The sequence below is a fragment of the Scyliorhinus torazame genome, chromosome 16 (assembly GCF_047496885.1).
Source record: "Scyliorhinus torazame isolate Kashiwa2021f chromosome 16, sScyTor2.1, whole genome shotgun sequence".
Classification (NCBI taxonomy): Eukaryota; Metazoa; Chordata; class Chondrichthyes; order Carcharhiniformes; family Scyliorhinidae; genus Scyliorhinus; species Scyliorhinus torazame.
The window spans coordinates 113,364,727-113,508,905 of NC_092722.1; the positions used below are offsets into that span (position 1 = coordinate 113,364,727).

General features: G+C 48.8%; 1 protein-coding gene across 2 annotated transcripts; it reads right to left on the reverse strand.

Moving 5' to 3' along the window:
- Nucleotides 1–10,882: 10,882 nt before the first annotated feature.
- On the reverse strand, nucleotides 10,883–71,999 carry tfam (transcription factor A, mitochondrial). Of its 2 annotated transcripts, XM_072478918.1 has the most exons (7): nucleotides 71,842–71,999; nucleotides 45,151–45,284; nucleotides 43,305–43,375; nucleotides 42,939–43,088; nucleotides 34,262–34,357; nucleotides 31,943–31,999; nucleotides 10,883–11,626 (listed from the first exon to the last, which is right to left on the reverse strand). In XM_072478918.1, the coding sequence occupies exons 1-7, from the start codon at nucleotides 71,922–71,924 to the stop codon at nucleotides 11,375–11,377; spliced, it is 843 nt and encodes a 280-aa protein (XP_072335019.1). In that variant the 5' UTR covers nucleotides 71,925–71,999; the 3' UTR covers nucleotides 10,883–11,374. The 2 variants fall into 2 exon arrangements, with proteins under 2 accessions (XP_072335019.1, XP_072335020.1); XM_072478919.1 differs by lacking the exon at nucleotides 42,939–43,088.
- Between the last annotated feature and the right edge of the window lie 72,180 nt (nucleotides 72,000–144,179).

Here is a 144,179-nt window from a genome sequence, read left to right on the forward strand (position 1 = left end):
CTTTGGGTGGGTGGATCAGCGAGGGGGAGGATATCAAACCCACCCAAAGGGACCCTCAGCTCCTTTTTATGGCCCACCGTATGCACCAACAGCTTTACAACCGCCGCCCCCTCTGAGGGGGCCATTGGTCTACTGGGAGAAGAGGACGGGGCAGATATAGAGGGAGCAATGCATGTTTTAATTGCGGCCGTGCAGATCACTGGCAACAGGAATGCCCCTTTAAAAGACAGGCAGCAGAAGGAGATTATCCGACCCAAAGGAGGGGGTACCCACCAAGGGGAGGACAGACGAGATACACTGACTTCTCCCAAGCAAACCCTTTCCCAACACAGGATTGACTAGCTAATTTAGTCATAAGGACTCTCCAATCGGACAGGGAACCTATTATCTCATTGCAGATAGGAGATTAACATCACTCATTTGTAATCGACACTGGAGCAGCCATGTCTTCTGTGCAATCAGAACTTCGAACACCATTATCCGACCACACGCAGCAATTGTCGGGGTTCCAAGGACAGGTGTGTGAGTATCCTATTTCTGAACCTGTGACAGTCACTTACGAGGATAAGTCTGCAGATCATCAGTTTGTAGTGACTACTGGATTGGACTGTAATTTGTTGGCCCGAGATTTACTGTGTATCTTCCAGCTACAGCTAGAGTACGGAGACGAAGGGGTAACGGTCCAATCATGGAGGATGAGACAACAGTGCTATATTTCTATCACCCCCAGTGGTGGACGTTAGACATTGAACATTCACTGCATCACGTTACCCTGGCCTATGACAGAACCGGACAAAACAGGGAGTTGGAGGACAAATACCGGCCATTAATTGGGACCGAATGGCCAGTCAAAGGTACAGCCACAGTCACGGGAAAAGAAGGTACAGCCGATTTTGTTACAATACCACCACATTTATGGCCACAGTCAGCTTCGGTAAGCCCTCATATTACACGTCAGGTCCACGACCAGTACCATGCCAGGGATCTGGGGCAAATGGTAAGGAGGGCAGTGGATCATTCGGATCCAACAGAGTACGCGCTTCAAGTCATGCCGGACGGCACTGCCATAAAATATTTTGAGGTCCCTGAAACAATCAACACTCGACTGCAGCATCATTGGGGACATGATGTTTTGGAATATGTCAATCCACAGGTCTGGGTGAAATACCCATCACAAGTGGGAAAGACAAATGCTACACCTATAAAGGTAACGATTAAGGATCATGTAAAGCTACCTTCCATTCGGCAATACCCCCTGAAATCCCAAGCTGCTCCGTCTATAGACAAATTAATTCAAGAGCTGTTGCAACAGGGTATTTTGGTCCCTTGCCAATCAGAATGTAACACCCCCATACTTGCTGTGCCTAAACCAGCCAAACCAGACCAGTACCGATTAGTACAGGATTTATGTTCAATCAATGCCATCGCATAGCCGTTACATGCTCTCACCCTCCAACAGGATATTACGGTGTATAGCTCCCACTCGGTCATCGCACTACTGAGGCAACTGCAGACTCAGAATCTTACCGCAGCTCGTCAGAATAGGTATGAGGTATACCTTTTGAACAATCCACGTCTGACATTTAAACACTGTACCACTGTCAATCCAGCCTGTTTTCTTAGTGGTCCCCCGTCCATGAAGACGCACCTGGCCACGACTGTTTAGCCTTGATTCAGGAAACTACCACAATAAGGGACGATTTGAGTGACATTTCGTCAGAACAACCTGACATGATTATGTGTGGTCAAATATCACACCGGGGTTTAGTTAATGACTTATTGCAGGCCCTCCTTATGCCCGCACAGATTTCCGTTATTAAATGCGCTGCACACACAAATGGTAAGACCCCAGTTGACGTTGGTAATGAACAAGCAGATTGTGCAGCGCGGACAGCCGCGCAAATTCAGCAAGTGATGGTGCCTAAAATGTTAAGTCAGACTAAACGATCTACTATAAATATGTCTGCTTCTGACAAGTCAATGCCAACCATCCAAGACGTCATAAGGTTACAGGAGGACGCTCCTGAGAGTGATAAACAAATGTGGAAACGGTTAGGTTGTACATATGATTCTGTTTCCTCTTTATGGACCACGCCAGCACATCAGACTTGTATGTCTGATGTACTGGCTTTATGGGTCATCGAATGTGTACACTTTGCAACTCATTGTGGGGCTCGGGGGACTAGTGATTTGTTGCTGGACACTTGGTGGCACCCTAAAATGCAGGGGTTGGCCCAGAGTATCAGTAATCGGTGTTTGATTTGTCAGCAATATAACACCGGAAAAGGTATCCCTTGTGGGAGGGGCAAACCCCGTTGCCCAGTGGTCCCTTTGAGATGCTCCAAATGGATTACATTGAGTTGGAAAGGTGTCAATGTTATAAATATGTTTTGGTCATTGTGGATGGGTTCAGCAGATGGGTTGAGGCGTATCCGACTACCGATAATAAAGCTGCTACTGTGGTTAAAGTTCTGATGCGGGAAATCATTCCCCGGTACAGTATACCAGCTCAGTTGAGTTCTGATAACGGGCCTCATTTTCTTGGACAGATTAACCTGCCTCCCTTCTCCAGTGCTATTTTACAGTGTGGAGCATGATGGGGTGGCTACGCACCGTCTGTGTGATATTTGGCCTCACCTCACTTGGAGTGTTATTGGCGACGGACATGGAAAAGGGGAATATTATCTATATTTGTAACCCCAACCAATCTACAAGGATACATCACCTATGCAAAGGTGATGTTCTTCGCTGCCCCCATATACGAAGACATGGTATCGACTCATGGAAGGTCGTCAAAAGTTAAGGAGAATGCAGGAGTCATGAAGCAATTGCACCGGTCCCGGCGATGGGAAGGGAACATTATATGGACATTGCCTTGTTTTTGGAGTACATGTAAATTTGATTTTGGATGTGTTAAGATTGGTGCGATAAAGGTAACATCAGGCCGCCAGGAGAGCGTAGGAAGAGGTTGTGAGAGAGAGGGGGGGACTAGAGAGAGGACGGGGCGTGTGAGAAGGGAAGTACAGCTAGAACGTAGGTTATCGGGAGATACACTTAATTTAGTTAAAGGCCAAACTGAGGAAAACCTGGGTAGTATGAATCACTTCTACCAGATTTACGACCGCTTGTATGGCCACGGACGGGTTGTCTGCTACCTGAACCCCGCAGCGGTGTCTAGGTTATTTTCTGTTTCACCGCTTTGGGGCACTCCCCAAACGGTGGTTCATTGTCAGCGTTCCGAGCCACCGCCCGAGCAAGTCACTCTTCCTTACGATCCGGGTTCAGCACCACCGGCTATTTGCCTTCCCCTTCCTCGGGATAATTCCCATTCACAGTATGATAGGCTGCAACGGTGGAGGGCATATATACCTAGCCACTTCACTCCCAATAGGGATTCCCGGTCGTACGAGAATTGTTTCAGCAGTGAAGGATACGGCTGTTTGCTGGTAGAGGTGGAAACGAATATAACATGTCTGTTCCCCACCTGTACGGACAGGAGGTGCCATATCACCCAGGCGTCTGGCCAATGCGTTTGTTACAACACCACTTGCGTTCCATTGAACGCCGGCCTCCAGCTCCTTTGTGGCTGGGCGAATGTCTCTCATATCACTGTTGGGACGAGGGCTTTCCGCATTGCTAGGCGGCCTGAATGGGCGTTTCGAAGCTAGATAAACTGGGCTACTGGGGGTTCCTTGGCTGTCAGCAATAGGAATTATTTTATTTGTGGCCTTACCATCTTGGGGAATGAAACCTTGGGAGCCCTCGGGGCAATAACCAAGGAATTGTCTCTGCTACGGTTGTTTGCAATGCAGAACCGGTATGCTCTTGACTATCTTCTGGCCCGTGAGGGTGGGGTATGCGCCATAGTGCAGGGCAAGTGTATCATGGGAGTTCAGGACTTGACCGCTAACATCACTAAATTTATGGATCACATACGGGATCACCTGGACGGAATGCAGGATCCTGGCGCTTGGGGTAACTGGAGATTTGGAGGTTGGAAGGACTGGTTGATAAATATGGTCATATATTTAGTGGTGGTTATCGGCTGCATCTTTGTGGGCCCAGCCATCCTTAAATGTGTGATGGGTAGAATGCGGGGTACACTGGAACAGATAAACGCCCCTAAAATCTTAGCTGTCAAAATCCATGAGGGTGCAGTAGATGAAGGGGGGCTACGCCAGGAATTGGAAATGCAGTGACAGATCTTTTTAGATGAGGGACCGTAGCTATGGATTGGACAGTTCGGTTAGCATGGAATGATAAAAGGAGGGAATGACGAATGTGATATAAAATACAGTAACTAATATCTCTAAAGTAACTAATGTAGAGATAGGCCAGTCTCATTCTGGTGAGTTCACAGGCAAAGGATTTCAGACCGCATGGCAAAGGAGGAGGTGTGTCCACCAAAGGAGGAGAAAAGGATGCTGGGTAATAGGGGCCAGAGGAAGGGATTGGAAGTGAGCCAATCAGAATGTCTGACTAGGTCAGGAGGGGTATAGGATGACCTATGGGAATCATGTATGTGAAACTTGATACCATTTGAATTGATTTGCAGAGATCCCTTTGTCTCTTTATTCATTCGCTTTCCGGGGTGTAGGAGACTGGATGTGTCTTATGCCTCTGAGATGAATCAGGCTTGCAAGCCAAATAAAATAACTAATGCTGTACCTGCAAATCCATCTCGACTTTTATTGAGGCCAGACTGATGGGTAAAGAAATTTGGGATTTGTCACCAGCACCTCCATCTCCCAATATTGTTCAATTCTCCCCCAGATTATGCTCCTTGATGAAGTCACTGGCCGCTTTTGGGGTCTCAAAATAATATTCTCGGCATTCATAAGTGACCCATAGTTTCGCCGGGCAGTGCACCCCAAATCTGATCTGCCATCAACTTAACACCGCCTTGGCCCTGTTGAAGCCCGCACGCCAGTTCCGCTCCAATGTCCTGGTATATTCGGACCTTGTTCCATTTGCAGTTCCACTTCACCCTAGCCCACTGCAAGATCTTCTCTTTCTCCACAAACTTGTGCGAGTCTCACGATCACCGCCCACGGCTCGTGGCTTCTGCCTCAGAGACCTGTGCGCGCTGTCCATCTCAGGGGCCTTGTCCAGCACCCACTCCGCCAACAGCATTCTCGAAATGTACCTCGTGGCACTCGCACATTCCACTCCTTCAGGCAGGTCAACTATTTGCAGATTCTGCCTCCAACCTGTTTTTCTGCTCCTCCACCTTTGCTCTCAATGTCTTGCAAAGGTCTCCTAAGAGCCCCACCTCCACATCCAGTGCCTTCACTCTATCGCTGTGTTCAGAGATCACTGCCTCGATCTCTCGAATCTGCGACTCCTGAGCCTCCAGACATTTTTCCATCCTCTCCATTGAGCCCTTCAGGGGTGCCACAGCCCCTACGATGGCCTTTTGAGTGATCCTCCTGCTTCTCCTTCCATTGCTGGCGGAACTCTTCCTTGATCAAGGCCATCAACTGTTCCATCTGGGGCTTTCCAACTAGCACTGACCCTTCCCCCTCTGCCATGTTTCCACGAGCTACTGCTCCACAGGACTCTTCCAACTTCTTGGGCAGATTCTTTACCTTCTTCTGCTGGGTTTGGTAATCAGCAGACATGTCACTCCCGGAGGGAACTTCTCCTCAGATATTCAGTTACACTTTTCCGGTTACACCCTATTTCGGGTAAAGATAGCTCTTTTCTATGCTTTAAAGCAGGAACTGCCCTGTGTGCGACCACTCACACCATGGCTGCCACTGGAAGTCAAGCTGATGTTTATTGAGTGTAGAGGAATGGAGACCAGATTAAAATAGGAGGTAACAATGGCATGGAAAAGGGTTTCAGCAGATGAGCTGGGAGTGGGGGCAGTCTTTATAATGAAAAACATCGAGAGTCAGAAGCGCAGCCAATGGCTAAACAGAAGGCAAATGATACAAACAGGGAGGGATATTGCCAATCATTACTGTCGTCAGTTGCAGTCTAAACGTCATTGCATTTTCCCATTGTTGGTACAGCAATTTTCTGAAGCAGTATATTCCCCAAGGAAAAACAATTACAACCTTACTAATACGAATGGCCTCTTGCGTCCTGGCTGTAACATCATTTATCCACCATTTTAAATGCTCAACATGAAACTATGCTCAAACCAATCTGATTTGATTACGACATTACCCTAAAGTTTCAATGATGCATTGGGATTGTTTCTAACCTTTAGATGTGCTCGAATTTGTTTCCTGAATCTGCCCCATTAGTAATCTGCTGATTAAAACCCGTTGGGTTTTTGTGCCTCGATGGGCTGAACGATGAAGTACACAGGTGACTTTTGTCATGTATTATGAAGCTCACTGTTTATTCATTGTTCTTTTTTAAAAAATATATTTTTTATTCTCCTGCCTTTTCACATTTCCTCCCAAATTTACACCCACCAACATTAAACAATAATCAGTGACAAATATGTCAATACCCATATCAATAACGATCCCATCCTCCCACCAAACCCCAAACATTAGCCCGCATGTTCACACAAATGACAAAAAGGTATTAGAGATCACCCATAGTTGCCATTAACACACACAGCCCCCATCCCCCCAACCCTCCCACCCACCCGCCCCAACTAATGTTCGATGTTATCCAGTTCTTGAAAGAGCATAATGAATAATGCCCATGAATTGTAGAACCCCTCCATCCTTCCCCTCAGTTCAAACTTAACCTTCTCAAGAGTCAAGAATTCCAACAGGTCCCCCCCGCCATGCCAGGGCACTGGGTGGAAAACTTCCCGTAACAGCCTCCCCGAACAGGCGCCGGAATGTGGCGACTAGGGGCTTTTCACAGTAACTTCATTTGAAGCCTACTTGTGACAATAAGCGATTTTCATTTTTTCATTTCCAACCTATCAGGATCCGCCTTTGGGCGATCAACGAGGCGAAGGCTACAACATCTGCCTCCGCACCCATTTCCAACCCTGGCTGGTCCGACACCCCGAATATGGCCTCCCGGGGCCCCGGGTCCAGTTTCACATGCACCACTTTAGAAATTACCCTAAAAACCTCCTTCCAGTAATCCTCCAGCTTTGGACAGGACCAAAACATATGAACGTGATTAGCGGGGCCCCTCCCCGCAACGTTCACACACATTTTCTATTCCTTCAAAGAATCGGCTGCTTCTGTTGCAACCCTACCTCTGCCTCGTGGTGAGTATTGGCGCCAGTTGTACCGATTTCTTTTGTGTTTACCTCGCAGTAGCTTTCAAATTTGTCCAGGATTGTCTGGAATTGCGTTCTGTCCTGCCCTTGGAGCATTTAAAGTAGCGGAAGATCAACGTTGCATGTTCACCCGCAATGGTGAGTAGAAGAGCAATCTTCTCAGCATCGGCTATGCCAGTTAGATCGGGTGCTTCCATGTAAAGCTGAAATTGTTGCTTGAATGCACGCCAGTTGGCACTGAGATAAGGAACCGGAATCTCGATCATCGTGCCTGGGTTCGGTTGCTGGTTGTCATGGATCTTGCTGAGTTGAACTAAATAGATTGAACAGGCACTCCTGGCATCATGTTGTGTTATGCTGCTTCGTGTAGCATAAGCTGCTTCCTTGATGTATGCTTTGACAAAGGAAGCTCCAGACTATGAAATGAGTTCAACTTGTTTATTGAACTATTAACACAGTTCTTAAATGGGTTCGACTCTCTGAGTTACTGCAGCTAGATTAGCAGTCTATCTTTACCAGCCTGCTCTAAGCCACGTGCTGGGTGTGATGCTGTTGATCAACCCTGATGTACTCTCTAAGTATGTCTGTGGAAAGTGGCAGAGCATGTGTGCCCTGTCCTTTTATATGGGTTGTGAAGTGCCCCCTTGTGGTAATGCCACTTCTGGGTGTCCTGATTACCCATTGGTTGTGTCCTGTTGTAATGACCCATTGGCTGTATGTCTGCATGTCATGGCATCTCTGGTGGTTACTTAGTTGCAGTGTATGTACATTAACCCCCTGTGTATATACAGTGATGCATATCACCACGTCTCAGCAATGAGTTTCCTCCCCATGTCCCATACCCCTGCAGTCCCCCTGGGCACTATCCTTGGCCCTTCCTCATTCTCATCTACACCTTGTCCCCTGGTGGTTACCCACAGTCGTTGGCTCAGCTCGCACCTATATGCTATTGATTCCCAGCTCCATACCTCTAGCAGTCTCCATGCCTCTAGAGGTCCGAGAGTACCTCTGTGCAGTTAGACTGCCCCTCGGACATCAAGTTTAACCCAGGCGCAGCTTCTTTCACGTGAACCTTGGGAAGACTAAAGTCATTGTTTTCAGCCTCCCCAATAAACGCGCTCTTCTCGCCTGTCGCTGATGCCAACTCTGTCTCTGAGCATTCCCTCAGGCTGTGAAATATGAAACCTGTCTTCACCTCCCAGCTGCTTTCCCATCCGATCCTTCAGCGGAAATACTCACTCTATCCCTCTTAGACTCTGCTGATCTCTTTGTCCCTTAGTCTTATGGTGGGATTTGATAGGGAGAAACCATTTTCTCTGTTGTAGACCTGCAGTTCCCAAAAAAGGGGCAGAAATTAGAGCTAAATCATTCGGGGGTGATGTCAGGAAGCACTACCTCACCCAAAGAGTGGTAGAATTCTCCCTCACAAAACGCTAGACAATAGATCAGTTGAAAACTTCAATTAACATACTCTCGAAAACTGGTGTTTTTAAAATTTTTTGTTGTGGAATATCAGCTTCGGTTCTGTTATTTCCATCAACATCTTGTGGCTGTGTCCCACTCGTGCACATACATCTTCTCCCTCTCATACACATACACTCACTCGCCGGGCGGACTGGAGATTAAAAAGCCGAGGGGAGGCTTTCTCAACAACAGACTCACCGCTGCCCATGTTGAGGACTCAGGCTGAATGAAACTACTCACCTTCACACTATTTGTTGACCTTCTTATCACAGACTGTTTCTCTGCCGCACCTCCAAGCCTATCAGCAGCAATCGGGGAGAGAAACGGCCTATAATTGGAGGAGCAGCTCCTTGCACGATCTGTCATTTGCACTTCCCTGCATTTTGAACACTGGCTCCAGGGACTGGGTGGGGAGGCAAGGCAGGCTGGATTGTAGCACATGGGCCATATAATGGACAACCCTGATTTACAGTAGAGGAAGAGGCCATTTAGCCCAATAGCTCCCAGATGAGCTCCCGCTGATCTTATTTTGCTTAACCCTATCACCGTATTTTTCAATTAATTTTTCCTAATAAATATGCCTAGAATACTTGCCTCAATTACTCCACATGGTAGCAAAGCTCCACATTCTAATGGCCACAAAGCTGCCAGCTCATGCTGTCTCTCCCCCCCCCCCCAACCCCCCATGGGAAAGTAATGAGAGCCTGAAGTATTGCTCCAGCACGTAGCGAGCATGTCTATGGAATTGACATCACGTGACTGAACTTGCAAGCAAACGTGGAGTGAACTATGAAGATTGGAATAACTCCAATCTAATCTGTGGACCCTCACGTCAGGGAGTTTTTACTAAGTAAAGGGCAACTTGATTGCTTACGGCATGGATAAGATGGGCCGAAGGGCCACCTTCTGCACTATCGTTCTTTGGCTCCAACACCATGAACATCAAAAATCACCGCACCAGGTTCTGACGTGATTCGAAAAATGTTAACGTTCGGAGAAATTTTACAAGTTACTATATGACCTAAGATTCAGTGAAAAGTTGAGAGTGAACTGAATGCAAATTCCAATCCAAAATTCAATCATTTCCCCTTCTCCCTTATATTCTTCAAGGTTCTACACATCTGGCTGTCATTGCCTCCCTCTATAAATTAGGACAATTCAGTTCCTAACCTGGCTAATCAAGTTGGCTACCTCAGCCATAATCACTGAAGACATCCTCTGTTCATGCAACTCAATGGCTTTTTACATGCCTTGATTACTCTGTGCTTTTCAACACAACTGACCACTCCATCCTCCCCTAGGGTCAAGCTGAAAGAGACTATCATACCTTGTTCCACTCTTACTTATTCCAACACAACTATGTCAGAAGCGATAGTTTCTCCTCGCACACTGCACTGCCCTCTCAGATACTTCCATCCATGAACATCGTCATTGCCCACCTCCTTTTCTCTGCATAAGTTACCCCTTGGAGATATTATGCATTGACACAGGGTCAATTTTTATCTTTACTAATGACAACATTGCCCTGCTTCCATAAGTACCTTGTTCTCAGATTGTCAAACTGACATCAAATCATTTATGAATCATAAGATCCTCCAGTTGAACACTGAAAATCAAAGATATTTTTGTTTGCTCTTACCAAAAACTCCGCACCTTTGTCTGACGCGATGCTGTTCCCTGGCTGCTAACCAATTGAGCAACTTTGACATTTGTTGGATTCAAAGCGGAGTATCAAACCCCATATTCTATCATAATATTGCCCATCTTATCGGAGACTTAACACCTTACCCATGCTTTCATTTCTTCCTGAGTACAATTGTTGAACACCCACCTGAGCTTCCCATTTATAATTCCATTGATCCAAACTCTGCCACAACAGTCCATTGCGCATCCCAAGTTCCACTTGTCCATCACCTCTATGCTCACCCATCTGTACTCATTCCATACCCAGTGACATGCGTTGTCCTTACTTCCACTGCCTTACCTTCACAAGTACTTCCAATTCTACGCCCCAGCACTTAGTCTTTGGTGTTGCATTTGGCTCTCCCCAAACCATTCCTATTTCAACTAATGCTCTGAAACTCCCTCCCGAAACCTCTTCACCTTATGACTACTCTGCCAATAATGTTTTGTCCATTTCTCTCTTCTATGGATTGCTTTGGGCCATTGCATGACACTCAAGATACTATACAAAATTAGATTTTGTCAATAAAATATACAAATGTGTTTTTATTTACATGCTTCAATTTGAAAAAATCCCCCATCTTAGTTGCTGCACGGATCCATTATTGCAGTTGCCAAGAAAAAAAGAGTAACATTTTCAGTACATAACCTGTCCACTGGAGAGTTCTCCAACTCGAGAATCTGTGGATCACAAGACCAGATTTAATTAACATTATTTCCGTCACCACTTATGGATTTACGGATTGGTACATTGCATCACTTCTACTGTAGACAATAGGTTCTTCATATATGCCCAACTTGGACTACAGGCCTATTCCCTTTCATCAGCTAGCTAGAATACTACGCCTGTTACATCTGCTGCCACTTTCCACCATCAGTAAGTAGAAAAATTCAATGATTCAATCAAACTTTTCAGAGAGACACTCCCATGTAGATTCCTGAAATGTCAGGAAATTAGAAGTCAGTATCCAACATCAGATATCAGTACGGTCAATAAAAATATTAAATCTCTTGAGAACAGCCTTATTCTTCGGATTTCTGTTTGTTCTTGGCTGTGCTTGTAGTTGCGGTTGGCTTTGAGCTTTTAGCTGCTGTAGGGGTCGTTTTCACCACTGTTTCATTTGGTTTTGCTTTTGTCCGCAGCAACCTTTGAGCTCTTCTCTTCTGTTTCACACGGATTACATCCGCGTGTCCCGTCTCAATCATTTGCTCCTCCCAGGACTTGATTTCATTCTGGTAACGGATTTTGTCATCCTCGGCCAGTTGTCTGTACATCTGGAAAAGTAACAGCTGGCGTCAGACATTCATGCATTGGAAAAAGAAAGCATTATTTCTGTTGGCAAAGTGGGAGGTGGCTCATGAGGAACATAAACAGCATCACATCACCATAGCAGTTCACATGAATGACCTGTTGCAGCCTGCACTGTAAGCTCTATGTAAGTTAGGGCTGCAGACACAGAACTGCTATTTTGCCTGATTAGGCTTTCATAAATTGTTTAATTCTCTTAAACATGGGAGTGTTGAAACAAACTCAGCAGCTTCCCTCTCCACTTTACTCAAAGGTTGTGAAGGGGTGTGAGGGAATGAGAAGTAAAGTTAACCTATAAACACAGCGGGGAAATGTGCACAAATTCACTTTTCTCTTAGATTTTCCCCTGTGACCCAATGGAAACTATTTTAGTTTGACTCAAGTGGCTGTGCTTCAAATCTCAGAATTTAAAACCTGCTGACAGTCCAGTGCAAAGCTGAGGGAATTATGGGCTGCTATTCTTCGGAAGAGATGTTAAAGAATCACATCTGCCAGTTTCATTTAGCTGGATGTTAAAGATCTCACTACTACACTATTCAAAGAAGGGCCCAGAGTTTTCCTCGCAAAGTGGACATTTTTCTCTCAACCTATACCACCATTGGTCATTCATCTCCTCGCTTTTATGGAGCGCTTCCAATGCAGATTCGCTGCTGTGTTTGTCCACTTTACAGTCACTTCAATGATAACTCAATGTGTGATGTGCTTTACTTTTGGAGTGTAAGGACATTGTATACTGCAAGTACTTGAATAGCTTACATTAATTTAACATAAAGCACATACGTTGACAATATTAATATATTTGGTGTTTGAAAGAATATTTTATATTTTACATACATAATATGTATGCTATTTGTCATGTTGAAATTTGACACCAATTTTTAGCTTCGTTAAACCTTTTGAATGGAACAAAAGCCCAACAAATGTTATTTGCTGAACTGAAATATTCATCATTCAAGTACTGCCAGCAAAATTATTGCTATCACAGAATTTGTTTTTTGTTCATGGGCTGTGGCCAGTAGTTATGGCTAGACCAGCATATGTTGCCCATCCCCAATTGCCCTTGAGAAGTTGTTAGTGAGCCACCTGCTTGAACTGCTACAGTCCCACTGTGCTGTTAAGGTTCTGACCAAGTGACAGTGAAGGAACAGCGGCGATATGTTCCAAGTCAGTATGGTGCGTGACTTGGATGGGAATTTGCAGGTGGTGGCATTTCCAGATGTCCGCTGCCTTGATGATGAAAGTTGCGGGTTTGACAGGTGTAAGTTACTGAGGTGCATATTGCTGTCACTGTGCACCAGTGATGGAGGGCGTGACAATTTAGAACATAGAACAGTACAGCACAGTACAGGCCCTCGGCCCACGATGTTGTGCCGACCATTTATCCTAATCTAAGATCAACCTAACCTACACCCCTTCAATTTACTGCTGTCCATGTGCCTGTCTAAGAGTCGCTTAAATGTCCCTAATGACTCTGACTCCACCACCTCTGCTAGCAGTGCATTCCACGCACTCACCACTCTGTGTAAAGAACCCACCGCTGATATTTTCCAGATACCTTCCTTCAATCACCTTATAATTATGTCCCCTCATGGCAGCCATTTCCACCCTGGGGAAAAGTCTCTGGCTATCCACTCTATCCATGCTTCACATCATCTTGTACACCTCTATCAAGTCACCTTTCTTCCTTCCTCGCTCCAGTGAGAAAAGCCCTAGCTCCCTCAACCTTTCTTCATAAGACATGCCCTCCAGTCCAGGCAGCATCCTGGTAAATCTCCTCTGCACCCTCTTCAAAGCATTCCACATCCTACCTATAATGAGGCGACCAGAACTGGACACAATATTCTAAGTGTGGTCTAACCAGGGTTTTATAAAGCTGCAGCAAAACCTTGCTGCTCTTAAAGCTCAATCCCCCTGTTAATGAAAGCCAACATACCATACACCTTCTTAACAACCCTATCAACCTGGGTGGCAACTTTGAGGGATCTATGTACGTGGACCCCAAGATCCCGCTATTCTTCCACACTTCCAAGAATCCTGCCTTTACCCCTGTACTCGGCATTCAAATTCGACCTTCCAAAATGAATCACTTCACATTTATCTAGGTTGAACTCCATCTGCCACTTCTCAGCCCAGCTCTACATCCTGCCAATGTCCTGTTGTAACCTGCAACAGCCCTTGACACTATCTACAACTCCATTTAGCGGGCTGCTTCGTCCTCAATGGTGTCAAGCTCCTCGAGTGCTGTTGAAACTGCACTATTAAGTACATAATAATCAAATGTAGAGGGGGCAGGAAGGAATGTGAAGTTGAGGCCAGAATTAGATCAGCCATGATCTTGTTGAATGGGGGAGCAGGCTCAAGGGATCGAGTGGCCTTCTCGCTCTCCTACTTTGTTCATATTCCAGGCAAGTGGAGAGTATTCCATCACACTCCTGACATGTACCTTGCAGCTGGTGGACAGGTTCCGGTGGACAGGTCTGGAGAGCCATGAGGCGAGTTACTCACTTCTGACTTGCTCTAGCGATAGCATTTATGTGGACGCGTACCGTTCCAGGTGTTTAACCAAACCCATCTGCTCAATTAATTAATCGAGAACTCATTGGAACACCTACCAATCTGTTGAAATGAGAATACTATTTCTGCTGCAATTTAATGCATTTATCACTAAATAAACAGAAGCAAAAAGCAATAGCCACGGCATTTTTTTCAGCCGAATAATGTACCAGGTTTTCCAAGAGATCTTTGACAAAGAGATGATTCCTGGGATGGTTTAGATTTATGCCTGAAAATGGTCCAATCACAAACTAATCCAGGTTTGTCCAAATCTTAAATGACTGAACACAAGGGGCTGTGGATCATTGACTGCTCACTTGCCACTCACCTAGAAAGGATTTAAAAGGGATTATCTGAAGAACATGAACTGCAACTGAACAATGAAAAACCTGGGCACCAAATCAGATATCCTGGATAACCAAGTGACAGACACCGGACTATTCTGGCTTTTGCCCTGATTTTAATTAGACAAGTGCAGAGTTCTCTCCTGAGTATGAGTGTTCCATCTCTGACTGTGCTGTGCAATAATGTAAACCCTCACACAATAAGCCTCTGCAGACTGCACTTCCCACAGGCAATCCCACAATGCCAATGAGTGTAATAATCATCAATGACCTGGACTGGTGGTTACAGGGCCTAATTTCATAATTTGTTGATGACCCGAAACTCAAACGTAGTGAAAGAAATTAGCAACCGACTTCAGGCAGACCACAAACACAGTTTGAAATGAGTGGATATTTGGCAGATGTAATTTGGTAAGAATAAAGTAATTCACTTCGGTAGGAGGAATGAGAGGCGGCAATAAAAATTGTGCAGTTTTAAAGGGGCACAGTAGGAACAGACAGACCTGCACAAGCACAAATCTTTGATGGTGGTAGGACAAACTGTGGGGGCTGTTGAAAAAGCTCTATTAATAGAGGAATAGTGTAGAAGAGCAGGGAGGCTGTGCTAAACCTTTATAAATCAGTGGTTGATTTGTTCAATTCTTGCCAAGAGAAGGTTGAGAGATTTAATAGTGGTAGTCAAGATCATGATGGGTTTTTTAAAGAAAGAGAATTTGTTTCCTGTGACAGAAATGTCAGTAACCAGACAACATGGATTTAAGATTTTACTTTTTTTAAGTGCATCCTTGCACCCACACTTTCCTTTTACCCTCTGGTGAATAGTGTTTGGGGGGGGGGGGTGCTTGTTTTTAAACATAGCAGGTTCTTATGATCTGGAACGTGCTGCCCGAAAGGGTAGTTGAAGAAAATTCAATTGCAACATTCGACAAGGGGGGGGGGGGGGGAGCAGTTGCATAGTTCCATTGAAGAGCTGGCAAGAAGGGTGAAATGGCCTCCTTCTCAGTGCGATATGAAACAAATGCATTATAGAAGATAAGGATATATGTCTTAAACTGAGGATTGAAATATGAACAATGAGTGGGAGCAGGCCATTCAGCCCCTCAAGCCTGCTCTGCCATTTAATAAGATCATGGCTGATCTGACTCTGCCTACCCCCGATAACATATCACCCCCTTGTTTACCAGGAATCTATCCACCTCTGCCTTAAAAACATACAAAAACTCTGCTTCCACCACTTTGTCAGGAAGTGTTCCAGAAACTCATGACCCTCAGAAAATATTTTGCCCCACCTCCGGTTTAAATGGGCAACCCCTTATTTGTAAAGAGTGACCCCTGGTTCTAAATTCTCACACAAGAGGAAACATCCTTTCCATATCCACCCTCAGGATCTTACATGTTAAAATACAGCCATTTGTCCCCTTCTGAACTTCCGCTTTTGACCATAGAGTGAGTGGTCACATACGGGGCAGCTCCTGCTTACAGTCACAGAAAATAGTTTTTTTTCCCCAATATTGGGTGGAAATTTGATGAAAAGGCATTAGTGAATGTTGGAGGAGTACTTTCCCCAGGAGTGGGATGTCTGCTGGTTACCAGACCCGTCAGAAAGCAGGGAGAGATTTGGCTGAAAAGTTGGAGCAGACTTGGGCTGCAGAAACAGCAACAGCCACTTTAGACATGCAGGCAGGGGAAGGGCTGATGCAAGTTGGCAGGCTCCAACTTGACTCGATGGCCTTTATTAAAGCTGAATTCCAGCAGCAGAGAAACAAATGCAGGAGGATCGCTCAAAGGCCATTGAAGAAGCAGCGGCACCCCTGAAGAATTCTTTGGAACGGGTGGAGAATTGTTTGAAGGTGCAGGGGTCACAGATTCGGGAGATTGAAGAAGTGATCGCGGACCATAGTGAGCGTGTGGTGACTCCGGATTCCGGGCAGAGGTGGGGCTCCTACTTGAAGGCAAAGGTGGAGGAGCAGGAGAATGCCTTGAGAAGGCAGAACCTGCGAATAGTGGGCCTGCCTGAAGGAGTGGAAGGTGGGAGTGCCACGAGGTATGTCTCGAGAATGCTGGCGGGGCTGGTGGTGGAAGGGGGGCTAGATAAGGCGCCTGAAGTAGACCGAGTGCACAGGTCCCTGAGGCCGGGCTCTAGAGCTGGGGAGCTGCCGTGGGTGGTGATCGTGAGGCTCCACAAATTTGAAGAGAAAGAGAAGATTCTGCGATGGACCAGGGAGAAGCATACCTGCGTCTGGCAGGAGAATAAGGTCCGAATTTATCAGGACAATTGGAGTCGAGTTGGCAAAGCGGCGGGCAAGGTTCAACAAGGCCAAGGCGGTGCTATACCGGTGGCAGATCAGGTTTGGGGTGCTCTGCCCTGCAAAATTATGGGTGGCGTTCGGAGGCCGGGAGCATTATTTCAGGACCCCAGAAGCGGCCGAAGACTTCATTAAGGAGCATAAATTGGGGGAGAACTGGGCGGACAATGCTTTGGAACTGGGACGCTGGCACTCTGTAATGGTTGGGAGCATGGGATTGGCCATGCTAAATTGCCTCTTAGTGTCCAAAATTGCCCTTGGTGTTGGTTGAATGGGGTTACTGGGTTATGGGGATAGGGTGGTGTGGGCTTGGGTAGGGTGCTCTTTCCAAGAGCCGGTGCAGACTCGATGGGCCGAATGGCCTCCTTCTGCACTGTAAATTCTATGATTCTATGATTCTATGTCTGAAGTGGAGGTAGGGATTAGGAAATGTTCATTTTTGGGGGTGGGGGGGGGGGGGGGGTGGGGTTGCTGTTTACTGTTGGGATTGTAAGGGGTGGAATATTTATGTTCCTGTCCTGTTTTCTGGGACTGTTTATGTTTAACATTTGTTTGTTTGTTTTTGGAGAAGGCTGTCTGGAGTTCAGGAGAAGTCTTTGTTTGGGTAAGGTCAACAGGGAGCCTTCCTCCTTGAGATGAGGGAGGGGGGGGGGGGGGGGGGGGAGGAAAGAGGTCATTGGTAAGTGCCTTTGGGCAGGGGCTGCTGCGCTAGCAGGTTATGCTGGTGAACAGAAGTGAGGTGGTGGGGGAGAAGGCCGAGAGGGTTGGCCGGGGGAGGGGAGGTTGTTGCAACGTGGCAGGGGGTGAGAGATGACATGGTCAAGGGTGAAGAAAGGGGCCATCTGGGATGGGCGAGGTCTAGGGTGGAATTAATGGGGCAGGAGTTATGTGGGGAAGATGACAGACGGTAGAGGGGATTGGAGGCATCAACCTCCGGTAAGGCTGGTAGCGTGGAACATCCGCAGACTAAATGGGCGGGTTAAAAGGACGCGGGTGTTCGCGCACCTCAGGAACTTGAAAGTGGGTTTGTCCGCAGGAGACGCATCTTTGTGTGAAGGACCAGGTTAGGTTAAGGAAGGGGTGGGTCGGGCAGGTTTTTCACTCAGGGTTCGATTCAAAATCGAGGGGTGTGGTGATTTTAATGAGCAAAAAAAATGGGATTTGTGGGTGCGAAGGAGGTGAGGGATCCGGGTGGGAGATAAGTGATTGTGAATGGGGCATTGGAAGTGGCACCGGTGGTGTTGGTGAATTTGTATGCCCCAAATTGGGATGATGTGGGTTTTATGAGGGGGTTGCTGACAGCGATCCCGGATTTAGCCCCACACCAGTTGATCATGGGAGGAGATTTTAACTGTGTCCTGGAGCCGAGGGTGGATAGATCGAGCCCCAGGTCAATGGGTAGGGTACGAATGGCAAGGGAGCTGGGGGGGGGGGGGGTTATGGAGTGATGGTGGATCCATGGCTTTCAGAACCCAGGGGAAGGGAGTATTCCTTCTTTTCACACGTCTATAAGGTGTATTCGAGGAGTGATTACTTTGTAGTGAGTCGGGGGATTTTGGTTGGGGTAGAGGGGTCAGAGTATGCGGGGATAGTTACCTCGGACCATGCGCCTCACTGGCTGGAGATTCAGTTTAGATCGGGATGATAGCAGAGGCTGGGGTGGAGGTTTGACTCGGGGTTGTTGGCAGATGGAGGTTTTTGTGATAAGGTGCGGGCGGCGATTAAGGAGTATGTGGAGTTGAATCAGAATGGGGAGGTGTTGGCTGCCATTTTCTGGGAGGCACTGAAGGCAGTGGTTAGGGGGTAAATTATTTTGTTTAAGGCTCATGCGGATAGGGAAAGGAGGGAAAAACATGACCCTCTCGTGAGCAAGAGAGTGGAGGTGAACAGGGAATATTCAAGGGTGCCCACCTTGGAGGGATTGGCGAGGAGGGGCAATTTGACAGGCTAACAACAGGGAGGGCGGTAGGGCAACTGCATAGGGCAAGAGGGGTGCAATATGAGTATAGGGAGAATGCGAGCCGCATGCTGGCGCACCAGCTGCTGAGGCATGCTGTGTCCAGTGAAATATTGAAGATATGGACTGGGGCTGGGGATGTGGTGTCAGAGCCAGGGAAGATAAATGAGGTATTTAGGGGAGTACTACCAGGGACTTTATGAGGCAGACCTGGGAAGAGAGGAGGGTGACTTGGGACGGTTCCTGGACAAGCTGGAATTTCCCCAGGTGGAGGAAGCAAAGAGGCAGGCTTTGGAGGAACCCCTGGGGCTGAGGGAGGTGCTGGATAGTATCAGCGGTATGAAGTCGGGGAAGGCAACTTGGCCGGATGGTAACCGGCAGAATTTTAGAAGGAATTTGCGACGGACCTGGCACCACATCTGTTGGGGGCGTTTAATGAAGCTCCGAAGTTGCCGGAGACGATGACACAGGCAGTAATCACACTAATCCCAAAAAAGGGGAAGGGCCCGGTGGAATGTGGGTTGTATAGGCCCATATCACTATTGAACACGGATGTGAAAGTATTGGCTAAGTTGTTGGCGGGAAAGATGGAGGAGTGTGTCATGTGGGTGGTGGCAGAAAATCAAACAGGCTTTGTGAAGGGCAGGCAGCTCACGAGTAATATAAGACGGCTGTTGGATGTGGTGATGAATCCGTCAGGGGCTCTGGTACCAGAGGTGGTGGTGTCCATGGACGCGGAGCAGGCATTTGATCGGGTGTAGTGGCAGTACGTGTTCGAGGATTTGGGAAGGTTTGGGTTTGGCCGAGATTTGTGACATGGGTGCGGTTGCTGGATGTGGCACCAAAAGTAAGAGTGAGGACGAATGAGCTCACAAAGCTTTGGCTTACACAATGGTACGAGGCAGTGGTGCCCACTGTCACCACTGCTGTTTGCGCTGACCATAGAGCCATTGGCGATGGCTCTCAGGTGATTGGCAGAGTGGCAGGGGATTATGAGGGGACAGAGGGAGCATCAGGCGTTGCTCTATGGTGATTACCTCTTGCTGTATATTTCGGATCCATTGAAGAGTATGGGAAGGATTATGGGCCTGATGGGGAGGTTTGGCGGGTTCTCGGGGTACAAGCTGAATGTAGGGAAAAGTGAGGTACTCCTGGTGATTGAGCTGGCACAGTGGGCTACTTTAGGGGGATGTAACTTACGGTAGCGAGGGATAGTGTTATAACCTGCCTGCTTACCACTGGCTGGGGACTAATGGCGATCCCACAATCCTTAGGAAGTATGAGCTTCCCCAATGATGGGGAGCGGAGAAATCATTAGCAGATTCCCTGCATAAATAGAGCTGGCCAGTATGGAACCAGCTAGAGAGGAGCGAGCAGCAAGGGAGTTACTGCTGCGTTGTATATGTATATGTTATTGTAAATAAATGTTATTTCTTTCTATTCGACAACTTGAGCTGGATTCTTCGTGGCCCTCACAAACCTGGTGACAAGGGTTAAAGTGGATAGATGTCTACGCTGCAGAAGCCACCACCCTAGATTTTTGTTGGATACAGGTTGGAAGTTTTTTTTCTGTTGCACCATGCCTCTGTATGGACGTTTGTATGTCTTTGATGCTGCGCTGGAAAGTTGGAACCAGTACCCACAACGGATACGTTACTATTTCCGGGCAAATAACATCACCGAAAACTGACTGATTCATTAACAAAGCTGGAAATTTTTCCAGTTCTTTTCCGGAAGTTATTAGTAACACTGTCCAGTGCTCACTGGATCACTCCTGGAGTTCCTATTCATACTTCCCCCAAGGAGAAGATTTATAATCCATAGTGTTTCTTGGGATATTCGTGGTGTTTTTTTCTTTGACAACCAAATGATTTCTACTCAGTAGTCAGGAAATTTAATTAAATAGTTTTTAACACTTTTGCATGAACTGCGTTTCCAAAAAGCGGAAAAGTCATTTTGACACCTATCAATGGTGGAATACACAAAGCTATTTGTAAGGCTGGAAAGGAATGACGTGAAATATCCCTGGTATTTCAAAGATCTCGAACTTTGATTAACTTGGGATTAAAGGCTTACTAGATCTTTGAACTATACACAGTGTGTTTTTCCGACGAAACACTTGGACTTGAGGCAACATTACTTTAATTTGATGAAATATAACCATGCTCTCAAAACAATAGCGCTTGTCTGAGTAGTTTGCTGTGAGTATTCTGCTCCTTCTAGAGCAATTAAGAAGCTTTGGTGTCTCAGGAAAAAAAAAGCCACTGACCCAAACAATGTTCCCAGCACAACACAAACAACTAATCTGGGGGGTGCGCGGGGCAGGGAGACTGGAGGGCGATTCAGGTCTATTGCCGCAAAATGCATTGTCAAAATGCCGTGACAAAATCTTCTGCTGCACCAAACTGAGGAAATTCATTGCATTTGAGACTTCTAAGTGATTGAACCTTGGACAAAAGGATGCAAGAACATCAGTTCAACCCATCAGTTTGGTTTGTCGTCTGCATTTGCGATGTTAATTCAGGCTCAACCAGCGCTGTGGCATGCACCACTTCAATACGTCGCCCTGTAGTCAAACAGCATCAGCTTGAGTTACATGCAAAGTCAGGGTGATATTCTGATCCAGCTGATGTTGCTACTGGACAAATCAGATCCCAGGGCGGAAGTCAGCTTGATAGATCCAAACTTTTGGGTTTTTTTGTTTAGAAACGTGGAACGCAGCTATTGAACAGAGTCACAGAGACGTCTGACGTACTTTAACAAAATAATAGAACATTTATTAAACAAGAAAATATTAACTCCATTATGCTACACCTTCAGCCCAACCATGCCTTTAAAAATAGGTATAGATTCCGGGGTGGCATGGTGGCGCAGTGTTTAGCACTGCTGTCTCGATGCCGAGGACCCGGGTTCAATACCAGCCCCAGGCCACTGTCGGTGTGGAGTTTGCACATTCTCGACGTGTCTGCGTGGGTCTCGCCCCCACAAACCGAAAGATGTGCAGGGTAGGTGGATAGCCACGCTAAATTGCCCCTTAATTGGAAATAAATTAATTGGATACTCTAAATTTATAAAGCAAAAAAGTACAGATTTGTGAAAATAGCTCAAGCTACAAAATCCAACCTATGGTCTTAGCGTACACAATAAGTAAACCAATAGGTGACCTGCGGTTGGACACACAACACTCTGAAACCAAGCAACAGATGCCACCCCAAAACAGATTCTATGGATCCCAGACGCTCGGCACACAAGAGCTAACCAGTTTCACTGAACCCCATCTTTCACACGAGGGTTTCCAATCTCTGCTCTTGAAGAATTCCTTGGAATTTTCTCCCAAACTATGCTTTCATTTGGACATCTTCAACAAGGATGAACCCCCTCTCCTCCTGATGTTCCTCTCCCCTAGATTGTTATGTGCATTCAACCTTCACCTTCCATGTACAGGCAGATGCTCAGCCATGCCAACAGAACACAACCGCTTCACAGGCCCACTGTAAGGAGTCACCAACCTTTGATCTTCTGTCCTCTCGCAAACCCACTTTACATTGATTCTGCTCCCCACAGCTTTCACTCTTTCATCTAGAGCCTTTTCCACTGCTCCCTACTGTAACTTCACTGAACAGGGCCTTGGTCTGATTCCTGCTCTTTGTTCCTTGACTTAAGTGTCTGCCTGGACCTTTCTTTGTCTGTCCTACAGCTGGTTTTGGGGATCTTTTCCTGCTCGTTGGGAAATCTGCTTTCTGCCATTCCTGCCATTGTGTCCAACTTTCCCAGGCATCTCGTTTCAACTGAACTCAAACTATTTACTGTTTTTCCCCCAACTCTTGAGGGTCCCCCCCCCTCTCTCTCTCTCGAGCCCTGGCAACAACACAATCTTTTCCACTTTGTGTTTGTTTTAACTTCCCTTCAAGAATCGTAAAACCTCACCAAAATGCAGCAAATGCCAACAAAGTTTCGGATGTACTTTTTAAAGTGAAACCAAAACTCCCAGATTCCCTCTTTCTTAACACACAAATGCAGAAATACAAATTAAACTTAAAGCCATATTGTATTTCAATCACCCACAACACAAATATAACTTACTTAAAACTATCTCTATTTCCTAACAGTGGAATTACCTGCAGTCCCATTTATGGTCATTGTGATACTTCCTTGCAACTCAAACATTTTGGGCCGAATATCTAACGATGAGAGCAGTGTCAGCAATCCCTCTCAAGTTCCCCAGTTGCTGATTGCCTACAAAAACAATGTTTGCCGGGTCATTTGCAAACTTGTCAATTAGAGGCTAGATTTCTGAGTTTTGACAAAACTTTACAGGCAGCTGAATTGATGTCACTTTTCCCCTCCGCATATTTTTAGGGATAGGGCGGGGGGAGTGGGCCCAGGTGGGGTGCTCTTTCGGAGGGTTGGTGCAGACTCGATGGGTCGAATGGCATCCTTTTTCACTGTAGGGATTCTATGACTCCTCCCGGTTGGGTGGGGGAGGAGTGCTGAAAGATTTTGCAGCTGCTTTTATTCCTTTCAATTTTTTTTGAGGAAACAGAGTTTTAAAAGGTAATTTCTTGAAGTTTCAACGTTTCTGCTATCACAAGCAGTGCCTTCCCCCAACTTGTTCGGCAGGGGACTTCCGGGTGCGGCTATGCAGAGCTAGGTCGCACATTCGGCAGCTCCTGCTTGGAACGGACTTTTGGGCTCTTTTACAGGGCCCCCACGGCATTTGTTTGACATTTCCCGGTGTGGGAAGAAGGCGGCAATATTCCCCCGACAGTGTCCCCCAGGAAGGGTATGTCTCTTGGTTGCCAGACACACGCAGAAACAGTGAAGGATTTGGCTGCAACTACAGGATAAACAGGGCCTCTTCCAGCATGCAGGCGGGGGAAGGGCAAGCTTAAAGCTGCAAGCTGACCTGAGGGCCTGTATCAAAGGTGAATTCTAGCAGCAGAGGGAACAACTGTGAAAAGACCTCATCAAGGCCACTGAAGGGACTTCCGGTTGCGGTGATGCCTAGCTAGCCGCACGCTTCGGCGGCTCCAGCTCCGACGGACCTTCGGGCTCTTTTAAGAGCCCCAACGGGGAATTTTTCGACGACGCAACCCGGTGTGGGGCGTGTGAGAAGGGAGTCCCCCCCCAAACGAAGGAGGAAAAAACCGGCGGCGGCGGCTGCAGCGCGAGGAATCGTCGACCAAAGGGTCAGAAAGAGAGAAGTACAAGATGGCGGCGGAGAAAGCGCAGGCGACATGGGGGCCTGAGCATGAAATTGTGAGACGGTGCGTGGAGCTGCTGAAGAGGGAGGTGCTGACCCCGTTGCTACAGGCAATTGAGGGGCTCAAGGAGACATTAAAGACCCAGGAGACAGAGCTCCGTGTGGTGGAGCAGAAGGTGACAGATATTGAGGACGAGATCCTGGGCCTGGCGGTTAAGACACAGACGCACGAGGCACTTCATAAAAAGTGTACTGAAAGGATCGAAGCCCTAGAAAATGGAGCGCGAAGGAAGAACCTTCGGATACTGGGTCTCCCTGAGGGTGTGGAAGGAGTGGACTGTGGAGCGTACGCAAGTACGATGCTGAGCTCACTGATGGGTGCTGAGGCCCCTACGGGCCCCTTGGAGGTGGAGTGGGCAAATCGGATTCCGGCGAGAAGACCAAAAGCGGGGGAACCACCCAGGGCGATAATAGTGCGATTTTACCGCCTTAAGGATAGAGAAGAGGTCCTGAGATGGGCTAAAAAGGTGCGGAGTAGCAGATGGGAGAATGCAGTGGTACGGGTATACCAGGATTGGAGTGCGGAGGTGGCGAGAAGGAGGGCGAGCTTCAACCGAGCCAAAGAGGTGTTGCATAAAAGGAAGGTGAAGTTCGGGATGCTGCAGCCGGCAAGACTATGGGTCACGTATCAGGAGAGACACCATTATTTCGAGACGGCGGAGGAAGCATGGACCTTCATCAAAGAAGAGAAATTGGATCGGAACTGAGGGACTGATGCTGCAGGAAATGTTATTGTTAATGTTACGGTGGAAGTTAATTGAGAAGTAAACAGGGAAGGGGGGAGACATTGGGGAAATGTGGGCGCCGGTGAGGGGGGAAAGACGGGACATAGTTGGAGAATGGGGAAGGGGAGGGGGAGGGGAAAGGGAGCTGCGCCATAAGAGGCGGGTCAGGTAAAGGGATGTTCCCGCACCAGAAAGAATAAGGCGGGAAGACAGGCGCAAGGCGGATGGGAGTTCCCCACATGGGGGGGGTCGAGGAGTGAGCAGGAGTAGCCGGGGTCAGTTGAAGTTAGCTGACTTACGGAAGTAATATGGGGGGAGCAATCAAGCTAGAAAGAGATCTAGCGGGGAGGGGAGGAGGGAGGGAGAAGGGGGGGGGGGACAACTGGGTTGCTGCTGCGGAAATCCAAAAGGAAATGGCTAAAGAGTGGGTGGGCGGGGATGGTGTGCGACGCTGGGGGAGCGAGCGGGAGCGCGGAGGCGGGATATGGGACTGGCCTAGAGAAGGTAATGGCTAGTCGACACGGGAGGGGGGCAGGTAGCCCCCTAGTGAGGCTGATCACGTGGAACGTGAGAGGCCTGAACGGACCGATAAAAAGGGCCCGAGTGCTCGCGCATTTGAAAGGACTAAGGGCAGACGTGGTTATGCTCCAAGAGACGCACCTAAAGGTGGCGGACCAAGTTAGGCTAAGGAAAGGATGGGTGGGACAGGTGTTCCACTCAGGACTGGACGCAAAGAATAGAGGGGTGGCCATTTTGGTGGGGAAACAGGTCGCATTTGAAGCAAAGAACATCGTAGCAGATAGCGGAGGTAGATATGTAATGGTGAGTGGCAGGCTGGAGGGAATGGAGGTCGTGTTGGTTAACGTGTATGCCCCAAACTGGGACGATGCGGGATTTATGAGACGGATGCTGGGGCGTATACCGGACCTGGAGGTAGGAAACTTGATTTTAGGAGGGGACTTTAATACGGTGCTGGACCCGGGGCTAGATAGATCCAGCTCAAGGACCGGAAGAAGGCCGGCAGCGGCCAAGGTACTTAAGGGGTTTATGGACCAAATGGGGGGAGTGGATCCATGGCGATTTCTTAGACCTAGGGCTAGGGAGTATTCCTTCTTCTCCCATGTCCATAAAGTGTACTCCCGGATAGATTTTTTTGTTTTGGGAAGGTCGTTGATCTCTAGGGTGGAAGAAGCTGAGTACGCAGCCATAGCGGTTTCGGATCATGCCCCACATTGGGTGGACCTGGAATTAGGAGAGGAAAGGGAGCAGAGAACACTCTGGCGATTAGATGTGGGACTGATGGCGGATGAGGGAGTGTGTGCAAGAGTGCGGGGGTGTATTGAGAGATACCTGGAGGTCAATGACGACGGCGAGGTCCCGGTGGGAGTGGTATGGGAAGCACTAAAAGCGGTGGTCAGAGGAGAGCTGATCTCCATTGGGGCCCACAAAAGGAAAACAGAGGCCAAGGAAAGGGAAAGATTACTGGGGGAGATTTTAAGGGTGGATAGGGAATTTGCAGAGACCCCGGAGGAGGAATTGTACAGGGAGAGGAGACGACTCCAGACGGAATTTGACCTTCTGACCACCAGAAAGGCGGAGGTACTGTGGAGGAAGGCACAGGGGAGGAGGTATGAATATGGGGAAAAGGCGAGTCGCCTGTTGGCTCATCAATTGCGAAAGAGGGCAGCAGCGAGGGAAATAGGAGGAATTAGAGACGAAAGGGGAGACACGGTGCGAAGGGCAGGAAAGATAAATGAGGTGTTCAAGACCTTCTATGAGGAACTGTATAGGTCTCAACCCCCAGAGGGGGAGGAGGGGATGCGGCAGTTCCTGGACCAATTGAGGTTCCCGAAAGTGGAGGAGCGGGGGGTGGTAGGCCTGGGGGCACCGATTGGGGTGGACGAGGTTATTAAGGGACTGGGAAGCATGCAAGCAGGGAAGGCCCCAGGACCAGACGGGTTCCCGGTGGAGTATTACAGAAAATATGTGGACTTGTTGGCCCCGTTGATGGTGAGGACGTTCAATGAGGCCAGGAAAGGGGGGACTCTACCCCCGACGATGTCGGAGGCGACGATATCGTTAATTTTGAAGAGGGATAAAGATCCGTTGCAGTGCGGGTCCTATAGACCCATTTCATTGTTGAACGTGGACGCCAAATTGTTGGCAAAGGTACTGGCATCGAGGATAGAGGACTGTGTCCCGGGGGTGGTGCACGAAGACCAGACAGGGTTCGTAAAAGGGAGACAACTGAATGTTAACGTGCGACGACTATTAGGGGTGATAATGATGCCCCCAGTGGAGGGGGAGGCAGAGATAGTGGCGGCAATGGACGCAGAGAAGGCATTTGATAGGGTGGAGTGGGAGTATTTATGGGAAGTGTTAAGGAGGTTTGGGTTTGGGAACGGGTTTATTAGCTGGGTTAGACTTCTTTATGGGGCTCCAACGGCAAGCGTAGTTACAGGTCGACATAGATCGGAGTATTTCCGACTATATAGGGGAACAAGACAGGGATGCCCGCTGTCTCCATTGTTGTTCGCGTTGGCAATTGAACCTCTGGCCATGGCGTTGAGAGACTCCAGGAAATGGAGAGGGGTGATTAGAGGGGGAGAAGAACACCGAGTCTCGTTATATGCGGATAACCTATTGTTATACGTGTCGGACCCAGCGGGGGGAATGATAGAGGTTATGCGAATTTTGAGGGGGTTCGGGGATTTCTCGGGGTATAGGCTAAACATAGGGAAGAGTGAATTATTTGTGATACATCCAGGGGACCAGAGTAGAGAGATAGAAGGCTTGCCTCTAAGGAAAGTGGAAAGAAACTTCCGATACCTGGGGATTCAGATCGCTAGGAGCTGGGGAACCTTGCACAGACTTAATCTGACACGGTTGGTAGAACAAATGGAGGAGGACTTCAAGAGGTGGGACATGCAGCCTCTATCGCTGGCGGGCAGGGTGCAAGCAATTAAGATGATGGTCCTCCCGAGGTTCTTATTTGTATTTCAATGTCTCCCTATCCTAATCACTAAGACCTTTTTTAATAAAATAGACAGGAGCATCACGAGCTTCGTGTGGGCAGGGAAAGTTCCGAGAGTAAGGAGGGGGTTCCTTCAGCGTAGTAGGGACAGAGGAGGATTGGCACTACCGAACTTGGGCGATTACTATTGGGCCGCCAATGTGGCAATGATACGTAAATGGATGATGGAGGGTGAGGGAGCGGCGTGGGAAAGACTGGAGAGAAAGTCCTGTAAAGGGACGAGTTTAGAGGCGCTGGTGACGGCGCCGCTACCGATCTCACCTAAAAAGTTTACCACGAACCCGGTGGTGGCGGCAACATTAAATATCTGGGGACAGTGGAGGCGACAGAGAGGGGTGCGGGGAGCCCTGGTGGGGTCCCCAATCAGGAACAACCATAGGTTCGCCCCAGGAAGAATGGATGGAGGATTTCAGAGCTGGTTCCAGTTGGGAATTAGGAGGGTGGGAGATTTATTTATAGATGGGACTTTTGCGAGCTTGGGAGCATTGGAGGAAAAGTATAAGTTGCCCCGGGGAAATTTCTTGAGATATATGCAGGTGAGGGCATTTACTAGACAACAGGTGAGGGAATTTCCATTGCTCCCGACACAGGGGATACAGGACAGGGTGCTTTCAGGGGTGTGGGTCGGAGAGGGCAAGGTGTCAGAGATTTACCGAGAGATGAGGGAAGAGGGGGAGGAGTCGGTGGGCGAACTAAAAGGAAAGTGGGAAGAAGAACTAGGGGAGGAGATAGAGGAGGGTCTGTGGGCTGATGCCCTAAGCAGGGTAAATTCCTCTTCCTCATGCGCCAGGCTTAGCCTGATTCAATTTAAGGTGCTACATAGAGCACACATAACGGGAGCAAGATTGAGCAGGTTCTTTGGAGTGGAGGACAAATGTGGGAGGTGTGGCGGGAGCCCGGCAAACCACGCACATATGTTTTGGGCATGCCCGGCACTGGAAGGGTATTGGAAGGGAGTGACGGGAGTGATTTCGCGGGTGGTGAAGGCCCGGGTCAAACCAGGCTGGGGGTTAGCTCTATTTGGAGTTGCGGAAGAGCCGGGAGTGCAGGAGGCGAAAGAGGCCGACGTTGTGGCCTTTGCGTCCCTAGTAGCCCGGCGCAGGATCCTACTCATGTGGAAGGAGGCGAAACCCCCCGGACTGGAGGCCTGGGTAAATGATATGGCGGGGTTCATTAAACTGGAGCAGATAAAGTTTGCCCTGAGAGGATCGGCTCAAGGGTTCACCAGGCGGTGGCAGCCATTTCTCGACTACCTAGGGGAACGTTAGAGGGAAGACAGATGACCAGCAGCAGCAACCCAGGGGGAGGGGGGGGGGGGGGGGGAGGGGGGGTTTAGTTTAGGTCAAAGATAAAGGGGTTTTGTTACTTGTGTATTGTTTAAAATTTCTGTATTGTTATTGTTGCGTTTGCTTTGTAAGAGGGGAAAAATTGTTGTTTGGGGAAAAAAATTTCAATAAAACATTTATAAAAAAAAAAAAAAAAAAAAAAAAAAAAAAAAAAAAAAAAACTTGTTCGGCAGGACAGGGTAGGCTTGGATGTTCCTGGAAGGGCTCTCAAGGCTTGGCCGTGGAATCCAGTTGAGAAAATCATACATCTGCCCCGTTTCCCTGCGTCCACTCGCCTTTGGCATCCACTCCCTCCAAAAAGGCCAAAACTTTGACCACTTAATGGCTGCCAATACCTTGACCAACAATTGATCAAAATGATAAACAATTCTAGAAGAAACAATATCCCACTTTAGACAGACATTCTTGAATGGTTTGCACCCTTTGCCACAGACAATTATTAATTGAACCCGCCTTCCTGTTTTGGACATGACAACTTTGGTTACGGCTCATTGGGAGAGAATACCAGCTTATAGACTGCTCGCTTTTGTCTACCACATTCCATAGAATACGATCCTGACAGTGCAAAAGAAGGCTATTTGGCCCGTCACGTTTGTACTGACCCTCTGAAAGAACACCCCATCTAGGCCCACTCCCCCGCCCTACCCCGCAACCCCACCTAACCTGCACATTCTTAGACACTAAGTGGCAATTTTATCATGGCTAATCCACCTAACCCGCACATCTTTGGGCTGTGGGAGGAAACCAGAGCACCCGGCGGAAATCCACGCAGAGACGGAGAGAACGTGCAAACTCCACAGTTACCCAAAGCCGGAATTATACCCGGGTCCCTGGCGGTGTGAGGCACCAGTGTTAACCACTGTGCCATCTTGCCACCTATTGGCTTTGAGCACTTACTGCCATCACAGAAGTAACCCTGGTGTTTGTGAGAAGCTGTTTAATGGACACTAGAGGCTTCTCTTCACTTCTGGGAATTCTGAAGTATCAGGACTTAAAAGACCCTCATAGGCCTGAAATCTTTATCAAATACTTCACCCTTATTATCAACATTTTGTGCTCAAGATGGAGAAGTAGAACACCTTCCATTGCAGGTACTCCATTTCTATCTTAAGATCACTAAACATCCTTAAACTATTTTACAGGAGAGTAGTGGATGTTCAGTCACTGAGTATATTCAAGGATGAGATCACCAGATTTTCAGATGCCAAGATCAAGAGGGAAGGAAAGTCGTGATCGACCATCAACCATGATCTTCCTGAATGGTGGAGCAACCTTAAGGGGGTCTTCTGGCCTAATCCTGTTCCTACTTCTTATGTTCTTATACTAGTCTCAATAACGGTTACTTTGCGATATGTTAAAAGCAATTTGGTTCAGCAAGCCCCTGGTTACTGGAAAGGGGACTGAAATGGTACAAAATCACTTCATATCAAAGCCTTACACAGCCATTAGACTCTGATCCCACTGGTCTAAACTAGGCCCAAATCCAGGTGCTAGATGTGAAAAGGCTAATGTCTGGCTCATAGTTCCTTCATAAAAAAAAGTCTTACTAAAGAAAGAGAAGAACAAAGAAAACAGGAAAGGTAAAATTTGATGGGAAATTGTGCTGGAGCAGAAACGCTGGCTTGAATCTTCCAATACAGGGAGCAGTGAACAAGTCAAAATGTCACTGATGTGCCTTGGGAGCCCAAGCAAGTCCCAATGAGCGTACATGAACAGTACTTAGGTGGGAAGTTCAAACTTCCGATTGCCAGTTTCACTGGCATTGAAAGGAGGATCAGATGGTTAGAACCACAGATGTTTTCCCCATATTTCCCCTGGTTTTTACACAGATTTATTTTGAGCTCCGACTAGCAGGGGTAAAACCTGTGTCAGAGCCTCCACCAGAATGGTAACTCTGACAATGCCCCCCAACATCCCGGCAATGTTCAACCCAACAGCAATGCTTAGCTCTTGTGTCACCCCACAACAACAAAGTTCACATCTCCACATGCACCCCAAAACAATATTCATCCTCTCTCCCGACCATCCAGTGATGTCAGCAGAACCAGCAATGTTAGGGGTGTGCGGGAAGGGGCGTAGGAGCATTGTTCGGGTTTGGAAGGGCGAGTCGGAAGGGTCAGAGGTGGATGGAGAGGCTGCACAATGTTGGGGGAGAGGATGAGCATTCTCAAGGAGGGAGGGTGAAGGAGACGGCGAGCAGTGTCGGGGTTGGGATGGATTGGAGAGGGCGAGCATTGTCGGGGTAGATTGGAGAGGGCGAGCATTGTCAGGGGTCAGGATGGATTGGAGAGGGCGAGCATTGCCGGGGGTCAGGATGGATTGGAGAGGGCGAGCATTGTCAGGGGTCAGGATGGATTGGAGAGGGTGAGATTGCCAGGAGGGGAGTTATTGAGAGTGTGAGCGCTGTCATGGGAGGAGTTATGGAGAGGGTGAACATTGTCAGAGGAGAAATTATGGAGAGCGTGAACATTGTCAGAGGAGGGATTATGGAGAGCGTGAACATCTTCAGGGGAGGGGTTATGGAGAGGGTGAACATCGTCAGGGGAGGGGTTATGGAGAGGGTGAGCATTGTCAGGGAGGAGTTATGGAGAGGGTGAGCATTGTCGGAGTCAGTGGCAGAAACATCCGGTTCACCACTGGTCACAACACCTAAGCCACCATAGGCATAGTAGTAAATTCTGATGATAGAAGCACTGTGTAACTATTACATTTGAGCAACAATTTAGTTTGAAATGCAAATGAAACAATTCCTACCTGTTTTTGCGTATCAGACAACTGTTGCCACTCACCCTGTAGGTTTTTCAGTTTTGCCTAAAAATATAAGTCATTCAGGATTTTATCAGTGTCGGAATATTTTCCTGATTTGTATACAGGACAAACAAAACAAGACAAAACACAACTAACACGCACAGCACTGGATTGTTGACCGAGTCAAATAACACAGCAAGATCGTAAAAAGCTGTCAACTTTTAAAATCTCCTGGGCAGCACGGTGGCAAGCACTGCTGCCTCACAGCACCGAGGTCTCAGGTTCGATCCAGGCCCTGGGGAATTTTCACATTCTCCCTGGGTTTCACCCCACAACCCAAAGGTGTGCAGGGTAGGTGGATTGGCCACACTAAATTGCCCCTTAATTGGAAAAAATGAATTGGGTCTCTAAATTGATTAAAAGAAACAAAAACTTTAAAAAGGTTTCCTGGCTGCGTGGGGTGACTAGAATGGGAAATCCCATTGGCCAGCGGCATCAACGGAGAATCCCACTGCCAACGATGGAGCCCTGCCGAGAAACACTCGGCCGGGGAGACGGAGAATTCACCACCCTGTTTTGTTTGAACAGGCAGCATGATGCAAAGTTTATAAATGAAGGTCAGTTGTTCACCCTAATGGGAAGGCAATAATTAGGTTTTCAGAGTTGCATGCCATACCTTCACCCAAGTACGGATCCCATCTACACTGTCTAGAATCCTTCTCGAGCTTCCTTTCCACCAATGAGCTTGGGGAGTCTCCAGCAGATCCATTCAGGGTGAAAATGATAGTATACAAAATCACCGACCACCCGAATTTGGCAGTCAGCAATTGGGGTTTCAAAACAAGCTAAGGAAAACAACTAGGAAAAAACCTAACGAGTTAACATGAAGCAGCTAGGGAGCGACAGAGTTCTCATAGACCAACAGGCATTGACAACCAGTTTGACCCCAAACTAATGAATGGAGCTGTATAAACTCAGGTTGTCATGGTTACAAGCCGACAGATGTCAGGTGGATTAAACTGTCTGAATGAAATAAGCAATACCCATGGCCCAACGGAAAGCTCAATTTACTTGGTGCTGTCCTGTTTAACATTATTTAAGGCAGAAAAATAGAGGGGTTTAGCAGCTCACAAGCAAGCCTGGTACCTAACGAATAATTGAAATGTATTCATTCTAAGTTCCTGCCATGTGTCTGTTTAAGATGACTTCACTGAAGGGCTCATCCTCATGTGTAAAAACCACCTTGATTGGTCAATGATCAATGTAGGTGAAAAGGATACCCTCTGCATGAAATGAAGCATACAGAAAATTATGATGTTGATACCCAAACCAGAAAGGGTGAAGTTTGGTAAAACGTGCAGATCAGAGCTTAACAAGCTAGTCTTCCGAGTGGAGAAATGTGAAAATGAAAACTGGAAGTTTAGGCACACAAAGTTAAAGCAACTCCGATACGTGACAACAAAGAATAGAGTTAGGGTTCAGATATAACTGAGGAAGCACCCCATATGGGGAGGCGGTGGCGTAGTGATATTGTCACTGGACTAGTAAACTAGAAATCCAGTGTAATGCTCTGGGGACCTGGGTTCGAATCCCGCCACTGCAGAAGTGAAGTTTGAATTCAATAAACATCTGGAATTAAAAGTCTAATGATGACCATAAAACTGCTGCCAATTGTCGTAAAAACCCATCTGGTTCACGAATGCCCTTTAGGGAAGGAAATCATACCTGGTCTGGCCTACATGTGACTCCAGAGCCACAGCAATGTGGTTGACTGCCCCTCAAGGGCAATTAGGGATGGGCAACAAATGCTGGCTCAGCCAGCGACGTCTACGCCCCATGAATGAATGAATAAAAACAAAACTTCCAGTGCTGAGACCCACTGCCACAGCAAACAGAATAATCACAGAACAATCAGTGTCACATATCTTACATACTTTAACTTCAAAGAAGCTCGATTTAAAATGAATTTTTAAAAAAGTTCTGTATTGCTCCCACCAAACCTCTCTGCACTGTCACGTACAAATCTTTGTCTAAGACTACAATTTGTACCAATTTAAGATCACCTTACACTGATATATATATTAAAGCCAACTTTCCCGTAATTCTTAGAGAGCCATATCATTATCATCTTCTGATTGCTATTCTTTTATAATTATATGCAACATTCAAAAGAGGTGCTGGATCAAATGAATGGGACATTGACACCAGCAATGTATGTTTAATGCTGATATCAATGGGACTAATAGGGGGCTACAAGCTATCGGAATAGTGTTTTAAATAATTATTTGTTCACCAGCATGAGAATTTTTGCTGTCTCGTTCTTACCTGTGAAGTTTCACCTTTGGCTTCGTCAAAGTTTTCGGCCATGAAGATATTGAAGGCGGTCCGAGGTCGTTTAGGCTTCCCCAAAATAGTAAGCTTCTACAGGTAAAAAATAATTACAAGTGAGCATCAGTCCTTTAACACCCTGTTTTATACAGGTTACACCCTGGCCTTATTTACTTCATTAAATCAATCACTTGAAGTGTGACATGCCTTCATCTATGTCACAACTGGACTTCCGGGTGCGGCGATGACCAGCTAAGTCGCACGTTTCGGCAGCTCCCGGTGGAACGGACTTTTGGGCTCTTGATAGGAGCCCCAACGGCAATTTTAACGGCTAAAAACACCGTGCGGTAAACCAGAAGGGAATTCCCCCTGGACACGGATGGAAAAAGGAGAGGAAAGTGGCCGGATTGCAGCGGATCCTTTGGAACAGCGGCAAGTAAGGCAAGCAAAAACCAAGATGGCGTCGGAAGGTGGCAGTTTCACATGGGGCCCTGAACAACAAGAGTTCTTGAAATGCTGCGTGGAAGAGATAAAAAAGGAAATGAAGAAAGAGCTGTTGGCCCCGATACTACAGGCGATCGAAGGGCTAAAGGAGAAACAAAAGACCCAGGAGCAGGAGCTTCGGGTCGTGAAGATGAAGGCAGCCGAGAATGAGGACGATATACAGGGCCTGGTGGTGAAGACGGAGATACAGGAGGCACATCAGAAACGATGTGTGGAGAGGTTGGAGGCACTGGAAAACAACGCAAGGAGGAACAACCTGAGGATTCTTGGTCTTCCTGAAGGTGTGGAGGGGGCGGACATCGGGACATATGTGAGCACGGTGCTGCACTCGTTAATGGGAGCGGAGGCCCCGACGGGTCCGTTGGAGGTTGAGGGAGCATACCGAGTTATGGCGCGAGGACCGAGAGCAGGAGAAACTCCCAGAGCCATAGTGGTGAGATTCCTCCGTTTTAAGGATAGAGAAATGGTCCTTAGATGGGCGAAGAAAACTCGGTGCAGTAAATGGGAGAACGCGGTGATCCGCGTTTATCAAGACTGGAGTGCGGAGGTGGCGAGAAGGAGGGCGAGCTTTAATCGGGCCAAGGCGGTGCTTCATAAAAGGAAGATAAAATTTGGAATGCTGCAACCGGCAAGACTGTGGGTCACATATCAAGGGAGGCACCACTACTTTGAGACGGCGGATGAAGCGTGGACTTTTATTGTAGAAGAAAAACTGGTATGAGTGGATTATTAAAAAGAACGTTTGGACAAAGTGGTGGGGCGAATGTGGGGGGCGAAGAGGGGTTTTATGTTCTAATCCTGCGGTATGGTAACTTTTCTCTCTCCCACAGGTGGTGATGGGGGGAGGTGGGGAGGGAGAGGAGATGGGGCGTTGGCCATGGGGGGCGGGGCCAAGGGAGAAGCGCGGGCTTGGTTCCCGCGCTATGATAATTATGGCGGGAATAGAGAAGCAGGAAGGGGGGGGCGTCGCACGGTGCGAGCAGTGGTCACGGGTGGAAGCCTAGGTCAGCCAGAGTTTTCTGGCTTCTGGGAGCAACATGGGGGGAGTAATTACGCTAGCGGGGGGTCTAGCGGGGGGGGTGGGAGGGGGGAATTACTGGGTTGCTGCTGCTGCTGGGGAAAGGGGGGAGCGGGTACGGGAGAGGATGGGCGGGGGGGCACCGCCTGGGGGAGATACAGCTGCGTGGGAACTGGGTGAGAAGCTGGAAAAAGATGATGGCTAATCGGCAAGGGAGGGGGGTGGGAAGCCCCCCAACTCGGCTGATCACGTGGAACGTGAGAGGGCTCAACGGGCCGATAAAGAGGGCACGGGTACTCGCACACCTTAAGAAACTTAAAGCAGATGTGGTTATGTTACAGGAAACGCACCTGAAACTGATAGACCAGGTTAGGCTGCGCAAAGGATGGGTGGGGCAGGTGTTCCATTCGTTGCTGGATGCGAAAAACAGGGGGGTGGCTATATTAGTGGGGAAGCGGGTAATGTTCGAGGCAAAGACTATAGTGGCGGATAACGGGGGCAGATACGTGATGGTGAGTGGCAAACTACAGGGAGAGATGGTGGTTTTGGTAAACGTGTATGCCCCGAACTGGGATGATGCCAATTTTATGAGGCGAATGCTAGGACGCATTCCGGACCTAGAGACGGGAAAGCTGATAATGGGGGGAGACTTTAACACGGTGTTGGAACCAGGGCTGGATAGGTCGAAGTCCAGGACTGGTAGGAGGCCGGCAGCAGCCAAGGTGCTTAAAGATTTTATGGAGCAGATGGGAGGTGTGGACCCGTGGAGATTCAGTAGACCTAGGAGTAAGGAGTTCTCGTTTTTCTCCTATGTCCATAAAGTCTATTCGCGCATAGACTTTTTTGTGCTGGGTAGGGCATTGATCCCGAAGGTGAGGGGAACGGAATATACGGCTATAGCCATTTCGGATCATGCCCCACACTGGGTGGACTTGGAGATAGGGGAGGAAACAGGAGGGCGCCCACCCTGGAGAATGGACATGGGACTAATGGCGGATGAGGGGGTGTGTCTAAGGGTGAGGGGATGTATTGAAAAGTACTTGGAACTCAATGACAATGGGGAGGTCCAGGTGGGAGTGGTCTGGGAGGCGTTGAAGGCGGTGGTTAGGGGGGAGCTGATATCAATAAGGGCACATAAAGGGAAGCAGGAGAGTAAGGAACGGGAGCGGTTGCTGCAAGAACTTTTGAGGGTGGACAGACAATATGCGGAAGCACCGGAGGAGGGATTGTACAGGGAAAGGCAAAGGCTGCATGTGGAATTTGACTTGCTGACTACAGGCACTGCAGAGGCACAATGGAGGAAGGCGCAGGGTGTGGGGAGAAGGCGAGCAGATTGCTGGCACACCAATTGAGGAAAAGGGGAGCAGCGAGGGAAATAGGGGGAGTGAGGGACGAGGAAGGAGAGATGGAGCGGGGAGCGGAGAGAGTGAATGAAGTGTTCAAGACATTTTATAAAAAATTATATGAAGCTCAACCCCCGGATGGGAGGGAGAGAATGATGGACTTTTTGGATCGGCTGGAAATTCCCAAGGTGAAAGAGCAGGAAAGGGTGGGACTAGGAGCACAGATCGAGGTAGAAGAAGTGGTGAAAGGAATTAGGAGTATGCAGACGGGAAAGGCCCCGGGACCGGACGGATTCCCAGTTGAATTCTATAGAAAATATTTGGACTTGCTCGCCCCGGTACTGACGAGGACCTTTAATGAGGCAAAGGAAAGGGGACAACTGCCCCCGACTATGTCTGAAGCAACGATATCGCTTCTCTTAAAGAAGGAAAAGGACCCGCTACAATGCGGGTCCTACAGACCAATTTCCCTCCTAAATGTGGATGCCAAGGTCCTGGCCAAGGTAATGGCAATGAGAATAGAGGAATGTGTCCCGGGGGTGGTTCACGAGGACCAAACTGGGTTTGTGAAGGGGAGACAGCTGAACACGAATATACGGAGGCTGTTAGGGGTAATGATGATGGCCCCACCAGAGGGTGAAACGGAGATAGTAGTGGCGATGGATGCCGAGAAAGCATTTGATAGAGTGGAATGGGATTATTTGTGGGAGGTGTTGAGGAGATTTGGTTTTGGAGAGGGGTATGTTAGATGGGTGCAGCTATTGTATAGGGCCCCAGTGGCGAGTGTGGTCACGAATGGACGGGGATCGGCATATTTTCGGCTCCATAGAGGGACAAGGCAGGGATGTCCTCTGTCCCCATTACTGTTTGCACTGGCGATTGAGCCCCTGGCGATAGCGCTGAGGGGTTCCAAGAGATGGAGGGGAGTATTTAGGGGAGGAGAAGAGCACCGGGTATCTTTGTATGCGGATGATTTGCTACTATATGTGGCGGATCCGGCGGAGGGGATGCCAGAAATAATGCGGATACTTGGTGAGTTTGGGGATTTTTCAGGGTATAAATTGAACATGGGGAAGAGTGAGCTGTTTGTGGTGCATCCAGGGGAGCAGAGTAGAGAAATAGAGGACCTACCGTTGAGGAAGGTAACAAGAGACTTTCGTTACCTGGGGATCCAGATAGCTAAGAATTGGGGCACATTGCACAGGTTAAATTTAACGCGGTTGGTGGAACAGATGGAGGAAGATTTCAAGAGATGGGATATGGTAGCCCTGTCAATGGCAGGGAGGGTGCAGGCGGTTAAGATGGTGGTCCTCCCGAGATTCCTCTTTGTGTTTCAGTGCCTCCCGGTGGTGATCACGAAGGCTTTTTTTAAAAGGATAGAAAAGAGCATCATGGGTTTTGTTTGGGCCGGGAAGACTCCGAGAGTGAGAAAGGGATTCTTACAGCGTAGTAGGGATAGGGGGGGCTGGCACTACCGAGCCTAAGTGAGTATTATTGGGCCGCTAATATTTCAATGGTGAGTAAGTGGATGGGAGAGGAGGAGGGAGCGGCGTGGAAGAGATTAGAGAGGGCGTCCTGTAGGGGGACTAGCCTGCAGGCTATGGTGACAGCCCCATTGCCGTTCTCACCGAGGAACTACACCACAAGCCCGGTGGTGGTAGCTACACTGAAGATTTGGGGACAGTGGAGACGACATAGGGGAAAGACTGGAGCATTGGGGGGGTCCCCGATAAGAAACAACCATAGGTTTGCCCCGGGGGGAATGGATGGGGGATATGGAATGTGGCAAAGAGCAGGAATAACGCAACTGAAAGATCTGTTTGTGGATGGGAAGTTCGCGAGTCTGGGAGCGCTGACCGAGAAATATGGGTTGCCCCAAGGGAATGCATTCAGGTATATGCAATTGAGGGCTTTTGCGAGGCAACAGGTGAGGGAATTTCCGCAGCTCCCGACACAAGAGGTGCAGGACAGAGTGATCTCAAAGACATGGGTGGGGGATGGTAAGGTGTCAGATATATATAGGGAAATGAGGGACGAAGGGGAGACTATGGTGGATGAACTAAAAGGGAAATGGGAAGAAGAGCTAGGGGAGGAGATCGAGGAGGGGCTGTGGGCAGATGCCCTAAGCAGGGTAAACTCGTCGTCCTCGTGTGCCAGGCTAAGCCTGATTCAGTTTAAGGTATTACACAGGGCACATATGACTGGAACACGGCTCAGTAAATTTTTTGGGGTGGAGGATAGGTGTGCGAGGTGCTCGAGAAGCCCAGCGAATCATACCCATATGTTTTGGTCATGCCCGGCACTACAGGGGTTTTGGATGGGGGTGACAAAGGTGCTTTCAAAAGTAGTAGGAGTCCGGGTCGAACCAAGCTGGGGGTTGGCTATATTTGGGGTTGCACAAGAGCCGGGAGTGCAGGAGGCGAGAGAGGCCGATGTTTTGGCCTTTGCGTCCCTAGTAGCCCGGCGCAGGATATTGTTAATGTGGAAAGAAGCCAAGCCCCCGGGGGTGGAGACCTGGATAAATGACATGGCGGGGTTTATAAAGCTAGAGCGGATTAAGTTCGTCCTAAGGGGGTCGGCTCAAGGGTTCACCAGGCGGTGGCAACCGTTCGTCGAATATCTTGCGGATAGATAGATGGGGGGAAAAAGAAGGCAGCAGCAGCAGCCCAGGATTTGGGGGTGGGGGGGGGGTGTAGCTTGTGACAAGGCAGTTGCCAATTAGGGCTAGTTTTCATTTTTGTTATTTAATATTTATTCATTTTTTGTTTTTTGTTTATATAAAATAGGTCATTGTGATCTGTGTTGTTATAATATTGTGTAAAGGATGCACAATGTACTGTGTTGGTTGACCAAAAATTTTCAATAAAATATTTATTAAAAAAAAAAAAATCTATGTCACAACTGGCCACACTTTCCTCTCTACGTTGCCAAGCACCTAACTGGGAGCACACAATTTTCAAGTGCTGTAGCCACCTTCTAAGTAAACAGAGGTGCAAAGCACACATTTTAACTGCAACTCTCGGAACAGGAGTATCTGGCTGCACTTCTGTATGTGGTCAGTTTTCGCTCAGCGCGCTTGAAACAGTACACAACTTCCAGGCTACGTTCAAAAGCAAAATACTGTGGGTGCTGGAAATCTGAAGTAAGAGAAAATGCTCAGCAGGTAAGGAAGCTTCTGCAGAGATAGTAACAGAGTTAGTGTTTCAGGTCTGTGTTCTTTCATCACAACTGAGAAAAGTTAGAAATGCAACAGGGTTTGAATAAGTGAAGGAGGGGATGAGAGGGGAAGAAGCACAAAATGTAAGGTCTGAGATGTAAGGTCTAATGACCCTTATTCATAGGAACTCAGTGACTGATGAGGGACCCAGCATTGTGAACGAGGGAGCCAGCTGAGAGTCACCCCCACCCCCGTCATTGCTGCTAACCTGCCTACGTTAATCCATATCCCCCATCCCGAAAACACCTTCCCCCATGACTTACTTCTGACCTGGGTCGCTCCTCATTCCTGGGCCTCCGGTGGGCTGTCATCCCGCAGCAACCACCATCACCTCCCTGGGAACGGTGGTGAGCAAAAGAGCTCCTGGCCTCTGGTTGGCCAACAATACTTGGTGGTGGGACTTCATACTCATTGATCCCAGGGAAAGCCCACTGGTGAAATGTTGGTCTCTTCTCCATAAAATTTCCGACTGTGCTAAATTGCAATAAGTACAAGAAAGTTGTTGTTTCTCTGGGAGGAGTGTTTGGAGTCTTGGAAGATTCACTAACTTTGTACCTGGGATCAGGGGGGTGACTTTGATGGGAGGCTGAGCAAATTGGGCTTATATTCTCCAGAAGTACAAGAGATAATCTCATTGCAACATATAAAATTCTGAAAGGACTTGATAGAGTGGACACAGAGATTTTTTTCCATTGGCTAGGAAATCTAAACTGCAGGGGCACAGTCAGAGGATAAGGGGCTGGTCATTTAGAACCGAGAGGAGGAGAAATTGTTTCACGCAAAGTACTGTGACCTTTGGAATACTCTACCTCAGAGGATTGAGGATACCCAGTGTTGAATAAATTTAAGGCAGAAATGACAAGAGGGCACAAAAAGAGCGCAGAGACACGGAAACCATACATCAGAGATTATATAACTTTGAAGTTAAATAACTTGTCTAGGGTATGATCCACATTTTGGAAGATGTTTCCTTTAGCTAAACAAATGCCTGGAATCTACCCTATTCATATGGAAGATATTCTCTTCTGTCTAGGCTTCTCATAGAAAACAAGATCAAAATTGTCAAACTAATACTGGACAGCAAATGTAGGTATCAATGAAGACTGGGATTCAGACTTGTTCTTTTTAGCTGACAGCCCAGTGCTCCAACATTGCAACGTTAGCCTTTTCCATAAGAGTTTCTTTCAACAATACCTCATTAAAATAGGCAATACACATACATGCAGCCAATACGCCAGACTATATCGTACTAGTACTTCAAACAACTGAGGTTCCAAAGATAATTATCTAACACCTACAAACTCCATATCTAACAATGTACACACTCAGATTTTGTTACCGGTTCTTGGGAGCGGTTTATCTGCAATTAACACAGGTTTTTGTAAAGAGCACACGATTCAGTATACTAATTGGAAAAATGCCAGGTGCCATTTTAAACTGAGGCTTACACTTGTTAAGGTAACTGGGCTGATAATTACTTTGTACGGGAAAACATTAAGGCAAGCTCTGGTACACTGTCACCTATGTGAAATTCTGAAGAAACTAATGAAGACTCATTTACAAGAGGAGCAGTGTAAAGATAGGGGATGGTAATATTTCCTCAAATTTCAACTGTGCATTCAATATGAGCAACACAACCATGTTATTGAAAAATATGCTCTCACACAGTATTTTATGGTCCATCAGTATGCAATGTTGATTTAGTATTTCCCAAGAATGCTTTATGATCTTAACAGTGTAGACTGCTGATCCAAGGAGTGTGTAAATGGTCTTTCCGCATACACTCTGATTTAGTACACCCCAAGCAACTTGTGGTTTCAATGTGCATTGCTGATTTAGTGTCTGCAGTGAAGTAATTTAATGTTACCCCCAAGAGTGCTCTATGGTCTATCGGGATATATTGTTGATTCTGTACTCCCCATGTATTTTGTGGTGCAGCAGAATACATTGCACAGAATATATAATGTAAAACCAGGCCATTGGGTCCAACTACTCTGTGCTACTGCATATAGTCCGCACAGGTCTCTTTCCATTCCATCCATTTCATGTCAAACTTTCTGCATATATTTCTATCCCTTTTCCAGTCATTTATTTGTCTGGTGCCTTATTGAAAGCACCCAAGTTATTTACCTCAGCCACCTCTACTTTTTAACCATGCTCTGAGAATGAAGGAATTTCTCCTCACTTTTCAGTTGGAATTATCAGTACCCATCTTGTACTGATGCTCTTGCTACAGAATTCTCCCACAGCGGAATAATTCTCGTCATCTACCCTGTCCAACTCATTCATTATTTTATAGATTCCATCAAGTTCTCTCTCTTGCAAATAATAAAAAAGTACCAATCCACTCAATATTTCCCGATACAGGGCAATGGTAATCTCTCAGTTCCAATATCATTGTAAATCTTTTGCACTTTCTCCAGTGCTTCTCTGTCCCTTTTTACAGTGCAGAGACCAGAACTGTACCCAAGTTCAGTCCAATCAATGTACATAGAAACAAGACCTGTGCACAGTACAGAGTACATTATTGATGTAGTACTCCCTCAGTTACATTATGGCCTAGCACGAACACACAGCTGATGTAGAACTTACTCTTTTTTTTCTAATTGTTCTCCGTTTGGCCAGTTTTTGTCTCCTCTCTTCTTTCAAACTGTCCAGCTGAGCTGGAGTGAGTTTACCTCTGAAGGTTGCCAGTTCCTCTTTATATTTCAATCTGGCATAATTTGCTGCAATTTCATATGGCTGGAAGGAAGACAGTTACATTCTCAGTTACCTCAAATACTTCTAGGTAAGCAAGTATAAAGAGCCTTTTTTAGTAATGAGCTGAACAGCAGCATTGAGTGAGGAAGACTATTTTTTACAATGCTTACCAATTTCAGACAAGTATGGCTTTTAGGCCATTATGCAAGATCAAGATCTTTCCAATTAGCTACTGAACACCAAACGCAAAGCACTTACTTGCTTCTGATCCGGCGTTAACTGTCTCCATGCCTGAGCAATCCACTTAGTCTTTTCTACCATCTTTAAATCTGCAAAGAATAATTTCCATTTTACAAGGCCAAATAAAAGATGACTTTACGGTATTAGCTAACAAGCACTAGGCAATGTGGAAGTAGAAAAACTTGGAGCTTTCTCCATTGGTGAAACCTGAAGGTTAGAGCCAGATATGCACCTATTTCGCCTTGTTTAGTTGAGCCCAAGGTTGCACACAATCCCATTAGGATACGCTCAAACATAAATTGTGAGCAATTTGACTAAGCTATTGGTACCTACGAAACGCTCCGAACTCACACCATGCATTTCTTCCTCTCATATGAAAAGTGAAGTTTAGGAATTTGCAATCAGGAAGCTTTGAATTTCAAACATGCTATAAAAATAAATTCAAAAGTTATGGCAGAGTGCTACTGTCATTGGACTAGTATTCCAGAGGCCAAGGCTAATGCTCCGGGGACAGGAGTTCAAATACCATCTTGGCAGCTGGTGGAACTTATATTCAATTAATAAAATCTGGGGTGGAAAACTAATTTCAGTAACAGTGATCATAAAACTGCCAATTGCCGTAAAAAAACAAAATCCGGTTCACTAATCTCCTTTAGGGACGGAAATCTGCTGTCCGTTCCCGGTTTGGCTTACATGTGATTCAAGACCCACAGCAAAGTGGCTGACTATTAAATATCCTCTGAAATGACTGCGCAAGTCACTAGATTCAACAAACGCTGGCTTATGCCCACATCTTATGAAAGAATAAATAAGATATATATAGTGATAAAGAATGTGGCTTTAAAAAAAATTCCAAAAACTACAATTAAAGACAAAAGACTTGGGGACAGCTTAGAAGCAATGTCATTGAGAACTGAATATATATTTGTATAGCATTGAGGATATGCACTAATTGTCTTACTTGAACTAAAACTGGTGCAATTCTTCTTCATCTACCGTTCTCTCTTTCCCTCCCTGGCCATTCCGATTCTCGCTCATAGATTTTAATTTGTCCCATATACCAAGAGACCCTCCAATCCTTCCCACCACCCTGAATGCCCGTTCACCCACACCCCCCCCATGGCTGGCAGAAAACTGCAGATTTGTGCTGATTGCCAATCAAATACTAGTGGGTGGAAAAGTAGACTGCCTGCTGCAGGGCAAACTCTCTGACAAGGTGGCACAACATATTCAAAACCCTAGTTGATGTTGTGATGTATTGAAATTTGGCCAGGCCAGAATGGAAGGTAAACGGCCTCATTTATTCTGGCCAATCTGTACCTTGCACATCAGAATCAGTCAAATATGAACTGAGTGACTCCGAAGATGCTAATCAGCTACTTCTGTTCGAATGCTGCCTTGGCGATAAGGGACTCAGTGTAATGCCCACACAGAGAAATAATTAAAATCAACGGAATGAAGAGAAAAACTTGTATTCATATAGCATCTTTCACAACCTTTTGTATGACCCAAAACAGTTTACAACCAATTAAATACTTTAGAAACGTGGTCACTGTTGTAATGTAGGGAAAGGCGGGAGCCAATTCAACACAGTGAGATCTCACATGCATCAGTGAGGTAATGAGATCATCTGGGTTTTAAAAAAAATAAAAGTGATGCTGATTAAGAGATAAACATTAGCTAGGACATGATGTTTAAAACAAAGGATAAAGGAGAAACACAACCAGGTTTTTTTTAAAACCGACACTTTTCAGGGCTTGTAAGACGACACACAAAAAATTGTTCAGGCAATAAAAGGTTTTTTAGTCTGAAGCGCACGGTATCTTTATGACTGAAATTATTTCCATTTACAATTTGTTTTTACCTGAACTTTGTTTAAATAAAACCTGTTGTTGTTCCATCACATAGCGCAGGTAAGCATTGAGTGGCCGCTTCGGAGGGGTAGAGGGGGTGTTATTCAATGACAATCTTCTTAATGCTGAGCACACTCCACTGCAACTGTATCAGATAAAAGAAAAACTCCTGTTACAATTCTATTCAATGGCAGTACAAAACCAACAAGACATTTTCAGATGAAAAAGGGGATTTTTGCTCAACACTTGCAATAAATCTTCTGGTAGCTGTAACTATGATATGAACCATTAAGTAAAAAATAGTTTCAGAGTTGCAATGGGTAGCAAAGAAAATCAGTCCATTGAGCAAAATCTAAAACGTGAGGGAGAACAAGTTATAGGTAATTTGTGAAGTGAGGGATTGAGACACAATGAATTAGGCAGGACAAATAACTAAACTTTCTGCCCCCTGCGCAATGGGACAAATTGTAGCTTGCAATCCAACTGTTCCAACAACATCAGAGAAGCTCCACACCATCGAAGACAAAGCAGCCTGCTTGATGTGTACCTTGTGTTGCCCTATTATGTATTTTCTTTTCATGTACTAAATGATCTATTTGAGCTGCTCGCAGAAAAATACTTTTCACTGTACCTCGGTACATGTGACAACAAACAAATCCCAAATCTACCACTGCAGCACCTTGCGAAGGTTTTACACAGCACTTTTCATATCTCTGACCTCTTACCACCTGGAAGAACAAGGGCAGGGGAACGGCAACACCTCTATGTTGCTTTGCAGGTCACACAGCAGCCAGGCTTGGAAATATACAATCATGTTTTCATCACCACTGGGTCAAAATCCTGGAACTCCACCTGGCACTCTGGTTAGCACTCTGCCTGACAGCACCACGGGCCCGGGTTCAATTCTGGCCTGGGGTGACTGTCTGTGTGGAGCTTGCATGTTCTCTCCATGTCTGCGTAGGTTTTCTCCGGGTGTCCCGGTTTCCTTTTTCAGTCCAAAGATGTGGTTAGGTGGATTGCCCATGCAAAATTGCCCCTTAAGTGTCCCAAGACATGCAGTTGGGGGGGTTACGGGATAGGGCGGGAGGCTAGGCCTGGGCAGGGTGCTCTTTCAAAGGGTCGATGCAGACTTGATAGGCCAAATGGCCTCCTTCTGCACTGTAAGGATTCTATGATAACAGCACTGTGAGTACCTTCACCACAGGGAATGTAAAAGTTCAAGAATAGAACATAGAACATACAGTGCAGAAGGAGGCCATTCAGCCCATCGAATCTGCACCGACCTACTTAAGCCCTCACTTCTTCCCTAACCCTACGGCGTAACCCAATAACTCCTAACCTTTTTGGTCACTAAGGGCAATTTATCATGGCCAATCCACCCAACCTGCACGTCTTTGGACCATGGGAGGAAATCAGAGCACCCGGAGGAAATCCACGCAGACACGGGGAGAAGGTGCAGGCTCCGCACAGACAGTGACCCAGCGGGGAATCAAACCTGGGACCCGAGCGCTGTGAAGCCACAGTGCTATCCACTTGCGCTACCATGCAGTCCAACACCTTCTCAAGAAGTGATGGAAAACAAATGCTCACATCCCGTAAATGATGGCTTTGGTCAGCAGTTAAAGCCAAATGGCTACTCACCAAAGCCATAAGGAAAATCCAGTGAAGTGACTGGAACAAACCAATAATCAAAGCAAATCAGAAAGAGAATTTCTATTCAATTGTCCTAGGCATGTTATCAAAATGTATATAGATATGGGGCAAGGGCAAATTTTTCAACCATGGAAGGACCAGAAGCTCTTTTATAGAAAGTCCCGACAAAAAATTAAACAAGGAAAAATGTAACACGTGCATCCTTTAACCGGCCAAGCAGATTGCTCATAAAACTGACATTTTCCGATAATAAGATGCAAAATATTTTAAGAGCACTTTTCACATCTTCAGGATTCTCCAGTGCTTCACATCCAATTAAGTGTCGTTGTTGTTGTTTTCTGGGTAACATGGCAGGCATTTTTATTATGCAGTTAGTTCCCACGAACAGCAACAAGTCTGTTTTTTAGGTGCTGGTAGAGGGATAAATATTGATCCGAACAGTGGGATAAATCACCCGCTCTTCTTTGAGCAGAAGGTGCTGGTGGAGGGATAAATCTTTTTTTTTTTTTTTTAATATTTTTTATTCTCCTTTTTCACATTTTCTCCCAAATTTACACCCACCAACAATAAACAATAATCAGTAACAAATATGTCAATCCCCATATAACATAGAACATAGAAAATACAGCACAGAACAGGCCCTTCGGCCCACGATGTTGTGCCGAACCATTGTCCTAGATTAATCATAGATTATCATTGAATCTACAGTGCAGAAGGAGGCCATTCGGCCCCCTGAGTCTGCACCAGCTCTTGGAAAGAGCACCCTACCCAAACTCAACACCTCCACCCAACACCAAGGGCAATTTGGACATTAAGGGCAATTTATCATTGGCCAATTCACCTAACCCGCACATCTTTGGACTGTGGGAGGAAACCGGAGCACCCGGAGGAAACCCACGCAGACACGGGGAGGACGTGCAGACTCCGCAGACAATGACCCAAGCCGAAATCGAACCTGGGACCATGGATCTGTGAAGCAATTGTGCTATCCACAATGCTACCGTGCTGCCCTTAAGAACAAATAAATCTACACTATATCATTTTCCCGTAATCCATGTACCTATCCAACAGCTGCTTGAAGGTCACTAATGTTTCCGACTCAACTACTTCCACAGGCAGTGCATTCCATGCCCCCACTACTCTCTGGGTAAAGAACCTACCTCTGATATCCCTCCTATATCTTCCACCTTTCACCTTAAATTTATGTCCCCTTGTAATGGTGTGTTCCACCTGGGGAAAAAGTCTCTGACTGTCTACTCTATCTATTCCCCTGATCATCTTATAAACCTCTATCAAGTCGCCCCTCATCCTTCTCCGCTCTAATGAGAAAAGGCCTAGCACCCTCAACCTTTCCTCGTAAGACCTACTCTCCATTCCAGGCAACATCCTGGTAAATCTTCTTTGCACCTTTTCCAGAGCTTCCACATCCTTCCTAAAATGAGGCGACCAGAACTGTACACAGTACTCCAAATGTGGCCTTACCAAAGTTTTGTACAGCTGCATCATCACCTCACGGCTCTTAAATTCAATCCCTCTGTTAATGAACGCGAGCACACCATAGGCCTTCTTCACAGCTCTATCCACTTGAGTGGCAACTTTCAAAGATGTATGAACATAGACCCCAAGGTCTCTCTGCTCCTCCACAATGCCAAGAACTCTACCGTTAACCCTGTATTCCGCATTCATATTTGTCCTTCCAAAATGGACAACCTCACACTTTTCAGGGTTAAACTCCATCTGCCACTTCTCAGCCCAGCTCTGCATCCTATCTATGTCTCTTTGCAGCCGACAACAGCCCTCCTTACTATCCACAACTCCACCAATCTTCGTATCGTCTGCAAATTTACTGACCCACCCTTCAACTCCCTCATCCAAGTCATTAATGAAAATCACAAACAGCAGAGGACCCAGAACTGATCCCTGCGGTACACCACTGGTAACTGGGATCCAGGCTGATCAATAACAACGATCCCATCCTCCTACCAAACCCCAAACATTAGCCCGCATGTTCACACAAACAAATGACAAAAAGGAATTAGGGATCACCCATAGTCGCCATTAACGCACACAGCCCCCCTCCCCCCAACCCTCCCCCCTCAACTAATGTTCGATGTTATCCAGTTCTTGAAAGTGCATAATGAATCATGCCCATGAATTGTAGAACCCCTCCACCCTTCCCCTTAGTTCAAACTTACCCTTCTCAGGAGTCAAGAATTCCAACAGGTCCCCCCGCCACCCAGGGCACAGGGTGGAGAGGTTGCTCTCCAACCTATCAGGATCTGCCTTCGGGCGATCAACGAGGCGAAGGCTACAACATCTGCCTCCGCACCCGTTTCCAACCCTGGCTGGTCCGACACCCCGACGGCCTCCCGACGGCCCGGGTCCAGTTTCACGTGCACCACTTTAGAAATTACCCTAAAATCCTCATTCCAGTAATCCTCTAGCTTTGGACAGGACCAAAACATATGAACGTGATTAGCGTTCCCCCCCCGCCGCAATGTTCACACACATCTTCTACTCCTTCAAAGAATCGACTCATCATCGCCCTCGTGAGATGTGCTCTGTATACCACCTTCAGCTGTATCAGCCCCAACCTCGTGCACGAGGTGGAGGCGTTCACTCTCCGGAGATCCTCACACCAAAACCCCTCCTCCATATCCTCTCCCAACTCTTCCTCCCAGTTTGCTTTGATCTCTTCCAGTGGTGCCTTCTCCTCTTCCAAAATAGCTCCATAAACCGCCGACACTACCCCTTTCTCCAGTCCCCCTGTCGTCAGCACCTCCTCCAGCAATGTGGAGGCTGGCTCCACCGGGAAGCTATGTATCTCCTTTCTGGCAAAATCTCAAACCTGCATGTATCTAAACATTTCCCCCTGCTCGAGCCCATACTTTGCTTCCAGCTCCTTCAATCCTGCAAACCGACCCCTAAGAAACAAATCTTTCAGTGTCTTAATCCCCTTCTCCTCCCATTTCCGAAAATTTCCATCCCACTTTCCTGGCTCAAATCTGCGGTTCCCCCGATTCGGCATTTCCCATGGCCCTGCCCCCAACCCGAAGTGTTGGCGAAACTGCCTCCAAATTCTCAATGAAGCTATTATTACTGGAACCCTGAGTATTTCCCCGGGGCCATCGGGAGCTGCGCTGTTGCTAGTGCTTTCAATCCCGACCTCCTGCACAAACTCTCCTCTATTCTAACCCACTGGGAATCAACCCCTCTGACGCAACTCCGCACCTTCTCCACATTCACCGCCCAGTAGTAATACATCAGGTTCGGAAGACCCAAACCCCTTGCCTGTCTTCCCCTGTGTAGCAGCTCCTTTCAAACTTAGCCACCTTCCCTCCCATATGAACAAACTAATCCTTCCCTCAATCTCTCTGAAAAAAGCTTTTGGCAGGAAAATCGGCAAGTATTGAAAAAAAAACAGAAATAGCGGCAACACGTTCATTTTAACCGCCTGTACCCGACCCATCAGTGACAGGGAGACCATCCCACCTTGCCAGATCGGCTTTCACTCTCCCCACCAAACTAGAAATGAAATGTTGTACCTGCGGAGCCACCCCCCCCCCCCCACCGGGCAACCTGCACCCCCCGGTACCTAAAGTGTGTCCCTGCTCAATGGAATGGCAGCCCACCCACCCCAGCCCCACCCCTGGCCGAGACACCACAAAATACTCACTCTTGTCTAGATTTAGTTTGTACCCCAATAAAGATCCAAACACTCGAAGTAGCTCCAATATTCCCCCTATCGACACACACGGTTCCGACACGTATAACAGCAAGTCATCGGCATATAAGGACACACTATGCTCTATCACCACCCCCCCCCCCCCCACCCCACACTGCACTATTCCTTTCCATACCCACAAACTTCTTAATGCGATGGCCAGTGGCTCAATCGCGAGTGCAAACAGCAGGAGGGACATAGGACATCCCTGCCTAGTCCCACGGTGGAGAGAAAAGTATCTTGAGCTGATGTTGTTTGTGCAGACACTGGCTCTCGGCTCCTTATATAGTAGCTTTACCCTGTTCAGAAATCTTGGTCCAATCCCAAACCGCTCCAGAACTGCCATCAAGTACCCCCATTCTACCCGGTGAAGCACCTTCTCAGCGTCCAATGCCACAACCACCTCTGTTTCCTTCCCCTCCGCCGGTGCCATAACGGCGTTCAATATACCCTTCTAACAAGAGCTGCCTCCCTCTCACGAACCCCATCTGATCTTCACCTATCACCTTCAGGAGGCACTCCTACAGCCTACCTGCCAGTACCTTCGCCAATACTTTTGTGTCCACATTCAGAAGTTATATGGGCCTATACGACCCACACTCCGTCGGATCCTTATTTTTTTTTAGCAACAGGGAAATCGATGCCTGTCCCAAAGTTTGTGGCAACGTTATCCTTGATTATCCTTGAATTTCTTATAATATTCCACTGGAAACCCATCTGGCCCTGCCACCTTCCCCGACTGCATCCTCCCAATCGCATCCTTTACCTCCTGCTCCACTATCGCTCCCTCCAATATAGCCCTGTCGCCCTCCCCTAACCTTGGGTACTCCAACCCATCCAGAAATTCCTGCATCTCCCGCTCCCCCCGGTTGCGCTGACCTGTACAACCCCTCATAAAATTCCTCAAAGACCTTGTTAATTAGATCCGGAGCCACCACCAACTTCCCTGCCCTATCCCTCACCTGAACAATTTCCCTTACCGCTGCCTTCCTCCGGAGCTGACCTGCTAACATACGCTCCGCCTTCCCTCCATGCTCGGAAACTGCACCCCTTGCTCACCTCAGTTGGCGCACCGCCTTCCTGGTAGATAGTCAGTCAAAGCTCGCCTGTAGTTCCTTCCTCTTTTCCAACTTTGCTGGGTCCCCATCTTCTGCATAACTCCGATCTACCTCCAACATCTCATCTATTACCCTCTGCCGCTCCAACCTCTCCTCTTTGTCCACCCTGGCCTTAAACAAAATGGCCTCACCCCTCACCACCGCCTTTAGAGCCTCCCAGACAAATGCCTTCGACACCTCACCCGTACAGTTGAAACCTACATATTCCTCAATTACTTTTTCAATTTTGTTACAGACCCTTTGGTCCCCCAAAAGTCCCACATGTAATTTCCACCCCGGCCTCTGCGCTACCCCCCTCTCCAGTACCATATCCACCCAATGCGGAGCATGATCTGATACTGCAATTGCCGAGTATTCTGACCCCTAAACCCCAGCCAGCAAAGCCTTCCCCACCACGAAAAAGTCGATCCGCGAGTATACCTTATGGACTGCTGAGAAAAACGAGTACTCCCGCTCCGTCGGGTGCAGAAACTTCCAAGAATCCACCCTTCCCATTTCCACCACTAGCCCAGCCAACACCTTCGCACCCCCTCCCCAATGGGACCAGCGAGTGCCCCCCCCCCCAACTATCAGTTTGTGTGTGTCCAAGTCGGGGATGGCCCCAAACACCTTCTTTGAGAATCCCACATCGTCCCAATTGGGACCGTATACACTTAACAGCGCCACTAACCTCCCCTCCAGCGCCCCTGTCACAATCGCATATCTACCCCCCTGATCTGCCACCACCTTCTCCATCTGGAAGCGTACTCTTTTGCTGACCATTACCACTACCCCTCGAGCCGTTCCATCAAATCCAGAGTGAAACACCTGATTAACCCAGCCCTTTTTAAGTCTCACCTGGTCCTTCACCCTCATGTGAGTATCCTGCAGCATTGCTACATCGGCTTTCAAACTTTTAAGATGCACAAGCACCCTTGGCCTCGTGACCGGACCTCCTAACCCCACTCACGTTCCACGTGACTATCCTAACTGGGGGTCTCTCGCACCCCGCCACCCTTCTTATCCACCATCATCATACCACCGGGCCCTGTCCCATGAACCTGACCCGCCCCTATCCATTATTAACATCGAACCCCTTCCCCCCCTCCCAAAACCACCCCCCTACATTTCCTTTCGAAAAAACATCTCCCAGGATCAATCCCTTCCCCCACCCACCTCGCTTGCCTCGTAGGCCCATCGAAACCTGCTAACCAGGCTCCAATGTCCGCAGCCCTCCTCTCACCTCCGTTCACTAGCCGACTTTAGTTAGGTAGCGCGGGTGGCTCCCTCCGCCAAGGTATACCTTCCCCTCCCACCCAGTCCCAGAGAAACAAAAAACAAAAACAACAATCCAACCCATACCATTCACTAAAATAAAATATAACCGTCGCAACACAGAATGCCATTCAACCCAATCAATAACTTGAACTCTGTAACAATGGAACTTATGGAAGCAGTAAATTACAATACACTTCAGTAAAAAGAAAGTTATAGCATTTATACATTTTCTAGCTCCCGATCAGTGCGCAGTCTCTCTTCCAGCTCCGCTCCTCACATCTGTACCAAGCCTTCTGCCCTCACGAACGCCTCAGCCGCCTCCGCTGTCTCAAAATAAAAGTCTTTGGCATCATACGCTTCGCCGGGTATACCATACCAAAACCAAATCGCACCCCCTTTTTGTACAGTGCCGCCTTCACTCGCCTGAACGCCGCTCGTCTTTGTGCCAACTCCACCGTCAAGTCCTGGTAGATCCGAACTCCAGCACCATCCCACTGCACCTCGCGCTTCTGCTTCGCCCAGCTTAACAACGTTCTCCTTCATGCAGTACTTATGGAAGCAGATAATTACTGCTCTTGGCGGCTCATTCACTTTGGGCTTCGGCCTCAATGACCGATGAGCTCGGTCCAGCTCGTACCGGGAGGGGTGCTCACCCTCCCCCATCAACTCCGCCAACTTCTTAGCGAAGTACTCTGTTGGCCTTGGGCCCTCTGTCCCTTCGGACAAGCCCACAATTCTCAGATTGTGCCGCCTCGAGTGGCTTTGCTCGGAGTCCTCTGTTGACCTCCACCACCCTCCACAGTTCGCCACCCATCGAGGTGAACTGGTCGCTGTGCAACGACAAGGCCTCCTCCACTTCCTTCATCTTCTCGCCCTGTTCTCTCACCTCGGCCGATGTCTTTGCCACAGCTACCCTCACCGCCTCACCGGGGCGATTGCCTCCTCCACCAATGACTTCAATGCAACCGCCATCTCCTTCCTCAAAGCCTCCATGTGCCTCGCAAACTGCTTTTCCAGCTCCACCGCCATCACCTCGGTCATCTTCTCCACCGTAAGTAGTGCAGCCCCACCATGCGTTCCGGCATCCGCCATCTTGTCAGCGCTTTTGCTGGTCCTCTCATTCAACGGTGAGCCCGCGTTTCCTCCCTTCTTCGACGCTGCTTTTTGCATCCTTTAACAACTTATTATTTTTCCTTTTTTTTCCTTAGAAAAACAAAAAATTTCTTCCTTCAAAAAAGGAAAAAAAAACTTTCACCAAGTTTTTTTAAAACTTCTTTCTCTTCTTTTTTCTATTCCTCCAGAATTCCCCTGGGAGCGGGTGACTTCAGTCTTCTTACAACATTCTAGGCGGGAGCCCCCCGATGTGGGATATCTCACCTACATCGCGCCCTGGCTTCGGGCCTGCCACCTCGACTCCGTTTGGCTCCACCCCGCTGCTCCGACCTCCACGCGCGCTGGGCCCGGCGCCTCAGCACCAGCCGCCCGACACCCGCGCGGGGTTCCTCGCCGGTTTTCAAACCGGCCCCGCTTGACGCCCGGGGCGGCCCAAAAGGCTGACAATAATCGGGGGGGGGGGGGGGGGGGGGAGAGCGAAGATTCGGGGAAACCCCCGAAAGCGCCGCAAATAGTGGCCACCGGCGGGTGCTCCTCTCAATGCAGCCGACCCGCTCACAAATGCCACCCGAAGTCCCGAGGGATAAATATTGATTAGAACAGTGGGATAAAGCGCCCGCTCTTCTTTGAACAGAACCATCGGATCTTTCACATCCATCTAAACAGGTAGACAGCCCTCATTGGAAGATCAGCACCACCAACAGTACAGTATTCCTTCACATTCCACTGAAGTCTCAGTCTTGATTATGTGCTCATATCTCTTCTAACGTAGAAGCAAATAATAAATCTTTCAGCACTTTGTTTGCAAGGATATTTTTGACCTGTCAACAGTTCCATAGGAAAGTACTGTGTCAATCCAACCTGAAGCAGATTTCTTTGATGGCCAAATAGTATTAGAACAATCATCTGGCGACAAAACATTCCATTAATCTTTTTTTTTTAAAACTAAAGTGTATTTAAATAAAAGGAAAGTAGTAGTAGGACACCTTAATAGTAAGTAGAGAGAGCATGAAGATGAGTAAGTTATTTTTGAAGCAAGAGACTCCCTCCTTAAAAGGATGTATTTCCCAGTGTTAAATCAGACAAAAATGATTAACTCTCTTCCTGTAATTGTTTATGTTCCCTCCATTTCCCAATTCTTTCTGTGTCCACTCTATTCTTCTGGTTGGACTTTGCACTTTCCACATGGTCTCTCATCCATATCTTGATGTCTGGATCGCCATCGTCCTTCAGTGCTGCAGTATTACAATCACTCTTTCCAAAGTCACCAACAATATTGATTTACTTACACCCACCTAACCTACCAATTTAGGGATACATAAATGAGCACATTCAAAAGCAATATGATCATCAAAATAATAATAATCTTTATTGTCACAAGTAGGCTTACGTTAACACTGCAATGAAGTTAATGTAAAACCCCCTAGTCACCACATTCCAGCACCTGTTCAGGTACACAGAGGGAGAATTCAGAATGTCCAAATTACCTAACAGCACTTCTTTTGGGACGGAATGACCCAAAATCAAAATCATGAATTTTTATCGAGCAATTTATTATGCCCCAAGTATTTCCTAGTGTTTTAAAACCAGTTGCTTCCTTAACAGTCAATTTGTATACTGTAAAATTCCACAATAAATGAATGGACAACCATTCAAACCAGATAAACTAGGGTTTTCCACAGAATCCTTACAGTGCAGAAGGAGGCCATTCAGCCGATCAAGTCTGCACCGACCCTCCGAAAAAGAGCACCCAACCTAGCCCCACTCCTCTTCCCTATCGTCATAACCCCACCTAACCTGCACATCTTTCGACACGAAGGGGCAATTTTGCATGACCAATCCGCCTAACCTGCACATCTCTGGGCTGTGGGAAGAAACCAGAACACCCGGAGGAAACCCACGCAGACACGAGGAGAACCTGCAAACTACACACAGACAATCACCCAAGGCCACCCGGGTCCCTGGTGCTGTAAGGCAGCAGTGCTAACCACTGTGCCACCAATAATGTTGGCAAAAGAGAAATCAGCAAGCGAGAAGAATGAAACATTTTACCTACACTTGACCTGGCAGGTGGAGCCTCAGGTTAATTTCATCTCGTGCAGCACTCGCACAACGCTTCCAGAAGCTTCAACCAAGTCCAAATACAGCTTGAACTTAAATACTCCCCGCTTTGGAGGCTACAGTTCCACTCACTGGCCCAAGGTGACATCGAAAACAATAGTGCAGCAGTGAATCAGTTAATCACACTCTAGCTTCAGAGCCACAAAGTTCCAGGTACAAATTCCTCTCAGGACTGGAGTGCGAACATCAAAACTGACACTCCAGCACAGTACTGAAGAAGTGCTGTACTGTTGATGGTGCCATCTTTTGGATAAGACTTTAAACCAAGCCTGACTGCTTGAATGGATGTAAAATATCACATGGCACCATTTTGAAGGAATGCTGCAGAGTTATCCCCATTGCCTCCTCAATATTTCTTCCTCAGTCAAAACCTCAAATAAAAGATTATCTGATCATTCGCATATTGCTGTTTGTCTGTTTCATACCAGAGACTTTAGTCACTGCAAAAAGTACTTCATTGGCTGTAAAGTGCATTGAAATGTCCAGTGGTCGTGAAAAACATGAAATAAATGCACGTCCCTTTTATCTGATTGGCTCTTTTGCAATAATAGGGATCTTTTCCTAAATACATTTCAGCAAACTGAAATTTGACCCAATCATAATTTCTTTGCCTCGTGGAAACACCTTTTGAAGATGCAATATTGTTAACAAGCACTAGATGCTGTCACACTATTTCTGGTTGAACTCTGGGAGTAAATGGCAAGAGATGGAGTGAACCTTGCGCTAAGTATTCAACTTGTTGCCCCTTGCAATACAGATGGTGAAAAAATAACTTTAACACTGATAAAACCAGAAGTGGAGAGGGAAAAGTAATTGGAATACACAACAGAGCATGCCAGTCAACAGGGAAAAAGCATAAACATGGGTTGTTTTGGGTCAGGACTTTTACGAAGGCATGTATCACAAGTGTTTCCCGCTCTTACAACAGGAAGGAACTCAAAAATGGACTTAGGAGAGCTAGAAGGGGGCATGAAAAAGCCCTGGCGGGAAGGATTAGGGAAACCCCCAAGGCATTCTACACTTATGTGGGAAATAAGAGGATGATCAGAGTAGGGCTGATCAGGGATAGTGGAGGGAACTTGTGCCTAGAGTCCAAGGAGATGGGGGAGGCCCTAAATGAATACTTTGCTTCAGTATTCACTAGGGAGAGGGACCTTGAGAACAGTGTGAACCAGGTTAATAGACTCGAACAGGTTGATATCAAGGAGGATGTGCTGGCAATTTTGAAAAGCATCAGGATAGAAAAGTCCCCTGGGCCTGACGGGATATGCCCAAGGTTACTACGGGAAGCGAGGGAGGCGATTGCTGCGCCGTTGGCGATGATCTTTGCGTCCTCACTCTCCACTGGAGTAGTACCGGATGATTGGAGGGAGGCGAATGTTGTTCCCCTGTTCAAGAGAATAGGAAAATCCCTGGGAATTATAGACCCTCAGTCTTATGTCTGTGGTGAGCAAAATATTGGAAAGGATTCTGAGAGATAGGATGTATGATTATTTAGAAAAACATAGTTTGATTAAAAATAGTCCGCCTGGCTTAGTGAGGGGCAGGTCATGCCTCACAAGCCTCGTTGAATTCTTTGAGGATGTGACTAGACACATTGATGAGGTAGGGCAGTGGATGTGGTGTACATGGATTTCAGTAAGGCATTTGATAAGGTTCCCCATGATAGGCTCATTCAGAAAGTTAGGGGGCATGGGATACAGGGAAATTTGGCTGTCTGGATACAGAATTGGCTGGCCAAAAGACGACAGCGAGTGGTAGTGGGTAGAAAGTATTCCGCCTGGAGGTCGGTGACCAGTGGTGTCCCGCAGGGATCTGTTCTGGGACCTTTGCTCTTTGTGGTTTTATAAATGACTTGGATGAGGAAGTGGAAGGGTGGGTTAGTAAGTTTGCTGATGACACGAAGGTTGGGGGAGTTGTAGATAGTGTGAGGGCTGTTGCAGGTTACAACAGGACATTGACAGAATGCAGGCTGGGCTGAGAAGTGGCAGATGGCGTTCAACCTAGATAAATGTGAAGTGATTCATTTTGGAAGGTCAAATTTTAATGCTGAATACAGGGTTAAAGGCAGGATTCTTGGAAGTGTGGAGGAACAGAGGGATCTTGGGGTCCACGTACATAGATCCCTCAAAGTTGCCACCCAGGTTGATAGGGTTGTTAAGAAGGCGTATGGTATGTTGGTTTTCATTAACAGGGGGATTGAGTTTAAGAGCTGCGAGGTTTTGCTGCAGCTTTATAAAACCCTAATTAAACCACACTTGGAATATTGTGTCCAGTTCTGGTCGCCTCATTATAGGAAGGATGTGGATGCTTTGGGAGAGGGTGCAGAGGAGATTACCAGGATGCTGCCTGGACTGGAGGGCACATCTTATGAAGAAAGGTTGAGGGAGCTGGGGCTTTTCTCACTGGAGCGAAGAAGGAAGAGAGGTGACTTGATACAGGTGTAGAAGATGATGAGAGGCATGGTTAGAGTGGATAGCCAGAGACTTTTCCCCAGGGCGGAAATGGCTGTCACGAGGGGACATAGTTTTAAGGTGATTGGAGGAAGGTATAAGGGAGATGTCAGAGGTAGGTTCTTTACACAGAGAGGGGTGGGTGCGTGGAATGCACTGCCAGCAGAGGTGGTGGAGTCAGAGTCATTAGGGACATTTAAGCGACTCTTGGACAGGCACATGGACAGCAGTAAATTGAAGGAGTGTAGGGTAGGTTGACCTTTGATTAGGATAAATGGTGGGCACAACATTGTGGGCCGAAGGGCCTGTACCGTGCTGTTCTATATTCTAGATGACGATAAATGACACAATTTTGCAGCATATAATGACCTGAAAGCTCAGAGGTAAGGTAAAGTCGCCATAGTCCCAGATGACCGTCGGCTGCTTTCCCCTTTGAAGGGAAGAGCTGACTGGTGGTGATTTAGCCTGAGGATCATCGTACCTCAGGTGAGAGACAAGGTTGAGAAGGCAGGGCCTTCCCGAATAACCTCATCCGGTAAGGGAATTGAACCTGCATTGCTGGCCTTGCTCCGGATCTATAGACACCAAGCGTAGAGAGGGTAGGTAGGTTGGAAGATCTCCTCATTAGCCTTAAACTGGTCCAGGCAGCGGACAGTTGAGGGGTTGAGACCTCCAATGGCCATGGGGTGCTGCAAGGGCTGCAGTGCATCATCTCCACGTAAATAACATTTTGACTTAATTTGAAAAATGCTCTTTAAAATTTTGTTCATTACTTAAATTTACTCATTTATTTGATTTACTCAAAAATAGTATCCATACATAGATACATAGAAGATAGGAGCAAGAAAAGGCCTTTTGACCCTTTGAGCCTGCTCCGCCATTCATCACGATCATGGCTGATCATCCAACTCAATAGCCTAACCCTGCTTTCTCCCCATTGCCTTTGATCCCATTCTCCCCAAGTGCTATATCCAGCCGCCTCTTGAATATATGCAAAGTTTTAGCATCAACTACTTCCTGTGGTAATGAATTCCACAGGCTCACCACTCTTTGTGTGAAGAAATGTCTCCTTATCTCTGTCCGAAATGGTTTACCCCGAATCCTCAGGCTGTGACCCCTGGTTCTGGACACACCCATCATTGGTAACATCTTCCCTGCATCTACCCTGTCTAGTCCTGTTAGAATTTTATAAGTCTCTATGAGATCCCCCCTCATTCTTCTGAACTCCAGCGAGAACAATCCCAACCTAGTCAATCTCGCCTCATATGACAGTCCCACCATCCCTGGAATCAGTCTGGCAAACCTCCGCTGCACTCCCTCGAAAGCAAGAACATCCTTCCTCAGAGAAGGAGACCAAAACTGCACACAATACTCCAAGTGTGGCCTCACCAAGGCCGTGTACCATTGCAGCAACACATCGCTGCTTCTCTACTCGAAACCTCTTGCCATGAAGGCCAACATGCCATTAGCCTTCTTTACCGTCTGCTGCACCTGCATGCTTAATTTCAGCGACTGGTGCACAAGGACACCCAGGTCCCGCTGCACACTCCCCTCTCCCAATTCACAACCATTCAGGTAGTAATCTGCCTTCCTGTTTTTGCTTCCAAAATGAATAACCTCACACTTATCCAAATTATACTGCATCTGCCATTGTTTTGTCCACTCGTCCAACCTATCCAGACCTTGCTGTAGGATCCCTGCATCCTCGTCACAATTCACCCTTCCACCTAATTTGGTATCATCTGCAAACTTTGAGATGTTACATTTTGTTCCCTCATCCAAATCATTAATATATATTGTGATTAGCTGGGGTCCCAGCACCGATCCCTGTGGTACCCCCACTGGTTACTGCCTGCCAATTTGAAATGGACCCATTAATCCCTACTCTTTCTTTCCTCTCTGCCAACCAGTTTTCTATCCACCTCAATACATTTCTCCCAATCCCATGCGCTTTAATTTTGCACAATAATCTCTTATGCGGGACTTTGTCAAATGCCTTCTGAAAGTCCATATATGCCACATTGACTGGCTCCCCCTTGTCGACTGCAATGGTTACCTCTTAGGGGTTGGTTTAGCACAGGGTTCAATCGCTGGCTTTGAAAGCAGACCAAGGCAGGACATCAGCATGGTTCAATTCCCGTACCAGCCTCCCCGAACAGGCCCTGGAATATGGCGACTAGGGGCTTTTCACAGTAACTTCATTTGAAGTCTACTTGTGACAAGAAGCGATTTTAATTTCATTTCATTTCAAAGAATTCCAACAGATTTGTCAAGCATGATTTTCCCTTCATAAATCCATGCTGACTCTGATTGATCCTGCCACTGCTTTGTAAATGTTCTGCTCTAAAGACCTTGATAATGGATTCAAAACCAGCTAGGATGGGTCCTCGCTGGGGGGGGGGGGGGGGGGGGGGGGGGGGGGGGGGGGAGAATCGAGTTGCTGCTGCTAAGATCAAGGAGCAGCTGGAGCGAGTGGGGTGGGTTGAGACAGGGGTATGCCGCTGTGGGGAACGGGCCGGGTGTGGGGTGCGGGCGCGTGGCTGGCCGAGGAGGGGTCATGGCTAGTTGGCGGGGGAGGGGGGCAGGTAGACCCCTGATCCGGCTGATAACCTGGAATGTAAGAGGACTGAATGGGCCGGTTAAGCGGGCCCGCGTGTTCGCGCACCTGAAGGGGCTCAAGGCAGATGTGGTTATGCTCCAGGAGACACACCTGAAGGTGGCAGACCAGGTAAGACTGAGGAAAGGGTGGGTAGGTCAGGTGTTTCACTCGGGGCTAGATGCCAAAAATTGAGGGGTGGCGATCTTGGTGGGAAAGAAGGTGTTATTCGAGGCGTCGAGCATTGTGGCAGATAATGGTGGTAGGTACATAATGGTAAGTGGTAAGTTGCAGGGAGAGAGGGTGGTACTGGTCAATGTGTATGCTCCGAACTGGGACGATGCGGGTTTTATGAGGCGTATGTTGGGTCGGATCCCAGACTTGGGAGTGGGGGGCCTGATAATGGGGGGGGACTTTAACACGGTGTTGGATCCTGCACTGGATCGCTCCAGGTCTAGGACGGGTAGGAAGCCGGCGGCGGCTAGAGTGTTGAGGGGATTTATGGACCAAATGGGAGGGATGGACCCTTGGAGATTTGCAAGGCCGGGGGCTAGGGAATTTTCATTCTTCTCACATGTCCATAAGGCTTATTCTCGAATCAACATTTTCATTTTGAGTAGGGCGTTGATAGCGAGAGTAGAGGATACCGAGTATTCGGCAATAGCCATTTCGGACCACGCCCCGCATTGGGTGGACTTGGAGACGGGGGAGGAGAGGGACCAGCACCCGCTGTGGCGCTTGGAGGTGGGGCTGTTGGCGGACGAGGAGGTGAGCGAGCGGGTACGAGGAAGTATAGAGAGGTACTTGGAGACCAACGACAACGGGGAGGTCCGAGTGGGGATGGTATGGGAGGCACTGAAGGTGGTGGTGAGGGGAGAGCTGATCTCCATCAGGGCCCACAAGGAGCGGAGGGAGCGGGGGGAAAGGGAGAGGCTGGTGGGGGAGATGGTGAGGGTAGACAGGAGGTATGCGGAAGAACCTGAGGAAGGATTGTTGAGGAAGAGGCGCAGCCTCCAGGCCGAATTCGACCTGGTGACCACCAGGAAGGCGGACGTGCAGTGGAGGGAGGCCCAGGGGGCGGTCTACGAGTATGGGGAAAAGGCAAGCCGGATGCTGGCGCATCAGCTTCGGAAGCGGGACGCAGCTAGGGAGATCGGGGGAGTTAAGGACAGGGGAGGGAGCGTGGTGCGGAGTGGGGTTGGCATCAATGGGGTTGGCATCAATGGGGTCTTCAGGGACTTCTACGAAGAATTGTAACGATCCGAGCCCCCACAGAAGGAGGGAGGGATGGGCCGTTTCCTGGACCAATTGAGGTTTCCAAAGGTGGAAGAGGGACTGGTGGCGGGACTGGGGGCCCCGATTGGGCTGGAGGAGCTGATCAAAGGGATAGGAAGCATGCAGGCGGGGAAGGCACCGGGGCCGGGCGGTTTCCCGGTCGAGTTCTATAAAAAATATATGGACCTGTTGGGCCCGCTGTTAGTTAGGACCTTCAATGAGGCAAGGGAGAGGGGGGCTTTACCCCCGACGATGTCCCGTGCACTGATCTCCTTGATCCTGAAGCGGGACAAGGATCCCCTGCAATGTGGGTCTTACAGACCGATTTCCTTGCTAAATGTAGATGCCAAGGTGCTGGCGAAGGTCTTAGCCACGAGGATTGAGGATTGTGTGCCGCAGATCATCCATGAAGACCAGACGGGGTTTGTGAAGGGGAGACAGTTGAACGTGAATGTGCGGAGGCTTTTGAACATTATCATGATGCCGGCGAGGGAGGGGGAGGCGGAGATAGTGGTGGCGATGGACGCTGAGAAAGCCTTCGATAGGGTAGAGTGGGGGTACCTGTGGGAGGTGCTGAAGAGGTTCAGGTTTGGGGAGGGGTTTGTCAGGTGGGTTAGGCTGTTGTATGAGGTCCCGATGGCGAGTGTGGCCACAAATAGGAGGAGGTCCGAGTACTTTCAGTTGCACCGAGGGACGAGACAGGGGTGTCCCCTGTCCCCCCTGCTCTTCGCACTGGCGATTGAACCCCTGGCTATGGCACTAAGAGAGTCGAGGAACTGGAGGGGGTTGGTGCGCGGTGGGGAGGAGCATAGGGTGTCGCTTTATGCGGACGACCTGCTGCTGTATGTGGCGGACCCGGTGGGAGGAATGCCAGAGGTAATGAGGATCCTTAGGGAATTCGGGGACTTTTCGGGGTACAAGCTCAATATGGGGAAGAGCGAGCCGTTCGTAGTTCAGCTAGGGGACCAGGAGAGGGGGATTGGCGAGCTCCCACTAAAAAGGGCGGAGAGGAGCTTCAGGTATTTGGGGGTCCAGGTGGCCAGGAGCTGGGGGGCCCTGCATTGGCTTAACTTTACAAGGCTGGTGGAGCAAATGGAGGTGTTCAAGAGGTGGGACGAGTTGCCGCTGTCCCTGGCGGGTAGGGTGCAGTCAATCAAAATGACGGTGCTCCCAAGGTTTTTGTTCCTGTTCCAGTGCCTCCCCGTGTTTATCCCGAAGGCTTTTTTCAGGCGGGTTAACAGGAGTATAATGGGGTTTGTGTGGGCGCGAGGGACTCCGAGGGTGAGAAGGGTGTTCCTGGAGCGGAGTAGAGATATGGGGGGGGGGGGGGGGCTGGCGCTGCCAATGCGATAATGGTGCACAAGTGGGTGGTGGAGGGGGAGGGGGCTGCATGGAAGAGGCTGGAGACGGCGTCCTGTGTGGGTACGAGTCTGGGGGCGCTGGCAACGGTGCCGCTGCCGCTCCATCCAAGGAGGTATACCACGAGCCCGGTGGTGGTGGCGGCCCTCAAAATTTGGGGGCAGTGGAGGTGGCATAGGGGGGGGAAGTTAGGGCCTCGGCGTGGACCTCATTACGGGGGAACCACCGGTTCGCCCCAGGAAGAACAGGTGGAGGGTTTTCGGGGTGGCACAGGGCAGGGATCCGAAAGTTGGGGGACCTGTTTGTGGACGGGAAGTTCGCGAGCTTGGGTGAGCTGGAGGAGAAGTATGGGTTCCCCCCCGGGAACACCTTCAGGTACTTACAGGTAAGGGTGTTTGCCAGACGGCAGGTGGTGGAATTCCCACGGCTACTGCCACACAGTACAGGACAGGGCGCTCTCGGGGGGGTGGGTGGGAGTGGGGAAGATCTCGGAAACTTACCAGGTGATGCAGGAGGAGGAGGAGGCCTCGGTGGTGGAGTTGAAAGGTAAGTGGGAGGAGGAATTGGGAGAGGAGATCGAAGAGGGGACGAGTGCAGATGCCCTAGGGAGGGTGAACTCTTCCTCTTTGTGCGCGAGGCTCAGCCTCATACAGTTTAAGGTGCTGCACAGGGCACACATGACCGGGACAAGGATGAGCAGGTTCTTTGGGGGTGAGGACAGGTGTGTTAGGTGCTCAGGGAGCCCAGCAAATCACACCCATATGCTCTGGGCATGCCCAGCGCTGGAGGAATTTTGGAAGGGCGTAGCGAGGACGGTGTCGAGGGTGGTAGGATCCAGGGTCAAACCGGGCTGGGGGCTCGCAATATTTGGGGTGGCAGAGGAGCCGGGAGTGCAGGAGGCGAAAGAGGCTGATATTCTGGCCTTTGCGTCCCTGGTAGCCCGGCAAAGGATTCTCCTTCAGTGGAAAGATACGAGGCCCCCAAGCGTGGAATCCTGGATCAGCGATATGGCAGGGTTTATTAAATTGGAGAGGGTGAAATTCGCCTTGAGAGGGCCGGTACAAGGGTTCTTTCGGCGGTGGCAACCGTTCTTAAGACTTCCTGGCAGAACTATAGACATTGGTCAATGGCAGCAGCAGCTCGGGGGGTGGGTGGGGGTTTACTTTATTTTTGTTACTTACACTGGAAGGGTCTGAGGGGGTGTATACACCTGTTGTCTTAAGTCGGGGTGTTAATGTTAATTTATTATTTAGGCACGGGGGGGGGAGGGGGAGGGGTTTGGGGGGATTGCTTTTTTAGATTGTGTTTTGTACTTAACCCTGTTGGGTTCTTTTTTCTTTCTCATTTTGTTATTGATATTTAATGAAAACCTTTAATAAAAATTATTTTTTTAAAAAGATAATAGATTCAAGCATTTTCCCCACTACCAATGTTAGTCTTACTGGTCTATAATTCCCTGCTTTCTCTCGACCTCCCTTTTTGAATATCAGAGTGACGTGAGCTACCCTCCAATCTGCAGGGACAGTTCCAGAGTCTGTAAAATCCCGGAAGATGACCACCAATGCATCCACTATTTCCAGAGCCACCTCCTTAAGCATGCTGGGATGCAGCTTCTCAGGCCCTGGGGATTTATCTGATTTCAATCCCATCAGTTTTCCCAGCACCATTTCTCTACTAATGTTGATCTCCCTCAGTTCTTCCATCTCACTAAATCTTTCATTCTCCAACATTTCTGGGATCTGATTTGTGTCCTTATTTGTGAAGACAGAACCAAAGTATTTATTCAATTGCTCAGCCATTTCTTTGTTCCTTATTATGCATTCCCCTGTTTCTGTCTGTAGTGGGCCTACATTTCTCTTTACCAATCTCTTTCTCTTCACATATCTGTAGAAACTCTTAGTGCCAGTCTTTATGTTCCCTGCAAGCTTCCTTTTATATTGTACTTTCTCCTTCTTAATCAATCCCTTCCTCCTTCTTTGCTGAATTCTAACCGGCTCCAATCCTCAGACCTATTATTTTTCTTGGCCAATCTGGAAGCTTCTTCCTTGTATCGGATACTATTTCTAATTTCCTTTGTAAGCCTTGGATTGGCCCTCTTACCACCTTTGCTTTTGTGCCAGACAGGAATGAACAGTTGCTGTAGTTCTTCCATGCGTTCTTTGAATGTTTGCCATTGTCTATCCACTGTCGTCCCTTTAAGTAACTCTCCTCAATCTATCAAGGCCAACTCACACCTCATAGTTTTCTTTATTGAGATTCAGCACCCTAGTCTCCGAATCAACTACTTCACTCTCCATCTTGATAAAAAAATTCTATCATGTTATGGTCACTCATCCCCAAGGGGTCTCGTACAACCAGATTGGTAATGATTCCCTTCTCATTATACAGTATCCAGTCTAAGATGGCCTGCCCTCTCGTTGGTTCCTCCACATATTGGACAAGAAAACCATCCGTATACACTCCAGGAATTCCTCCTCTAGGGCATTGTGGCTAATTTGATTTACCCAATCTATGTGAAGATTAAAATCACCCATCATCACCAATATTCCCTTATTACACACATCTCTAATTTCTTGTTTAATGCCATTCCCAACCTCACCAGTGCAGTTTGGAGATCTATATATGACACCCACTAATGTTTTTTGTCCCTTGGTATTTCTCAACTCTACCCATGCAGATTCCACATTGTCAGAGCTAGTATCCTTTCTCACTATTGTGTTAATTTCCTCTTTAAGGAGCAGTGCCACGCCACCACCTTTTGTTTTATGCCAGTCCTTCCTAAACACTGAGAACCCTGGGACATTCAGTTCCCATCTTGTTCACCCTGCAGCCATGTCTCCGTAATCCCAATTATATCATACCCATTTATATTTATCTGCGCGATTAGTTCATCCACTTATAAAGAAATACTTATTGACACTGGTGGTGGAGTTGAAGCTATAATTTTCATAGACTACCAGGTGGCACAGTGGTTTGCACTACTGCCTCATGGCTCTGAGGACCCGGGTTCGATCCCGGCTCCGGGTCACTGTCTGTGTGCAGTTTGCACATTCTCCCGTGTCTGCGCGGGTCTCGTTGGAAAAAAATAATTGGGTACTCTAAATTTATATATTTTTTTAAATTATAGACTACGTACATTGCAGGAGGCCATGTGGCCCATCGAGCCTGCACCGACCCTCCGAAAGAGCACCCAATATGGCCCCATCCCCCTGCACTATCCCCATAACCCCATCTAACCTGTGGGGCAATTTAGGATGGTCAAATCAGCTAACCTGCACATCTTTGGACTGTGGGAGGAAAGCAGAGAACCCGGAGGAAACCCATGCAGACTCGGAGAGAACGTGCAAACTCCACAAGTCACTCAAGGTCGGAATTGAACCCAGTCCCCCAGCGCTGTGAGGCAGCATTTTTGTGATAGATCTAAAACAGTAAACATTGACTTCTGGTCTCTTCCTTCACCAAATGGCTGTGAGAAGATTGTCTCCTCAAGGACCACAAACATGGTCACCTTGCTCAGGAAAAAAATAGGCGGAACCAAATCAAAAGAGATTACCAGAGTATTAATAAAAGTTCTGGTATTCCTCACATAGGAGAGAATTTGAATTATTTAATCGTGACCACAAGTGGAGCAAATGCAGGGAATAGCCGTATACCTGTTCCGCCACAAGCTCGGCAACCATTTCTATACTCAATTCAACAAGAAAGAAATGGATGGAATTGCCAAATACAACCCCCCCCCCCCCCCAAAAAAAAAGTGATAGGAATCCAGGTGATGGGGAAAAAAAAGTTAAATTCAGCATCCGTCATTATAAACCCAAGGGCCTTGATTATAAATCATGCATCAGGCAGGAGTGTGACAATTTATTTCAGCAAAGCATTCATTGCTTTCTCCCCTTCCGCAAATCACATACAGTCCTTAGCTTCCAGCCGTCCCTAAAACACGAAGAAAGAGTGTGGGAACACACAAGTGTGCTTGACATACTATTATGGTTTCATGCTCATTTGTGGGCTTACCAGTCCCACAAGATATATTACAAGTGCCCTCCTTCAAAGGCAACACAGCTCCAACACGTGACTGCTTTTGTAAAAATTTAGAGTACCCAATTCTTTTTTCCCCAATTAACAGGGCAATTTAGCATGGTTAATTCATCTACCCTGCACATCTTTTTGGGTTGTGTGGGTGAGACTCACGCAGACACGGGGACAATAACTATATAACACAAAAGGGTCACTGCTCGCTCACGAGTGGACCCGCCTGATCACTACAGCTCATAACATGTGCCTTTCCCTAATTAGAGCAAATTAACAATACTGTTTTAAGAGCACATTTTAATTGCAACAAATAAAAGCAACTCATGTATTTATTTCTACGGCACTAAACTTTAGTGAACTGGAGTTACTGATCCAAACCCATCTGCCAGAAGGAATTCCCCCATCTTTGAAAGATAGGGAGAGCGCATGAAATTGATCTCGAGCGAAAGAGAAAAGAGCTTTTACTTCAAAGCCACCTTTCACATCCTCATGAGGGTTAACTAATTTATTTTGGAGGAGGAAGGAGAGGGTTATGTGCTTTCCACAGAGGTAGCAGAGGATTATGGGACAGTGGGAGCCAGGTGAGGGTTACGGGAGTGGGAGCAAGGCGAAGGTTACGGGAGTGGGAGCGAGATGAGGGTTACGGGAGTGGGAGCGAGGTGATGGTAACGGGGTGGAAGCGAGGCGAGGGTTACGGGAGTGATGGCGAGGTGAGAGTTACGGGAGTTATGGCGAGGTGAGAGTTACGGGAGTGGGAGCGAGGCGAGGGTAACGGGGGTGGGAGCGTGGCGAGGGTTACGGGAGGGGGAGCGAGGTGAGGAGAATGGGGGTGGGAGCGAGGTGAGGGTTACAAAAGTGGGAGCGAAGTGAGGGTTACGAGAGTGGGAGCGAGGTGAGGGTTACGGAGTGGGAGCGAGGTGAGGAGAATGGGGGTGGGAGCGAGGTGAGGGTAACGGGGGTGGGAGCGAGGTGAGGAGAATGGGGGTGGGAGCGAGGGGAGGGTTATGGGAGTGGGAGCGAGGTGAGGGTTACGGGAGTGGGAGCGAGGCGAGGGTTACGGGAGTGGGAGCGAGGCGAGGGTTACGGGAGTGGGAGCGAGGTGAGGAGAATGGGGGTAGGAGCGAGGTGAGGGTTACGGGGGTGGGAGCGGGGTGAGGGTTACGGGGGTGGGAGCGGGGTGAGGGTTACGGAGGTGGGAGCGGGGTGAGGGTTACGGGGGTGGGAGCAGGGTGAGGGTTACGGGGGTGGGAGCGGGGTGAGGGTTACGGGGGTGGGAGCGGGGTGAGGGTTACGGGGGTGGGAGCGGGGTGAGGGTTACGGGGGTGGGAGCGGGGTGAGGGTTACGGGGGTGGGAGCGAGGCGAGGATTACGGGAGTGGGAGCGAGGTGAGGGTTACGGGAGTGGGAGCGAGGTGAGCGTTATGGGAATGAGAGCGAGGTGAGGGTAACAGGGGTGGGAGCGAGGTGAGGAGAATGAGGGTGGGAGCGAGGTGAGGGTTACGGGAGTGGGAGCGAGGTGAGGGTTACGGGAGTGGGAGCGAGGTGAGGGTTACGGGAGTGAGGTGAAGGTTACGGGAGTGGGAGTGAGGTGAGGATTATGGGAGTGGGAGCGAGGTGAGGGTTAGGGAAATGGGAGTGAAGTGAGGGTTACTGGAATGGAAGTGAGGCGAGGGTTACTGGAGTGGGAGCAAGGCGAGGGTTATGGGAGTGAGGTGAGGGTTACGGGAGTAGGAGTGAAGTGAGGGTTACGGGAGTGATGGCGGGGTGAGGGTTACGGGAGTGGGAGCGAGGCGAGGGTTACGGGACTGGGAGCGAGGTGAGGGTAACGGGAGTGGGAGCGAGGTGAGAGTTATGGGAGTGATGGCGAGGTGTGGGTTAGAGGTGTGGGAGCGAGGTGAGGGTTACGGGACTGGGAGCGAGGCGAGGGTTACGGGACTGGGAGCGTGGTGAGGATTACGGGAGTGGGAGCGAGGTGAGGGTTACGGGAGTGGGAGCGAGGTGAGGGTTATGGGAATGAGAGCGAGGTGAGGGTAACAGGGGTGGGAGCGAGGTGAGGAGAATGAGGGTTGGAGCGAGGTGAGGGATACGGGAGTGGGAGCGAGGTGAGGGTTACGGGAGTGGGAGCGAGGCGAGGGTTACGGGAGTGGGAGCGAGGCGAGGGTTACGGGAGTGGGAGCGAGGCGAGGGTTATGGGAATGGGAGCGAGGTGAGGGTAACAGGGGTGGGAGCGAGATGAGGAGAATGGGGGTGGGAGCGAGGTGAGGGTTACGGGAGTGGGAGCGAGGCGAGGGTTACGGGAGTGGGAGCGAGATGAGGATTATGGAGGCGGAACATGAGGGTTGTGTTAGGAGGGAGGAAGATGAGAATTGTGTTTTTGGAGGGAGGAAGATGAGGGTTTTGGTTTTTTGAGGGGGAAGGCAGGTGGGGTCATGTTTTTTATGGGGTAAGGGTTGTGTATTTGTGGGAGAAAGGTGGACACTGTTGTTTGGTGGAGGGAAGGTGAGGGTTGTGTACTTTTGGGGGGAAAGGAAGGTGAGGTTGTGTGTTGTTCGGTGGGGAGATGGTAAGGATTATGTTGTTTTATAATCTTTATTTGTGTCACAAGTAGGCTAACATTAACACTGCAATGAAGTTACTGTGAAAATTCCCTAATTGCCACATTGGAGTGCCTGTTTGGGTACACGGAGGAGAATTCAGAATGTCCAAATCACCCGACAGCACGTGCGGGATTCTCCACTCCCGCGCCGAAGTGCCCACGCCGTCGAGGTTCACGACGGCGCGAAACGGCCCCGATCCCGACCTATTCAGGCCCGACAATGGGCTAGGATCGGGGCCGCGTCATCTACACGTGCCAGGCCTTGTCGTCGCGTAAAGGCGGCGCCGCATAGATGACGCGGCCGGCACCGCATAACTGGTGTTACCCGTGCATGCGCGGGTTGGCTGGCACCAACCCGCGCATGCGTGGTTGCCGTCCTCTCTGAATCCGCCCCGCAAGAAGATGGCGGACGGATCTTGCGGGGCCGCGGAAGGAAGGAGGTCCTCCTTCAGAGAGGACGGCCCGACGATCGGTGGGCACCAATCTCGGGCCATGCCACATTTGAGGCCGCCCCCCAGCGTTCCCGCGCTGTTCCCGACGGCAGCGACCAGGTGTGGACGGCGCCGGGGGAACCCGCTGTTTTGGCCTGGCCGCTCGGCCCATCTGGGCCTGAGAATAGCAGGGGTGCCGGAGAATCGCCATTTTGGGTGTCTCCGGCGATTCTCCGGCCTGCGGAACTCAACGGGGCCGTTCCCGCCGCTTGGCAGAATCGCGGAGGGCGTCGGACCGGCTTCCCAGGAACTTTTGGCGGCCCAGGCGATTCTCTCAACCGGCGCGGGAGTGGAGAATCTCGCCCCACGTTTCGGGACTTGTGGGAGGAAACCGGTGCACCCGGAGAAAACCCACGCAGACGTGGGGAGAAGTGCAGACTCCTCAGAGACAGTGACCCAAGCCGGGAATATAACCTGGGACCCTGTGAAGCAACAGTGCTAACCAGTGCTACCCTGGGGGTACGGTAGCAAACTGTTTTTTGGGGTAGGAAGGTGAGGGTTATGTTTTTTTTGGGGGGTGGGGATAGGAATGGGAGGGGATGGAAAGGGTTATATCCAGGGAGAGGAGGAATGGTGAGCAAACAATGATGTCTGGGTAACCAAAATATTCAGAGCGGGTGAACATTTCTGGGGGGCGGGGGGGGGGGAGGGTTAAGAAGGATGTAGGCCGTCAGAGCTCGAATGTAACTTCACTGGATCCCTCTCAGTTCCTCCACTGACTGATGGTTACATTTTAATAGCAGACTCCACATTGTAACACATTGACACACTGTAACATTTGCTGCTCCCAGTTACAATGTTGCAGCGAACGGAAGGCGGGCCAGGCCCAGCGCGCGCTCAATCCCCGGGACAAATGGCCTCGCGATTGCTTCTTGCACAAAGCGCCGATTGCCCCCTATCCCCGACCGCACTCACCTCACTGCCGGCCAGGGGCAGCGACCGAGCAGCCCCGCGCCGAGCCTCCTCCCGAGCAAACCCACAGCCACGACGCTAGACATTCCGTTCGTTGGCGGTCAAGCCAGCTCGTTCACCGTGCCCGCCGAGGGATTCTGGGACGGGAGGGGGGGTGTTACAGTTTGTACCAGAACATTTACTGGGTGCAAGGCAGCGAGGAGGAGTTCCTTCTGACTGGGAGGTAAATTCAAAAAAATAAATTAAACATGTAAACAGTACCCTTCACTGCAACCACACTAAAACTCTCCTCATATATGTTAATCTACAATAGCAGAATCTGTCTGCCACTTCCTGTTCATGATGGTTATAACATGATTTCTGCGAGATTTTTCTTTTGCAGCAAAAATTGCAATGTCATAGATTGCTCCCCAGAATTTTATTTATTATTCCCTTTGGCTCTGCACAGCTATTTAATTAGCTTTCAACCATTTGCAAATTAAATAGGAAAACTTTCAATAAAAATCTGGAATTAAAAGTCTAAAGGTGACCATGAAACCATTGTCGATTGTTGTAAAAACCTATCTGGTTCACGAATGACCTTTAGGGAAGGCAATCTGTCATCCTTACTTTGTCAGGCCTACATGTGACTGGTTGAATCTTAATTCACCTCAGGGCTGGGCAATAAATGCTGGCCCACCCAGCGACTCCCACATCCCTATGGACAAGTTTTAAAAAATAATGAAACAGAAAGTGCTGGGAAAATGCATCTGAGGAAAGAGAAACAGTTCACTTTTCGTTCTTCCACAGAACTGCTGAGTTTTTCCAACACTTTCTGTTTCCATTTCAGGTATCGAGCATCTGCAGCAGTTTGCTTTTATTGCTAGAGGCGTGTTTGGTTGAATTTACAGGAAAGAACAAATGTGGAATTTAAAGGCCACAAGTCAAATTACAGAAGTATGTAAACACACCCATTTAAAAATATTTAGTGAGGCTTGACTGGCATTCGGCACATTATGTGAAAGGATATGTTGTCCTATGACACCACAAGAGTAATTCATATTGTTGCAGGAGGATTTATACATTGTTTTGTAAATATAAAATTGTTTTGCGTTGGCTCCCAGTTCAGCCATGCTTCAATTACAAAATGTTCATCTTTGTTTTCAAATCCCTCAATCCCTCCCTCTCTTTAGTCATCTTCTCCAGCATTACAATTCCCAGAGATATCTGCACTCTGTCAGTTCTGGCGTCTTGAGCGGAGATTTTAACTGTCCCACCATTAGCAGCCATGGCTTCACCTCTACGTTTTGGAAGTCCATCCCTAAATCTCTCCGCCTCTGTTCCTCTCATTACTCCTTTAGATTGCTTCTTAAAAGTATATCACTATATAAATGTATATGACTAGATTGATTCCAGAAATGGAATAAGGTAGGGGAACTGGCAGCATGGGTTGATACCTGGGACTTTGATGTTGTGGCCATTTCGGAGACATGGATAGAGCAGGGACAGGAATGGATGTTGCAGGTTCCGGGGTTTAGGTGTTTTAGTAAGCTCAGAGAAGGAGGCAAAAGAGGGGGAGGTGTGGCGCTGCTAGTCAAGAGCAGTATTACGGTGGCGGAGAGGATGCTAGATGGGGACTCATCTTCCGAGGTAGTATGGGCTGAGGTTAGAAACAGGAAAGGAGAGGTCACCCTGTTGGGAGTTTTCTATAGGCCTCCAAATAGTTCTAGGGATGTAGAGGAAAGGATGGCGAGGATGATCCTGGATAAGAGCAAAAGTAACAGGGTAGTTATTATGGGAGACTTTAACTTTCCAAATATTGACTGGAAAAGATATAGTTCGAGTACATTAGATGGGTCGTTTTTTGTACAGTGTGTGCAGGAGGGTTTCCTGACACAATATGTTGACAGGCCAACAAGAGGCGAGGCCACGTTGGATTTGGTTTTGGGTAATGAACCAGGCCAGGTGTTGGATTTGGAGGTAGGAGAGCACTTTGGGGACAGTGACCACAATTCGGTGACGTTTACGTTAATGATGGAAAGGGATAAGTATACACCGCAGGGCAAGAGTTATAGCTGGGGGAAGGGCAATTATGATGCCATTAGACGTGACTTGGGGGGGATAAGGTGGAGAAGTAGGCTGCAAGTGTTGGGCACACTGGATAAGTGGAGCTTGTTCAAGGATCAGCTACTGCGTGTTCTTGATAAGTATGCACCGGTCAGGCAGGGAGGAAGGCATAGAGCGAGGGAACCGTGGTTTACCAAAGAAGTGGAATCTCTTGTTAAGAGGAAGAAGGAGGCCTATGTGAAGATGAGGTGTGAAGTTTCAGTTGGGGCGATGGATAGTTACAAGGTAGCGAGGAAGGATCTAAAGAGAGAGCTAAGACGAGCAAGGAGGGGACATGAGAAGTATTTGGCAGGTAGGATCAAGGAAAACCCAAAAGCTTTCTATAGGTATGTCAGGAAAAGGCGAATGACTAGGGAAAGAGTAGGACCAGTCAAGGACAGGGATGGGAAGTTGTGTGTGGAGTCTGAAGAGATAGGAGAGATACTAAATGAATATTTTTCGTCAGTATTCACTCAGGAAAAAGATAATGTTGTGGAGGAGAATGCTGAGACCCAGGCTATTAGAATAGATGGCATTGAGGTACATAGGGAAGAGGTGTTGGCAATTCTGGACAGGCTGAAAATAGATAAGTCCCCGGGGCCTGATGGGATTTATCCTAGGATTCTCTGGGAGGCCAGGGAAGAGATTGCTGGACCTTTGGCTTTGATTTTTATGTCATCATTGGCTACAGGAATAGTGCCAGAGGACTGGAGGATAGCAAATGTGGTCCCTTTGTTCAAAAAGGGGAGCAGAGACAACCCCGGCAACTATAGACCGGTGAGCCTCACGCCTGTAGTGGGTAAAGTCTTGGAGGGGTTTGTTTTTTTAAAAAAAAATGTTTTTTGAAATTTTTTTCCCAAACAACAATTTTTCCCCCTTACAAAGCAAACGCAACAATAACAATACAGAAATTTTTAACAATACACAAGTAACAAAACCCCTTTATCTTTGACCTAAACTAAACTAAACCCCCCCCGCCCCCCCTCCCCCCCCCCCCTTCCCCCTGGGTTGCTGCTGCTGGTCATCTGTCTTCCCTCTAACGTTCCCCTAGGTAGTCGAGAAATGGCTGCCACCGCCTGGTGAACCCTTGAGCCGATCCTCTCAGGGCAAACTTTATCTGCTCCAGTTTAATGAACCCCGCCATATCATTTACTCAGGCCTCCAGTCCGGGGGGTTTCGCCTCCTTCCACATGAGTAGGATCCTGCGCCGGGCTACTAGGGACGCAAAGGCCACAACGTCGGCCTCTTTCGCCTCCTGCACTCCCGGCTCTTCCGCAACTCCAAATAGAGCTAACCCCCAGCCTGGTTTGACCCGGGCCTTCACCAACTGCGAAATCACTCCCGTCACTCCCTTCCAATACCCTTCCAGTGCCGGGCACGCCCAAAACATATGTGCGTGGTTTGCCGGGCTCCCGCCACACCTCCCACATTTGTCCTCCACTCCAAAGAACCTGCTCAATCTTGCTCCCGTTATGTGTGCTCTATGTAGCACCTTAAATTGAATCAGGCTAAGCCTGGCGCATGAGGAAGAGGAATTTACCCTGCTTAGGGCATCAGCCCACATACCCTCCTCTATCTCCTCCCCTAATTCTTCTTCCCACTTTCCTTTTAGTTCGCCCACCGACTCCTCCCCCTCTTCCCTCATCTCTCGATAAATCTCTGACACCTTGCCCTCTCCGACCCACACCCGGGGCAATGTCTAGTAAACGCCCTCACCTGCATATATCTCAGGAAGTTTCCCCGGGGCAACTTATACTTTTCCTCCAATGCTCCCAAGCTCGCAAAAGTCCCATCTATAAATAAATCTCCCACCCTCCTAATTCCCAACTGGTACCAGCTCTGAAATCCTCCATCCATTCTTCCTGGGGCGAACCTATGGTTGTTCCTGATAGGGGACTCCACCAGGGCTCCCCGCACCCCTCTCTGTCGCCTCCACTGTCCCCAGATATTCAGTGTTGCCGCCACCACCGGGTTCGTGGTAAACCTTTTAGGTGAGAACGGAAGCGGCGCCGTTACCAGCGCCTCTAAACTCGTCCCTTTACAGGACTTTCTCTCCAGTCTTTTCCACGCCGCTCCCTCACCCTCCATCATCCATCTACGTATCATTGCCACATTACGGCCCAATAGTAATCGCCCAAGTTCGGTAGTGCCAATCCTCCTCTGTCCCTACTACGCTGAAGGAACCCCCTCCTTACTCTCGAGACTTTCCCTGCCGACACGAAGCTCGTGATGCTCCTGTCTATTTTATTAAAAAAGGTCTTGGTGATTAATATAGGGAGACATTGAAATACAAATAAGAACGTCGGGAGGAACATCATCTTAATTGCTTGCACCCTGCCCGCCAGCGATAGAGGCTGCATGTCCCACCTCTTGAAGTCCTCCTCCATTTGTTCTACCAGCCGTGTCAGATTAAGTCTGTGCAAGGTTCCCCAGCTCCTAGCGATCTGAATCCCCAGGTATCGGAAGTTTCTTTCCACTTTCCTTAGCGGCAAGCCTTCTATCTCTCTACTCTGGTCCCCTGGATGTATCACAAATAATTCACTCTTCCCCATGTTTAGCCTATACCCCGAGAATTCCCCGAACCCCCTCAAAATTCGCATAACCTCTATCATTCCCCCCGCTGGGTCCGACACGTATAACAATAGGTCATCCGCGTATAACGAGACTCGGTGTTCTTCTCCCCCTCTAATCACCCCTCTCCATTTCCTGGAGTCTCTCAACGCCATGGCCAGAGGTTCAATTGCCAACGTGAACAACAATGGAGACAGCGGGCATCCCTGTCTTGTTCCCCTATAGAGTCGGAAATACTCCGATCTATGTCGACATGTAACTACGTTTGCCGTTGGAGCCCATAAAGAAGTCTAACCCAGCTAATAAACCCGTTCCCAAACCCAAACCTCCTTAACACTTCCCATATATACTCCCACTCCACCCTATCAAATGCCTTCTCTGCATCCATTGCCGCCACTATCTCTGCCTCCCCCTCCACTGGGGGCATCATTATCACCCCTAATAGTCGTCGCACGTTAACATTCAGTTGTCTCCCTTTTACGAAGCCTGTCTGGTCTTCGTGCACCACCCCCGGGACACAGTCCTCTATCCTCGATGCCAGTACCTTTGCCAGCAATTTGGCGTCCACGTTCAATAGTGAAATAGGTCTATAGGACCCGCACTGCAACGGATCTTTGTCCCTCTTCAAAATTAGCGATATCGTCGCCTCCGACATCGTCGGGGGTAGAGTCCCCCCTTCCCTGGCCTCATTGAACGTCCTCGCCATCAACGGGGCCAACAAGTCCACATATTTTCTGTAATATTCCACCGGGAACCCGTCTGGTCCTGGGGCCTTCCCTGCTTGCATGCTTCTCAGTCCCTTAATGACCTCGTCCACCTCAATCGGTGCCCCCAGGCCTACCACCTCCTGCTCCTCCACTTTCGGGAACCTCAATTGGTCCAGGAACTGCCGCATCCCCTCCTCTCCCTCTGGGGGTTGAGACCTATACAGTTCCTCATAAAAGGTCTTGAACACCTCATTTATCTTTCCTGCCCTTCGCACCGTGTCTCCCCTTTCGTCTCTAATTCCTCCTATCTCCCTCGCTGCTGCCCTCTTTCGCAATTGATGAGCCAACAGGCGACTAGCCTTTTCCCCATATTCATACCTCCTCCCCTGTGCCTTCCTCCACAGTACCTCCGCCTTTCTGGTGGTCAGAAGGTCAAACTCCGTCTGGAGTCGTCTCCTCTCCCTGTACAATTCCTCCTCCGGGGTCTCTGCAAATTCCCTATCCACCCTTAAAATCTCCCCCAGTAATCTTTCCCTTTCCTTGGCCTCTGTTTTCCTTTTGTGGGCCCCAATGGAGATCAGCTCTCCTCTGACCACCGCTTTTAGTGCTTCCCATACCACTCCCACAGGGACCTCGCCGTCGTCATTGACCTCCAGGTATCTCTCAATACACCCCCGCACTCTTGCACACACTCCCTCATCCGCCATCAGTCCCACATCTAATCGCCAGAGTATTCTCTGCTCCCTTTCCTCTCCTAATTCCAGGTCCACCCAATGTGGGGCATGATCCGAAACCGCTATGGCTGAGTACTCAGCTTCTTCCACCCTAGAGATCAACGACCTTCCCAAAACAAAAAAATCTATCCGGGAGTACACTTTATGGACATGGGAGAAGAAGGAAAACTCCCTAGCCCTAGGTCTAAGAAATCGCCATGGATCCACTCCCCCCATTTGGTCCATAAACCCCTTAAGTACCTTGGCCGCTGCCGGCCTTCTTCAGGTCCTTGAGCTGTATCTATCTAGCCCCGGGTCCAGCACCGTATTAAAGTCCCCTCCTAAAATCAAGTTTCCTACCTCCAGGTCCGGTATACGCCCCAGCATCCGTCTCATAAATCCCACATCGTCCCAGTTTGGGGCATACACATTAACCAACACGACCTCCATTCCCTCCAGCCTGCCACACACCATTACATATCTACCTCCGCTATCTGCTACGATGTTCTTTGCTTCAAATGCTACCCGTTTCCCCACCAAAATGGCCACCCCTCTATTCTTTGCGTCCAGTCCTGAGTGGAACACCTGTCCCACCCATCCTTTCCTTAACCTAACTTGGTCCACCACCCTTAGGTGCGTCTCTTGGAGCATAACCACGTCTGCCCTTAGTCCTTTCAAATGCGCGAGCACTCGGGCCCTTTTTATCGGTCCGTTCAGGCCTCTCACGTTCCACGTGATCAGCCTCACTAGGGGGCTACCTGCCCCCCTCCCATGTCGACTAGCCATTACCTTCTCTAGGCCAGTCCCATATCCCGCCTCCGCGCTCCCGCTCGCTCCCCCAGCGTCGCACACCATCCCCGCCCACCCACTCTTTAGCCATTTCCTTTTGGATTTCCGCAGCAGCAACCCAGTTGTCCCCCCCCCGCTAGATCTCTTTCTAGCATGATTGCTCCCCCCATATTACTTCCGTAAGTCAGCTGACTTCAACTGACCCCGGCTACTCCTGCTCACTCCTCGACCCCCCCGTGTGGGGAACTCCCATCCGCCTTGCGCCTGTCTTCCCGCCTTATTCTTTCTGGCGCGGGAACATCCCTTTACCTGACCCGCCTCTTATGGCGCAGCTCCCTTTCCCCTCCCCCTCCCCTTCCCCATTCTCCAACTATGTCCCGTCTTTCCCCCCTCACCGGCGCCCACATTTCTCCAATGTCTCCCCCCTTCCCGATTTACTTCTCAATTAACTTCAACCATAACATTAACAATAACATTTCCTGCAGCATCAGTCCCTCAGTTCCGATCCAATTTCTCTTCTTTGATGAAGGTCCATGCTTCCTCCGCCGTCTCGAAATAATGGTGTCTCTCCTGATACGTGACCCATAGTCTTGCCGGCTGCAGCATCCCGAACTTCACCTTCCTTTTATGCAACACCTCTTTGGCTCGGTTGAAGCTCGCCCTCCTTCTCGCCACCTCCGCACTCCAATCCTGGTATACCCGTACCACTGCATTCTCCCATCTGCTACTCCGCACCTTTTTAGCCCATCTCAGGACTTCTTCTCTATCCTTAAGGCGGTAAAATCGCACGATTATCGCCCTGGGTGGTTCTCCCGCTTTTGGTCTTCTCGCCGGAATCCGATTTGCCCACTCCACCTCCAAGGGGCCCGTAGGGGCCTCAGCACCCATCAGTGAGCTCAGCATCGTACTTGCGTACGCTCCACAGTCCACTCCTTCCACACCCTCAGGGAGACCCAGTATCCAAAGGTTCTCCCTTCGCGCTCCATTTTCTAGGGCTTCGATCCTTTCAGTACACTTTTTATGAAGTGCCTCGTGCGTCTGTGTCTTAACCGCCAGGCCCAGGATCTCGTCCTCAATATCTGTTACCTTCTGCTCCACCACGCAGAGCTCTGTCTCCTGGGTCTTTAATGTCTCCTTGAGCCCCTCAATTGCCTGTAGCAACGGGGTCAGCACCTCCCTCTTCAGCAGCTCCACGCACCGTCTCACAATTTCATCCTGCTCAGGCCCCCATGTCGCCTGCGCTTTCTCCGCCGCCATCTTGTACTTTTCTCTTTCTGACCCTTTGGTCGACGATTCCTCGCGCTGCAGCCGCCGCCGCCGGTTTTTTCCCTCCTTCGTTTAGGGGGGACTCCCTTCTCACACACCCCACACCGGGTTGCATCGTCGAAAAATTCCCCGTTGGGGCTCTTAAAAGAGCCCAAAGGTCCGTCGGAGCTGGAGCCGCCGAAGCGTGCGGCTAGCTGGGCATCACCGCAACCGGAAGTCCCTTCAGTGGCCTTGATGAGGTCTTTTCACAGTTGTTCCCTCTGCTGCTAGAATTCACCTTTGATACAGGCCCTCAGGTCAGCTTGCAGCTTTAAGCTTGCCCTTCCCCCGCCTGCATGCTGGAAGAGGCCCTGTTTATCCTGCAGTTGCAGCCAAATCTTTTACTGTTTCTGGCAACCCAGAGACATACCTTTCCTGGGGGACACTGTCGGGGGAATATTGCAGCCTTCTTCCCACACCGGGAAATGTCAAACAAATGCCGTGGGGGCCCTGTAAAAGAGCCCAAAAGTCCGTTCCAAGCAGGAGCTGCCGAATGTGCGACCTAGCTCTGCATAGCCGCACCCGGAACCTTGGAGGGGATTATAAGAGACAAGATTTATAATCATCTAGATAGGAATAATATGATCAGGGATAGTCAGCATGGCTTTGTGAAGGGTAGGTCATGCCTCACAAACCTTATCGAGTTCTTTGAGAAGGTGACTGAACAGGTAGACGAGGGTAGAGCAGTTGATGTGATGTATATGGATTTCAGTAAAGCGTTTGATAAGGTTCCCCACGGTAGGCTATTGCAGAAAATACGGAGGCTGGGGATTGAGGGAGCTTTAGAGATGTGGATCAGAAATTGGCTAGCTGAAAGAAGACAGAGGGTGGTGGTTGATGGTAAATGTTCAGAATGGAGCTCAGTTACAAGTGGCGTACCACAAGGATCTGTTCTGGGGCCGTTGCTGTTTGTCATTTTTATCAATGACCTAGAGGAAGGCGCAGAAGGGTGGGTGAGTAAATTTGCAGACGATACTAAAGTCGGTGGTGTTGTCGACAGTGTGGAAGGATGTAGCAGGTTACAGAGGGATATAGATAAGCTGCAGAGCTGGGCTGAGAGGTGGCAAATGGAGTTTAATGTAGAGAAGTGTGAGATGATTCACTTTGGAAGGAATAACAGGAATGCGGAATATTTGGCTAATGGTAAAGTTCTTGGAAGTGTGGATGAGCAGAGGGATCTAGGTGTCCATGTACATAGATCCCTGAAAGTTGCCACACAGGTTGATAGGGTTGTGAAGAAGGCCTATGGAGTGTTGGCCTTTATTGGTAGAGGGATTGAGTTCCGGAGTCAGGAGGTCATGTTGCAGCTGTACAGAACTCTGGTACGGCCGCATTTGGAGTATTGCGTACAGTTCTGGTCACCGCATTATAGGAAGGACGTGGAGGCTTTGGAGCGGGTGCAGAGGAGATTTACCAGGATGTTGCCTGGTATGGAGGGAAAATCTTATGAGGAAAGGCTGATGGACTTGAGGTTGTTTTCGTTGGAGAGAAGAAGGTTAAGAGGAGACTTAATAGAGGCATACAAAATGGTCAGGGGGTTAGATAGGGTGGACAGTGAGAGCCTTCTCCCGCGGATGGAAATGGCTGGCACGAGGGGACATAGCTTTAAACTGAGGGGTAATAGATATAGGACAGAGGTCAGAGGTAGGTTCTTTACGCAAAGAGTAGTGAGGCCGTGGAATGCCCTACCTGCAACAGTAGTGAACTCGCCAACATTGAGGGCATTTAAAAGTTTATTGGATAAACATATGGATGATAATGGCATAGTGTAGGTTAGATGGCTTTTGTTTCGGTGCAACATCGTGGGCTGAAGGGCCTGTACTGCGCTGTATCGTTCTATGTTCTATGTTCTATGAGGGGTTTGTCTACGAAGAGGGATTGAACAGTTTAGGCCTATACTCTCTAGAGATTAGAAACATGAGAGGATATCTAGTTGAGGTACATAAAATGATAAAAGTTATTGACAAAGTAGGTGTAGAGCGGATGCTTCCTCTTGTGGGATAGTTCTAGAATGAGATTCATAGTTTTAGGATAAGGGGTAGCAGATTTAAAACAGAGTTGAGAAATTACTTCTCTCAAAGGGTTGTGAATCTGGAAATCACCATCCCAGAGTGCAATGGATGCTGGGACTGAGTAAATTTAAGGAGGATATAGACACATTTTTAATTAGTAATGGATTGAAGGATTATTGAGAAGAGACTGGAAAGTGGAGTTGAGGCCGAGATGAGGTCAGCCATGATTGTATTGAATGGCGGAGCAGGCTCGAGGATCTGAATTGCCTACTCCTGCTCCTAGTTTTTATATTCTTATCGCATTAACCAAACATTGCTTATCTGCCTTAATGTCTCCTTATGTGGGGTGGCACAGTGGCGCAGTGGTTAGCACTGCTGCCTCACGGCATTGAGGACCTGAGTCACTGTCCATGTGGAGTTTGCACATTCTCCTTTTGTCTGTGTGGGTCTCACCCCCACAACCCAAACATGTACAGGGTAGGTGAATTGGCCACACTAAATTGCCCCTTAATTGGAAAAAAAAGAATTGGACACTCTATAAGGTTTTTAAAAATGTCTCCTTGTGTGTTTCTGTCAACTTTTGTTTGTAATGCACATTGGAATATTGCAATCCTGAACGAGACCCTAACAGTTGCTTGCTTGGACACCGGCCAACAATATTTAATTTAATTTGTAAGACTGAGGGAAGGATACTTTGCTCCAGGAGTGGTTCCATGCACAAATAGGGATATGCTATATTAAAACAACTTAATTACGGACACAGGATTGCTAACATCAGTGCCATACATAGCATAGCTTACAATTACTCATTAAACAACGCTTAACAATAGAATTAAATAATAACTCCTAACTGCTATCTTTATCTTCACTCAAACAGCATCCACCTCAGGTCAAAATCCACTTTACAGCACTAGGAATACTTGCTTAATAGAGATTTCTTGATACCCTGCTTTGAGAAAGAGATATCGTTCAGGAACCAGCTTGCAGATTCTTGCCTGTCTCAAACTATTGTTTAACCTGCCAGACTTTGAGAAACTGATCCTGCGCTGTTCACAGGCAAATCTTTATTTCACTGTTTTGAGAGAAACTGCTCATGTTCACAGACAGACCAAAACTCACTGCAGCTGCTGGTCTGTCATATCCCAATCTAAAACTGAATTTCAAAACTGAAAACTCAACACCTGACTCCTTCAGCCTTGGCTCCTCACATTAACCACATCATCTTACTAAACTAAACACAATGTCTCTAATTACCTACTCCCCAGGGAACCCTCTTTATATAAACAAAATTCCATTAGTCCAACTTTTACAATACTTTAATTGCACTTATGTCTCCAAACCATCTGCTGCCTTTCAAACCAGGATTTTTAAAAACATGACTGCAGCAATCACAGACTATCCCAGGCTTTTCACCCTTATTGCACCAACAACATATAATACAATAAATTCACCAAAGGAATGTTTTATAAGCTAAGTGAGCTATATAAATGCAAGTGGCTGCTGAGATGCAGTAGACAATAGATTTAAAACAAACTTTTCTTGTAAAATAAATGTCAAAGGGAGAACTTAGTTAACAGTGTCCATTTGTTTAAGGGCACAAAGTTGAATTGAATGGAAGCAGAAACCTGACTAACCTTGTAATGAGGTGCTGAAAATAGTCACACTCTCAGGTTAATTCAAGGCTCATTGCTGTTGCTAGGGGATGTTTGACTTGAGAAAAAAGAGTGAGGCAGCAGATCTGCTTCCACTGCTGATATTGAGCAGAAAGACTTCTGGGTGCGGCGATGACCAGCTGAGTCGCACATTTCGGCAGCTCCCTGTGAAACGGACTTTTGGGCTCTTGATAGGAGCCCCAACGGCAATTTTGACGGCTAAAAACACTGTGCGGTAAACCAGAAGGGAATCCCCCCTGGATACGGATGGAAAAAGGAGAGGGAAGTGGCCAGATTGCAGTGGATCCTTTAGAACAGCGGCAAGGAAGGCAAGCAAAAACCAAGATGGCGTCGGAAGGTGGCAGTTTAACATGGGGCCCTGAACAACAAGAGTTCTTGAAATGCTGTGTGGAAGAGATCAAAAAGGAAATGAAGAAAGAGCTGTTGGCCCCGATACTACAGGCGATCGAAGGGCTAAAGGAGGAACAAAAGACCCAGGAGCGGGAGCTTCGGGTCGTGAAGGCAAAGGCAGCCGAGAATGAGGACGATATACAGGGCCTGGTGGTGAAGACGGAGACGCAGGAGGCACATCAGAAACGATGTGTGGAAAGGTTGGAGGCACTGGAAAACAACGCCAGGAGGAACAACCTGAGGATTCTTGGTCTTCCTGAAGGTGTGGAGGGAGCGGACGTCGGGGCATATGTGAGCACGATGCTGCACTCGTTAATGGGAGCGGAGGCCCTGGCAGGTCCGTTGGAGGTGGAGGGAGCATACCGAGTGATGGCGCGAGGACCGAGAGCAGAAGAAATTCCCAGAGCCATAGTGGTGAGATTCCTCCGTTTTAAGGATAGAGAAATGATCCTTAGATGGGCGAAGAAAACTCGGAGTAGTAAATGGGAGAACGCGGTGATCCGCGTTTATCAAGACTGGAGTGCGGAGGTGGCGAGAAGGAGGGCGAGCTTTAATCGGGCCAAGGCGGTGCTTCATAAAAAGAAGATAAAATTTGGAATGCTGCAACCGGCAAGACTGTGGGTCACATATCGAGAGAGGCACCACTACTTTGAGACGGCGGATGAAGCGTGGACTTTTATTGTGGAAGAAAAACTGGAATGAGCGGGTTATTAAAAAGAACGTTCGAACAAAGTGGTGGGGCGAATGTGGGGGGCAAAGAGGGGTTTTATGTACTAATCCTGCGATGCGGTAACTTTTCTCTCTCCCACAGGTGGTGATGGGGGGAGGAAGGGAGGTGGAGGAGATGGGGCGTTGGCCATTGGGGGCGGGGCCAAGGGAGAAGCGCGGGCTTGGTTCCCGCGCTATGATAATCATGGCGGGAATAGAGAAGCAGGAAGGAGGGGGCGTCGCACGGTGCGAGCCGAGGTCACGGGGGGAAGCCGAGGTCAGCCAGAGTTTGCTGACTTCTGGGAGCAACATGGGGGGAGTAATTACGCTAGCGGGGGATCTAGCGGGGGGGGTGGGAGGGGGGAATTACTGGGTTGCTGCTGCTGGGGAGAGGGGGGAGCTGGTATGGGAGAGGATGGGCGGGGGGGCACCGCCTGGGGGAGATACAGCTGCGTGGGAACCGGGTGAGGAGCTGGAAAACGGTGATGGCTAATCGACAAGGGGGGGGCGGGGTAGGAAGCCCCCCAACTCGGCTGATCACGTGGAACGTGAGAGGGCTGAACGGGCCGATAAAGAGGGCACGGGTACTCGCACACCTTAAGAAACTTAAAGCAGATGTGGTTATGTTACAGGAAACGCACCTGAAACTGATAGACCAGGTTAGGCTACGCAAAGGATGGGTGGGGCAGGTGTTCCATTCGGGGCTAGATGCGAAAAACAGGGGGGTGGCTATATTAGTGGGGAAGCGGGTAATGTTCGAGGCAAAGACTATAGTGGCGGATAACGGGGGCAGATACGTGATGGTGAGTGGCAAACTACAGGGGGAGACGGTGGTTTTGGAAAACGTATATGCCCCGAACTGGGATGATGCCAATTTTATGAGGCGGATGCTAGGACGCATTCCGGACCTAGAGATGGGAAAGCTGATAATGGGGGGAGATTTTAATACGGTGTTGGAACCAGGGCTGGATAGGTCGAAGTCCAGGACTGGAAGGAGGCCGGCAGCAGCCAAGGTACTTAAAGATTTTATGGAGCAGATGGGAGGTGTAGACCCGTGGAGATTCAGCAGACCTAGGAGTAAGGAGTTCTCGTTTTTCTCCTATGTCCATAAAGTCTACTCGCGAATAGACTTTTTTGTGCTGGGTAGGGCATTGATCCCGAAGGTGAGGGGAACGGAGTATACGGCTATAGCCATTTCGGATCACGCTCCACACTGGGTGGACTTGGAGATAGGGGAGGAAACAGGAGGGCGCCCACCCTGGAGAATGGACATGGGACTAATGGCAGATGAGGGGGTGTGTCTAAGGGTGAGGGGGTGCATTGAAAAGTACTTGGAACTCAATGATAATGGGGAGGTCCAGGTGGGAGTGGTCTGGGAGGCGTTGAAGGCGGTGGTTAGAGGGGAGCTGATATCAATAAGGGCACATAAAGGGAAGCAGGAGAGTAAGGAACGGGAGCGGTTGCTGCAAGAACTTTTGAGGGTGGACAGACAATATGCGGAAGCACCGGAGGAGGGACTGTACAGGGAAAGGCAAAGGCTACATGTAGAATTTGACTTGCTGACTACAGGCACTGCAGAGGCACAATGGAGGAAGGCACAGGGTGTACAGTACGAATATGGGGAGAAGGCGAGCAGGTTGCTGGCACACTAATTGAGGAAAAGGGGAGCAGCGAGGGAAATAGGGGGAGTGAGAGATGAGGAAGGAGAGATGGAGCGGGGAGCGGAGAGAGTGAATGGAGTGTTCAAGACATTTTATAAAAAATTATATGAAGCTCAACCCCCGGATGGGAGGGAGAGAATGATGGGCTTCTTGGATCGGCTGGAATTTCCCAAGGTGGAAGAGCAGGAAAGGGTGGGACTGGGAGCACAGATCGAGGTAGAAGAAGTGGTGAAAGGAATTAGGAGCATGCAGGCGGGAAAGGCCCCGGGACCGGATGGATTCCCAGTCGAATTCTATAGAAAATATGTGGGCTTGCTCGCCCCGGTACTGACGAGGACCTTTAATGAGGCAAAGGAAAGGGGACAACTGCCCCCGACTATGTCTGAAGCAACGATATCGCTTCTCTTAAAGAAGGAAAAGGACCCGCTACAATGCGGGTCCTATAGACCTATTTCCCTCCTAAATGTAGATGCCAAGGTCCTGGCCAAGGTAATGGCAATGAGAATAGAGGAATGTGTCCCGGGGGTGGTCCACGAGGACCAAACTGGGTTTGTGAAGGGGAGACAGCTGAACACGAATATACGGAGGTTGTTAGGGGTAATGATGATGGCCCCACCAGAGGGAGAAACGGAGATAGTAGTGGTGATGGATGCCGAGAAAGCATTTGATAGAGTGGAGTGGGATTATTTGTGGGAGGTGTTGAGAAGATTTGGTTTTGGAGAGGGGTATGTTAGATGGGTGCAGCTGTTGTATAGGGCCCCAGTGGCGAGCGTGGTCACGAATGGACGGGGATCTGCATATTTTCGGCTCCATAGAGGGACAAGGCAGGGATGCCCTCTGTCCCCATTATTGTTTGCACTGGCGATTGAGCCCCTGGCGATAGCGTTGAGGGGTTCCAAGAAGTGGAGGGGAGTACTTAGGGGAGGAGAAGAGCACCGGGTATCTTTGTATGCGGACGATTTGCTACTATACGTGGCGGACCCGGCGGTGGGGATGCCAGAAATAATGCGGATACTTGGGGAGTTTGGGGATTTTTCAGGGTATAAATTGAACATGGGGAAAAGTGAGTTGTTTGTGGTGCATCCAGGGGAGCAGAGTAGAGAAATAGAGGACCTACCGTTGAGGAAGGTAACAAGGGACTTTCGTTACCTGGGGATCCAGATAGCTAAGAATTGGGGCACATTGCATAGGTTAAATTTAACGCGGTTGGTGGAACAGATGGAGGAGGATTTCAAGAGATGGGATATGGTATCCCTGTCAATGGCAGGGAGGGTGCAGGCGGTTAAGATGGTGGTCCTCCCGAGATTCCTCTTTGTGTTTCAGTGCCTCCCGGTGGTGATTCCGAAGGCTTTTTTTAAAAGGATTGAAAAGAGCATCATGGGTTTTGTGTGGGCCGGGAAGACCCCGAGAGTGAGGAAGGGATTCTTACAGCGTAGCAGGGATAGGGGGGGGCTGGCACTACCGAGCCTAAGTGAGTATTATTGGGCCGCTAATCATAGATCATAGAATTTACAGTGCAGAAGGAGGCCATTCGGCCCATCGAGTCTGCACCGGCTCTTGGAAAGAGCACCCTACCCAAGGTCAACACCTCCAACCTATCCCCATAACCCAGTGACATCACCCAACATTAAGGGCAATTGTGGTTACTAAGGGCAATTTATCATGGCCAATCCACCTAACCTGCACATCTTTGGACTGTGGGAGGAAACCGGAGCACCCGGAGGAAACCCACGCACACACGGGGAGGATGTGCAGACTCCGCACAGACAGTGACCCAAGCCGGAATCGAACCTGGGACCCTGGAGCTGTGAAGCAATTGTGCTAGCCACAGTGCTACCGTGCTGCCCTTAAATAATATTTCAATGGTGAGTAAGTGGATGGGAGAGGAGGAGGGAGCGGCGTGGAAGAGATTAGAGAGGGCGTCCTGTAGGGGGACTAGCCTACAGGCTATGGTGACAGCCCCATTGCCGTTCTCACCGAGGAACTACACCACAAGCCCGGTGGTGGTGGCTACACTGAAGATTTGGGGACAGTGGAGACGGCATAGGGGAAAGACTGGAGCCTTGGGGGGGTCCCCGATAAGAAACAACCATAGGTTTGCCCCGGGGGGAATGGATGGGGGATATGGAATGTGGCAAAGAGCAGGAATAACGCAACTGAAAGATCTGTTTGTGGATGGGAAGTTCGCGAGTCTGGGAGCGCTGACCGAGAAATATGGGTTGCCCCAAGGGAATGCATTCAGGTATATGCAACTGAGGGCTTTTGCGAGGCAACAGGTGAGGGAATTCCCGCAGCTCCCGACACAAGAGGTGCAGGACAGAGTGATCTCAAAGACATGGGTGGGGGATGGTAAGGTGTCAGATATATATAGGGAAATGAGGGACGAAGGGGAGACTATGGTAGATGAACTAAAAGGGAAATGGGAAGAAGAGCTGGGGGAGGAGATCGAGGAGGGGCTGTGGGCAGATGCCCTAAGCAGGGTAAACTCGTCGTCCTCGTGTGCCAGGCTAAGCCTGATTCAGTTTAAGGTATTACACAGGGCACATATGACTGGAGCACGGCTCAGTAAATTTTTTGGGGTGGAGGATAGGTGTGCGAGGTGCTCGAGAAGCCCAGCGAATCATACCCATATGTTTTGGTCATGCCCGGCATTACAGGGGTTTTGGATGGGGGTGACAAAGGTGCTTTCAAAAGTAGTAGGAGTCCGGGTCGAACCAAGCTGGGGGTTGGCTATATTTGGGGTTGCACAAGAGCCGGGAGTGCAGGAGGCGAGAGAGGCCGATGTTTTGGCCTTTGCGTCCCTAGTAGCCCGGCGCAGGATATTGCTAATGTGGAAAGAAGCCAAGCCCCCGGGGGTGGAGACCTGGATAAATGACATGGCGGGGTTTATAAAGCTAGAGCGGATTAAGTTCGTCCTAAGGGGGTCGGCTCAAGGGTTCACCAGGCGGTGGCAACCGTTCGTCGAATACCTCGCAGAAAGATAGACGGAATGGGAAAAAGAAGGAAGCAGCAGCAGCCCAGGATCGGGGGGGGGGGGGGGGGGGGGGAGGAACCAGAAGGACTCTCAGGGTTGTTAATATATACTGATATATACTGTATAGTATGTATAGGTCGTTGCTACAGATAATTATATATTGGACTGTTAAATTATATTTTTGGAGAGTGTTACTTGTGACAAGGCAGTTGCCAATTAGGGCTAGTTTTTATTTTTGTTATTTATTATTTATTCATTTTTTTGTTTATAAAATAGGTCATTGTTATTTGTGTTGTTATAATATTGTGTGAAGGATGCACAATGTACTGTGTTGGTTGACCAAAAATTTTCAATAAAATATTTAATAAAAAAAAAGATATTGAGCAGAAAGGATGGGGGTGTCTCATAAAATTGGTAACTGTTTGTAAATCCTTTCCCCGTCGTCAAAGTCAGAAAAAACTGTCAAGAAATTATGGCTTTCTTTCTTGTCATTAAGTGGAGTAATGTGAGGCTTTCATTTATATTTATAGTAACAAGAATTACTCAGTCCAAAAAGGCCGTAGGATTGCTGCTTGTTAATCAAATCCACAATCAAATAAGAGGCTGGATCATGCAAAGAGAGAGGGTTAAATCATGTTCAGGTTTTATTTGTAGAGGGTCCAAACCTATGGTGTGAGCTGGTTCTTTATCTTGTCCCTCAAATGTCAGATCCACCCTGCTTGTTTGCATTTGCCATTTGTTTTCTCTTTCTTGATAAAAACCAGGGGCTGGTTTAGCACACTGGGCTAAATAGCTGGCTTTTAAAGCAGACCAAGGCAGGCCAGCAGCACGGTTCAATTCCCGTACCAGTCTCCCTGAACAGGTGCCGGAATGTGGCGACTAGGGGCTTTCCACTGTCACTTCATTTGAAGCCTACTTGTGGCAATAAGCGATTTTCATTTCATTTTCAAAAACACCGTATGTGGACCACTCATCATCCACACCCCACACCCTGGGCTGGATTCTCCGGTCAACGATGCCAAAAATGTGTTCGGCGACCGCCCGGAGAATCCGAGTTCCCGACCAAATCGGCGACGGCGCCGCTTTCACAATGCTCCGTCCCCTCCAAAGCAGCGTAGAACAAAGAACAATACAGCACAGGAACAGGCCCTTCGGCCCTCCAAGCCTGCGCCAATCACGTGTCCTATCTAGACCAACCGCCTGTATCCTTCTAAACCCCGCCTATTCATATGCCGATCGGAGAGTACGCCGCGCCACGTATTGATGGCCTCAGAACATTGCCTGAGGCCCGCCCCCGTTGCTCCGCCCCCGACCGGCCGAGCTCCCGACGGTGTGGGTCGCATATGGTCTCACCCATTGGGAACTTGGTGTAATGGCTGCGGAATCAGTCCAGCGCCGCCATAGTTGGGGGATTTACGATCAGCGGGCAGAGGGGGACATTATTCTGTGCTCGGGGCACTGTGGGGTGTGGTCGGGGAGCGTGAGCCGGCCGAAGGGGGGGACGGACTATTTTGCGGGCCGGGTCCGCGAGCGGCCTCCGCCATGTAGCACAGCGCGGTCGTTGCAGGCCACCGCCATGCACATGCGCATGCACAGCCATGGACACGGCAATTCTCTGGGGCATATCGACAGTTAGAGCCGGGTGCTCTACACTGCCGTCCTGCTAGCCCCCAGCAAAACGGGGAATCGGTGGCCGTTTTGCACCATTTTATCTGGCATAAAACGCCACTGTTCCCACGCTGGCCGGAGAATCCAGCCCCCTATATTTGCATCGTCTTGTGTTTTCCCATGTAGCTGCATTATCTCACTGATGAGGTATCAAATGTAATTTTTGATCTTCACCAGAGTCGGAACGTTGTGAGTTTAAGTCAAAATTCTGGAACTCCCTCCCTAACAGCACTGTGGGTATACCTGAACCGCATAGACTATAGCTGTTCATGAAGGCCACACTGGGCTAAATCGCTGGCTTTTAAAGCAGACCAAGGCAGGCCAGCAGCATGGTTCAATTCCCGTACCAGCCTCCCCGAACAGGCACCGGAATGTGGCGACTAGGGGCTTTTCACAGTAACTTCATTTGAAGCCTACTTGTGACAATAAGTGATTTTAATTCATTCACCTCACCATCACCTTCTCGAGGGCATTTAGGGGTACGCAATAAATGCTGGCCTAGTCAGTGAAACCCACATCCTCCAAATAAATTTTGACAAGACCCACTCCAGAAACCTGAGAACGTAATCTAGGTTGACACACCAGGGCAGTACTCGGGGAATACTTTTCAAAAGCAATGTTAAACCAAAGCTTCCTATTTCCTGTCAGGCAGACGCCAAAGATCCTACATCACAATTGGAAGAAGTGCTGTGAGTTCACCTTGATAAATATTTATTGCACAACCAACTTCACTAAAACAAATTACCTAGTCATTATCATATTGTTGGTTGTGGGGCCATGCTGTGCATGAATTGGCTGTTGTGTTTCTTACACGACAATGATGTCTAAACTTCAGATGTATCTAATGTGATGACTGTAGGGATTTCAGATATATTGTGATATATGTAGTTGGTGCAGTAAAGGTTGGTGTGTGACTGCTGCAGTCATGTTTTCAAAAATCCTGGTTTGAAAGGCAGCAAGCTTTTTTGGACACAGAGGTGCAATTAACGCATCTGTAAAAGTTGGGCTCATGGACTTTAGTTTATCTAAAGAAGGTTCCCTGGGGAGTAAATAATTAGAGAGATTGGGCTGGAGTCTCCGATTCTGAGACTGAGTACTGACGCCAGTGTGGGAACGGTGGCCTTTTACGACTGATAAAATGGCGCAAAATGGCCACCGATCCCCCACCGGGTGGGGGGCTAGCAGACACGCAGCGTAGAGCACCCGGCCCTAGCTGCCGATACGGCCGGAGAATTGCTGGGTCCATGGCCGCGCATGCGCACACCAGCGGCTGCGCTGTGCAACATGGCGCCGGCCGCATGCAGTCCCGGCCTGCCAAATAGTGTCCCACTTTGGCCAGGCTTGCCATCCCCAGACCACCCCCCACCAGTGCCCCCAGCCCCTGCCAAAGCCCCCCCTTCCCGCAGATCAGCTCTCCCCCGACAAAATATAGCATGAGAGACCTACGCCGTCGGGAACTCTTGTCTCTTTACAGATGCTGATTGACCTGACGTGTATTTCCTACATTTGCAGTTATTCCTTTTTATTTCTCCATAAGATTAGTCACTAAGACAGCCATGCGAATCAGTAAACATTGCAACTTTATTTTTGATTCTCAGGATCTTTCTCTCATACAGTTATAAAGAATGTTACCATAGAATTCTTCAAAGCTAGTTCAAAAACAAAAAGAGTAGCAGCTAATATGCGCATACTCTGGCAGTCTCGGAGCTGTTTATCATTGGAATGTTCCCCAACAATATTTTACATTTTCAAACAATATGGTGAGAAAAAATATTTTATTAGAAATTACATTTCATAGCAATGAGTTGTTTATCACACAATGTAAAATTGTGCATTAGAACATACAATGCAGAAGGACGTCATTCAGCCCATAGAGTCTGCGCCGACCCACTTAAGCCCTCACTTCCACCCTATCCCCGTAACCCAATAGCCCCTCCTATCCTTTTTTGGTCACTAAGGGCAATTGATCATGGCCAATCTACCTAACCTGCATAGCTTCGGACTGTGGGAGGAAACCGGAGTACCCGGAGGAAACCCATGCAGACAAGTGGGAGAACATGCAGACTCCACACAGTCAGTGACCCAGCAGGGAATCGAACCTGGGACATTGGCGCTGTGAAGCCACAGTGCTAATCACTTGTGCTACCGTGCTGCCTGCCATTGTCTGATATAAAGTAGAAGGAGATTTAGGTACGGCTCCTAAATTGGACTCAATTACTCAGTCCGATCAGAGTTGGAGGCTGTGAAGGAATGATATTTTGGGTTTAGGAAAGAACATTTTGAATCAGTGATTGACTTTTTAAAAATAAATTTAGAGTACCCAATTCATTTTTTCAAATTAAGGAGCAATTTAGCGTGGCCAATCCACCTACCATGCACATCTTTGGGTTTTGGGGGCGAAACCCACGCAAACACGGGGAGAATGTGCAAACTCCACACGGACAGTGACCCAGAGCAAGGATCGAACCTGGAACCTCGGCGCCATGAGGCAGCAGGGCTAACCCACTGCGCCACCTTGCTGCCCTTCAGTGATTGATTTTTGATGAATGGATAGTTGAGAGAAAATCTTTGAAGGGTTAAGAAAAACTCGTGGACAGCAGGGCAGCACAATGGTTAACACAGTTGCTTCACACCTCCATGGCCCCAGGTTCGATTCCGGCTTGGGTCACTGTCTGTGCTGTGTGTGTACATTCTTCCCGTGTCAGCGTGGGTTTCCTCCGGGTATTCCGGTTTCCTCCCACAGTCTTAAAGATGTGCAGGTTAGGTGGACTGGCCATGATAAATTGCCATTAGTGTCCAGAAAGGTTGGGTGGGTTACTGGGATACGGGACAGGGTGGAGAGCTTAAGTGGGGTGCTCTTTCCAAGGACCGGTGCAGACATGATGGGTCGATTGGCCTCCTTCTGCACTGTAAATTCTGTGATTCTAAGAAAAACAAAGAAGACTGAAGGACGATCTCCGATAAGGAAGTCTCCCAAAAAGGCAGCAATTACAAGTGAAGCAAGCAATGTTCAATCACTTGTGACACAAAGGAAGATTATTATTATTGTGGATCTACTTATTCATTCAGGATCCCATCAATTGAAAATGGAGGTGGAAGAGTCAGCATGATTTGGGGGTTCGGCCTGAGCGGGGAGGAAATGTGGTCTGGGCAGGAATAGTTCTTAGCAGCAGTTGAACTGAATTAATTTTGTGTCCCTTTGTTCAATCATAGGAATATCTGACAATGTAATACCAGGTGAGAATCCCAACAACTCAAAGTTGGTCATGGAATTAAGGATGTTTGTGAACAAGAGTACTTGGGCTTCATTTAGATTTAGATTTATTGACATGTGTACCGAGGTACAGTGAAAAGTATTGTTCTACGTACAGTCCAGGCACATGAAAAACATAGGATATACAATAAATACACAATGTAAATACACAGACATTGGGGAAGCAATGGAGTATAGTGCTACAGCAGTAGAGAAGATGCATAGAGAGGTCAGTTCAGTCCATAAGAGGGCCATTCGGGAGTCTGGTAACAGCGGGGAAGAGGTTTTTGAACCTGTTAGTGCGTGTTCTCAGACTTTTGTGTCTTCTGCCTGATGGAAGAGGTTGGAAGAAAGAATAACCCGGATGGAAAGGGGTCTTTGATTATGTTGCCCTCTTTCCCAAGGCAGCGGGAGGTGTAGGCAGAGTCAATGAATAGGAGACGGGTTCACGGGATGGACTGTAGTTTCTTACAGACATGGGCCGACCAGTTGCTGTGATGCAGCCAGATAAGATGATTTCTATGGTGCATCTGTAAAAATTGATAAGAGTGAATGTGGACATGTCAAATTTCCTTAGTTTCCTGAGGAAATATAGGTGCTATGGTTCTTTCTTGGTCGTGGTGTCATCATGGGTGGACCAGGACAGATTGCTGGTGATGTGTACGCCTAGGAATTTGAAGCTGTCAACTATCTCCACCTCGGCACCATTGATGCAGACAGGGGTGTGTGCGATACTTTGCTTCCTGATGTCAATGACGAGCTCCTTAGTTTTGCTGAAATTGAGAGAGAGATTGTTATCATTGTACCATGCCACTAGGTTCCCTATCGCTCTACTGTCCTCTGACTCATCGGTGTTTACATTCCGACCCATTACGGTCGTGTCATTGACAGACTTGTAGATGGAGTTGGAGACAAATTGTGCCACACAATTGTGTGTATAAGGAGTATAGTAAGGGGCCAAGTACGGGGCCCTGGTATTGAGGACTATTGTGGTGGAGGTTGTTAGACGTTTTAGTTGCTGTGTTATGAAGAGTCTAAAGTTCTGTTCCTTTTTCACCAACACACATTTATTTCATTCCAACAGACTTTGCACAAAACTCTAACTACACATCACCTGACAGAGGCCACCTGAAGCCCCTTTACATATCAGTGTCAATTAATGGATACTTAGCATAAATGAGACAACTAATTGCAATGTCTCTTAACCCATTACTTAACAGTGGTGTCATTGTTTAGCCTTACTGATTGTGGTCTATGGGTCATGAAGTCAATGATCCCGTTGCAGAGGGAGGAGCTGTCCTAGATTTTGGAGATTGGATATGATCTTGGCAGGGATTATGGTGTTGAAGACAAAATGTATTCAATGAATAGTCTCTCCTTCTTTGGAGAAAAAAAATAATTAGGTGCAAACAAAATTTCAAGAAACTCAAAAACACACACATGATTCCCCCCCCCCCCTTTTTTTTCTTCAGTTTTTTGTTTTTTTTGTTTGGACGAGAAAGAAAGAAAAAGTCACAGAAACAAGCGCCCTTCATTAACAATATCCAAAAGTTTCTGTGAACTCGCCCCTCTTTTCATAAAACAGTCTGACAGTTGATAGCTACTGTCGAGCTACTGTCGACCCATTTAATTTTTGTTATTTCCCCCTGTCCAACATCTGCTTCAAACTTGGGATGTCTATCCGTAACCTCTTTTCATTGACACTTTTTGTAGAGTGCACATTTTCCCACAGGGATTTATTGTCAATGTGACAGTCAATGGTATATTACCCAAATCCCCTAATCCCAAAATTTCTGTCAATATCTGACTTATATAAAAGGCCATATCCACCGCCTCTACAAGGCTTAACGTCTCAGCAGCCAAAGTGCTTTTTACCACTCTCCTTATTTTCTTTGTTTCCCACACAAGCGGGCAACATTTACCATTGTTCCCCAAAAGGAAAATTATAAAACCTGCTGCGCTTGAAACCCCATCACATAAATTTGCGTAGGACGCATCACTATAAACTGAGTTTCAAGTGCCTAAGGTCACCTAAAACCGGGAACTTCAAAACACACTCCTGCATTTTTAGTTTGGCCAACGCTTTATTTGCTCTTATTATGTCTTCCACTTTGGGATCATTCATTTTTGTACTCAACTCTAAGACATCAAAACTCACGTCCGGTCTAGTCTGTCTACCTAACCAGTTCAGTTGCCCAATTAAACTTCGCGGTTGCTCTTTTTCTATCTTTGAAACCATTGCGTCTTTTTGTGAAACTCGGCCACGACTAATTGCTATTGGGTTGATGCTTTCCAAATAAGATTGCTGACGTAGAGTTGCCCCTAACTTAGTCTGTCCAATTTCCAGTCCAATGTATTTAAATGCACCAGAAGCCTGACTTCCAACCCTGAATTCTTTCCTCAAACCAGAGGTTACAATAGCTTCAAAATCACTAGTCCCACCCCACAAAAAATCATCGACATGCATCATAAAAATGCCAGAAAGATTTCCTTTATAGTGCTAGTAAAACATTGCAGGATCTGCTTTCAACTGGCAGCAGCCTAACTTTAACAAAACTGACCTTACCGAAAAATACCAGACTCTAGATGCCTCATTTAATCCATATACACATTTGTTCAACTTCCAAAGTACCCCTTCTGTGTTAGCTGCTTCTTTCGGAGGACAGAGAAAAATGTCTCTCTGGAGCTGATGCCCCTGCAAAAAGGCAGCGTTTATATCTATAGATTTGCATTCCCATGCCTTTGTGGCTAATAGAGCCAAGAAGATCTTTAAAATAACCTTTCCTGCTGTAGGTGAATCTACCCTTAAATCCTGATCTTCTAAGTTTTCTTCAAATCCCCTTGCCACGAGCCTGGCCTTTGCCTTATAAGTTCCATCCGGAAGAACCTTTTCCATGCAAATCCATCTGTGGGATAGAGCTCTTTGTCCCCTATCCGGTACTTCCGTGTATACCCCAAATTCACTCCAACTATGCAATTCTTGCAGTTTAGCTTCTTTGATAACTTTCTCATCTCATTTATTTGAAGCCACCAAAATCTCACGTGCATGTGGGCTTCTACTCCTATTAGTATTCGTAGTCTTACTCATGTTCCGAGATCTTGATAAACTACGTCCCCTCTCCCGCCTTGTATCTCGTTCTGTACTGCTCCTGCTTGATCTTTCCCTTCTGCTGTGGGATGTTCTTTCAATAGTTCTCGACATTTTCCTGCGGACTTGTTCACTATCCGATGTACTATCTGAACTGGCACTGCATTTCTGTGCCCTCCATTTTTGAACTTTGTTTTCCCAATCCATTGACTCCTTCCCCTGAATGCTGTACATTCAACCAATGTTTATACTTTCCAGTGGCCTTCCCTGCTCAACTCATAACAGTTACATCCTTCCATTGACTAGACCCTTCAGGCAAGTATGTCACTTTTGTACCAACTTTTGGCAGTTGCCCTTTTGGAAAAATGGCCTGCTCTAATTCATCAGAAGTGTTGTGTTCCTCCACAAAAACCCTGTCTATATCAGTTAACTGGTCCTCATAGTTCTGTAACACATGTGTACCAGGTGACTCTGGTTCCTCGTCATGTCTGTCTGATCTGTCTAAATTTGAAAATTTGTAATCTGTACCCATTATCCTTGATGAATGTACCCTAACAGTTTGATTACCATGTTGCAAAATAATTGTTTTGCCATCTATGCCTATGATTTTCCCCGGGCCTTTCCATTCATTAGAATTGTCTCTCTTATAGTATACCATGTCTCCTTGCTGAAAAACGGCATCTGATGGCCGTACGTTATGTCTTAAAGCTCTGCGAATTCTTTCAGAAAATTCTGCTTCCAAAAAAGCTTTACTACTGCTATGTAATGCATTTAAATGTTAAGCAAAACCAGAGCTAATTGTAGTCCCCTCCCAAGTTGGAGGCTGCTCATCCAAAATGGACGGAATTTTAGGATTTCTACCAAACACTAATTGATAAGGACTATAGCCCCCAACCATCTGCAATGAATTCTTTGCATGTGCTGCCCATGCTAAAGCTGAATTTAGCCTGCAATTTGGCCGATTTGCCAAAATTTTCTGAAGCATGTCATCAATGACAGCATGATTTCTTTCACAGACACCATTACTCAATGGGCTTTCTACAGCCGTATTCATAACTCTGATATTCACTTTTTCACACATATCCCTAAACTCATCATGAGCAAATTCTCCCCCATTGTCCGTAAGGAATTTTGCCGATGGACCTATTCCTGTCCCTATCCATTTTTCCACGATTTGATCCAGAATTACTCTCTTTTCTTGACTTCGTACAATCGTTGATTGACTAAATCTGGTTGCTAAATCTACAAAATGCAAAATAAATATATTCTTTGCTTTATCCCAGATCTTAAGGTCCATGGCCACAATGTTGTTAAAATCCCTGGCCAACGGTAGGATTACTATCGGTCGTGCTGGTGTCCTTCTGTACTTCCTACAAACTTCACAGCGATCATTAATCTGTTCTATCAGATTTGTATAGTCGTCATCCCTTATCCCTGCATCCTTTAATAAATTTTTCAGCCTCCGAGGAGACGGATGTGCAAATTGCCTATGCAGTTTTAATACCACAAGCTTTTTATCAGCTAAAGTCCCATTTTCAACTGCCATTAACACATCCTTAACCACTCTACTTGAAATATTATTTGTCAGTAATGGAATACAATAGTGTCCCGACTGTGTAAATTGTAAGTCCATCGTCTTTCCAAAAACTATTGCCTTATCCTGTTCCATATTCAGTTTCATGGGTGCTTTTTTCATCGACGGTCTGATCAGAAGCAAAGGTATCTCACTTGATACAACATCCGTGCTAATGAAATTATTCACTCCGGCAATATTGCAAGGGATCAACACTCTTTTCAGCGACTTCAGAGTATTATCATCCCCAAACCTGAAACTTGTGGAACTTTCAAATTCCTTAACCTTGTTACGATTTTCAGCATTCAAGGAGTCCAGATAACATTTTTAAAAAAAATATATATTTTATTAAAGTTTTTCAATCACAATTTTTTCCCCTTACAGATCAAACAGAAGAGAAATTAAAAGTACAAGTAACATGATAACTACAATCTAACATTGAGTAACTAACTAACATGGTAAACTAACCAAATAACATAAAATGAAACTCCCCCCCCCCATCCCCCTCCCCCTTCCAGAACCCAAACATCTTACCCCCCCTCCCTCCCTCCCTTCCCCCCCCCCTCCCTCCCCCCCCCCCCTCCCCCCCTGCGTTGCTGCTGCTGGTCATCTATCTTCGTCTAACGTTCCGCTAGGTAGCCGAGGAACGGTTGCCACCGCCTGGTGAACCCTTGAGCCGATCCTCTCAGCGCAAACTTAATCTGCTCCAGTTTTATGAACCCCGCCATATCGTTTATCCAGGCCTCCAGTCCGGGGGGTTTCGCTTCCTTCCACATGAGTAAAATCCTATGCCGGGCTACTAGGAACGCAAAGGCCACGACATCGGCCTCTTTCGCCTCCTGCACTCCCGGCTCATCCGCAACTCCAAATAAAGCTAACCCCCAGCCTGGTTTGACCCGGACCTTCACCACTTTCGAAATCACTCCCGTCACTCCCTTCCAGTACCCCTCCAGTGCCGTGCATAACCAAAACATATGTGTGTGGTTTGCCGGGCTTCCGCCGCACCTCCCACACTTGTCCTCCACTCCGAAGAACCTGCTCAACCTTGCTCCCGTTATGTGTGCTCTATGCAGCACCTTAAATTGGATCAGGCTAAGCCTGGCACACGAGGAAGAGGAATTTACCCTGCTTAGGGCATCAGCCCACAAACCCTCCTCAATCTCCTCCCCGAGCTCTTCTTCCCATTTACCTTTCAGTTCGCCCACCAGCTCCTCCCCCTCTTCTCTCATCTCTCGGTATATCTCTGACACCTTGCCCTCCCCGACCCACACCCCCGAAAGCACTCTATCCTGGATCCCCTGTGTCGGGAGCAGCGGAAATTCCCTCACCTGTTGTCTTGTGAACGCCCTCACCTGCATATACCTAAAGAAATTTCCCCGGGGCAGCTTATACTTTTCCTCCAGCGCTCCCAAACTCGCAAACGTCCCGTCTATAAATAAGTCTCCCACTCTCCTGATTCCCAACTGGTGCCAGCTCTGAAATCCTCCGTCCAGCCTCCCTGGGGCAAACCTATGGTTGTTCCTAATTGGGGACCCCACCAAGGCTCCCAACACACCTCTCTGTCGCCTCCATTGCCCCCAGATACTTAATGTTGCCGCCACCACTGGGTTCGTGGTAAATTTTTTTGGTGAGAGCGGTAGTGGCGCCGTCACCAGCGCTTCTAGACTCGTCCCTTTACAGGACTTCATCTCTAGTCTTTTCCACGCCGCTCCCTCTCCCTCTATCATCCATTTACGAATCATCGCCACATTGGCGGCCCAGTAGTAGTCGCCCAAATTCGGCAGCGCCAGTCCCCCTCTGTCTCTACTACGTTGTAAGAACCCCCTCCTTACCCTCGGGACCTTCCCTGCCCACACGAAGCTCGTGATGCTCCTGTCTATTTTTTTAAAAAAGGCCTTAGTGATCAGTATAGGGAGACACTGGAACACAAATAGGAACCTCGGGAGGACCATCATCTTAATTGCCTGCACTCTGCCCGCCAGTGACAGCGGCTGCATGTCCCACCTCTTGAAGTCCTCTTCCATTTGTTCCACCAGTCGTGTCAGATTAAGTCTGTGTAAGGTTCCCCAGCTCCTGGCTATCTGAATCCCCAGGTATCTAAAGTTTCTTTCCACTCTACTTAGCGGTAGGCCATCTATCCCTCTACTCTGGTCCCCAGGGTGTAGCACAAAAAGTTCACTCTTTCCCATGTTAAGCCTATATGCCGAGAAATCTCCGAACTCCCTCAATATCTGCATGACCTCTGTCATCCCCCCCACTGGGTCCGCTACATACAGCAGTAGGTCATCCGCGTAGAGTGACACTCGGTGTTCCTCTCCCCTTCTAATCGCCCCTCTCCATTTTCTGGAGTCTCTCAGCGCTATGGCCAGTGGTTCAATTGCCAACGCGAACAGTAATGGAGATAGCGGGCATCCCTGTCTTGTTCCCCTGTATAGACGAAAATACTCCGACCTTTGCCGACCCGTGACCACACTTGCCGTTGGGCCCCCATAGAGGAGTTTGACCCAGCTAACAAACCCGTCCCCGAACCTGAACCTCCTCAGCACCTCCCATAGATACTCCCACTCCACCCTATCAAATGCCTTCTCTGCATCCATTGCCGCCACTATCTCTGCCTCCCCAGATAACATTTTAACCAGTCAATTCCACACACAGTAGATGTGCAGCCACTGAACAATACAGCACAGTTGAAGGATTCTGCAACCAACACCCTCATTATCGGCGTAGAACTGCTTGTCAATAGGACAATGCCGTCTTTCTGGTCACTATCTTTTTCCTCTTCTGACTCTTCCGTGTCATGTGTCGCTTCAAACACTCTATCATAACGAGTCGGACAGTTGAAAGCATAATGGTATTGAGAGTCACATCGAAAACATTGATTTATCATGCCCCGTGCATTTCTGGGGTTCATCTTCCTATTGTAGGTTCTAACTGGGTTTCTGTCTTCATAATTTCCTTGTCTCGGTCTCCTTCTATAGTCTTCATCCTTGTTCGTAGCCATACGATTTTGCCATCCTGTTGGTAGTGTATTTTCCATATTCTGCCTTATTGCAGGCTGACCTATTTAGGTCGTTTCCCCAGAAACTTTTGTAAAGCATTTGTCATCTGTTCGAATAAGGTATCCTTATCAGTAAACTGAACTCCTGTCAAAACCAGGAGCCTATCCATGTTGCTCACTCTAGCACAATCCAGTAATTTGAAGGCCAACACAGACTGTGGAAATTCCAGGTTGTATTTCTGCAGCCTTTTATATAGTCTGCCAAATTCCATTATATAGTCTTCCATGGAGATATCCTCCATTTTCCGGAACTTATCAAAATCCGACCATGCTTCATACGCACTTAACAAGTCATCTTTCTTATAAATCTTATCTATATAATGTAATAAAGTCTCCAGACCTTCTTCTGAGTCTAACTCTTCCAATTCCAGCTCAGAAAGCACTTTGTTTCGGATTTTACTACCATATGGTAGAGAAAGAGCCAATGCCATACCTTGTTTTCTCTTTCCCAAAGCAGTTACCTTAGTCCACATAACTACTGCACTTCTCCATTGGTCATACAATTCCCTTTCAGAAAATAAGGGAGGATAGTCATATCCAGCCATCTTTATCCTCGGTTCAGCCATATATCCTTTTTTTCTTTTCTCACTCACTCCTTGGTTTGATCTGGAAAAGTTGTATCTTTCAACCCTTCACATTTACACAGCAACCATCCTCTGCTACCAATTGTTAGACGTTTTAGTTGCTGTGATATGAAGATACCAACACACATTTATTTCATTCCAACAGACTTTGCACAAAACTCTAACTACACATCACCTGACAGAGGCCACCTTTGCATATCAGTGTCAATTAATGGATACTTAACATAAATGAGACAACTAATTGCAATGTCTCTTAACCCATTACTTAACAGTGGTGTCATTGTTTAGCCTTACTGATTGTGGTCTATGGGTTATGAAGTCAATGATTCCATTGCAGAGGGAGGAGCTGTCCTAGATTTTGGAGATTGGATATGATCTTGGCAGGGATTATGGTGTTGAAGACGAAATGTATTCAATGAATAGGAATTTTTGTTGTTGAGATGCTCCAGGGATGAATATAGAGCCAGGGAGAAAGCTGTGGTCTGCTTATGGCGGTGTGCGAATTGTAGTGGATCAAGGCATTCCAGAAGTACGGAGTTGATGTGTGTCATGACCAATCACTCGATGCACTTCATAATGATAGATGTCAAGGACACCGGGCGGTCGTCGTTGAGGCACGTTGCATCAACTTTTCCGTTAACACTGCAATGAAGCTACTATGAAAATCCTATAGTCGCCACATTCCGGCACCTGTTCGGATACACAGAGGGAGAATTCAGAATGTCCAATTCACCTAACAAGCACGTCTTTTGGGACTTTTGAGAGGAAACCGGAGCACCCGGAGGAAACCCACGCAGGGAGAATGTGCAGACTCTGCACAGACAGTTACCCAAGCAGGAATCGAACCTGGGACCCTGCGCTGTGAAGCAACAGAGCTAACCATGATTTTGTTATCGATACAGCTAAATGGCAAGGATTTACTTTCAAAGTAGCATCATGTGCAGTGTTGGATAACACCAGAAGGCACCCAACTGACTGGGAAACTATATTTAAAAAGGTAAAGTAGTTATATATAGAAATGTCACCAAAACCAAATGATGTATTCCAGAAAACAGAAGGAAGTTGGGAGGAGATAAGAGGCATTAAACATGGATGACACGGTGGCATATTGGTTAGCACTGCTGCCTCACGGCGCAGAGATCCGAGGTTCGATCCATGCCCTGGGTCACTGTCCGTGTGGAATTTACACATTCTCCCAGTGTCTCACCCCCACAACCCAAAAGGTGTTCAGGGTTCGTGGATTGGCCATGCTAAATTGCCCCTTAATTGGAAAAAAAAATTGGATACTCTAGGTTTATTGAACAAAAGAGGCATTAAACAAACTTTTCATAGATAAAATTGTGACAAAAGTCTGAAGAAAAACAAAGTTACACCTTTTTTGAGAAATACTGAAGGAAATTAGCTTATTAATTTTGTGGCAACATAATCAACGAACACTTCGAGATGCAAAAGTTGATTGCAGCATAGTGTGACTTTGCAAATGATAGGTTGCAAATAATTTTTTTTGAGGGAATCACTTTGTTTAGAAAAGGGAGTGTGGTGGATGTGTATATAGAGATTTCAGTAATTTTTGATAATTAGCATCTTCTATCAAAATGAATGTAGTCACATTGACTGAGAGATGGCTAGCGGCAGACGTGAAAGCATTGGGGGGGGGGTGTAAATGGATATATTGCAGGTAGGTAAAATGTGCATTGTGGGCACAAGTGCTATGTCCTCTATCACTTTTCATTTGATGATTTGGAAATAGGCATCAGAGGGACAAACTTGAAATTTGTTGTTGACACACTTTGAGTATCCTTTATCTGTAAATCCGAAACGGGAACATGTCCAAAAACTGCACCTTTATTTTTAACCTCTTAATAATAATAATCGCTTATTGTCACAAGTAGGCTTCAATGAAGTTACTGTGAAAAGCCCCTAGTCGCCACATTCCAGTGCCTGTTCGGGGAGGCTGGTACGGGAATTGAACCCGCGCTACTGGCATTGTTCTGCATTACACGCCTGCTGTTTAGCCCACTGTGCTAAACCAGCCCCATTTTACCTACCTCCAATATATCCATTTACACCCCCCCCCCCCCCAATTCTTTCACTTCTGCCGCTAGCCATCTCTCAGTTAATGTGACTACATTAATTTTGATAGCACATGCTTGAATTATCTTCAATAAACTTCATGGGAAGTTCCTGACCCAAGCCAACATGAACCTCACCAACCACACACAACCTGTAATGCAGGAAGTCTGGTTGTTTATCTGTACACCGAGTTCAAAGCCCTCTCCTACAAGCAGAGTCGCAGATGGAACCATGGGTGGGAACCTATTACAGGTACCCCGTATTTATCATTCAGTGCTACATCTTATTTTTCTAGCCATACTAGTTACTAAGCAAGCCAAGAGTTAGGCTGTTATATGTAGGTCTAGTCTTACTAAATTGGTGCAAGACATTGCTTAGGTGTGGATTCTGGGCTGTAGTTCAGGCCCTCAGTTTTCGGAAGGCTGTTAGAACCATGGGAATGGTGCAGTGAAGATTAATTAGAACTATACTGACAATGAAACTTTATAGTTATGGAACACAAACAGGTCAGCCATGATCCTATTAGGTCCAAGAGCCGAGTGGCCCGCTTCTGCTCCTAATTTGCATGTTTGGAGAATGCCTTGAAAAATGTATGGAAGTAAAGGTGAAGGAGGAATCTTACAGTTTTTCAAAATGCTTACGTTTTAAGAGGGTAAACAAAGTTATAAAAAGGGTAGAAACCACAGAATAAGTAAAATGGCTGTCGTTCCTACCCATCTGTGCATCATGAGTTCAATTCCAACCTTGGGTGACTGTGCGAAGATTGCACATTCTCCCCGTTTCTGCGTGGGTTTCCTCCGGGTGCTCCGGTTTCCTCCCACAGTCCAAAGGTGTGCAGGTTATGTGGGGTTACTGGAATGGGGCGGGTGAGTGGGCCTAAATAGAGTACTCTTTCGGAGGGTCGGTGCAGACTTAATGGGCGAATGGCCTTCTTCAGCACAATGGGGATTCTATAATTCTATGATCTGCACTGTATTATTGATTTCATGACAGTCTAGGAAAACCTGCAACTCTGGTTTCAGTCCTGCAGGATTGATGAAAACAGAAGCGAAGTAGATGCAGATACTGGAAATCTGAAATAAAAGCAGAAAATACTCAGTAGGTCAGGATGCAACCGTGAAGTGAAACCGATTTAGCTTATCAGGTCAATGACTCTTTCCTGAACAGGTGCCGTAGTGTGGCGACTAGGGGATTTTCACAGTGACTTAATTGCAGTGTTAATGGAAGCCTACTTATGATACTAATAAAGATTATTATTACTCTATTGTTTGCTGGTTATGAACAGATCTTGGAATAAGTTGGTGAACAGCTTCCATGTCCTGTGGAAGCCCTCCTCCGACCCTCGGATGGCAACTTTTATTTTCTCCAGTTTGAGAAATTCCGCCAGGTCGGACAGCCAGTCTGCAGCCTTGGGTGGTGCTGCCAATCGCCAGCCAAGCAGGATTCTCCGGCGGGTGATCAGGAAGGTATCAGCCCCTATCCCCATAAAGAGTACTGGTTGGTCTGAATCCCGAAAACCACCAGTTTTGGACATGGCTCCACCCTCACCACTCTGGACAATGCCTCAAAAAAGATCCACCTTACCCATCGTACAAGGAACGCCCAGCTTCTGTCGCGACACAATGGACTTCCTACGGAAACTCAGCACTCAAGGACCAGTTGGACCAGGAACATTCCTCGTCACAATGGACATCTCGGCACTCTACACCAGTATCCCCATGACGATGGCATTGCTGCAACAGCCTCAGTACTCAACACCGACAACTGCCAATCTCCAGACGCAATTCTGCAACTCATCCGCTTCATTCTGGATCACGTCTTCACCTTCGACAACAAGTTCTTCATCCAGATTCACGGAACAGCCATGGGGATCAAATCTGCACCTCAACATGCCAACATCTTCATGCACAAGTTTGAACAAGACCTCCTCACCGCACAGGACCTTCAACCGACGTTATACACCAGATACATTGATGACATTCTTTTCCTTTGGACCCACGGCGAAGAATCACTAAAACGACTACACGATGACATCAATAAGTTCCATCCCACCATCAGACTCACCATGAGCTACTCTCCAAAATCGGTTGCATTCTTGGATACACTCATCTCCATCAAAGACGGTCACCTCAGCACTTCGCTTTACCGCAAGCCCACGGATAACCTCACGATGCTCCACTTCTCCAGCTTCCACCCTAAACACATTAAAGAAGCCATTCCCTATGGACAAGCCCTCTGTATACACAGGATTTGCTCAGTCGAGGAGGAGTGTAACAGACATCTACAGACGCTGAAAGATGCCCTCATACGAACGGGATACAGCGCTCGCCTCATTGATTGACAGTTCCAACGTGCCACAGCAATAAACCGCACCGACCTCCTCAGAAGACAAACACGGGATACAACCAACAGAGTACCCTTCGTCGTCCAGTACTTCCCCGGAGCAGGGAAACTACGACATCTTCTTCGCAGCATTCAACACGTCATCGATGAAGATGAACATCTTACCACAGTCATCTCCACACCCCCACTACTTGCCTTCAAACAACCGCGCAATCTCAAACAAACCATTGTTTGCAGCAAACTACCCAGCCTCCAGAACAGCGACATGACACCACACAACACTGCCATGGCAATCTCTGCAAGACATGCCAGATCATCGACATTACACCTGAGAATACCACCCACCAGGTACACGGTACATACTCGTGCGACTCGGCCAACGTTTTCCTCATACACTGCAGGAAAGGATGTCCCGAAGCGTGATACATTGGCGAGACCATGCAGACGCTGCAACAGCAGATGAACGGATATCGCCAGGCAGGAATATTCCCTTCCAGTCGGGGAAGACTTGAGCAGTCAAGGGCATTCAGCTTCTGATCACCGGGTAAGCGTTCTCCAAGGCGGCCTTTAGGACGCGCGACAACGCAAAATCGCCGAGCCAGAAACATATAGCCAAGTTCCGCACACATGAGTACGGCCTCAACCTGGACCTTGGATTCATGTCGCATTACATTCATCCCCCACCATCTAGCCTTGGCTTGCAAAATCCTACCAACTGTCCTGGCTTGAGACAATTCACACCTCTTTAACCTGGGATTACCCCTCTCTTTGGATTTGTAAAGACTTAATTACCTGCAAATGCTCGCATTCAAAGCATTGTCTTGCATCTTTGACTTTGTCTGTATCTATGTTTCTGGAACATACCTCTTCATTCACCTGAGGAAGGAGCAGTGCTCCGAAAGCCAGTGATTTGAAATATTCCTGTTGGACTTTAACCTGGTGTTGTAAGACTTCTTACTGTGCTTACCCCAGTCCAACGCCGGCATCTCTACATCAAAAAAGTTCGTCCAGTACCCAGAACCTGTGACCGGGTCTCCCTGGCACCATTCACATTTGTCCTCCACCTCTGGAAAGAGCCTACTCATTTGGGTTCTGGTTAGGTGCGCTCTGTGCACCACCTTTAACTGTGTTAGGCTCAGCCCTGCGCATTTGGAGGTGACGTTCGCCCTGTGCAGTGCTTTGTGCTTTGATCCAGGGTTCTCCCCCAATTTCAATGCATAGTTCCTCCTCCTATATTTCCCTTGTCTCGTCCAGGGGGGAGCGTACCTTCCCCAACAGTCACCCATACAGGTCCCCACAGTTTCCCTTCCTTAGGTTGGCAGAATCCAGCAGTTCTTCGACTAATAATGTCCTGGTACCTGGGGGAACGTCGTTGTTTCCTTATGGAGCAAGTGTCTTAGTTCATTTTCTTTTCGCAATTGAAAGTTCTCCATGAGTTACCCCAGTGTTGCTACTCTGTCGTCCGTGTACATGGCCCTAAACGTCAGTGTCCCCTCAATATGTTTCCACCTTTTGAAGGTGACATCCATTATTTTGGGAGTAAATCTGTGGTTGGAGCAGATTGGGGCCATGGTGGACATTTTGGTTAGGCTGAAGTGTTGCCTCATTTGATATCAGGTTTGGAGCGTGGCTACTACCACTGAGCTACTCAAGTGCTTGGATGGGGGGCGGGGGTGGGGGAGAGGGCGATTGTGACTAGGGCTCGGGCGGACATCCCTATGCAGGAACTCTCCTCCACCTTCATCCATTCCAGTCCCGGTTCCTTCACCCATCCCCTCATTCTTTCTGCTGTGGCCGACCAATAGTAGAACTATAGGTTTGGGAGGGCCAGGCTTCCCATGTTTCTTTTCTTTATAGGACCTTCTTTTGGATCCTGTGTGATCAGTGGTAGCCAGCCTATTGCCCCTCTCACCCATCCCTCGGCTTTCCTCCTGGGTACGTCTCCCCCTTCTCCCCCCCCCCCAGGTTTTCCCCGTCTGTTTACCCCCCCCCCGCCTATTTTCCCCCATTCTCTCATCCCGTCGCCATACACACTCTCCGCATGGGGAGATGTGCAGTGGCCATCTCGTCACTTGTACTTCTTTGTGCTAGCTCACCCGCTAGTGAGGTGCACCCCCCCCTCCACCCCGGGGGTTGATCTATACCTCCCCCAAACTGATACATGTCTCTTCCCCCCTATCCTTCTCCTCATCCCCTCCTGGGTCCTACTGCTCTCACCCCTCCTTTCTGAGACTCAATGTCAGATTTGAAGAGGAGGTGATTCAGTCCCGCACAAATAGTCTCCACATTTTTTGTTGACCGATACAATTAAATGTCTGGTTCACTGTTGGCTTTGTTGCCTTCCCAGCCCATGTTTGTGCACAAATTCATCTGCTTCTGCGGTGCGGTGAAATAGTGCTCCCTGCCCTGGAAAGTCACCCAGAGCTTGGCGGGGCACAGCATTCCGAACTGCACATTGTTCTTATAAAGGGCCGCCTTGGCTTTGTTAAATTCCCCCCAGTGCTTGGTCATGTCTGCCCCAATTTACAGGACCTTGTACTTCCCATTTACAGGACCTTGTATGTCTTGCCTAGTTCAGGATCCTTTCCCAGCCTTGGTACCGGTGCAGTTTCGCAATGGTGGCCGACGGCTGCTCCCCAGCCTCGAGCTTTGGCCAGAGTGACCTGTGGGCTCTATCTACCTCTGGGGGTTTGAGGTAGCTTTCTCCTTCAAACAGTTTTCCCAGCATCTGAGCCAGCTACTCCGTGAGGTTCAGGCCCTCCGGTAGGCCCATGATGCAGAGGCTTTGGTGCACGATTGATTTTGTTGGGCCTTGACCTACCCCCTTGGTGTCCCTTGTGCCGCCACCAACCTTGCCATCACTGTCTCCGATCACTCTGGTTAGTCGTGACCTACTCTAACTCTCTGATGGATGCCTGCTGCATCTCTCGCCGCCGCTCCGTCTTTTCAAATGCTGCTTGCAGGGTGATCAGCGCCCCCGCTACCACCACTTTCATCGTCGCTATCATTTCAAGTTTGATGGTGTCCTTGTGTTAGGAATTCCTCCATTCATTCATCGAAAGGTAGCCTAGTAAATGTTCTGGCGGTCCATCCCGTTCGGTTGCGGCCGGGACCTCAGTGTCCCGCGTGTTCGCCATCGCCTCAGTCTTTTTCTCCCGGCTTTTACTGCCTCTGCCATCTCTTCGGCTCCTCAGGATGTTGTTGCCTGGCATGTTTCATTCATTGTGGTGGTATTGGAGGAGGGTGGGCAGTTTTTTCCCCGGGTTTAGCGGGCTGTTTTGGATGAAAAGTGCCTAATTTCGAACTTCCAGGAGGAGAGCCACCTGATATGCATACACCCAACACACCCCCATCACCAGAAACCCCCTGATTGAAGCATTTTAAAGTAGAATTAAGCTTTCTGGCCCTTAATGTTTACAATTGTGATGCTGCTGACAAGTTAATAAGCATTAAATTATTTAAAAAAACAAGCAGTTTTGAGAAAGACAATGCATGTTTCTGCGTGCCTCTTTTATGAGGACATTTTTCTTACAATTCTTGCAATTTGCGATTTTGCGGTCAAAGCTGGCATACTGCCCACCCACTCTTGCCCTGAGGTAATGATGAATCTCTTGAACAGTTGCAATCCTGTGGTGATGCTGCCACCCCAGCAGTAGGAAATTCCAGGATATCGACATGATGTTGAAACGTATGTCCAAGTCAGCAGAGGAGCTTGGAGGTAAAGGTGTTTCCACCCATTGTTTTGAACACTTGGTCAGCTCTCAACAGTGGCTAAGATGCTGGACCAGAGCTGCAACTTTTTAAAGTTTTACGGCTGTGCGGAAAGCTCAATTCATTCCAGGAGTGATAACATAAGAAATGGGCTTGGTTATTTCATAAACAAACTTTATGAAAACAAAAGAAGGACTTCCGGTTGCGGTGATGCCTTGCTAGCCGCACGTTTCGGCGGCTCCAGCTCCGACGGACCTTCGGGCTCTTTTAAGAGCCCCAATGGGAAATTTTTTGACGACGCAACCCGGTGTGGGGTGTGTGAGAAGGGAGTCCCCCCCCCCCCAACGAAGGAGGAAAAAACCGGCGGCGGCGGCTGCAGCGCGAGGAATCGTCGACCAAAGGGTCAGAAAGAGAGAAGCACAAAATGGCGGCGGAGAAAGCGCAGGCGACATGGGGGCCTGAGCAGGATGAATTTTTGAGACGGTGCGTGGAGCTGCTGAAGAGGGAGGTGCTGACCCCGATGCTACAGGCAATTGAGGGGCTCAAGGAGACACAAAAGACCCAGGAGACAGAGCTCCACGTGGTGGAGCAGAAGGTGACAGATAATGAGGACGAGATCCTGGGCCTGGCGGTTAAGGCACAGACGCACGAGGCACTTCATAAAAAGTGTACTGAAAGGATCGAGGCCCTAGAAAACGGAGCGGGAAGGAAGAACATTCGGATACTGGGTCTCCCTGAGGGTGTGGAAGGAGTGGACTGTGGAGCTTATGCAAGTACGATGCTGAGCTCACTGATGGGTGCTGAGGCCCCTACGGGCCCCTTGGAGGTGGAGTGGGCACATCGGATCCCGGCGAGAAGACCAAAAGCGGGAGAACCACCCAGGGCGATAATCGTGCGATTTCACCGCCTTAAGGATAGAGAAGAGGTCCTGAGATGGGCTAAAAAGGTGCGGAGTAGCAGATGGGAGAATGCAGTGGTACGGGTGTACCAGGATTGGAGTGCGGAGGTGGCGAGAAGGAGGGCGAGCTTTAACCAAGCCAAAGAGGTGTTGCATAAAAGGAAGGTGAAGTTCGGGATGCTGCAGCCGGCAAGACTATGGGTCACGTATCAGGAGAGACACCATTATTTCGAGACGGCGGAGAAAGCATGGACCTTTATCAAAGAGGAGAAATTGGATCGGAACTGAGGGACTGATGCTGCAGGAAATGTTATTGTTAATGTTATGGTTGAAGTTAATAGAGAAGTAAATTGGGAAGGGGGGAGACATTGGGAAATGTGGGCGCCGGTGAGGGGGGAAAGACGGGACATAGTTGGAGAATGGGGAAGGGGAGGGGGAGGGGAAAGGGAGCTGCGCCATAAGAGGCGGGTCAGGTAAAGGGATGTTCCCGCGCCAGAAAGAATAAGGCGGGAAGGCAGGCGCAAGGCGGATGGGAGTTCCCCACACGGGGGGGTCGAGGAGTGAGCAGGAGTAGCCGGGGTCAGTTGAAGTCAGCTGACTTACGGAAGTAATATGGGGGGAGCAATCACGCTAGAAAGAGATCTAGCGGGGGGGGGGGGGGGGGTGGACAACTGGGTTGCTGCTGCGGAAATCCAAAAGGAAATGGCTAAAGAGTGGGTGGACGGGGATGGTGTGCGACGCTGTGGGAGCGAGTGGGAGCGCGGAGGCGGGATATGGGACTGGCCTAGAGAAGGTAATGGCTAGTCGACACGGGAGGGGGGCAGGTAGCCCCCTAGTGAGGCTGATCACGTGGAACGTGAGAGACGACTCCAGACGGAGTTTGACCTTCTGACCACCAGAAAGGCGGAGGTACTGTGGAGGAAGGCACAGGGGAGGAGGTATGAATATGGGGAAAAGGCTAGTCGCCTGTTGGCTTTTCAATTGCGAAAGAGGACAGCAGCGAGGGAGATAGGAGGAATTAGAGACGGAAGGGGAGACACGGTGCGAAGGGCAGGAAAGATAAATGAGGTGTTCAAGACCTTCTATGAGGGACTGTATAGGTCTCAACCCCCAGAGGGAGAGGAGGGAATGCGGCAGTTCCTGGACCAATTGAGGTTCCCGAAAGTGGAGGAGCAGGAGGTGGTAGGCCTGGGGGCACCGATTGGGGTGGACGAGGTTATTAAGGGACTGGGAAGCATGCAAATAGGGAAGGCCCCGGGACCAGACGGGTTCCCGGTGGAATATTACAGAAAATATGTGGACTTGTTGGCCCCGTTGATGGTGAGGACGTTCAATGAGGCCAGGGAAGGGGGGACTCTACCCCCGACAATGTCGGAGGCGACGATATTGCTAATTTTGAAGAGGGATAAAGATCCGTTGCAGTGCGGGTCCTATAGACCTATTTCATTATTGAACGTGGACGCCAAATTGTTGGCAAAGGTACTAGCATCGAGGATAGAGGACTGTGTCCCGGGGGTGGTGCACGAAGACCAGACAGGGTTCGTAAAAGGGAGACAACTGAATGTTAACGTGCGACGACTATTAGGGGTGATAATGATGCCCCCAGTGGAGGGGGAGGCAGAGATAGTGGCGGCAATGGATGCAGAGAAGGCATTTGATAGGGTGGAGTGGGAGTATTTATGGGAGGTGTTAAGGAGGTTTGGGTTCGGGAACGGGTTTATTAGCTGGGTTAGACTTCTTTATGGGGCTCCAACGGCAAGTGTAGTTACGGGTCGACAAAGATCGGAGTATTTCCAACTATATAGGGGAACAAGACAGGGATGCCCGCTGTCTCCATTGTTGTTCGCGTTGGCAATTGAACCTCTGGCCATGGCGTTGAGAGACTCCAGGAAATGGAGAGGGGTGATTAGAGGGGGAGAAGAACACCGAGTCTCGTTATACGCAGATGACCTATTGTTATACGTGTCGGACCCAGCGGGGGGGATGATAGAGGTTATGCGAATGTTGAGGGAGTTCGGGGATTTCTCGGGGTATAGGCTAAACATGGGGAAGAGTGAATTATTTGTGATACATCCAGGGGACCAGAGTAGAGAGATAGAAGGCTTGCCTCTAAGGAAAGTGGAAAGAAACTTCCGATACCTGGGGATTCAGATCGCTAGGAGCTGGGGAACCTTGCACAGACTTAATCTGACACGGCTGGTAGAACAAATGGAAGAGAACTTCAAGAGGTGGGACATGCAGCCTCTGTCGCTGGCGGGCAGGGTGCAAGCAATTAAGATGATGGTCCTCCCGAGGTTCTTATTTGTATTTCAATGTATCCCTATACTAATCACTAAGACCTTTTTTAATAAAATAGACAGGAGCATAACGAGCTTCGTGTGGGCAGGGAAAGTTCCGAGAGTAAGGAGGGGGTTCCTTCAGCGTAGTAGGGACAGAGAGGATTGGCACTACCGAACTTGGGCGATTACTATTGGGCCGCCAATGTGGCAATGATACGTAGATGGATGATGGAGGGTGAGGGAGCGGCGTGGAAAAGACTGGAGAGAAAGTCCTGTAAAGGGACGAGTTTAGAGGCGATGGTGACGGCACCGCTACCGCTCTCACCTAAAATGTTTACCACGAACCCGGTGGTGGCGAATATCTGGGGACAGTGGAGGCGACAGAGAGGGGTGCGGGGAGCCCTGGTGGGGTCCCCAATCAGGAACAACCATAGGTTCGCCCCAGGAAGAATGGATGGAGGATTTCAGAGCTGGCACCAGTTGGGAATTAGGAGGGTGGGAGATTTATTTATAGATGGGACTTTTGCGAGCTTGGGAGCATTGGAGGAAAAGTATAAGTTGCCCCGGGGAAATTTCTTGAGATATATGCAGGTGAGGGCGTTTACTAGACAACAGGTGAGGGAATTTCCGTTGCTCCCGACACAGGGGATTCAGGACAGAGTGCTTTCAGGGGTGTGGGTCGGAGAGGGCAAGGTGTCAGAGATATACCGAGAGATGAGGGAAGAGGGGAGGAGTCGGTGGGCGAACTAAAAGGAATGTGGGAAGAAGAACTAGGGGAGGAGATAGAGGAGGGTATGTGGGCTGATGCCCTAAGCAGGGTAAATTCCTCTTCCTCATGCGCCAGGCTTAGCCTGATTCAATTTAAGGTGCTACATAGAGCACACATGACGGGAGCAAGATTGAGCAGTTTCTTTGGAGTGGAGGACAGATGTGGGAGGTGTGGCGGGAGCCCGGCAAACCGCGCACATATGTTTTGGGCGTGCCCGGCACTGGAAGGGTATTGGAAGGGAGTGACGGGAGTGATTTTGAAGGTGGTGAAGGCCCGGGTCAAACCAGGCTGGGGGTTAGCTCTATTTGGAGTTGCGGATGAGCCGGGAGTGCAGGAGGCGAAAGAGGCCGACGTTGTGGCCTTTGCGTCCCTAGTAGCCCGGCGCAGGATCCTACTCATGTGGAAGGAGGCGAAACCCCCCGGACTGGAGGCCTGGGTAAATGATATGGCGGTGTTCATTAAATTGGAGCAGATAAAGTTTGCCCTGAGAGGGTCGGCTCAAGGGTTCACCAGGCGGTGGCAGCCATTTCTCGACTACCTAGGGGAATGTTAGAGGGAAGACAGATGACCAGCAGCAGCAACCCAGGGGGGAGGGGAGGGGGGGGGGGTTAGTTTAGTTTATGTCAAAAGATAATGGGGTTTTGTTATTTGTGTATTGTTAAAAATGTCTTTATTGTTACGTTTGCTTTGTAAGAGGGGAAAAACTGTTTGGAAAAAATTTTCAATAAAATATATATTTTTTTAAAAATGAAAACAAAAGAAAAACAATATTTAAACTTTTAAACATCAACCCGAGCAATAACAGATTACGTATAGTTTCTTAACTTTAACATACAAATTCCCATTATCAGCACTTTAAATGAACGTGCAGCTCTCATTCCACTTACACGGGCAGGAAAAGTTGATATTTGCATTTATGAAACAATTTTTCTTCTGTTAGGGAAGTTATTTCAGAACCCTTTTCCAAAGCCTGCCATGGTGGTAACCTTCATGAACTCTCTCAGTCACTTTTCAAAGCCTTCTCCTTGTACCTGTTCAAAACAGGATTCTTTCTGTCTCTTTCTGAGCTCAGCCCAGCTCCTCAAACAAACATTGTCTCGTGGGGTTTCCATCCGTCCAGCCCCTCAAACAAACGTTCTCTCCTGGGGTTTCCAAGCGCGAACCATCATTGTTATCTTGGCTGTTTGATTGCTCACTCCTATTTATACATGCTATTGATGTGCAACTAACCTCCCATTGACAGACAAAGAGGCCATCAGACTTTAATGGGCTAATGGTTGGTCAGACAGGAGTGTCCCGAAGGACAGTAGACCTGGTGCATACTGTGTATTCCCATTAACGGGTTTAATTCTGCTCGAAATTAGGAGCAGGAGGAGGCCATTCAGCCCTTTGAGCATGCTTTGCCATTCATTATGATCATGGCTGATCACCCAACTCAATATCTTAATCCCGCCTTCCCTACACATCCTTTGATCCCCTTCGCCCCAACTGCTATATCTAACTGCTTCTTGATAACATACAATGTTTTGTCCTCAACTACATACTGTGATAACAAATTCCATAGGCTCACCACACTGCGGGTGAAGAAATTTCTCATCTCTATCCTAAATGGTCCACCTGGTATCCTCAGACTGTGACCTCTGGTTCAGGACACCCCCACCATTGGGAAAATCCTTCTTGCATCTACCCTGTCTAGTCTTGTTCGAATTTTATGGGTTTCTATGAGATTACCTTCATACCGCAGCATGGTAGCACAGTGGTTAGCTCAGTTGCTTCACAGCTCCAGGGTCCCAGGTTCGATTCCCGGCTTGGGTCACTGTGCGGAGTCTGCACGTTCTCCGCGTGTCTGCGTGGGTTTCCTCCGGGTGCTCCGGTTTCCTCCCATAGTCCAAAGATGTGCAGGTTAGGTGGATTGGCCATGCTAAATTGTCCTTAGTGTCCAAAAAGGTTAGGTGGGGTTACTGGGTTACGGGGATAGGATGGCGGCATGGGCTTAAGTAGATTGCTCTTTCCAACGGCCGGTGCAGACTCGATGGGTCGAATGGCCTCCTTCTGCACTGTAGATTCTATGATTCTTCTGAACTGTAGCAAATATAACCCTAACTGACTCAATCTCTCCTCATATGTCCTTCCTGCCATCCCAGGAATCAGTCTGGTAAACCTTCTCTGTACTCCCTCAATAGCAAGAACATCCTTCCTCAGATAAGGAGACCAAAACTGCACACAATATTGCAGGTGTGGCCTCACCAAGGCCCTGAATAATTGCAGCAAGACATCTCAAGAATATTGAAAGTCAGAGAGATCTAGGTGTACAGGTCCACAGGTCACTGAAAGGGGCAACACAGGGGGAGAAGGTAGTCAAGAAGGCATACGGCATGCTTGCCTTCATTGGCCGGGGCATTGAGTATTAGAATTGGCAAGTCATGTTGCAGCTGTATAGAACCTTAGTTAGGCCACACTTGGAGTATAGTGTTCAATTCTGGTCGCCACACTACCAGAAGGATGTGGAGGCTTTAGAGAGGGTGCAGAAGAGATTTACCAGGATGTTGCCTGGTATGGAGGGCATTAGCTCTGAGGAGCGGTTGAATAAACTTGGTTTGTTCTCACTGGAACAACGGAGGATGAGGGGAGATCTGATAGAGGTCTACAAAATTATGAAGGGCATAGACAGAGTGGATAGTCAGAGGCTTTTCCCCAGGGTAGAGGGGTCAATTTCTAGGGGGCATAGGTTTAAGGTGCGAGGGGCAAGGTTTAGAGGAGATGTACAAGGCAAGTTTTTTTACACAGAGGGTGGTGGGTGCCTGGAACTTGCTGCCGGAGGAGGTGGTGGAAGCAGGGACAATAGTGACATTTAAGAGGCATCTTGACAAATACATGAATAGGATGGGAACAGAGGGATACGGACCCAGGAAGTGCAGAAGATTTTAGTTTAGACGGGCATCATGGTCGGCACGGGCTTGGAGGGCCTAAGGGCCTGTTCCTGTGCTGTACTACTTTGTTCTTTGTTATATCCCTGCACCTGTACTCGAATTGCCTTTCGATGAAGACCAACATACCATTTCTCTTCTTTACTACCCGCCGTACCTACATGCTTGCCTTCAGCGACTGGTGTACCAGGCCACCCAGGCCTCGTTGCAAATTCCCTCTCCTAATTTATGGCCATTCAGATGATAGCCTGCCTTCCTGTTTTTGCTACCAAAGTGGATAACATGCATTTATTATACTGCATCTGTCATTCATTTGCCCACTCACTCAACTTGTCCAAATCACACTGAAGGATCTCTGCATCCTCTTCACAGCTCACCCTTCCAGCCAACTTTGTGTTGTGGTACTGGAAACAGGCTGAGAAGATATACATAGGCCAGGAACAGAAACTCCCACACATGACCCCAGCTGAATTGATACTAGCCATCTGCAAGAGCACTCAACTGAACACATAAACTTATTATTGCTTTGCAATTACCCACTAGTGTTTACACAAAAAGACAAGACCATACTATGAATATGTAACAAATTTCCAGACACAGGTGATCAACTTTGCAGCAGGACGAAGGACAGTCAAAAGAAGCCATCAGGCTCCATAATGGGATGTTAGTTGGTCAGATGAGGGTATTTCAGAGGACAATGGGTCTTGTTTGAATCATCCTGGATAAACAGGAGTATTCTCTTTTTCCCACTAACCAGTTGGGCTTTGGATGGCACAATGGCAAGTTCATAGGATTTCATAGAATTTACAGTGCTGAAGGAGACCATTCGGCCCATCGAGTCTGCACCAGCCCTTGGAAAGAGCACCCTACCCAAGCCCACACTTCCACCCTATCCCCTTAACCCAGCAATCCCACTTAACCATTTTTGAATACTAAGGACAATTTATCATGGCCAATCCACCGAACCCGCACATCTTTGGACTGTGGGAGGAAACTGGAGCACCCGGAGGAAACCCACGCACACACGGGGAGAACGTGCAGACTCCGCACAGACAGTGACCTAAGCCGGGAATCGAACCTGAGACCCTGGAGCTGTGAAGCAACTGTGCTAATCACTATGCTCCCGTGCTGTCCAAGTTGTGGGCATATACCTTTGACTCAACGCTAGCATACCAATATAAAGAAAGGAACATCAAACAGATCTTCAGTGATAACCTGGCAGTCCCCCAGGCACAACCATCGCAAGAAGGGACCCTAGGTTTTGAAGCTCAGAGAAGCTATCCACATTGAGTGATCATGGCCTGGCCAGCCTCCTTCACAAAGTGAGGGTAATACCTAGAGCTCAGCTGTGAGTCTGAGTTATACTTTATTGAATGAGAGAATAGTTTTTCTTTAAATTGAGAGTACCCAATTATTTTTTTCCAATTAAGGGGCAGTTTAGCATGGCCAATCCACCTAACCTGCACATCTTTGGGTTGTGGGGGTGAGATCCATGCAGACACGGGGAGAATGTGCAAACTCCACATAGACAGTGACCCAGGGCTGGGATCGAATCTGGGTCTCAGCGCCGTAGGGAGCAGCGCTAAGCACTGCGCCACTGTGCTGCCCTAAATGAGATAATTGTGAATAAAATTGCATTAATAGGTGAACTTGTTTTGTCCTTCGTTCATCTCGCAAATAAGGGCACCTGGGTAAAACCTTTGATTAATACACTGGTCGACATATCTGAGATTTTACAGATACAACAGTCTGCAAATTTGCAGATAATACATTTTGTTCCCTCATCTAAATCATTGATATATATTGTGAATAGCTGGGGTCCCAGCACCAATCCCTGCTGTACACTACTAGTCACTGCACGCCAATTTGAAAAAGCCTTGTTAATTCCTACTCTTTCTTTCCTGTCTGCCAACCAGTTTTCTATCCATCTTAATATACTACCACAAGTTCCTTGCGCTTTAATTTTACACATTAATCTCTTATGCGGGACTTTGTCAACAGTTTTCTAAAAGTCCAAATATACCACATCGACTGGATCCCCCTCATCAACTGTAATAGTTATATCTAATAGTCTGGTAACATTGGGGAAGAAGCTGTTTTTGAGCCTGTTACTGCGTGTTCTCAGACTTTTGTATCTCCTGCCCGATGGAAGAGGTTGGAAGAGAGAATAACCTGGGTGGGAGGGGTCTTTGATTATGCTGCCCGTTTTCCCAGGCAGCGGGATATGTAGAGAGAGTCAATGGATGGGAGGCAGTTTTGCGTGATGGACTGGGCTGTTCACGACTCTCTATAGTTTCCTACAGTCTTGGGCTGAGCAGTTGCCATACCAGGCTGTGATGCAGCCAAGTAGGATACTTTCTATGGTGCATCTGTAAAAATTGGTAAGAGTCAATGTGGACATGTCGAATTTCCTTAGTTCCCTGAGAAAGTATAGGCGCTGTTGTATTTTCTTGGTCGTGGTGTCAACGTGGGTGGACCAGGACAGATTGTTGGTGACGTGTACACCTAGGAATTTGAAGCTGTCAACCATCTCCACCTTTGTACCATTGATGCAGATAGAGGAGTGTATGATACTTCGCTTCCTGAAGTCAGTGACCAGCTGCTTAGTTTTTCTGATGTTGAGGGAGAGATTGTTGTTGTTACACCACACCACAAGGTTCTCTATCTCCCTCCTATATCCTGACTCATCGTTGTTGTGTAAACAATTAAGGGGATTCATTTCCAGACCGGGTGGAGGGGAGTTCAAGCCAATGGACAAGATAACATCTGCTCTTTATATATGGTCTCAGAGGAGGGAAAAGAAGTGAAGAATGTATTAGAAGAACCGGCCATGGGGGGGTCACGTGATGCAAGCGCGAGAGTAATCATATTCCTCGTGAGCTCTGGCAGTGATCGTTTTTTAATCATTTTTTGAATAATGATACCTGGCTCTCACCGTTTTTTTTTCCTGGAGTGTAAACTCCGGATTATGTCCCTGAAACATTTTTGGGGTGTATTGATGACAGAATGCCGAAGAGAGTCAAGAAAATCCTTGAAGAAGAGCAGTCGGAGGCACCCAGGCCGGACCCTCAACATGGTGTCCTGGTTGGAAAACGGGATCTGGATCCGATGCTCTTGAAAGAATTGCTGGAGGTGACTGCAAACATTATCAAAGTTATAGATGCCAAATTTGGTGTTTTGAAACTCGGATGAACTGCAGGTTAGCGGTAAGAGGCTTAGTGAGACGGAAGATAGAATCCTCAATGTGGAGAATGCTATTCCTTCAGTCAAGGCTCCACTGCAATCCCTCACAGCGCCAGGGTCCCAGGTTCGATTCCCGGCTTAGGTCACTGTCTGTGCGGAGTCTGCATCTTCTCCCTGTGTCTGCGTGGGTTTCCTCCGGGTGCTCCGGTTTGCTCCCATAAGTCCCAAAAGACGTGCTGTTAGGTGAATTGGACATTCTGAATTCTCCCTCAGTGGACCTGAACAGGTGCCGGAATGTGGTCACTAGGGGCTTTTCACGGTATCTTCATTGCAGTGTTAATGTTAAGCTTACTTGTGACAATAAAGGTATTATTAAAAATATTATTATTATTAGTGAATCAGCTGCATGGCATAGCAGATATTTTGATGGATCTGGAAAATCAGGACCAGTAGAAGAATATCTGTATGATAGGTTTTCCAGAGGAAGCTGAAGGCTGGTGGCCACAATTTCCTAACCTCGACATGAAGGCAGGGCGGATCAAGCTCGAAGGGGCGCATCATATCCTGTCCTCGAGGCCCATGGACAACCATTGTCCATGGGCCTATTGTCATATGTTTCCATATCTTTAGGGACCACCAGAGAGTTTTGGAGGCTGCGAGGCATGGTGGGACTTGGCTCTGTGAAGGGGGAGAAAGTCTCGTTCTTCCAGGACTTCTCAACAGCAGTGCAGCAAAACATGTAAAGGCTTCGATGTGGTCAGGAATCGTTTGAAGAGGACTCCTATCTGCACCAGGAAACATCTCGCCCAAACCCTCCTGACCCAGTGAGGGGGAAAGAAGGAGAAGGAGAAGGGGGAAAAGTAAAAGTAAATAAATAAAGAGACAAAGAAAGAGAGAAAGGAAGGAAGGGAGGAAGGTAACCAACAACAACTACCCCCCAACAAAAAAAAGGGAAACCCGAAGCCCGAGGCAGACCCAGCGAGAGTAGAGGAGCGGGGGAAGTGAGAGCAACCCCAGGGTAAGGAACAGCAGCGGGGAAAGAAAGAGAGACAGACAGATGGCTGGAGGAAAGAAAAACACCAAGGTGAAGGGACAGCGAGACGCAAGCAGCAGCGAGGGTAAGGCGCATGAGCGGCGGATGCGCAGGCAGGCGGCCCCACAGGACGAGACGGAGGTACAGGCGAGCCTGAAAGGGAAAACGATGGCGGGCCAAGCAGCGGAGCGTGAGCAGGACGCAGCGACCAGCATAAAGGAGCTGCTCTGGTCGGTGCTCCAAGCAATGATGAAGAAGACAACGCACAAGATGCAGCAGACCATCAAAGGCCTGGAAAGGGAAGTGAAGGCGCAGAAAAAAACGATTCTGGGGTTGGAGAGGGCCGCCTCGGACCAGAGCGACAGGATGATAACTGTAGATGCCGAGGTCAAAAGGTTAGTAACGGCCCGGGGAGCCTGAGGAAAAGTGGAGGACCAGGAAAATAGGTCCAGACGGCAGAACATTAAAATAGTGGGTCCGCCAGAGGGGATAGAGGGCAGAGACCCAACAGGCTACATCACCCAAATGATGGGCAAGCTAGTGGGAAAGGAGGTATTCCCAAACCCACCGGAAATAGACAGGGCGCACAGGTCGCTCCAACCCAAGCCCAAAGACGGGTACCAGCCCAGAGCAATTATTGCGAAGCTGCACCGGTTCCAAGACCGGGAGAGAATGCTAAAGTGGGCCCGGCAAGCGGAACAGAGCACATGGGAAGGGAAGATCATAAGGGTGTATCAGGACATTGGGGTGGACCTGGCCAAAAAAAGGGCTGAATTCAACAAGGCAAAATCAGCACTGCACAAAAGCAAGGTCAAATTTGGGATGTTATTCCCGGCCAAATTCTGGGTAACATTTGAGGGGAAAGGGCTGTATTTTAACACCCAGCGGCGGCTGATGGGTTTGTTAGAGTGAACAAGCTGGGGGAGGAGCACACGCAACCGCAATGAAAGACATCGAGACGGAAAAGGAAGGGGAAACCAGAACAAAGAGCGGAGGACAGACCGCAAACAAGGACAATGGACACATGAACTGTGCACATGTGTGTTATGCTTTGCGCGGGACTGTGCTGTCTTGTCTCAGAGCTTGTCTCCTCCCTCAATGCAATGGGGGGGGGGAGTGTAGCGAGGGAAATGAAGGTGAGGAAAGCAAACAGGAGGGCGAGACAAGGGCAGTAGGAGAAAGGTTAAACAGGGCCAGAACTGGGCAAATACTGGGAGGAGGGCCACCGCCCTAGCGAGGAGGGCCAGCACGGGAGGGCAGGAAAGGAAGGCCGCGACGCCCCTCTCAGGGGAGGGGGAGCGCCTGGCATAAGGAGGGGAAGGGGGGAGAACACGGGGGGGACAAAGGAGCAGGGGCTGGGGGGGGAAGGAGTCTGGGGGAGAACGCAGAACAAAAGAGAAGCAGAGAGAAGGGTGAGATAGTGAAGCAGTACAGACATAGAAATTGGCGGGCATGGAGCAGGGCGAGGAACCAAGAGGGTGCCGCAAACAGCCTCTCGAGAGGGCATCAGGGCGGAGGGAGACCCCGGAGTGCAGGGGCACACCCGTGTGGCATACACACAGCTGGTGGCCACATTGGGTGCCCCCTGGGCAAAGGGGAACCTCTGAGCGCTGGGGCCTGACCCCATGGTGAAAGCGGTGACCCTGGTCATTTTGGACGGCCCCCTAGCAAAGGGAAACCCGGAGTGCAGCTGCGTGTCCACTAGGTAAGTATGGGTGATCCCACAGGACCGGGGGGAAACCCTCCACCAGGATTGTTACCTGGAATGTAAGGGGACTCAATGGCCCAGTGAAAAGATGTTCGTCCACCTTAGAAGCCTAAAAGCAGACATAATCTACCTACAAGAGACGCACCTGAGGGAGAAGGACAAAGTGCTGGTGAGGAAGGGCTGGGTGGGACAGACATACCACTCATGCCACGGGACGAGGGCTAGGGGGGTAGCAATATTAATTAGCCAAACGACGAGGTTTACGGGAATGATGCATAATCAATAACCTCAGAAACGAGATTGGAGACAACACAGACTACCACATTCACCCCCTGTTAAAAAAGAGTCCGGCGGGGGTGGTGGCTTCGTACTACAACGTGGTAGAAGTTCAAGTTATGAAGGTACTGTAATGCCCCCATACAGCGTTTTGCCTCATTACAACTTTTAACTATTTACAACAGTAATGTACATTTCAAAAGGAAGCAATTAGTCGATCGGGGTCCCTAGTCCTCTGCGATCGTTGTAGCTTTGGTGGAGATGTCGGTGGAGGTTCAGGCGTCCGTGACTCCGGGAGCGTGGTTTCGGCTTCTGCGGCGGCTTCATCACCCCTAGACGTGGCTGGCTGAATGGCTGACTGGCCTGGGAAGGGGGCAGCTGTGGGGTGCAACGGTGGGCAGGGCCTAGACGGGGCCGGTGGAAGAACCGATCCACCTGGGAAGGGGGCAGCTGTGGGGTGCACCGGTGGGAGGGAGAGTGGTGCTGGTGGCAGGGGTGTGTGTGGGGATCCAGCGGGCGCCAGGTCCCATAGGGAGACCGTATCCTGTCGGGGTACGCCAAGTAGGCGTACTGAGGGTTAGCGTGGAGGAGATGGATGCTCTCAACCAATGGGTCCGATTTGTGCACCCACACGTGTTTTCGGAGCAGGACGGGTCCAGGAGCTGCCAGCCAGGTCGGGAGCGAAGTCCCAGATGAGGACTTCCTGGGGAAGACAAGGAGACGTTCGTGAGGTGTTTGGTTGGTCGTGGTACACAGCAGTGACCGGATGGAGTGGAGGGCATCCGGGAGGACTTCCTGCCAGCGGGAGACTGGGTGATTCCTGGACCACAGGTCCAGTAGGACGGTCTTCCACACCGTTCTGTTCTCCCTCTCTACCTGTCCGTTTCCCCGGGGGTTGTAACTGGTCGTCCTGCTCGAGGCAATGCCCTTGTTGAGCAGGAATTGACGCAGTTCATCGCTCATAAAGGAGGACCCCCTATCACTGTGTATGTAGGCGGGGAAACCAAACAGCGTTAGGATACCACGGAGGGCTTTTATGACGGTGGTTGCGGTCATGTTGGGGCAGGGGATGGCGAAAGGGAACCGGGAGTATTCGTCAATCACGTTTAGGAAGTACGTGTTGGGGTCGGTGGAGGGGAGGAGGCCTTTGAAGTCCATACTGAGGCGTTCAAAGCGATGGGAAACCTTTATCAGGTGCGCTTTCTCTGGCCTATAGAAGTGCGGCTTGCACTCCGCGCAGATTTCGCAATTCCTGGTGGCTGTCCTGACCTTGATGGAGTAGGACAGGTTGCGGGTCTTGATGAAGTGGATAAATCGAGTGACCCCCGGGTGGCAGAGGTCCTCGTGGAGGGCTCGGAGGCAGTCCACTTGTGCGGTGGCACATGTGCCGCGGGACAGGGCATCAGGAGGCTCGTTTAGCTTCCTGGGACGATACAAGATCTCATAGTTGTAGGTGGACAGTTCGATCTTCCACCGTAGGATCTTGTCGTTTTTTATGTTGCCCCATTGTGCATTATCGAACATAAAAGCAACCGACCGTTGGTCAGTGAGGAGAGTGAATCTCCTGCCGGCCAGGTAATGCCTCCAATGTCGCACAGCTTCTACTATGGCCTGGGCCTCCTTTTCGACTGAGGATTGGCGGATTTCGGAGGCGTGGAGGGTGCGTGAGAAGAAGGCCACGGGTCTGCCCGCTTGGTTGAGGGTGGCTGCCAGAGCTACGTCGGACACGTCGCTCTCGACCTGGAAAGCGAGGGACTCGCCGCTGGCATGCATCGTGGCTTTTGCAATGTCTGCTTTGATATGGCTGAAGGCCTGGCGAACCTCTATCGACAGGGGATAAACTGTGGATTGGATCAGTGGACGGGTCTTGTCCGCATAGTTGGGGACCCACAGGGCACAGTAAGAAAAAAGCCCAGGCAGCGTTTCAGGGCCTTGGAGCAGTGAGGGAGGGGAACTCCATAAGGGGGCGCATGCGTTCAGGGTCGGGGCCTATCACTCCATTACGCACTACGTAGCCGAGGATAGCTGGGCGGTCGGTGCTAAACACGCATTAATCCTTGTTATACATTAGGTTAAGGATTTTTGCGGTTTGGAGGAATTTTCGGAAGTTGGTGTCGTGGTCCTGCTGGTCGTGGCCGCAGATGGTGACATTATCGAGGAACATTATCGGCTGGGGGAGGGGGAGGGGGGGAGGTTCCACACTGCCCATGGGGCTGCCGCGTGGTCGGGGACGTAAGCACGGGCGTTTCGGGAGGCCACATCCAGGGAGCCGGCAACGGCCCATGCCAGCAATCCCTGGCGGATTTGGGAGGACAGAATACCTGCAACGAAAGCGTCCCGGATCAAAAGTTTTGTGTGGTCGCTCGCCGAAAATTGCGGGCAGCTGCAGTTTCTCCCCAACGCCAGGCGCGCACAGTAGAATTCTTCCAGCGATTCCCCAGGGATTTGTCGCCTCGTCGCTAGCAGATGTCGAGCGTAGACCTGGTTTACCGGCAAATATAATGCCCTTTCAGCAGCTCCGAGATTGGAGACAATTGAAGGCTTTAGTACGCTAGATGTTTCCCCCAGCAGCGCAGGTACAGAAGGAAGCTGCTGGGGCAGCACGGGCTCTTATACCCCGCCTTGCAAGGTGGAGTTAACATGCAAGCTTATCCAATGGAACAAGTACATTCTCCACCAATGGTATTCCGGCATTACTATGTACCGTAATCCTCCTAACTCAGACTACCACAGGGAACCAAGACAGTTACGGACCCAGGGGGAAGGTACGTCATGGTCAGCGGTGTCCTGGAAGGGGCATCTGTCGTACTGGTAAATGTGTACGCTCCCAACTGGGACGACTCATAATTCATAAAGAAGACCATGGCGGAAATCCCCGACCTTGACACACACAGACTGATTATGTGGGGTGAATTCAATTACGTTCAATACCCACTGACCGACCGATCAGACCCCAGAACGGGGAAAACGTCTGGCATGGCGAGGGAGCTAGGTGCCTTCATGGAACAGATGGAGGCAGTGGACCCATGGAGGTTCCTGCACCTGCGAGAAAAGGAGTTCTCGTTCTTTTTGCAGGTGCACAAGGTGTACACCCGTATCGACTTCTTTGCAGTGGGGAAATCAGTGCTTCCAGGGATCACGGGAACGGACTACTCCGCGATCGTTATCTCTGACCACGCTCCACTTTATATGGATGTGAGGTTGGAGACAGGCCGGGCCCAGCGCCCCACATGGAGGGTGGACATGGACCTCCTGGCTGACAAGGCTTTCTGCCCAAAAATATCAAAGGCCATAGGCGATTACGTTAGTAACAACCAAAACAGGGAGGTCTCACTCTCCACGTTTTGGGAGGCACTGAAGGCCGGGATATCGGAGCAGCCACAGCTACACATGGAGAAGGGGGCCAACGTCCTTGCTTTCGTTTCACAGAGGAGAGATCATAGCCTACAAGGCAAGGTGGCCAGGCAGCAACTAGGGGACTCCATTCTGGACGTCGATAGAAAGTACTCCGAGGCACCGACCGTAGAGCAGCTGGCGGAGAGGAAAAAGCTGCAAATGGACTTTAACCTGCTATCCACTAGGAAAGCAGAGCACCAACTCCGCCAGACACGGGGCACCTTCTACGAACACGGAGACAAGGCTGGCGGCCTATTGGCTCACCATCTGAGAAAGCAGGCATCCACGAGGGAAATAGCGCAGGTTAAGGATAGCAAACGCAGACTGGTAACAGAGCTAAAGGAGGTCAATCGGGCATTCGAGACCTTCGACCGGAGACTGTACACCTCCGAGCCCCCCGACGGGGATGCGGGAATGAAACAGTTCCTAGACAGACTGGAACTACCAGTGGTGGGGGAAGACAGACGGGGGGAACTGGAAGCACCAATAGACATGGGAGAAATCATGGAGCGCATCAGCTCCATGCAGGCGGGGAAGGCACCGGGACCCAACAGGTTCTCGGCGGACTTCTACAAATAATTCGCACCAGTCCTGTCCCCACACCTATGGGCCATGTTCGTGGACACATTGGTAGTTCCAGTCACCTGCCCCCAACGCTAGCGCAGGCCTCACTAATACCCAAAAAAGATAAAGACCTGACGGAATGTGGATCATACAGACCCATTTCACTGCTGAACGTGGATGCGAAAATACTCGCAAAGGTCCTGGCCAAAAGACTGGAGGGCTGTGTACCAGAGGTTGTCACAGAGGACCAAACCGGCTTTGTCAAGGGTAGGCAGCTCACAGCGAACATCAGACGGCTGCTGAATGTGATAATTAACCCCCCACTGGTGACAGAACACCAGAGGTGATCGCCTCACCGGACGCAGAAAAGGCCTTTGACAGAGCCGAATGGAGCTACCTCCTCGAGGTACTGGAACGGTTTGGGCTAGCAGCGGGATTCACCGCCTGGGTGAGGCTCCTGTACAACGCTCCCAAAACGAGTGTCCGAACTAACATCAGCAGCTCTGAAGACTTCCAACTACAGAGAGAAACAAGACAGGGCTGCCCCCTGTCCCCACTCTTGTTCGCGCTAGCGATCGAACCCCTGGCGATAGCCCTGCGGGACGCAAAAAGCTGGAAGGGAATCCGGAGAGGAGACAGAGAGCACAGGGTCTCACTCTATGCAGATGACCTGCTCCTCTATGTCTCGAAGCCACAGGAGGGACTGAAGGCAATACTGCAAATACTGAAAGAGTTTGGAACCTTCTCGGGCTACATACTTAACCTGGGCAAAAGCAAGACATTCCCAGTGAACCCAAAAGGGGGAGGGACAGAGCTGAAGGGGCTCAAAACGGCCCAGAACAGATTCTGTTACCTGGGGATCCAAATAGCCAGAGACTGGACACAGATCCACAAGTGGAAACTGACCAGCCTGGCGGAGGAAGTAAGAAAAGACCTTCAACAGTGGTGCTCACTCCCACTCTCCTTGGCGGGAAGAGTGCAGACGATCAAGATAAACGTACTGCCAAGGTTCCTCTTCCTGTTTAGATCCATCCTGATCTTCATCCCCAAGGCTTTTTTCCAAAACATAGATAGGCTAATCATGGTGTTTGTGTGGAGGGGCAAGAACCCGGAAATTCCCAAACCGACACTGCAAAGAGGGAATGTCAGAGGGGGCCTGGCTCTACCGAACCTACAATACTACCACTGGGAAGCAACGGCAGAAAAAGCGAGGGGATGGGTACAAGAACCCGACACAGATTGGGTACAAATGGAGGAGGCATCCTGTAAAGGAACAACCCTCCGGGCCCGGGCCACAGCAGCACTCCCATCCTCCTCAACAAGGTACACAACGAGCCCAGTGGTAGCGGCCACGCTGAGAACGTGGACCCAGTTGAGACAGCACTTCGGGATAACCAAAATGTCCCTTATGGCCCCCGTCTGCGGCAATCACAGATTCCCCCCAGCCATGCTAGATACCACCTTCAAAAGATGGAGTTGGGATGGAAGCACACTGGCGGTCGTGGACGCCTACGCAGGGCGCAGACTGGCGACACTGGACGAACTGACGAGGAAGTTGAAACTAGCAAGAGGACAGGAATTGAGACCCCTCCAAATAAAGCACTTCCTCCGCAACAAGATATTAGGGTATCCCGGGGCCCCAGAAAGCACACTACCAGAGGACCTGATAGGCACAAGCAGCGAGAAAGGGGGGTTATGTGGGAAAATATACGGACAGCTACTGGACAGAGCCTGAACATCACTGGACGGGACCAGACAAAAATGGGAGGACGAACTGGGGACAGAGGTAGGATGGGGACTCTAGAGCAAAGCACTGAGCAGGGTGAACACCACCTCCTCCTGCGCAAGGCTCAGCCTAATGCAGCTTAAAGTGGTGCACAGAGCGCACCTGACCAGAACCCGAATGAGCAGGTTCTTCCTGGAGATGGAGGACAAATGTAAACGGTGCCAGAGGGGCCCGGCCAATCACACACACATGTTTTGGGCTTGCCACAAGCTTGCTGGGTTCTGGACAGCCTTCTCCGAGGCAATGTCCAAGGTTGTGGGTGTGAGGGTGAAGCCATGCCCAATAGTGGCAATCTTTGGGGTATCGGAGCAGCCAGAGCTGCACATGGAGAAGGGAGCCAACGCCCTTGCTTTCGCTTCCCTAATCGCACGCCGGAGAATCCTGCTCGGCTGGTGATCGGCAGCACCACCCACAGCTGCAGACTGGCTCGCTGACCTCTCGGAATTTCTCCACCTGGAGAAGATTAATTACGCCATCCGAGGGTCAGAGGAAGGCTTCCTGTCTACTTGGGGGCAGTTCGTCGGCCTGTTCCAAAATCTGTTCAAGGCCAGCAACGAGGAGTAAGCCAGGGAAAAAAAAAAGATGAAGAACCAAAGGACTGCGCAACCCGGGGAGGGGGGCGGGGGTGGGGGGGGGGGGGGGGGGGGGGGAATGCAGGAAACCACAAGAGAAGAGGAAGGGTGCTGAAACCAATGAGGGGGGGGAGGAAGAAGGGGGGATATCATAGACTGATCCAGAGGGCAGCAAAATGTACGTACAGTTAGTCAAATGAAGGACAAAACAAACTTCTCTGTAAAATTAGCACGGGCAAGTAAAATGTAATGTATATAAGTAACAACTGTTTATAAATATGAGAAAACCCAATAAAAAGATTTTCCAAAAAAAAGGAATCGTTTAAAGGCTTTTGGATTTCAGTATGCCCTACATTACCCTGCTGTCCTGAGGCTCACTCTTGAAGGGTCCGTTATGACGTTCGACAATCCTGCTGAGACTTTGTCTTTTTTAGAATCCATAAAAGACAATGATTTGGAATCATGATCCGCAGTTCCATATTAATCCTGGACTGTAACTCCTGGAATGACTTCCTTGTGTTGACGGCGGCAAGCCTGTGATTGAGCCATGAGGCCACTTTTGCCGATTATCCTGTTTAGAATCATATTCTGCAGTTCGTCATTAATCCTTGAATATATCCCCTGCAATTGCATCTCCTAACTGATCCAGTTACTTTATTTATCACATTGATGGGAACAATCATATGAGTAAGCAGGCTAGTGAATCTTCGCTTGAAATCTGTTATCCTGATGATTTGAAGGACACTGATTAAACCTATCCCCTGTAATTTCATCTCTTAACTGATCTGGGTATGTGATTTGTCACATTGGTGGGGCCATCCTGTGAGTGAAGAATCTTTGCTGGTTAGTCTGTTATCCCGATGAGTCTAAGGACAGAGATCCATTCATCCTTACCCCCTGTAATTTCATCTCTTAATTAATCCTGTTATGTGATTTATCACATTGATAGGGGAAACCCTGCGATTGAGCATGATAGCTAATTTTCACTATCCTGATGAATCCGATGGCTACACTCCCTCCGCGAAGCGTGAAGGATCAAATAACCGCGTCGCCTTTGTTCTCCCAAGTTGGGCACCCGTAAGCACTTCATAGGCTCTACACTGCTCTGTCCTATGAATTGCAACTTTTGCCTAAATCATTATAAATTTTTCTACGGGGCGCTATGACATTCAGTCATGCATTATAAAATAAAAAAACTGGAACCTCTAACTGGCCTTAACTAAACTAACCTCACTCAAACAATCAAAAGAATTTACAACATTTTAAACTGTACAATAGCAGCAATATAGGTCTCTCTGGCTTGGCAGTCAAGCACAGAGTTTTACATTTCTTTTTATTGGAACGATTAAAACACACACATAAAACGGATGCCTTTTAATTCACTTAAAGGGGTTGGGGGGTTTGTTGAATTACGAAAATAGGGGATCGGAGGGTGTATATCGGAGTGCGAGTGCGGGAGGCTTTCCTCCGCCTTTTCCTCAGTCTTAGAGTCTGAATTACACTGCAGAGTATCGCAAGCACTAATAGTGATTCCACAACGTAGGATAGGGAATACCAGATGATGAACCGGTCACACCAGGTCGGTGTATCGGTAACTATCTCGGGGTTTAGTGTATGGCAGGGGTGGGAAACATTCACGGCCTGCGTGGTAGAGGTCAGGGGGCTAGCGTCCGCGCGCAACTGGAGGGATCCCGCTCAGATCCAACTGTAGAGCATGATGGTTGTCTTCATCTTTCCTTCTTTCTGTCTTCTTCTGAGGTTCCGAAGTTCTATGGACACAAGCATAATTTCTGTTATTATCTTGTTTAAGATCTCGTCTGCCTGTCCTGTTATTGCCAATTACCGATTATAATTGGTCACCATCGTGACTCCGTCATTTTTTTTTAAACCAAATATTTTGGACAAGGCATCCGAGAAAAAATCTGACACAGTGCGAGCCGTCTCGCAGCCTGTGCGATCTACCATCCCAGTATTCGAGGATGTAAATAGCATTTGGAAGCAACCTAAGGGTTGCCATAAAGAAACAAAAGAGTTTTGAAATTTCAGAGCCAAAATGGGGTGCGTATGGGCCGCGGAGGGTAAGAATGGGTGGAATCCCCAGGTAGGACGGTGATCAGTGCCGTATGTGCTCTACCCAAGCGTAGCTGACCAGAGGGCGGGGGGGGGGTCCTCAGGCAGGGCGGGGACCAGTGCCGTTTCTCCATTGGCTGAGCGACCGGCAAAAACGGCATGAATATGTGGTCGTCATGGGGGCTGCCTCTCGTGATTACCTTCAAATCAGGAGAGTAGTTATGATTGGTTGTCTGCCGACAAACTTGTTCCTCTAACAGCCATTGGGCGTCAGAAGGGTAGTTCTGCCTGCATCAAGATGTGGCGTGGGGCCATGAAAACTTTAAATTAACAAACAATATTCAACATTCACAATAACAAACAAACATACATTACAAACATGGTGCAGGTTCCATCAGACAGGACACCGTAACTCTCCATCGGTTCCTTTTTACCATCATCTGGGCACCTCATTGCTCAGTAGCGAACAGAGTCGCAAAGGGATTCGTTTGGTGGGAGTCAGACTCTATGTCATCATCTTCTCCCGGCTGCCATACTCTTGACTGGAGTAGGTTTGCTAAAGCTGCGTGGGGCGAATTGGGGTCCATCTCATCATTCCGGATGAGCCTGAACGAATTGTCTCGGTACCAGAATCTTATGTCGAGTTTGGAGCTGCTAGGTTTTAATCCATAATCGGCGGGCGGTGGGTCTGGATCAGGGGCTTTTATGTAAGTTATCTCGAAGGGGTCGCTGGAATCATGTTCAGAATCGCTGGGAGTGGGGCCTGGTGCAGGGGTGTAATCGTAGCATGGTGTGCTGGGGCTGTCGCTATCGCTATCGTTGTCGCTGCTGCTGCTGGTTGAAGGAAGGGAGAGACGGAGTCGTGCCTCTGGGGGTGGAGTCGAAGTCGTGTCTGAGGACGGGCTGGACTGGTTGGGGGAGGGTAGGAAGACGTCATTCGTGGGCGGGGCGTGCTCATCTGCTGCTGCAAGCGAGATGTGATGTGCACGGTTGTTCTGCGAGCCATAAGCCTTAAACTGGTTTATGTGAAACCACGCCGACTTGCCATTGGGGTATGTGATCTTGTATACTTTATCTGAGATGGAGTACGGTCCGGAAAATTTGGGGAAAAGGAATGAACTGAAGTTGTATAGGGATAGCATCACTTGCTGCCCTACTGCGAACTCGGTGGCGTGTACCGTTTTATCAAAGCAAGCCTTGCTTTGCTTCTTCCGTGTCCCAAGTCTAACAGCTGCTGTGAGCTGGGCTGCCCTTACATTATCAATAATCTGCTGTACTGCTTTTTCATGCGTGAGGGCGGTGACTGTGGGTCTGGCCATATCCAGTCCTAATAAATACTCTGTCCCTTTCATGGGGAGTCCGGTCATGAGGGTGTGGGGGGTGTATCCTGTGGACGTGGATACCGTGTTTCGTATGAACATTAAAGCAAATGGGAGAACGATGTCCCAGGTGCTATTGTGCTGTTGCACCATTTTCCTGAGGGTGGCGTTTAGAGTTCTGTTCATCCTCTCTACAATGCCGCTTGATTGGGGGTGGTATGCTATATGAAACTTTTGCTTTATTCCGAAAATTGTGAGGACGTTTTTCATCACTCGTCCTGTAAAATGGGAGCTTGATCGGACTCTATACTGCATGGGAGGCCCCATCTTGTAAAGATGTGCTGTGTTAGGATTTTAGCTGTCGTTTTGGCCGTGTTTGTTCTGGATGGAAAAGCTTCCACCCATTTTGTGAAGGTGTCGATGACCACCAACACATACTTAAAACCATTTCTGCAGGGAGGGTAGAGGTCCTATATAATCTATTTGCAAATTCGTCCAGGGGCCATTAACGGAGCGGGTGTGACTAAGCTCAGCCTTTCTTGCATATCTGTCTGGATTGTTCTGGGCACAGATTAAGCAATTCTCAATGTAAGGAGTAAATTGGCTTTTAAGTCAGGCCACCAGCAGAGAGGTCTGAGGTGGGCTAGGTTGGGTTCAATGCCCTGGTGTCCATGATTGTCATGGAATTGACAAATGATTTGGTTCCTGTCCTGGCTGGGAACTATATAAATGCCATCTTTTAAAATCACACCGTCATGTGTGATTATCGCGTTTTTAAACTTATCATAAGGGGCTGGGATGTTGCCTTTTAAAACTTCCCTGAGCTTCTCATCTTTTTGAGCTTTTGCCAAATCTTGAATGTTGGTCTGTGAGACCTGAACCGCGTGTACTGGGGCGTGTTTGGGGGGGTTCCAAAAGTGACCATGTCTGTAACCTGCCTTCGCTAGGGCGTCTGCTTTAACGTTACCAGGAGGGGAAGAACGATGATGACTACGAACTTTAATAATGCCATATTTCCTATCTTTAGCTGTCTCTAGGATATGCCGGAGTAATGGGGCTGAGGGTAGGGGCTTTCCGTCTGCGGAAACAAATCCTCTAGTTTCCCACAGTGGTAGGAATTTGTTTAAACTGTTGCAGACATATAAACTCTCCGAATATATGTCGGCTGGGGTTGGAAATGAGTCGGGGTGATCTACAATGTACGCTATGGCTGCCAGTTCTGCTGCCTGCGAGCCTAAGTGTCCTGGCAATTTTAACAAAATCTCTTCTAGGGCGCATCCCTGCCCGTCTTCTACATAAATACCGCAACCGGTAATTCTTTTCCCATTTAAAACTGTGGAGGAGCCATCCACATAGATTCTAAGCGGTGCACACATGGCTGTGGGCTGGGGTCTCTGGGGTGTAGTACTTGCTTTCCTGGAAGCTGACTTAGGTATAAAGGGTCCTGTATTATGTTTAGTGGAGATGATCTCACTCATGTGAGGTATCTGCATATTGTAAGTTATCGGCTAGGAAAGTGTGGGTCTTGGTTCTTTTAACTGTGATGTCCCGTCCCTGTAAAAGAAGGGTCCAATGGGCTGCGCGGATTTGGCTGACTGTGCCATCCTTAAGTCGACCATCTAGTAGCAGCTGTGTTGGGGTGTGTTCAGTGAGAATGGTGATGGGGTTGAGTCCTGTGATGTCGGCGAAGTATTGTACTGCCCAAAAAACTGCAAGCAGGTGCCTTTCGCAGGCAGAAAATCCTTGCTCGACAGGATTTAACACGCGTGAGGCGTATGCCACGTGGCCTAATCGGTCGTGGCGTTCTTGGAGGAGCATGGCAGAAAGAGTTTGGTCGGTGCATACAACTTCAATTGCGTATGGGGAAAGTGGATCTGGGACCTGCAACGCGGGGGCTATGCTGAGGGCTCTTTTTAATGCAACACGGCATCCGTGTGCTGTGGTCAGTCGGTGCCGTTCATATCAACATTCTCAGAACAGGCGCTAACGCTATGGATTGACTTTGCCCTATTCTTATTTAAGGTGCCTGTCTGTTGATTTCTCTGCTGCTTCTTGGGCGCATTGCACTCTCATAGTGTCCTAATTGTCCATAATTGTAACGCTCCTGGGATTTGGGTTGCTGTGGGCTGTTCCTGCCCTCATTTACCCATGCGGGGTTCTGTGCGTCCTAACTGGATGCATGTCTGCCTGTTCTTCCTCGGTTTTAACAAATGCGGTTTTGCCTTGGATGGACAGTTCCCAAGTGCAGGACAATCTCTTCAAAACCCATTTCTCGTGGGCCTCGTCTGAGGGGTCGTAATTTGCGCAAGCTCTCTGTCCTGTCTCTGTCGCATGAGAGACTCGGATGCAAGTCCATTTGGCCATATTATCTGGGGACAAATGGGCGCGGGCTAACTCTTCAAATACCACTGTAAAATGAATCCATAAGCGTCCAGCAAATGCTGTGGGGTGCTCTGTCTTTTTCTGCCTACATTTGTTTAGGCCTTCTACGGAGTCTCCTTTGTTATAGCCGATCGCATCTAGGATCGCTGTGTGCATTTCTTGGAGTGTGCCTCCTTCTACATTCTGTGGGTCGGGAAGGGCTGCCACGACAGAAGGGTCGAGGCTTAAAACTGTGAGCTTCATTTGCTCCTTTCATCCAGGCCATACATGGTTGCCTGCTGTTTTACTCTTGCAAAGTAATGGTGGGGGTCCGATGTGGGTAGGAACGGTGTAATCTTATCGCACGCGTCCCGTAATTGAGTCACTATTAATGGGGTTGTGTACAGGAAATCTGGGTCTCCTTCTGTTGTGGCCCTGCGCTGTGTGGTTACAGGGTTCATGGGATTGTGTTCTGCCTGTGCAGTCGGGGGTCGGGGTGCCTTTTATTTTGGGGGGTTTTCCTGTGTACATGTCCCATGTACATATCTGTGGGCAGTCTCATTTAACTCCTGCCAATCGGGGCCGTTTTCCTGGTCTAATTGGGGTCCAAACATGCTCTGAAACCCATTCTGAACGGAAAGCAGAGATTGCAATTCTGCAATTTGCTTCCAGCACTTTGCGTGATCTACCGAGCTCTGCCTTTGTTCCGTTGTGGAAGTGTGGAGTGCTCGTAGGGCTGCTTTTAAGTCGTTGCACAGTTTCTGCAACTGCTCAACCTGTTGTTCGTGGTCCTGTCTTACCAAGACCACGCGTTGCATGTCTTGGTAGGCCTTATCATAATTGGGTCTGAAAACTACTCAAATGGGCGAGACAAGACTGGTGTGCCACCTCCTTGTCCCTCGCCGCTAATTGCTCTCTCAGTTCCCTGTTCTCCTTCTCAAATTCGCTCACATCTCCTTCACTATTCCTGTCTCTCTCTTCAATCTCTCTATGGAGCGTCCTAACGACCTCCTCTGTGCCTCGCAATTGTGGCAAGCAGGACACGATTGCCATCGGCTTGCGAGCTTTCCCTAAGCTCTTGTAATGGATCTCTGTCAGGTTCTCCCACCAAGTATACCCTGTACTCCCGGGGCCTGTTTCATCATTGGCGCAGAATTCACTCCAAAGGGGCCATCCTTTCCCTTTGAGATATTTTGTGATCTCTTCTTCCCATACGGGACACTGTCCTACTCTACTGGTCGCTGCGACCTCAAATTCTTGTGGGTTCATAAGGCGTTCCATTGCCTTCATTGCCATTTTCTCTATCTCTGGGTTCTCTACTGAATTTGGAACAGGGGGTGATAAAGTGGTGATGTAAACACGGGTATGGCTTACGCTAATTTCCGGCCTACAAAACTCCCGACAGTTTTACGCAACAAAATCTCTCAGGTTTACCTTATATCCCTGTTAGTTCGCATGCATTAACACACTTCCGAATCTTGGAGGTCTGATCAGTATTGTTCTTACACTTGCGGTTTTTCTGTTTCCAATTGGATTCCAATTTGGATTCTCTCGGATTGACTAGGCCACTTCTAGGTCGAGTCCCACCAGAGTCTCCAGTAAATGTTGCTCTCTTTGGTTGGCTCTGAATATGGCGGTCAATATGGTTGCCTTCCTTAATCCTAATTATGTTTGCTCTAGAGTCGCCAGGTATCTTTCTTTTTTTTTCCAAATAATTTTTATTCAAATTTTCACAAAATATCAACAACAAAATACAGAAAGAAAAGAACAACCCCCCCAAATATACATAAATAATAAATTAACAGCCTTCATCAACACAAAGGCAAAAATACATGCCCACTCAAGAAAAACGAACCAACCCCGCCCCCACCCCCCCGGGTTGCTGCCGCTGCTGACCATCTTCTAACGTTCTGCCAGGAAGTCTAGGAACGGTTGCCACGGCCTGAAGAACCCTTGTACCGATCCCCTTAAGGCGAATTTCATCCTCTCCAATTTAATAAACCCCGCTATATCGCTGATCCAGGATGCCACGCTTGGGGGCCTCGCATCCTTCCACTGAAGAAGAATCCTTCGCCGGGCGACCAGGGACGCAAAGTATAAAAACCTAACGGTAACTTCCTGTTTTCCAGGGTTTTTTTCCAAAAGTGACGTCCGAGGGAAGCTGTGATCTGATTGGTTGATAGCAAATCTGCCCCAAATTTAAAAAAAAACACAGCTAAACTCGTAAACTTAAATTAAACTAATCAATTAATTAGTGATGGCTGGTCTGGTGATGTGCTTGAGCTGCTTGATGTGGGAGCTGGCAGATCCCATTGCGAGCTGCAGCGACCACATCTGCAGTAAGTGTTGGCTGCTCGAAGAGCTCCGGCTCAGAGTTGATGAGCTGGAGTCTGAGCTTCAAACACTGAGGCACATCCGGGAGGGGGAGACTTACCTGGACACTGTGTTTCAGGAGGCAGTCACACCTGTCAGAGTAAGTAGTTTAAATCCTGCCAGTGGCCAGGGACAGCAGGGTGTGACTGCACGTCAGGCAGGGAAAGGGAACCAGCAGTCAGGAACTCAGGAGCCTCAGCCCTTCACCCTGTCCAACAGGTATGAGGCACTTGCTCCCTGTGTGGATGGCGAACAGGGCTGCAGGAAGGATGAGTCAGCTGACCAAGGCACCATGGTTCAGCAGGCCATTCACGGGGAGGGAGTAAATAGGCAAGTTGTAGTTGTAGGGGATTCTATTATCAGGGGGATAGATAGTATCCTTTGTGAGCAGGATAAAGAGTCCCGCATGGTATGTTGCCTGCCCGGTGCTAGGGTGCGGGACATCTCTGACCGGCTTGAAAGGATACTGGAGAGGGAGGGGGAGGATCCAGTTGTTGTGGTCCATGTCGGTACCAACAACATAGGCAAGTCTAGAAAAGAGGACCTGTTTAGAGATTATAAAGAGCTAGGATTCAAATTAAAAAACAGGTCCTCAAGGGTCATAATCTCCGGATTACTGCCCGAGCCACGTGCAAATTGGCATAGGGAGGCAAGAATAAGGCAAGTTAACACGTGGCTGAAAGAGTGGTGTGGGAAAGAGGGGTTCCTTTTCATGGGACACTGGCATCAGTTTTGGGACGGGGGGACCTATACCGTTGGGATGGTCTCCACCTAAACCGAGCTGGGACCAGTGTTCTGGCGAAAAGAGTAAATAGGGTGGTCAACAGGACTTTAAACTAGAGATTGGGGGGGAAGGGAAAGTCAGGGAACCAAGAGGTGAAGTAATCAGTGGGAAGAGTAGCTGCTTAGGAATACAAAAAAGCACGAAAAGACAGAACTCAGGAGAGGTTACGATAGTCCCCATCCCACAAAATATGACACAGTGTATGGAAAGGCTCAGTAAACAAAGGTCCACCACACTAAGAAAACAAAAAGGGACGGTCAATAGAGAATTAAAGGTGCTATATTTAAATGCGCGCAGTGTACGGTACAAGGTAGATGAGCTTGTGGCCCAGATTGTGACTGGCAGGTATGATGTGGTAGGCATCACAGAGACGTGGTTGCAGGGGGTTCAGGACTGGCATTTAAACATCCAGGGATTCACAACCTATCGAAAAGACAGAGAGGTGGACTTCCGGGTGCGGCGATGACCAGCTAAGTCGCATGTTTCGGCAGCTCCCGGTGGAACGGACTTTTGGGCTCTTAATAGGAGCCCCATCGGCAATTTTAACGGCAAATAACACTGTGCGGTAATCCAGAAGGGAATCCCCCCCGGACACGGATGGAAAAAAGAGAAGAAAGTAGCCGGATTGCGGTGGATCCTCAAGAGCAGCGGCCAGGAAGGCAGGCACAAAGCAAGATGGCGTCGGAAGAAGGCAGTTTAATATGGGGCCCTGACCAACAAGAGTTCCTGCGGCGTTGCGTAGATGAACTCAAAAAGGAGACGAAGAAGGAGCTGTTGGCCCCGATATTACAAGCGATTGAGGGGCTAAAGGAGGAGCAAAAGACCCAGGAACAGGAGCTTCGGGTCGTGAAGGCAAAGGCTGCTGAGAATGAGGACGACATACAGGGCCTGGTGGTGAAAACGGAGATCCACGTGGCACAACACAAAAGATGTGTGGAAAGGCTGGAGGTGCTGGAGAACAATGCGAGGAGGAAGAACTTAAGGATTCTTGGTCTTCCCGAAGGTGCAGAGGGGGCGGACGTCGGGGCATATGTGAGCACGATGCTGCATTCGTTAATGGGATCGGAGGCCCCGACGGGTCCGCTGGAGGTGGAGGGAGCCTATCGAGTTATGGCGCGAAGACCGAGGGCTGGAGAAACTCCTCGAGCAATAGTTGTGAGATTTCTCCGATACAAGGACAGAGAGATGGTCCTCAGATGGGCCAAGAAAACTCGGAACAGTAGGTGGGAGAATGCGGTGATCCGCGTGTATCAAGATTGGAGTGCGGAGGTGGCAAGAAGGAGGGCACGCTTTAATCGGGCCAAGGCGGTGTTGCATAAAAGGAAGGTCAAATTCGGAATGTTGCAGCCGGCGAGACTGTGGGTCACACATCTAGGGAAACACCACTATTTCGAAACGGCAGACAAAACGTGGACATTTATTGTCGAGGAGGAGCTGGAGTGAGCGGGCCAGAAGAAAAAGAACGTTTGGGACAAAAGGGGGGGAGGAATCTGTGGGATGAAGGGGGGAAAAGAAGACTTCCCAGATTGTTAAACCTGCGACCCTGTAACTTCTCTCTCTTCCCCATGTCGTGGGGGAGGGGGTGAGGGAGGATGAGGAGCTGTGGGTGCTGGCCATTGGGAGCGGGGCCAAAAGGGGAAGCGCGGACTTTGTTCCCGCGCTATGGTAATCATGGCGGGTACAGGGAAGCAGGAAGGAGGGGGCCTCGCAAAGTGTGAGCCGAGGTCACGGGGGGAAGCCGAGGTCGGCCAGAGTTTGCTGACTTCTGGGAGCAACATGGGGGATGCAATTACGCTAGCTTGGGATCTAGCGGGGGCGGGGGGGGTAACTGGGTTGCTGCTGCTGGGGAGAAGGGGGAGCTGGTATGGGAGGGGGGGGTCGGGGCGGGGGGGCGCCGCCTGGGGGGGATACAGCTACGTGGGAACCGGGTGAGGAGCTGGATTGAAAAAGGAAATGGCTAGTCGTCAAGGGGGGGGGGGGGTAAAGAGCCCCCCAACCCGGTTGATAATGTGAGAGGGTTGAACGGGCCGATTAAGAGGGCATGGGTACTCGCACACCTAAAGAAACTTAAGGCAGATGTGGTTATGCTTCAGGAGACGCATCTGAAGCTGACAGACCAGGTTAGACTTCGCAAAGGATGGGTGGGGCAGGTGTTTCGTTCGGGGCTGGATGCAAAAAACAAGGGGGTGGCCATACTAGTGGGGAAGCGGGTAATGTTTGAGGCAAAGACTATAGTGGCAGATAGTGGGGGCAGATACGTGATGGTGAGTGGCAAACTGCAAGGGGAGGCGGTGGTATTGGTGAACGTGTATGCCCCGAACTGGGATGATGCCAATTTTATGAGACGTATGTTAGGACGCATCCCGGACCTAGAGGCGGGAAAGTTGGTACTGGGTGGAGACTTTAATACGGTGCTGGACCCAGGGCTGGACAGATCGAGGTCCAGGACCGGAAGGAGGCCGGCTGCAGCTAGGGTGCTTAAGGATTTTATGGTACAGATAGTTGGAGTAGATCCCTGGAGATTTAGTAGACCTAGGAGTAAGGAGTTTTCGTTTTTCTCCTATGTACATAAAGTATTTTCACGAATAGATTTTTTTGTTTTGGGAAGGGCACTGATCCCAAAGGTGACGGGGACGGAGTACACGGCTATAGCCATCTCGGATTATGCTCCACACTGGGTGGACCTGGAGATAGGGGAAGAAAAACAACAGCTTCCACCCTGGAGAATGGACATGGGATTATTGGCAGATGAGGGGGTGTGTTTAAGGGTGAGGGGGTGTATTGAAAGGTACTTGGAAATTAATGATAATGGGGAGGTACAGGTGGGAGTGGTCTGGGAGGCACTGAAGGCAGTGGTTAGAGGGGAGCTGATATCTATTAGGGCACATAAAGGAAAGCAGGAGGGTAGGGAAAGGGAGCGGTTGTTGAAAGAACTGCTGAGGGTGGACAGACAATACGCGGAGGCACCGGAGGAGGGACTATACAGGGAAAGGCAAAGGCTACAAGAGTTTGACTTGTTGACTACGGGTAAGGCAGAGGCACAATGGAGGAAGGCACAGGGTGTACAGTACGAATATGGGGAGGCGAGTAGGTTGTTGGCCCACCAACTGAGGAAAAGGGGAGCAGCGAGGGAGATAGGGGGGGTGAGAGATGAGGAGGGGGAGATGGAACGGGGAGCGGAGAGAGTGAATGGAGTGTTCAAGGCATTTTATGAAAGATTATATGAAGCGCAGCCCCTGGACGAGAAGGAGAGAATGATGTGCTTTCTGGATCAGCTGGAATTTCCTAAGGTGGAGGAACAGGAGAGAGTGCGGCTGGGAGCACAGATTGAGATGGAGGAAGTAGTGAAAGGGATTGGAAGCATGCAGGCGGGGAAGGCCCCGGGACCAGACGGATTCCCAGTTGAATTCTATAAGAAATATTTGGACTTGCTGGCCCCGCTACTGATGAGAACCTTTAATGAGGCGAGGGAAAGGGGGCAGCTGCCCCCGACTATGTCAGAGGCAACGATATCGCTCCTCCTAAAGAAGGAAAAAGACCCTGCAATGCGGGTCGTACAGGCCCATTTCCCTCCTGAATGTGGATGCTAAGATCCTGGCCAAGGTAATGGCAATGAGGATAGAGGATTGTGTCCCGGGGGTGGTCCATGAGGACTAAACTGGGTTTGTGAAGGGGAGACAGCTAAATACAAATATACGGAGGCTGCTAGGGGTAATGATGATGCCCCCACCAGAGGGGGAAGCGGAGATAGTGGTGGCGATGGATGCCGAGAAAGCATTTGATAGAGTGGAGTGGGATTATTTGTGGGAGGTGTTGAGGAGATTTGGCTTTGGGGACGGGTATATCAGGTGGGTACAGTTGCTGTATAGGGCCCCGATGGCGAGCGTGGTCACGAATGGACGGGGGTCTGACTATTTTCGGCTCCATAGAGGGACGAGGCAGGGATGTCCTCTGTCCCCGTTATTGTTTGCACTGGCGATTGAACCCCTGGCCATGGCACTGAGGGGTTCCAGGAAGTGGAGGGGAGTACTTAGGGGGGGAGAAGAACACCGGGTATCTCTATATGCGGACGATTTGTTGCTATATGTGGCGGACCCGGCGGAGGGGATGCCAGAGATAATGCGGATACTTGGGGAGTTTGGGGATTTTTCAGGGTATAAACTGAACATGGGGAAAAGTGAGTTATTTGTGGTGCACCCGGGGGAGCAGAGCAGAGAGATAGAGGATTTACCGTTGAGGAAGGTAACAAGGGACTTCCGGTACCTGGGGATCCAGATAGTCAAGAATTGGGGTACATTACATAGGCTTAATTTAACACGGTTGGTGGAACAGATGGAGGAGGATTTCAAGAGATGGGACATGGTGTCCTTGTCATTGGCAGGTAGGGTGCAGGCGGTTAAAATGGTGGTCCTCCCGAGATTCCTTTTTGTGTTCCAGTGCCTCCCGGTGGTGATCACGAAGGCTTTTTTCAAAAGAATTGAGAAGAGCATTATGAGTTTTGTGTGGGCTGGGAAGACCCCGAGAGTGAGGCGGGGATTCTTGCAGCGTAGTAGGGACAGGGGGGGGGCTGGCACTACCGAGCCTAAGTGAGTACTATTGGGCCGCCAATGTTTCAATGGTGTTTAAGTGGATGGGAGAAGGGGAGGGAGCGGCGTGGAAGAGAATGGAGAGGGCGTCCTGCAAGGGGACTAGCCTGCAAGCAATGGTGACGGCGCCGTTGCCGTTCTCACCAAAGAAATACACCACAAGCCCGGTGGTGGTGGCTACATTGAGAATTTGGGGGCAGTGGAGACGGCATAGGGGAGGGACGGGAGCTTCGGTGCGGTCCCCGATAAGAAACAATCATAGGTTCGTTCCGGGCAGAATGGATGGGGGATTTGGAGCATGGCAAAGAGCTGGGGTAGTACAATTAAGAGATCTATTTGTAGATGGGACGTTTGCGAGTTTGGGAGCGCTAACGGAGAAATATGGGTTGCCCCAAGGAAATGCATTTCGGTATATGCAATTGAGGGCTTTTGTGAGGCAACAGGTGAGGGAATTCCCGCAGCTCCCGACGCAGGACGTGCAGGATAGAGTGATCTCAGAGACATGGGTGGGGGACGGT

Coding starts and splice junctions, on each gene's coding strand:
- tfam (XM_072478918.1), bottom strand. CDS start 71,924: ATGTCTAGCGTCGTGGCTGTGGGTTTGCTCGGGAGGAGGCTCGGCGCG. Junction 32,000..34,261: donor CCAAAGGTGAAACTTCACAG/GTAAGAACGAGA, acceptor TTATATTTTTAG/GCAAAACTGAAAAACCTACA. Junction 11,627..31,942: donor TGTCTGATACGCAAAAACAG/GTAGGAATTGTT, acceptor TTACTTTTCCAG/ATGTACAGACAACTGGCCGA.